The 144,179-nt window shown below is 42.6% G+C and overlaps 3 protein-coding genes across 8 annotated transcripts; all 3 read right to left on the reverse strand.

The window, feature by feature from the left end:
* Positions 1-37,026: 37,026 nt before the first annotated feature.
* On the reverse strand, positions 37,027-70,268 carry CKAP2L (cytoskeleton associated protein 2 like). Of its 5 annotated transcripts, none has more exons than XM_036873897.1 (9): positions 70,200-70,268; positions 68,245-68,311; positions 66,709-66,760; positions 58,751-59,997; positions 54,620-54,827; positions 48,956-49,111; positions 43,476-43,539; positions 41,737-41,926; positions 37,027-40,296 (listed from the first exon to the last, which is right to left on the reverse strand). In XM_036873897.1, the coding sequence occupies exons 1-9, from the start codon at positions 70,228-70,230 to the stop codon at positions 40,071-40,073; spliced, it is 2,241 nt and encodes a 746-aa protein (XP_036729792.1). In that variant the 5' UTR covers positions 70,231-70,268; the 3' UTR covers positions 37,027-40,070. The 5 variants fall into 5 exon arrangements, with proteins under 5 accessions (XP_036729792.1, XP_036729795.1, XP_036729796.1 ...); XM_036873899.1 differs by lacking the exon at positions 37,027-40,296 and adding an exon at positions 40,476-41,075; XM_036873900.1 differs by lacking the exons at positions 58,751-59,997; positions 70,200-70,268 and having other exon boundaries at positions 68,245-68,294.
* Positions 70,269-75,610: 5,342 nt separating this feature from the next.
* On the reverse strand, positions 75,611-86,913 carry IL1A (interleukin 1 alpha). Of its 2 annotated transcripts, none has more exons than XM_036872301.1 (7): positions 86,872-86,913; positions 86,178-86,232; positions 85,155-85,203; positions 83,591-83,813; positions 81,015-81,188; positions 78,868-78,989; positions 75,611-76,670 (listed from the first exon to the last, which is right to left on the reverse strand). In XM_036872301.1, the coding sequence occupies exons 2-7, from the start codon at positions 86,222-86,224 to the stop codon at positions 76,473-76,475; spliced, it is 813 nt and encodes a 270-aa protein (XP_036728196.1). In that variant the 5' UTR covers positions 86,225-86,232; positions 86,872-86,913; the 3' UTR covers positions 75,611-76,472. The 2 variants fall into 2 exon arrangements, with proteins under 2 accessions (XP_036728196.1, XP_036728197.1); XM_036872302.1 differs by lacking the exon at positions 75,611-76,670 and adding an exon at positions 76,749-76,995.
* Positions 86,914-136,107: 49,194 nt separating this feature from the next.
* IL1B (interleukin 1 beta) lies at positions 136,108-142,980 on the reverse strand. The gene is made up of 7 exons (XM_036873170.1): positions 142,917-142,980; positions 142,399-142,460; positions 141,816-141,864; positions 139,962-140,160; positions 139,001-139,162; positions 137,636-137,766; positions 136,108-136,900 (listed from the first exon to the last, which is right to left on the reverse strand). Exons 2-7 carry the CDS (start codon positions 142,443-142,445, stop codon positions 136,688-136,690), a joined length of 801 nt encoding a protein of 266 aa, XP_036729065.1. The 5' UTR covers positions 142,446-142,460; positions 142,917-142,980; the 3' UTR covers positions 136,108-136,687.
* Positions 142,981-144,179: the final 1,199 nt, after the last annotated feature.

Genomic DNA, 144,179 nt, shown 5'->3' on the forward strand with positions numbered 1-144,179 from the left:
CTCAGCCGATCCTCCCATTACACCCCACCCTTCTCCACAGCCCGAGGTACAGTCTGGCCTCCTTGGAACTCAAAGGCAGGTGGGGAGACAGAACCAATTCAGTTCTAGTGCAGTGACACACCAGATAGTGCAATGAGGTTCACAGGAGGGAGGGGGCTGTGAGGCCTGGAGGAGGAGACAGGTCAGGTTATCTCTCAGCAGCAGGACAGCCTGGGCTGTGGCTCTTGGCCGGGTAGGTGTCCCTGATAAGCCGCCCAGACAACAGATTCCTGGAGACCATCTCGAGGACCCATGGACCAGTCTTCCATGACCTGTGGTTTCATCTGTGCACAGTATTTCGGTGAGGCTTGGCCCTTCCAGAGAGGCTTAACATGCCCAGGAGAAAGAGGAGACACCATCCATGGGACTTCCCTGGTGGTGCAGTGGTTAAGAATCCATCTGCCAATGCAGGGGACACGGGTTTGAGCCCTGGTCTGGGAAGATCCCACGTGCCACGGAGCAACTAAGCCCGTGCGCCACAACTACTGAGCCTGCACTCTAGAGCCCGTGAGCCACAACTACTGAGCCCACGTGCCACAACTACTGAAGCCACGTGCCTAGAGCCCATGCTCTGCAACAAGAGAAGCCACCGCAATGAGAAGCCTGCTCACTGCAAGGAAGAGTAGCCCCCGCTCGACGCAACTAGAGAAATCCCGCACGCAGCAACAAAGACCCAACGCAGCCATAAATAAATAAATAAATTAATTAATTAATTAAAAAAAAAAAGAGACGCTATCCATAAAAATAGCAATGGTAATATGAATACTAATAGTGATAGCGGTGTGCGTCCACCCAGGGTAAAGTGGTTTTGTCCCTGGTAGTGCGGTATTTGCCCAGCATCGCTGGGAGGCAGGTTGGATACACATTGTTCCCCATCCTGGAGGCCTTCCCCCACGGTTCCCAGGCCCAGTGCTGACCTTCAGGGGGACCACCCCCATGCCAGGGTCCTGCTGTCCTGCTGGGGTCTCAGGCTGTCTTTCCCTGAGTGTAGCCAACCAAGAGACTACTCCATGTGATCCATGAATTTAGGTGATTTTTCTACTGAAGACTTAATTATAATAAAAGCAACTACCCATCAAACACGAACTCCTGGCTTTACAGACAAAAATGTAAAGGGACAGAGTAGGGCGTGGGTTACACAGGAAAGGACTGTACAGCCGAGCCCAGGAGGGGCAGGATTGAGAACAGATCACGTCTCAGCCTGGCCCTGCTACTCATCATATGGCCCTTCAAAGGTGTCTCCAAGGACATTGCAGAGATCCAAATATGCTTTAGGTGATTTTAATAACATAGTTCTACCTAACCATGTCAAACAGTATTTGTCAATGAATTAAATCTTCAAAGGGCTTTTCTGAATTGATATGAAATTTTACAGCATGAACTTGAGCCTGGATAATAATGCATTTCCTGTCTTTAAAACTGCTGTGAAGATCAAGTGTAACAGGGACTTCCCTGGTGGTCCAGTGGTTAAGACTCTGCGCTTCCAATGCAGGGTGCACGGATTCCATCCCTGGTGGGAGATCCTGCATGCTGCGCTGTGTGGCCAAAAAAAAAAAAAAAAAAAGACCAAGTATCATAGTTTAAGCGAAAGCACTCTGTAAGCCAGGCAGCTACAAATACATGTAGCGTGTTTTTGTGATTAATTATCACTATTAATTTTCTTTTAACCTAACTGCAGCTGATATTAATCTTTGGAGCCTCTGAGAATCTTCTCATCAAAAAGCCCTTTCAGCCTTAAATTCCCTGGATAAATATATGAATTGGTCCTCAGCCCAGAGCCCGCCTTCTCATTATTTTTTTCACCAATTTCTTTTTACTTTATTTTTATTGGAACAATTTTTCCAGTTGTATTGAGGTATTATTGATATATAACATTGTATTAATAGTATATAACATAATGATTTGATACATATATGTATTGAGAAATGATCACCACAATAAGTCTAGTTAATATCCATCACCTCACATAGTTACATTTTTTTCCACTTGTGATGAGAATTTTTTTTCTTCCAGTTTCATTGAGATATAACTGACATACAGCACTGTATAAGTTTAAGGTGTACAACATAATGATGTGACTTATATACATCATGAAATGATTATCACAGTAAGTTTAGTGACCATCCATCATCTCATATAGATACAAAATTAAAGAAATAGAAAACAATTGTTTTTCTCTCTTAACAACTTTCATATATAAAATCAGCAGTGTTAGTTCTATTTATCCTGTGGTACATTACATCCCTAGTACTTATTTATCTTGGAAGTTTGTACCTTTTGACTACCTTCATCCCCTGCCCCTCCCACCCCCAACCTCTGATAACAACAAATCTGATCTCTTTTTCTGTGAGTTTGTTTGTTTGTTTTTGAAGTATAATTGACCTATAACACTATGTTAGTTCCTGTTACACAACATAGTGATTTGATTTTTCTATACATATCAGAATGATCACCATGATAATTCTAGTCATGTCACCATACAAAGATATTACACAGCTATTGACCATACATAGCAATCTATATGTATATGTGTGATTATTTTAAGTTGCTGATCACTTAAGTTCAAATGCATTTTAACAACCCTGTATTTTTACTCCTATCCACTACACTTACTGTTTTTTTTTTTTTTTAGTTATTAGCACCTTTAACTATTATTTATTTATTTATTTGGCTGTGTTGGGTCTTCGTTTCTGTGCGAGGGCTTCCTCTAGCTGCGGCAAGCGGGGGCCACTCTTCATCGCGGTGCGCGGGCCTCTCACTATCGTGGCCTCTCCTGTTGCGGAGCACAGGCTCCAGACGCACAGGCTCAGTAGTTGTGGCTCACGGGCCTAGTTGCTCCGTGGCATGTGGGATCCTCCCAGACCAGGGCTCGAACCCGTGTCCCCTGCATTAGCAGGCAGACTCCCAAGCACTGCGCCACCAGGGAAGCCCCACTTACTGTTTTTGACATCATAATTGATATCTTTTTGTTCTGTGTATCCCTTAACCACTAATTGTGGATATAGATGATTTTACTACTTTTGTCTTTTAACTTTCCTACTAGCTTTATACCTGGCTGATTACTACCTTTACTGTATATTTGCCTTTACCAATGAAATTTTTCCTTTTGTAATCTTCATGTTTCTAGTTGTGGTCTTTTCTTTTTAGCTTAGAGAAGTCCCTTTAACATTTCTTATAAAGCTGGTTCGGTGGTGCTGAACTCTTAGCTTTTGCTTGTCTGTAAAACTTTTGATCTCTCCATCAAATCTGACTGAGAGCCTTGCTTGGTAGAGTATTCCTGATTGTAGGTTTTCCCCTTTCATCACATTAAATATATCATGCCACTCCCTTCTGGCCTGCAGAGTTTCTGCTCAAAAGTCAGCTGACAGTCTTATGGGAGTTCCCTTATATGTAACTAGATGCTTTTCCCTTGTTGCTTTTAATATTTTCTCTTTAGCTTTAATTTTTGTCATTTTTTTTTTTTATTTTTTTTAAAATTTATTATTTATTTATTATGTTTATTTTTGGCTGTGTTGGGTCTTCGTTTCTGTGTGAGGGCTTTCTCCAGTTGCGGCGAGTGGGGGCCACTCTTCATCGCGGTGCGTGGGCCTGTCACTATCGCGGCCTCTCTTGTTGCGGAGCAGAGGCTCCAGACGCTCAGGCTCAGTAGTTGTGGCTCACGGGCCCAGTTGCTCCGTGGCATGTGGGATCTTCCCAGACCAGGGCTCGAACCCGTGTCCCCTGCATTGGCAGGCAGATTCTCAAACCACTGCGCCACCAGGGAAGCCCCCTAAATGCCAATTCTTGAAAAAAAATGGAGGTTGCAGCCAACTCACACACATGGTGCTTTCCTGATGAAGATGTCCTGAGCTCGGGGTTGGCCAAAGGCAGTTGGCCCTGCTCAGAGCGATGATCCAGGGAATGTCTCACCCTCCTTTCCTGCAGGGGGGGCAGGGAGAGGAGAGTTACTCCAACTGCTCACCTTTGCCTGGTATCCCTTGGTGCCTGGGCCAAGGATGGGGAGGGATGGCTAGAGGCCCGGTGACTCTTCTCTGACTCTTGAAAACTTGGCCTCCATCTAGTCATGGCCTGCAACAGTGGGCTCACACTCTTCCATCATTCATTCATAAATACCATCAAGCACACACACCAGAGTAAATGTAACCCAGCATATCAAGTTCTCACTCAAAACCCCCTCCTCTATTTTTAAAAAATCAACTTTATCGAACCCTAACCCAAACTCTAACCTTAACTTTGCATACAATAAAATGCACCCATTTTAAGTATACAGTAGGATGAGTTTTGACAAATGTATACACCTACTCCTGTTTTCTGTCACTGTAGTTTTGCCTTTTTTAGAATTTCAGATAAATTTCATCAAGCAGTGTGTATTCTTTTGTGCCTGACTTTTGCACTAAAATAATGTCTGTGAGATTCTTGTACATTGCTGTGGGTATCAGTAGTATTTTCATTTTTGTTGCTGAGAAATATTTCATTGTATGGGTATACCACAATTTTTAATCTCCCTCTTATTTTTGACTTTGCAACAGATGGTCTATTCAGTGCCCCCTCCTAATGGGAGTGAACTTCTGGGCCACTTCTACATATGTACTGGATTTTTTTTAAGTGTATTTTTAAAAAAATTTTTATTTATTTATTTATTTTGGCTGTGCTGGGTCTTAGTGGCGGCATGCGGGATCTTTAGTTGCGGTGTGTGGACTCTTAGTTGCAGCATGCATACGGGATCTAGTTCCCCGACCAGGGATTGAACCTGGGCCCCCTGCATTGGGAGCATGGAGTCTTACCCACTGGACCACTAGGGAAGCCCCTATACTGGATTTTTATCTCCTACTCCCCTCTGCTAATCTGAGCCCTTTCTTCCCATCCCTGCCCCCTCCTTTGCCTTAGGTCTGCTGCAGAGCAGAGCAACTATTCTGATGCTTAAGATTGTGTAAAAAATAACCATTTCTTGCACAAGTAATATAAAGTAACATCAAGAGATGCCAAATTAAAAAACTAAAAAAAATGTGTGCAGTTTTGACAGCCCACCAAATAAGATTCTCAACGCCTTTAGCAGACTACCAAGCCCTCACCACCTGCTTCTTTAAAAGGCTATGCTTTTTGCCAGAATGCATATTTTAATTTAGCATTTCTCTTATGTAGACACTCTGATATATCTGTAGATGTATCACATTTCTTTCTTAAGTAATTATTTTAAACGTTAAAAACATTTAAAAATAATATATGAATATGGTTAAAAAAAGATTCAAACAGTACAGAAGAATGTAAAAGGAGAAGAAAAAGTCTTCCTCCCCACATCATTTTCATTTCTCAGGGCAGCCACTGGGAACAGGTTGGGGAAAATCTCTGCTAACATTTACAATGTCCGATACACATGCTGTATGTAATCCAAACAAAACCAGGCCTCCATGTTCTTGCCTTAGCACAGTGATACGTACACAAGAAATGCAAATCTGGCTTCACTTTTGAAAACAGTCTAGGTCTTTGCTAGGTCTTTACTGAAGCTCTCTTGAGAGCACTATGGAAAGTCATTCACAGCACACACACATGTGCCTCAGTCAGGATTCTTTATTTAATTTAATTAAATGAATTTTTAAAATTTATTTATTTTTATGTATTTTTGGGTGTGTTGGGTCTTCGTTTCTGTGCGAGGGCTTTCTCTTGTTGTGGCGAGCGGGGGCCACTCTTCATCGCGGTGCGCGGGCCTCTCACTATCGCGGCCTCTCTTGTTAAGGAGCACAAGCTCCAGACGCGCAGGCTCAGTAGTTGTGGCTCACGGGCCTAGTTGCTCTGCGGCATGTGGGATCTTCCCAGACCAGGGCTCGAACCCGTGTCCCCTGCATTGGCAGGCAGATTCTCAACCACTGCACCACCAGGGAAGCCCAAATTAATTTTTTTATACAGCAGGTTCTTATTAGTCATCTATTTTATACACATCAGTGTATACATGTCAATCCCAATCTCCCAATTCATCACACCACCCCCCCCACCTGCCACTGCTTTCCCCCCTTGGTGTCCATACATTTGTTCTCTACATCTGTGTCTCAATTTCTGCCCTGCAAACTGGTTCATCTGTACCATTTTTCTAGGTTCCACATATATGCGTTAATATGTGATATTTGTTTTTCCCTTTCTGACTTACTTCACTCTGTATGACAGTCTCTAGATTCATCCACGTCTCTACAAATGACCCAATTTTGTTCCTTTTTATGGCTGAGTAATACCCCATTGTATATATGTACCATGACTTCTTTATCCATTCGTCTGTCGATGGGCATTTAGGTTGCTTCCATGACCTGGCTATTGTAAATAGTGCTGCAATGAACATTGTGGTGCATGTCTCCTTTTGAATTATGGTTTTCTCTGGGTATATGCCCAGTAGTGGGATTGCTGGGTCATATGGTAATTCTATTTTTAGTTTTTTAAGGAACCTCCATACTGTTCTCCATAGTGGCTGGATCAATTTACATACCCAAAAACAGTGCAAGAGGGTTCCCTTTTCTCCACACCCTCTCCAGCATTTGTTGCTTGTAGATTTTCTGATGATGCCCATTCTAACTGGTGTGAGGTGATACCTCACTGTAGTTTTTTTTTTTTTTTCTCACTGTAGTTTTGATTTGCATTTCTCTAATAATTAGTGATGTTGAGCAGCTTTTCATGTGCTTCTTGGCCATTTGTATGTCCTCTTTGGAGAAATGTCTATTTAGGTCTTCTGCCCATTTTTGGATTGGGTTGTTTGTTTTTTTAATATTGAGCTGCATGAGCTGTTCATTTATTTTGGAGATTAATCCTTTGTCTGTTGATTCGTTTGCAAATATTTTTTCCCATTCTGAGGGTCGTCTTTTCATCTTGTTTGTAGTTTCCTTTGCTTTGCAAAAGTTTTTAAGTTTCATTAGGTCCCATTTTTTTTTTTTTTTTATTTCCATTACTCTAGGAGGTGGATCAAAAAAGATCTTGCTGTGACTTATGTCAAAGAGTGCTCTGCGTATGTTTTCCTCTAAGAGTTTTATGGTGTCTGGTCTTACATTTAGGTCTCTAATCCATTTTGAGTTTATTTTTGTGTATGGTGTTAGGAAGTGTTCTAATTTCATTCTTTTACATGCAGCTGTCCAGTTTTCCCAGCACCACTTCTTGAAGAGACTGTCTTTTCTCCATTTAATATCCTTGCCTCCTTTGTCATAGATTAGTTGACCATAGGTGCGTGGGTTTATCTCTGGGCTTTCTATCCTGTTCCATTGATCTATATTTCTGTTTTTGTGCCAGTACCATATTGTCTTGATTACTGTAGCTTTGCAGTATAGTCTGAAGTCAGGGAGTCTGATTCCTCCAGCTCCGTTTTTTTTCCCTCAAGACTGCTTTGGCTATTCAGGGTCTTTTGTATCTCCATACAAATTTTAAGATGATTTGTTCTAGTTCTGTAAAAAATGCCATTGGTAATTTGATAGGGATTGCATTGAATCTGTAGATTGCTTTGGGTAGTATAGTCATTTTCACAATATTGATTCTTCCAATCCAAGAACATGGTATATCTCTCCATCTGTTGGTATCATCTTTAATTTCTTTCATCAGTATCTTATAGTTTTCTGCACACAGGTCTTTTGTCTTCCTATGTAGGTTTATTCCTAGGTATTTTATTCTTTTTGTTGCAATGGTAAATAGGAGTGTTTCCTTAATTTCTCTTTCAGATTTTTCATCATTAGTGTATAGGAATGCAAGAGATTTCTGTGCATTAATTTTGTATCCTGCAACTTTACCAAATTCATTGATTAGCTCTAGTAGTTTTCTGGTGGCATCACTAGGATTTTCTATATATAGTATCATGTCATCTGCAAACAGTGATAGTTTTACTTCTTCTTTTCCAATTTGTATTCCTTTTACTTCTTTTTCTTCTCTGATTGCTGTGGCTAGGACTTCCAAAACTATGTTGAATAATAGTGGCAAGTGTGGACATCCTTGTCTTGTTCCTGATCTTAGAGTAAATGCTTTCAGTTTTTCACCATTGAGAATGATGTTAGCTGTGGGTTTGTTGTATATGGCCTTTATTATGTTGAGGTAGGTTCCCTCTATGCCCACTTTCTGGAGAGTTTTTATCATAAATGGGTGTTGAATTTTGTCAAAAGCTTTTTCTGCATCTATTGAGATGATCATATGGTTTTTCTTCCTCAATTTGTTAATATGGTGTATCACATTGATTGATTTGCATATATTGAAGAATCCTTGCATCCCTGGGATAAATCCCACTTGATCATGATGTATGATCCTTTTAATATGTGTTGGATTCTGTTTGCTAGGATTTTGTTGAGGATTTTTGCATCTATATTCATCAGTGATATTGGTCTGTAATTTTCTTTTTTTGTAGTATCTTTGTCTGGTTTTGGTATCAGGCTGATGGTGGCCTCATAGAATGAGTTTGGGAGTGTTCCTTCCTCCACAATTTTTTGGAAGAGTTTGAGAAGGATGGGTGTTAGCTCTTCTCTAAATGTTTGATAGAATTCAGCTGTGAAGCCATCTGGTCCTGGACTTTTGTTTGTTGGAAGATTTTTAATCACAGTTTCAATTTCATTACTTGTGATTGGTCTGTTCATATTTTCTGTTTCTTCCTGGTTCAGTCTTGGAAGGTTATACCTTTCTAAGAATTTGTCCATTTCTTCCGGGTTGTCCATTTTATTGGCATAGAGTTGCTTGTAGTAGTCTCTTAGGATGCTTTGTATTTCTGCAGGGTCTGTTGTAACTTCTCTTTTTTCATTTCTAATTTTATTGATTTGAGTCTTCTCCCTCTTTTTCTTGATGAGTCTGGCTAAAGTTTTATCAATTTTGTTTATCTTCTCAAAGAACCAGCTTTTAGTTTTATTGATCTCTGCTATTGTTTTCTTTGTTTCTATTTCATTTATTTCTGCTCTGATCGTTATGATTTCTTTCCTTCTACTAACTTTGGGTTTTGTTTGTTCTTCTTTCTCTAGTTCCTTTAGGTGTAAGGTTAGATTGTTTATTTGAGATTTTTCTTGTTTCTTGAGGTAGGCTTGTATAGCTATAAACTTCCCTCTTAGAACTGCTTTTGCTGCATCCCATAGGTTTTGGATCATCATGTTTTCATTGTCATTTGTCTCTAGGTATTTTTTGATTTCCTCTTTGATTTCTTCAGTGATCTCTTGGTTATTTAGTAACGTATTGTTTAGCCTCCATATGTTTGTGTTTTTTACGTTTTTTTCCCTGTAATTGATTTCTAATATCATAGTGTTGTGGTCAGAAAAGATGCTTGATATGATTTCAATTTTCTTAAATTTACTGAGGCTTGATTTGTGACCCAAGATGTGATCTATCCTGGAGAATGGTCCGTGTGCACTTGAGAAGAAAGTGTAATCTGCTGTTTTTGGATGGAATATCCTATGAATATCAGTTAAATCTCTCTGGTCTATTGTGTCATTTAAAACTTGTGTTTCCTTATTAATTTTCAGTTTGAATGATCTGTCCATTGGTGTAAGTGAGGTGTTAAAGTCCCCCACTATTATTGTGTTACTGTCGATTCTTCTTTTATAGCTGTTAGCAGTTGCCTTATGTATTGAGGTGCTCCTATGTTGGGTGCATATATATTTATAATTGTTATATCTTCTTCTTGGATTGATCCCTTGATCATTATGTAGTGTCCTTCCTTGTCTCTTGTAACATTCTTTATTTTCAAGTCTATTTTATCTGATATGAGTATTGCTATTCCAGCTTTCTTTTGATTTCCATTTGCATGGAATATCTTTTTCCATCCCCTCACTTTCAGTCTGAATGTGTCCCTAGGTCTGAAGTGGGTCTCTTGTAGACAACATATATATGGGTCTTGTTTTTCTATCCATTCAGCGAGCCTGTGTCTTTTGGTTGGAGCATTTAATCCATTCACGTTTAAGGTAATTATCGATATGTCTGTTCCTATTACCATTTTATTAATTGTTTTGGGTTTGTTTTTGTAAGTCCTTTTCTTCTCTTGTGTTTCCCACTTAGCGAAGTTCCTTTAGCATTTGTTGTAGAGCTGGTTTGGTGGTGCTGCATTCTCTTAGCTTTTGCTTGTCTGTAAAGCTTTTGATTTCTCCATCGAATCTGAATGAGATCCTTGCCGGGTAGAGTAATCTTGGTTGTAGGTTCTTCCCTTTCATCACTTTAAGTATATCATGCCACTCCCTTCTGGCTTGTAGAGTTTCTGCTGAGAAATCAGCTGTTAACCTTATGGGAGTTCCCTTGTATGTTATTTGTCATTTTTCCCTTGCTGCTTTCAAAAATTTCTCTTTGCCTTTAATTTTTGCCAATTTGATTACTATGTGTCTCAGCGTTTTTCTCCTTGGGTTTATCCTGTATGGGACTCTCTGCACTTCCTGGACTTAGGTGGCTATTTCCTTTCCCATGTTAGGGAAGTTTTCGACTATCATCTCTTCAAATATTTTCTCTGGTCCTTTCTCTCTCTCTTCTCCTTCTGGGACCCCTATAATGAGAATGTTGTTGCGTCTAATGTTGTCCCAGAGGTCTCTTAGGCTGTCTTCATTTCTTTTCATTCTTTTTTCTTTATTCTGTTCTGCAGCAGTGAATTCCACCATTCTGTCTTCCAGGTCACTTATCCGTTCTTCTGCCTCAGTTATTCTGCTATTGATTCCTTCTAGTGTATTTTTCATTTCAGTTATTGTGTTGTTCATCTCTGTTTGTTTGTTCTTTTATTCTTCTAGATCTTTGTTAAACATTTCTTGCATCTTCTCGATCTTTGCCTCCATTTGTTTCTCGAGGTCCTGGATCATCTTCACTATCATTATTCTGAATTCTTTTTCTGGAAGGTTTCCTATCTCCACTTCATTTAGTTGTTTTTCTGGGGTTTTATGTGTTCCTTCATCTGGTACATAGCCCTCTGCCTTTTCATCTTGTCTATCTTTCTGTAAGTGTGGTTTTTGTTCCATCTCAGTCAGGATTCTTGATTGGAAGCAACAGAAATCACTGTTTTTGGGTTTTCCTGGTGGTGCAGTGGTTAAGAATCCACCTGCCAATGCAGGGGACACAGGTTCAAGCCCTGGTCCAGGAAGATCCCACATGCCGTGGAGCAACTAAGCCCGTGCGCCACAACTACTGAAGCCCATGCGCCTAGAGCCCAAGCTCCACAACAAGAGAAGCCACTACAATGAGAAGCCACCACAATGAGAAGCCTGTGCACTGCAATGAAGAGTAGCCCCCACTGGCCTCAACTAGAGAAAGCCTGCATGCAGCAACGAAGACCCAATGCGGCCAAAAAAAAATCACTGTTTTCTATTAGACAGTATTGGGTGCTCATGTAATCTCTGGATAGCTCACAGCTGGGAGGCTCTGCAGATGAGACCAACCCCCACATCATGTCCCAGAGTTGGTCTGGTTAAAGTACAATGACCACCGACAAGGGTGCTGGTGACTACAGCTGGCAACACCACCAATGCCCACTCTGGACCCTGGTTGCAACTGCCACCCTGGAGAGTGAATGTCCTGCCATCACGGCTGCTTTATGTTCCTAATTTCTGATTCGAACACTGGGTGAGTCTGTCTGATTGGTGGAGCCATGCATCGGTCCACACCCTACCTGCAAGGTGAATTGGGAAAGTGAGCTTCTGGCGTCTTCTGCTTCTATTGTGAAGGGGATTCTGTGCCTTATATTTTTAAAATATTTATTTATTTATTTATTTGGTTGTGCCATGCATCTTGTAGGATCTTAGTTCCCCAACCAGGGATTGAACCTGGGTCCTTGGCAGTGAGAGCACAGAGTCCTAACCACTGGACCGCCAGGGGATTCCCGGGATTCTGCCTTCTAAAGAGGAGGTTTTCTTATCATAGACAGAAGTTCAGATGCTGAATGGCCCAAAGAAATGGAAATTGCCTTCTATAGTACCACCCTGCAAAACTCCTTAAAAATGCGGTACAGCATTATTGCAGGTAAGCCAGACTGTCTCCTTGACTCTCCATCTCGCTCATCCCTTTTCTACTGCTTTGTGGGGCTCCCTTCTTCCTTAGGGGGTGCTGGGGAAACTCCGAATGCTTATACTTTTATAATTTTGTTCCTGCTACACACACATATGAGAGGAACAAAAGTTGTGTGCATTTTTTACAAAAAGTGGTGTCGTACTCTGTATATCTGGCACCTTTCTTCTGATAGCACAGCTTGAGATCATTCCATTTCAATACAAATAGAGAACTGCTTGTTGCTTTTTGGTGGCCGAATAGTGAATGAACCATGATTAATTTCATACGTTGTCTCCTGATGGGCATTAAGTTGTCAGTCTTTTGGAATTCAAACAATGCTGTGTCCTTGTGCTTGTATATTACTCCCCTGTGTAAGTAGGGGCATTGCTTAGTCCAGCTGGGGAAGAATTTTAGCCCTTCACACCCCCGGGGTGTGAAGCTATGGTGGGCTGGGTGGGCCTCCCAGGGGCTGCTTCCAGCGAGGGCTCCATATGCCTTGTGGGTGGATGTAGAAACCTGAGTGAGGCTTGGCAGGAAACCTAGTGAGAAATGTCACAACCCAAACAGTAACTATATGCACAGTGCTTTACATTTCTTGTTCCACTGTGACCAGCTGCCATTACCCGGAGCTAAAAGACTGAGTGAAATGGCTAGAGGAAGTGGTTGGAACTTGTTGGCAATTTGGCAAAATATCATTTGAACATTTGGATAGCTACTGAGCAATTCAAATTCTTAATTTTAGGGACAGATTCAGAGGTTCGTCCTTCCACTATCAGACTGGGATAAAGATTTTTGGTTGCCTGACCTCTTGGCATTCACTCTTTATTTTGGATACAGCAGCCCCATTTCCTTCTGGGGAAATACATGTCCAAGGTCAGGTGCCTTTAGGAAAGCAATCATCGCTAGCCAAGGTGTGAGGCCATATGACTCCATCTGGGCCAACGAGACCATCTCTCCTGGACTTTGACTCCTGCGTGGGGTGACGTGAGAACCGGAGAAACGTGGCTGGTGCTGGCCCATGCCAGAGGCACCCTATTCTGGCTCCCTGAGCTGGCCCTTGCAGCTGCCCTTACCCCTGCCTTTCTGACTTTAGTTTCTGCTGCTTCATTCTGTGAGCCCTCCTTCTCATCAATGCTTTTTTTTTTTTTTTTTTTTTTTTTTTTTTTGCTGAGGTTGCCCCTGTTCGCTCTGTTGCTAGGACCGGCAAGTCTGAACTTGACCTCTGGCTTCTGCAGGGAGGCAGCAACAGTGACCACAGGCACCCTTCCCCCACCTCCCCACAGTCTGTATCCGCCCAGCTTCTCCTGCTTTGGTCCAGCCTGGTCCACACTCTACCTCTGCTGCCTGCCCCGCCCCTCCATCATACCAGCTTCTCCCTCCTCGCAGCAGGCCCTCCTTTACCCATCCCATGCCTCCCTCACTCCTGCACCCAACCTGGGGACTGCGGTCAGAGCCAGCCTTGACCTTTTTCTTGCGACCCCCTGTGCCTGCCTTTGCTCTCCCTCCAGAGCCTCAGTCTCTTGGCCCTCCCCCAGATTAGATGCTGGGACCATCTAAACCCCCGAGATTGGGCTCAGTTTCTCCCCGAAGCTATGGCTTTTCCTCTGGGCACCCTGAGGCTACTGTGGTCAGGCTACTTGGGGAGCAGAGGGCAGAGCTGTGGAGAGGGAAGATGGAGGGAGAGTGAGTCATGGAGAGAGGGGCGGAGCCCCTAAGGAAGGAAATGAGTGTATACACGTTGGTGAACACCAGGATTCTGTGATTTGAGGGTCCCAGAAATCTCTCTTTACTTAGCAGTCTTTTTTTTTTTAAACATCTTTATTGGAGTAGAATTGCTTTACGATGGTGTGTTAGTTTCTGCTGTATAACAAAGTGAATCAGCTATACATATACATATATCCCCCTATCTCCTCCCTCTTGCGTCTCCCTCCCACCCTCCCTATCCCATCCCTCTAGGTGGTCACAAAGCACCGAGCTGATCTCCCTGACTTTTAGCACTCTTTTACTAGCCTGGATTAATACAGGATCTTCATGCCAATGAAAATAGTGAAATGGCGAACCCATTAAACTCCAGACACTGTCGTTTGCATTTGTTTATCATTAAGACCTAGCAAAGAGCCAGCACAAAGAGGATGAGACACAGGTGTTTTGGAAAAAAAAAGAAAAATCAGAAAATCTGCATTTGAGACCCAGCTCCCCACTTACTACTGAGCCCCCTTAACAAGGTATTTAAACCTTCTGGATACCACTCTTCCGTGCCATACCAGGGCTATGATAATTATGTGTGTTATCTTACTGGATACTTGGGGAGGCGGTGGAGGGGATCAAATGGCACAGGAGCTTTGAGCAGCTTAAAACCGCACAGCGAGGTTAGTCATCGCTGCTATTTTTCTCCTGGGAAGAGACACAAACTCTGTCATCCCCGCAGGAGTGGGTGCGTGTTAGCCCTTTACTGCCCCCCCTGGTCCTTGGGCTTGTGGCTGGGGGTAGGGGGACAGAAGGGTGGAGGAGGGGGATTTCTGGGCAGGATTTTCCGACAGGGTTGAGGAAGAAGAACTGGGGTGTGTATTCAGACTGGAAGCCTGTGAGGAGACTCGGGGCTCACAGAAACCAGTGTTTTGTGTGGGTCAGAGGCTCTCCAGACTGTCTCTGGTTGTTCTGTTTCCAAACGTAAGTCCATTCTGAGGCCGAAGGGTTGTGAACGGGCCCTCAGGTCCAAAAGGGGAGCGCCCACAGTGTTGAGATTGGAAGGGCCTAGAAAGGCCCCCCTCTGCTCCGAATTTGGTCTGGACCGCAGAGCAACCCTGCCTGTCCCGAGGCAGAGCGCGGGCGGAGATCTGGGAGGGCTGGCGAGATCCCTGCCTGGAGCAGGAAGGAGTAGGTGGTTTTAATAAGCAGGAGGCCTGAGTGGCTGGAGCAACGCGAGCAAGGGGAGGTGGGGTGATGAGAGGGGAGACGAGGTGGGAGAGGGGTCAGGGGCCCGGCTGGAAAGGGCAGAGGCCGGCTACGGAGGTGAGGCTCTAACAAGTTCTTCCCTGGGCTTTGGCAGCCTCTGCGGCTCCATCTGCAAAATGGGTCGAGGCAGGTGAAGGGAGCAATGGCTGTGCGGGGTGACTTGGAAGCGAAGCCGGGAGGAAAGGCGGGAGAGGCAGCCCCTCATCCACCGCCCATCCCCGAAGGGCCCAGCCTCCAAGCCCCAGCTGGGTCTCCAGGGAAATGAGGCAGCGAACCCTGCGCAGGCGCTCTGGGTTTTCCTTCCTCTGCCTCTGTCATCGTTGATTAGAGGGAGAGTAAAGACCCAGCAAACTCGCAAAACGTCTCCTGAAGTTCAGCCTGGCGGTAAAGTAGGGGGTAGGTAAATAGGTCAAATGCGGTAGCCTCAGGAGAGAGCTGCTCATCCCCTCATACGACCCAAAAGGGCCCAAAAGATGCCCCACTTCATAAGAAATCTGGCCGCTGGCTTGGGAAATCCACTCGGCTCTTGGTGCCCCAAGCGGAGTCCCTTTTTGAACCCATCGGACCCCAGGCTGCTCAGGCAGATCCCAGCGGGGCCCCGGCAGCCGGCTGGGTTTTGTGCGCCCTGAGTTTCCAAATCAGAGTGTCCTGGGCTCTGGAGCACCCGCCGGGCCCCCGTGAGACCCGGATGCACAGGATCGCTGGGGGTGTTGGCTCCAGGGTGGGGGGTCGCCGTCCCGAGGTGCCCATGCTTTGCAGGTTTACTGCGGCTTTTTTTGCTTCTGCCTCCACTGACTGCAGTTTTTTTAAACAAATGGTTAATGCATTAAAAAAAACGTTGATCCCTGATCTCCAGGAATTTGTAATCTAACAATATTTTTAGTGAGAGGAAAAAAATTAGAGACTTTCTTATTGAAGTAAAATGGTGGGATTCTAAAAATTCAATACATTTTTAGTTATAAAAGTAAGACACGCAATGTGAAGAAGTTGGAATCCTTGAGTGTTGCTGGTGGGAATGTATCAATAAAATGGTGCAGCCACTTTGGGACTCAGTATGGAGGTTTCTCAAAAATTAAACATAGAATTACCATACGATCCAGCAATTTCACTTCTAGGTAGATAGCCAAGAGATTTGAAAGCAGGGACTCAAATAGACGGGTATATACCCATGTTCATAGCAGTATCATTCATAATAGCCAAAAGGTGGAAACATCCAAATGTCCATCCACAGATGAATCGATAAATAAAATGTGACATATCCCTATAATGGAATACTACTCATTCATAAAAAGGGGTGAAATTCTGGAATCTAAAAAATAAAAATGAATTAATATAACAAAACAGAAACTGATTCACAGATATAGAGAGCAAACTAACAGATACCAGTGGGTAGAAGGGTGCTGCAGGGGCAAAATAAGGGTAGGGAATTAAGAGGTACAAACTATTATGTATAACATAAATAAGATACAAGGTAGTAATGTATAGCACAAGGAATATAGCCAATGTTTTAAAATAACTTTAAATGGAGTATAATCTATAAAAATATTGACTCACTGTACTGTACACCTGAAACTAATATAATATAGATCTACTATACTTTAGTAAAAAAAAGTGTTATGACAATGTCCTCAGGCATAGTCATATGAATAAAGTTTTACAGTATAAAAAAAAGGGATAGGGAATTCCCTGGCAGTCCAGTGGTTAGAGTTTGCTCTTCCACTGCAGGGGGCATGGGTTCGATCCCTGGTCCGGGAAACAAGATCCTGCATTCCACACAGCGTGGCCAAAAAAAAAAAAAGAGGTACAATTCTGACACACGCTACAACATGGATGAACCTTGAAACAATTTTGAATGAAACAAGCCAGACACAAAAGGACAAATATTGTATGTTTCCATTTTCATGTGGTACCTAGAATAGACACATTTATAAAGACAGAAAATTGAATAGTGGTTACCAGGGGCTGGGGGACAGAGGAGATGAGGAATTATTGTTTAATGGGTACAGAGTTTCATTTTGGGAAGATGAAACGTTCTGGAGATGGATGATCATGATAATTGCACAGCACTGTGAATGTACTTTATGCCATTGAACAGTACACTTAAAAATGGTTAAAGTGGAAATTTTATATTATGTATATTTTACCATAATGAAAACAAAGTAATACATGCACATGGTAAACATAATCTGTTCAAAAGACTAATGTTTTCCAGTCGATCTTCCCCATCTCTTCCCCTTTTCCCCATTCTCGGTCTCACTCCTCTGAGTGACCCATTATTGGCAGATGTCAGTGGATCCTTCCAGACAATTTTTTTTTTTAACATCTTTATTGGAGTATAATTGCTTTACGATGGTGTGTTAGTTTCTGCTGTATAACAAAGTGAATCAGCTATATGTATACATATATCCCCATATCCCCTCCCTCTTGAGCCTCCCTCCCTCCCTCCCTATCCCACCCCTCTAGGTGGTCACAAAGCACCAAGCTGATCTCCCTGCGCTATGCGGCTGCTTCCCACTAGCTATCTATTTTACATTTGGTAGTGTATATATGTCCATGCCACTCTCTCACTTCGTCCCAGCTTACCCTTCCCCCTCCCCGTATCCTCAAGTCCATTCTCTAGTAGGTCTATGTCTTTATTCCCGCCAGACAATTTTTATAGACATGCTTGTCCTTAATCATATTTTATCTTTACACAAATAGAATTATGGTGTTTACTATGCTGCAACTTGTTTTTACACTTGCTAATATCACAGCCATCTTTTTGTTTTGGTATAGACACACCTACTTCATTCTGTAGAGGGTTGCATTTTAGGGCACCTCATAATTTAACCAGTTTTCTATTGGTGAACATTTTTTTTTGCTCTATAAACTATGCTGCATTAAAAATCTTTATATGCTGCATTAATTATCTTTTACATAGCTGTGGGAATATATCTGTTGGGTAAATTCCCAGAAAAGGGAATTCTGGGTCAAAGGGCATGTGTGTTAAAAGTGTTTATAGATATTGCAAAATTGCCCTGCAAAAAGGGTGCACCAAATTACATTCCTATCCGTAGACTCATTGGTCCTCCATTTGCCCTTCCTCATTTCCGTCCCTTCTCTTTCTCCCTCCCCGTCCCCCTTCCTTCCACTTAACAAACAGACAAGCAAAAACTTTACTTTTTCCATAGTAACATGACAGGAATGAAAATAAAACATATATTACAGTTTCTCATAGTTTGTTGGTCCAGCTGGTTCTCTGGCATCCAACTATTGACTATATTCATCTTTTTGCTTTAATTCACATCATGTTATTACTCTAGGAATAAGTTATCTTGAAATGTTTGGGTCTTATGTATGCTTTTTGTCTTGTCAACATAAAGTTAAAAATATATCTTTCATTCTAAAGAATGACTGCTGGGTTCAGGGTATGATTTTGTTTTTGGTTATAATTACACTTTCTTTATATGAAAATTGCCCTGTAGTTTTTTTTTTCTTAATTTAAATTTATTTATTTATTTATTTATGGCTGTGTTGGGTCTTCGTTTCTGTGCGAGGGCTTTCTCTAGTTGCGGCAAGTGGGGGCCACTCTTCATCGCGGTGCGCGGGCCTCTCATTATCGCGGCCTCTCTTGTTGCGGAGCACAGGCTCCAGACGCGCAGGCTCAGTAGTTGTGGCTCACGGGCCTAGTTGCTCCGCGGCACGTGGGATCTTCCCGGACCAGGGCTCAAACCCGTGTCCCCTGCATTGGCAGGCAGATTCTCAACCACTGCGCCACCAGGGAAGCCCTGCCCTGTAGTTTTTAATTTAATTTTATGGCTCACGATCCAAAAATATGAGCTGGTGTCCTGTGAAAAGTCTGTCTCTTTTCCTTATTCTCCATCTCTGGTTCCTACCGCCTTCCCTGTCCTCTGAAACCTTGTTTTTAGTTTCTTATATATTCTTCCAGTGTTTCTTTATGAAAATACAAGCAAACAAATATGGATCCTTTCCCCTCTCTTTTTACACGAATGTAGTGCATTATTTGTTCTGCAACATTTTTTCCTTCCTAGTTATTGGCATACATTGGAGATCTTTCCTTATTAGTAGATGGAGAGCTTCCTCATTCTTTTTCATGGTTGTATATATATATATGGTATGCCATTATGGAGGGACCTTATTTACGTAACCAGCCCTCTACTGATGAGTGTGTCCTATTTATTTTTACTATCATAAACAGTGTTGCAGTGTGGTCCATGTCCTTGCCCATGTGGTCAGTTTGGATGTGTACAAGTCATTCTGAAGTGTCATGAGGAACCGATGGGTCAAAGGATTTCTCTGAATTTTGTAGATGCTGCCAAATTGCCTTCCTGAAGGGGCTGTACCAATCTGCACTATCACGAAGAACGTGTGAAAGTTCCTCTTTCTCCACAGCCTCACTGCATGTATTATCTTGTTGGAGTTTTGCCAATCTGATAGGTGAAAATTGGTATCTGTAGTTTTAATTTGCACTTCTCTTGTGAGTGAGCTTGATGATCTTTTAAATTTAATTAAAAATTTATTATCTTTAATTGAAGTATAGTTGATTTACAATGCTATGTTGACGATCTTTTTTTTTTTATATATACATTTACGAGCCATTTGTATTTCTGTTCTTTGAATTATCTGTTCATTTTTCTCTTTTGGGTTATGGGTATTCTTCTAGAAGCTTTTTCTGTAGTAGGGAGGTTTGACCTCTGTCTGTGATATGAGCAGCAAGCCCCCTTCCCTGCAGTTTGTCACGTCTTTTGGCTTTGCACATGGTGTATTCCATTGTGGCTTTTTTATTGTCATGACTTTAATTTTTTTAAATTTTGAAATAATTTTGGGCTTGAAGAAGTTACTAAGATAGTACGGAGACATTCCTTATGCCCTTCTCCCACCTTCTTCTAATGCTAACATCTTTCATAATCATTGTACAATTACTGAACGCAGAAAATGAATATTGACTGAGTACTTTTAACAAATCTATATATTTTATTCAGGTTTCCCTAGTTTCTCACCTAATGTTCTTGTTCTGTGCCAGGATCCCATTTTGCATTTAGTTATCATATCATCTTAAACTTCTCCCATCTGCTTCTTAGCCTTGTCTTGTCTTTCATGACTTTGACAAAACAGTAATGGTCAGATATTTTATAGAATGTCCCTCAATTTGAGTATATCTAATGTTTTCTCATGATTAGGTTAAAGTTATGGATTTTGGGGAAGAATAACACAGAAGTAATGTGGCTTTCTCAGGGCCCCATATGGGGTACATGATATTAACTTTGATCATTTAATTAAGATAGTGTCTGTCTGGTTTTGCCATTGTAAAGTTGCTATTTCCCCCCTCATAATTAACAAGTGTTTGAGGGGAGATACTTTCAGGCTATGCAAATATCCTGTTTTTTTCCTTAATTTTTTTTTTTTTTGTGGCTTGTGGGATCTTAGTTCCCCCACCAGGGATTGAACCTGGGTCCTGGGCAGTGAAAGCCCAGAGTCCTAACCACCGGACCACCAGGGAATTCCCTCCTGTTTTTCCTTAAACTTACACCCACTAATTTTATCATTCATCTGTGGATATTGCCTACAGCCAGGACCAGCTGCATAGTTTGGGGGACCCAGAGCAGAATGAAAACGCAGAGCCCCTTTTCCAAAAATTATTAAGAATTTCAAGATAGTGACAGCAGGGCATAAAACTAAGCATGAGACTTCAATTATTACTGTGGAGTTCTATGAGTTTTATATTTCCCTCATTACTTCTACATTTATTAATAGGAATTCTTCTGTAAGGAAAGGCTGTCTCTACTCCCCTATTTATTTAGTCATTTATTTATATCAGTAGGAATTCATGGATATGTATTTTATTTTTTGAGTTACAAGCCAATACGATTGTTCATTTTGCTGCTCAAATTGTTTCAGCTTTGGCTGTTGGGAGCTCTTTCAGATCGGCTCCTGTGTTCTTTTAATATGGCCCCATCTTTTATTCTTATTTTTAATTTTTTTTTAGTACTTCCTTACCTTCTGGTAGCACAAGATGCTTCAGACTTGTTTGTTATTTTCTCTGTCTCAATCCTGGAATTACTCTCCAATGATCCCTGATTCCTTTTACTGCAGAATGGGATTAGAAACCAAGATCTGGATGTTAGGTGTGCTCTTTTTTTTTTAATATATATATATATATTTATTTATTTTTGGCTGCATTTGTCTTCGTTGCTGCACGTGGGCTTCTCACTGTGGTGGCTTCTCTTGTTGCGGAGCACGGGCTCTAGGCATGCAGGCTTCAGTAGTTGTGGCTCGCAGGCTCTAGCGCACAGGCTCAGTAGTTGTGGCACACAGGCTTAGTTGCTCTGTGGCACGTGGGATCTTCCCGGACCAGGGATCGAACCCGTGTCCCCTGCATTGGCAGGCAGATTCTTAACCACTGCGCCACCAGGGAAGCCCTGTTAGGTGTGCTCTTAACTACTGGGGTGTCATCACTTCCAGTCCCTCAGTGAATGGAGCTAGAAAATACTAACCCATGTAATATGTACACATTTTCTTTTCTACCTTCCCTCCTTCCTTCCCTCCTTCCTTCCCTCCTTCCTTCCTTCCTTCCTTCCTCCCTTCCTTCCTTCCTTCCCTCCCTCCCTCCCTCCCTTCCTCCCTCCCTTCCATCCATCCGTCCCTCCCTTTTGCCCTTTCTAGAATGTTTTTAGTTGAAATAATACAATATGTAGCCTTTTCAGATTGGCTTCTTTCACTTAATAACATGCATTTAAGTTTCCTCCATGTCTTCTCGTGGCTTTATAGTGCATTTCTTTTTAGCACTGAATCATATTCCATTGTCTGAATGTATCACAAATTGTTTATCCATTCACCTACTGAAGGACATCATGGTTGCTTCCAAGTTTTGGCAATTGTAAATAAAGCTGCTATAAACATCCATGTGCAGGTTTTTGTATGGACACAACTTTTCAGTTTATTTGGGTAAATACCAAGGAGCGTGGTTACTGGATTGTATGGTAAGTATGTTTAGTTTTGTAAGAAACTGACAAACTGTCTTCTGAAGTGGCTGTACCATTTTGCATTCCCACCAGCAATGAATGAGAACTCCCTCTGCTCCACAGCCTTACCAGCACTTGGTGTTGTCAGTGTTTTGGATTTTGGCCATTCTAACTGGTGTGTAGTTGTAGCTCTTTGTTTTAATTTGCAATTCTCTAATGACATATGATGTTGAACATCTTTTCATATACTTACTTGCCATCTTTATGTCTTCTTTGGTGAGGCACCTGTTCAGGTCTTTTGCCCATTTTTATATCGGATTGTTTGTTTTCTTATTGCTGAGCTCTAAGAGTTATTTGTATATTTTGGATGACAGCCCTTCATCAGATGTGTCTTGCAAATATTTTGACCTAGTCTGTGGCTTGTGTTGTCATTCTGTTGACATTGTTTTTCAATATCATTGATTTTTTAAAAACAGATCTTTACTGGAGTATAATTGCTTCGCAATACCGTGTTAGTTTCTGTTGCACAACAAAGTGAATCAGCCATATGCATACACGTGTCCCCATATCCCCTCCCTCTTGAGCCTCCTTCCCATCCTCCCTATCCCACCCCCGTAGGTCATCGCAAAGCACCGAGCCGATCTCCCTGTGCTACACTGCTGCTTCCCACCATCCAACTATTTTACATTCAGTAGTGTATATATGTCGATGCTACTCTCACTTTGCCCCAGCTTCGCCCTCCCACCCCATGTCATCAAGTCCATTCTCTACATCTACCTCTTTATTCCTGCCCTGCAACTAGGTTCATCAGTACCATTTTTTTTTTTTTAGATTCCATATATATGCATTAGCATATGGTATTTGTTTTTCTCTTTCTGACTTACTTCACTCCGTATGACAGACTCTAGGTCCATCCACCTCACTACAAATAACTCAGTTTTGTTTCTTTTTATGGCTGAGTAATATTCCATTGTATATATGTGCCACATCTTCTTCATTCATTCATCTGTCGATGGACATCTAGGTTGCTTCCATGTCCTGGCTATTGTAAATAGTGCTGCAATGAACATTGCGGTGCATGTCTCTTTTTGAATTATGGTTTTCTCAAGATATATGCCCAGCAGTGGGATTTTTAGTTTTTTAAGGAACCTCCATACTGTTTTCCATAGTGGTTGTATCAATTTACATTCCCACCAACAGTGTAGGAGGGTTCCCTTTCACCACACCTTTTCCAGCATTTATTGTTTCTAGCTTTTTTGATAATGGCCATTCTGACTGGCATGAGGTGATACCTCATTGTAGTTCTGATGTGCACTTCTCTAATAATTAGTGATGCTGAGCATCTTTTAATGTGCCTCTTGGCCATCTAAATATCTTCCTTGGTGAAATGTCTATTTAGGTCTTCTGCCCATTTTTAAACTGGATTGTTTGTTTTTTTGATATTGAGCTCCATGAGCTGTTTGGATATTTTGGAGATTAATCCTTTGTCTATTGTTTAATTTGCAAATATTTTCTCCCACTCTGAGGGTTGTCTTTGTCTTGTTTATTGTTTCCTTTGCTGTGCAAAAGCTTTTAAGTTTAATTAAGTCCCATTTGTTTATTTTTCTTTTTATTTCTGTTACTCTAGGAGGTGGGTCAAAAAAGATCTTGCTGTGGTTTATGTCAAACAGTGTTTTTCCTATATTTTCCTCTAAAAGTTTTATAGTGTCTGGTCTTAAATTTAAGTCTTTAATCCACTTGGAGTTTATTTTTGTGTATGGTGTTAAGTAGCGTTCTAATTTCATTCTTTTACATGTAGCTGTCCAGTTTTCCCAGCACCACTTATTGAAGAGGCTGTCTTTTCTCCATTGTATGTTCTTGCCTCCTTTGTTGTGAATTAGGTGCCCATATGTGTGTGGGTTTATCTCTGGGCATTCTATCCTGTACCATTGATCTATATTTCTGTTTATGTGCCAGCACCATACTGTCTTGATTACTGTAGCTTTGTAGTATAGTTTGAAGTCTGGGGGCCTGATTCCTCCAACTCCATTTTTCTTTCTCAAGATTGTTTTGGTTATTCAGGGTCTTTTGTGTTTCTATACAAATTGTAAGATTTTTTTGTTCTAATTCTGTGAAGAATGCCACTGGTAGTTTGATAGGGATTGCACTGAATCTGTAGATTGCTTTGGGTAGCATAGTCATTTTCACAATATTGGTTCTTCCAATCGAAGAACATGGTATAGGTATATTTCTCCATCTGTTTGTGTCATCTTTGATTTCTTTCATCAGTGTTTTTTTTTAAAATTTATTTTTATTTAATTTATTTTATTTTTTGGCTATGTTGGGTCTTTGTTGCTGCATGCGGGCTTTCTCTAGTTGTGGTGAGCGGGGGCTACTCTTTGTTGCAGTGCGAGGGCTTCTCCCTGTGGTGGCTTCTCTTGTTGCAGAGCACGGGCTCTAGACATGCGGGCTTCAGTAGTTGTGGCTTGCGGGCTCTAGAGTGCAGGCTCAGTAGTTGTGGTGCATGGGCTTAGTTGCTCCATGGCATGTGGGATCTTCCCAGACCAGGGCTCGAACCCATGTCCCCTGCATTGGCAGGCGGATTCTTAACCACTGCGCCACCAGAGAAGCCCTAGGAGGCTTTTCTGAAGATTTGGAGCAGACATGGGGATGTAAGGAGGATGGAGCAGGGGTCTGGGCAGCTGGTGGCACAGCAGGCAGCCCTGTCTTTAGAGTGTCCTGTCTCGGGGGCACCACTAGCTTTCTTTGCACACGTTACTGCTTTCCTTTTGTCTCTTTTTCTCCCCATCTCTCCACCTTCCTCACGGGGGCAAGACTCCTGACTCCTGCAAGAGAATTATCCCTGTCCTTCGGTCTCACCTTACTCTGAGGGGCTTACCTGCCGGCCATAACAGAGCATGGCCTGTACAACCATATGGGGGGTGGTGTCTGCTGCTATTTGCTCTTCCTGGGTTTTCCAGTGCTTTCTGGAAACTCTGCTTTCTAAGGCGTGAGGTATGGGAATCAGGGCATGTCCCAGTGTGGCAGCAATGAAGGAAGAACAGACAGAGAGACTGTGTGACATGGGTGAGAGCAGATTGAAAAAGGACAATTTAAAAAATTTTTAGTTAAAAAAATTTGGAGGCGGGGAAGCAATATAAACACAAGGAAAAAAATTCAAACTGTAAAAAAGTGTATGGTGAAAAACCTCCCCTCTCTGCCCTCAGTCCTTTAGTTCACTTTCCTGAAATAACCACTGTTACCAGCTTCTTATTGATTTTTGCGAAATGTTTTATGCATATATAAGCATAAATTATATGTATTAGGTGTAAGTATTCTCCCCCTTTTAACAAGAAATAGTAGCCTGTTATACATAAGGCTTTTCTTTTAACTTTTGAAAATATAACAATATATCTTTACTATTTTAAATGGAGCTACTTATAAATATATGTACATAAATACACACACACAAACACATATATATCAATATTTTCTTGTATTTGCACAAAAGGCAAACCTAGGTGACTTCCTTCATCCGTCAGCGGGGAAGCCTTCTGGGGCATGGGAGTTTCCATTATGAAAGGGATTCTTGTTGCCAAACATTCCTGATGTCAGGTTCAGTCCCAGGATGTGATAACAAACACTGAGCATTGTTTCTGAGGGCTCAGAGCTGTGGTCGGTGGTATTCTTGCCCCCAGTTATTTTCTGTCCACTCCATAGAGGGTTCTGCACACCTGGCTGTGACCAGTGTTGCCTCCCCGTGGGAGGAATGTACTTCTTCCCCTCACTGGCACTGGATTGGCCACATCACCTCCCTGGGCCAACGGAAATGAGTGGGAGTGATTCCTGCCACGTTGACATCAAAGCCTTAAAAGTCAGGGTGGGCTTCTGCTCTGTCTCTTTGTCCTTGGCCATGAGAATGGAGACAGGGCTTGTTCCTTCAGCCTGGGTCCCAGAACAAGGAGGCATTTGGAGTAAAGCCACAGCTGATCCACATCTTATGAGTAATGCGGGTGAGAGAGAAAGCTTCCTTGTTGAAGGGTTGTTTGTTACAGCAGCCTTGCCTCGTGAAAGCTGACTCATGCTGGGGCTGTGCTTTCTTACAAAGTCCAGGTGGCTCTGAGGAACTGGTATCTGGTAACACTGCCTCTGGGTTGGATCTGGATCTACCACCAGTAGGTAAAGGAGTTCTGGTTGTTATTACAGGAATTAAGATATGCCATGGGCACTATGATATCTCATACTTTGCTCATAGCAGTGCCAATCACTTCCAATGTTCAGAAAGCTGTTTGGTCATGTATAATAAGAGTCCTAAATAATTTTTACTTCTGGAAATCTAGCCCAAGAAAAAAAGTCAGAGCTCTACAGGGAGGTCCATTGTAAAGTTATTTAAAAAATTGGAAACAATGTAAATGCCCCATCACAATGGAAGAGTGTATACGTTATCCAATATGATGGACACTGTGCAGTCATTAAAAGTCAAGTAGCTGAATATTTAATGAGGTGGAGGATATGTTTGTGTTTTAATACTGAGTGAAAGAAACAGGATACAGAACTATATCCTTATGACAATCCTAACAAATTTGGGATCACACTGCTTATAATTTTGTATCTTTTTTCACTTACCTTATGTGAATAAACATTTCCCCCGAAGGTCAAACATGTAAATATGTACAAAAAAAAGACCATGAGGAAATAAGCAAAAGCAGTGGTTATCTCTGGGTAGCATTTTCTTGTCTGTACTTTCTGTATTTTCCAAACGTGCTATGATGAGTATGTGCTACTTTAATAATCAGAAGTAAGTAACTGCTGTTTAAAAATAATTATTCCGTTTACTTCTAGAGCTGTGCCTTTGCGCTGTGGCTGCCCAGGGGCCTTAATTGGGGCTCCTTGTCTAAGAATAAGCCTGTGTGTTTAATTAGGTCACTCTCCTGCCGACCTAGAATCTTTGCACAGGGCTTAGCTTGTGCTGCCCCGAACCCCTGGGACGTACCCTGTCTGAGCTGGGAGCCTCACAGGCAGGTGCCGGACTGCTGCCTGCCTTTAGCTTAGTCTGAATTTGAGAAATTTATGAACTGTCACCCTGATGCCTCTCTCCCTTAAAAATTAATTGAGACCTAGTAGTTTTATTTATTTATTTTATTAATTATTATTATTATTTTTAATTTTTATTGTATTTATTTATGGCTGTGTTGGGTCTTCGTTTCTGTGTGAGGACTTTCTCTAGTTGCGGCGAGCGGGGGCCACTCTTCATCGCGGTGCACGGGCCTCTCACTATCGCGGCCTCTCTTGTTGCAGAGCACAGGCTCCAGACGCGCAGGCTCAGTAGTTGTGGCGCATGGGCCCAGTTGTTCCGCGGCATGTGGGATCTTCCCAGACCAGGGCTCGAACCCGTGTCCCTTGCATTGGCAGGCAGATTCTCAACAACTGCGCCACCAGGAAAGCCCCCTAGCAGTTTTATTGAAGAGAAAACGAAGACTCGTGAAGTAAGCATCCTACCCGTTTTGGGTTGGTTGTAATCTTGGTGAGGACAGCTGCTGTGCCCGGCAGCCATTGTGCACTGTCCCCTGTGGCCTTCCAGGTCTGTCCCGTCACATACATGAAGGCCCTGGAGAGGCTGGTGAGCGGATGGGGGATATCTCATGTATGAGAGCCAGAAGTCTCCTAGGGAAGAGCTCAATCCAAAGGAAAAGGAGACCAGTATGACCAGGCTGACCCTAACCAGGGCCTCAGGTGTCAGTGGGCCAGCCAGGGCCACTCCGTTCCTGTGGTGTCACTAAGCCTTTTTCCAGGTTTGGCCCTTGTAAGTGTGTGCGGTGTGTGGGCGAGTGGGTGTCCACAGTGTTGCCCAGCAGATGCTACAGTGGATTTGGGGACCAGACCTGGGGACAGACAGGGAAAGGGCGGCTGGAACCAGCAGCCTTATTGGAACAGGGCCTGAGAATAAACTAGCACAGAAACATCCACTTTCCAAAATAGTTTTTCTTAACTGTTTCACAATTATTCACAATTGAATGACTTTCCTGTCCATGGGGCATGGGTTCCCTCCCCTTCCAGACTCCATCAACCTCCCTGGGATCTGCTTCTACCCTGCACCACAGGGCCTGGTCCTCTCCCAGACTGCTCCCCATCTGAAATCTTCAAATCCATCATCCTTAATTTTTTTCCTTGAGGTCTAATGTACATATAATAAAGTACATGAGTTTTTAAAAAAAATTTTATTTATTTTTAAAAATAAATTTATTTATTTATTTTTGGCTGCATTGGGTCTTCGTTGCTGCGCATGGGCTTTCTCCAGTTGCAGCGAACGGGGGCTACTCTTCGTTGCAGTGCACGGGCTTCTCATTGCGGTGGCTTCTCTTGTTGCAGAGCATGGGCTCTAGGTGCACGGGCATCGGTAGTTGTGGCACGTGGGCTCAGTAGTTGTGGCACATGGGCTTAGTTGCTCTGCAGCATGTGGGATCTAGTTCCCGGACCAGGGCTCGAACCCGTGTCCCCTGTGCTGGCAGGCGGATTCTTAACCACTGCGCCACAAGGGAAGTCCCAGTACATGAGTCCTTACGCTTGATATTATGTCTGTGAGATTCCCCCATGTTATCGTGGGTAGTACAGTTTATTCTCCTTCTTACCCCTTTGGATGGATAGGACACCATGTATTTATCCTTTCTGGTCCTGATGGGCATTTGGATTGTTTCCAGTTTGGGATTATTATGAATAAAGATGCCACGAACATTCTTATACAAGTCTTTTGGTGGACGCACGTTATGTCTTTTAACCTGATTTCCATCCTTTGCCTTCTCTGTCATTTACTGAGACCCTTGGTCCTGCAGCCCCGAGGTCAGTCTGGCTCTGTAGCCCAGTCTCATTGCTTTTTATGGCCAAGGCTCCTGCAAGGGGAGGGCTTCACACACTGCTCCCACCTCCCTGCCCTCTGCCCCCACTCGACTGCTGTCCCCTCTTGCCACTGATGCCCCGCGGGTCCAGGTCTCCTGTGACCTTGGGCCTTTTCTGACCTTGGCTTTTCTGCGGTGATGTCCCTGCTCACAGCTCCCTCTTTCCTCCCTGGGTTGGAGGGACAGCTCTTCCTTCTACTTCTCCCCTGCAAATCTGGCAACTCCCTCTCAGCCTCTTTTGTTGGATCCTCTCCTGCCTCTGTCCCTATATGGTCGTTCCCAGGCCTCTGTTCTCAGCTCTCTCCTGCTCCCATCTCTCCGAGGGGCCCTCCTGCCACTGGGTCGTCAGCTACCACGGGTGCTGATGCACCGTCCCTCTCCTCAATCCCAGGCCCCCAGACCCAAAGGATTCCAAACTTATTTGGTGGCAGCCTTGATCGTCTCAGACATGAGGTTGTTTATTGTCTTTGTGGACCCACTTTGTGTGAATGAATATTCATGGGTTGCCTGCACGAATGTCAATGGATTTGATTATGGGCTGTTGCCCTAGACTCCACCCAAGGTGTGATCGTGCATATATACGGTAAATCATGTGTTACCTTCTTAAACTTAGAAAATATTGAATTCTGAAATATATCTGGCCCCCAGGGTTTCAAGTTAACGTCGGTGGAGCTGGAACTCTCTCTCCAGCTCGTGGATGAGGCCTTCGCTCTCCCAACGAGCCCCTGCCCTTCCCGTGTCTCTGGGTTGGTGGCCACATACTCCTCTGGCTTCTCATCATCTCAGCCTCGTTCATCTCCGGGATCCCCTCCAGTTAATCAGTTTCCAGGTCCTGAAGAACCTAGTGACTCTCTGGCCGTCCCTCCGCTCTCCCTTCCCCACGAATTTAGGCGCTCACCGCTCCTTCCTGGGCCATGGCTGGCAGCTCCCGTTGTCCTAGCCGGCCGAGCCTTCCCTGCACTGACACCAGAGGCAGCTTTAACACCAGGTGGATCACGTCCTCATCCTGCTCAAAATGCTGCCAGGGCGCCCCACCACCTGCTGGGTCAAGGTCAAGCTCTTCATTAGGACACAGGAGCCTTTGTAATCTGGCCTTCTCCCCTCCCCCACTCCCTTTGGGCCCCAGGAACAGTTGTGTGTTCATTACACCCCTTCTCCCTTTCACACCTGCAGTTGCTCTGCCAGGAATTCCTCATGTGGTCTCCGGGGAGCTCCTGTTCACTTTTCAAAAGAGGCTGGTGGGCATCACCTTCTCCTGGAGCTGCGCTCACTCCCCAGCATTTGTGCTCTCCTGTCCCTCTGGCCGGCTGCCTCTGGACATCACGGGCAGTGCCCTGCTGTGCTCAGGACACCCTGTGAGGTATCAGCTTGTGTGGTGGTGAGATGGGGGTAGGGGGTGAGGGATGGTACAGTCAGCACCGATGGGCTCATCCCTCAGTGCCCTGTGCCCGGCTCAGCAGGGCAGGTGCTCGTGAAATGCAAAAAAAAAAAAAAAAAAAGTTTTACTCAAAAAAAAAATGAATCAATGTATGTATCATTTTGTGTTCTGCTGTTTTTAGTTAGCATAAGCATTTCTTTTTAAAAATTTATTTTATTGAAGTATAGTTGATTTACAATGTTGTGTTAATTTCTGCCGTATAGCAAAGTGATTCAGTTATATATATATATATACATACACATTCTTTTTTCATATTCTTTTCCATTATGGTTTATCACAGGAGATTGAATATAGTTCCCTGTGCTATACAGTTGGACCTTGTTGTTTATCCATTCTGTATGTAATAGTTTGTGTCTGCTAATCCCAAACTCCCAGTCTAACCCTCCCCCTCACCCCTCCCCGTTGGCAACCACAAGTCTGTTTTCTATGTCTGTGAGTCTGTTTTTGTCTCACAGATAAGTTCATTTGCGTCATATTTTAGATTCCACATATGAGTGATATCATATGGTATTTGTCTCTCTCTTTCTGGCTTACTTCACTTAGTATGATCATCTCTAGGTCCATCCATGTTGCTGCAAATGGCATTATTTCATTCTTTTTTTTATGGCTGAGTAGTATTCCATTGTGTCTATAGCTTAAACATTTTTTGAAGTTTCTATGTCATTTTATGTACTTGAATCTTCATTATTTAACCACATGTCAGAAAATTTAGATACTGAAGATAAGAAGTTAAATACAGCCCTGCATTTCACCCAGACCCCTGGGTGATTCATATGCATATTAAGTCACTGTTCACCTGAGTTATTTTTTCCATCCTTTGTGTATGCATTTTGTAAATGGTTGACACACCTGTGCAAATACAATTTTGGGTTCTGCTTTTTTCCCCCCATGTGGGAAAAGCATTTTCTGAGTTCATCTTCTTAACCATAATTAGCAGAGTTTGTGTAATCGTTTAAAAATAACAGATTCACTCTTCTCTAGTTGGACATTGAAAGGGCCTCTGTTTTTTCATGAGTCCTCTTCTTGCATTTAGCTTTTTCTATTTTCTATATTCTTTAAGGACGGATTCTTGGACCGGGATGGTTCAAACGAAATGGACATTTTCATGACCAGATCTGTACGTACCACGTGTTTTTTTTTTTTTTTTTTTAATTAATTAATTTATTTTTGGCTGTGTTGGGTCTTCGTTTCTGTGCGAGGGCTTTCTCAAGTTGCGGCAAGCGGGGGCCACTCTTCATCGCGGTGCGCGGGCCTCTCACTGTCGTGGCCTCTCTTGTTGCGGAGCACAGGCTCCGGACGCGCAGGCTCAGTAGTTGTGGCTCACGGGCCCAGTTGCTCCGTGGCATGTGGGATCTTCCCGGACCAGGGCTTGAACCCTCACGGGCACACACCCAGCCCAGTACCCCCAATGGGTGCCCGTAGGGTGTCCCCAACCTCCACTCGATCTGGGAAGATTGTGCCTGGAGCCTGGGGGGCCAGCTCTTCTCTTCCTGGGTCATGTGGCCATTTTTGCACCAGGCACGTGGATGGCAGCAGTTCCGGGCTGCCACTCATCAGCTCCACCAAGAGGGAGATTCGGGTAAGAGTGGGGTGCCGAGGGAGGAGGGGATGGGCCCAGCGGGGCTGAAGGTAGGGCTTGTGCCTCCGGGCTGCCTGACCGGATCCGCTCCGTCCCAGACCCCAGAGCCCAATTACGACTCCCCCAGTCTCCAGGAGCGCCACCTGGCCTTGTCAGCCAGCGCCCCCTGCTGGCCATGTTCCGAATGACAGAAGTATGCTCTTAAAAGGGCCTGCGGGGTGATGGGTGGGGCTTAGCCTGTTCCTCAATCTCCACCGTTAACCTTGAGAAGTGCCGGCCTCCTGGGTTGGGTCCTCATGTGACCGACTACCCGGCTAGCGTCTGGGGTCAGCCAGACAAGGGGCCTGAGAAGACGGGATCTAGGGCCGGTGGAAAGGACATGTTCCCTTGTGGTATTACTTGACCAGTCACCAAAGCTGGGAGAGTCCCACAGGCCACATCAAGGGGATTCAGGCCACTTGGCCTTCCCAGGCCCAGCGGGGACCAATAGTGAAGGATCTTTGCTGAGCCTCTTATAGGGTATTTGATCCTCCCACAGCCCCGCGAGGTGGGCTGGGCAGGGATCGTCACCCTTATTTTACTCACGGGGGAACTGAGGCACAGAGAGGGGAACTAGCATGTGCTCAGTCACTCTGGGAGTAACGTCTGGACCGGTTTTCTAGACTCTAAAAGAAGGGCCTGTGATGGGGGGGGGGGGGGGCGGAGTGGGGACTGGGCGTGTGGGCCTCCCGCAAAGCCCTCTGAGGAGGCATCAGAAGGTAAGTGATGCTGAGAGTTTAGTGCAGGGTGGTCGCTCTCCAGGGCCAGGCAGGAAACTAACTGTGAAGCGGGAAGTGGAGTCCGGGGCAAAGCGGGGAGCTGCCCCACTTCCCAAAGACCCCAGCTGGCCGGGCAACATGGCGGCCCCTTCCCCGTAGTGGGCTGCGGGGGGGGGGGTAGGGGGGAAGGGGGGTGGGTGGGTGGGGATGGGATCTCTGCCAGCGAGTCACCCTGGAGCTGGACCAGTGCTACAGCACGATGGGCAGCCTGTTCCGCTGCGGCTTCCGCCAGATGCTCTTCTCCAGCCAGCTGATGCGCTATGCCGACCTCTGCACAGCCACCTGCCTCAACTTCCTGTACCACCCGCTCAGCTCTCTGTACCGGGCGGCCCCGGAGCTGGTGGGTCCCTGCAGAACCCCCCTTGGCATCCCTGACCCTCCGTCCCAGAAGGATCCACTGGTCCCCAGCCCTGCCAAGAGCTTGTGAGGTCACCAGACCCACGCTCCCACCTCTAGGCACAAGCGGGTCAAACCCTTGCAGATAACTGTCCACACGGTTAAAAAATAATAATAAAAAAAAAAGCTCTAGAGGGTTTGCGGTTGTATAGATACGATGCCTCTGCTGGCAAGTTTTCCTCCTGCCCTCCTGCTTTAAACTGAGACCACATTATCTCCCTAGTACATATGATACTGGATTGAAGGAGGAAGGCTATGGTCTCCCTACCCTCAGTACACATAACAGTGATCGCAGAGGAAGTGGACCAAACAGCAGTCCATACAGTAAACGCTCCAGCTGGTTTTCCTCGGGAAGCCCTGGAGATGTTTCTGGGGCAAGAGCAGGAAAGTGGAGGCGGCGAAGATGCCACGGAGTTCATGGGGGCCATGGGACTGACCAGCGCAGAGCTCCCCGGAGGACACCCGTCCCTCTTCCAACAGGCGGTCATTATGTCCGTCGTAGATGGTGTGCCATCTGCAGTCAAGCATCTGGACTTGAAACTAGTTCTCTGGGGCTCCCTGAGCCCTGCTTTTCTTGTCACTCTCAGCTGCCTTCCTGATATTTGAGAGGAGGAAAAACTATTTTACGTTTCTGGGCTGGGTGTTTGCTGTTTTTTTTAAACCGATTCTGCTGAATGCTTAACATAACCCGGCAAAGTAGGTTTTCTTCTCCTCATTTTACCACTGGTGAATTTTAAGTGCAGAGAACCCAAGTAACTTGTGGTCACACTGGTAGACAGACTGCACAGTCGGCATTTGAACCCAGGGCTGCTGAACTCAGGGGACACGCTCTGTTCCCTGCATCACACTGCCACATGCTGGGGGAACCGAGTTCTCACCGTGCAGCTTCGTCTCTTCTCTGGGCTTTTAGATGAGCAGGGCTGGCGATTTCCTGCTGGCAAAGCTGGGGGTCCGAGGCATAGTTATAGTGCCGTTAGACATTGTTGCTGAAGTAGAGGCCAGACAGGTGGAGAAAAAGCATCCCGAGCACCGAGGTGGAGCAGTTAAAGAAACCTGGCCCTTACCCCGCTGTGCTGCCTGCGATTTCTTTCTTTCTTTTTTTGAAGTTAAGATTCTTTTTTTTTTTTTTTAAATTTATTTCTTTATTTATTTTTGGGTGTGTTGGGTCTTCGTTTCTGTGCGAGGGCTTTCTCCAGTTGCGGCGAGCGGGGGCCACTCTTCATCGCGGTGCGCGGGCCTCTCACTATCGTGGCCTCTCTTGTTGCGGAGCACAGGCTCCAGACGCGCAGGCTCAGTAGTTGTGGCTCACGGGCCCAGTTGCTCCGTGGCATGTAGGATCTTCCCGGACCAGGGCTCGAACCAGTGTCCCCTGCATTGGCAGGCGGACTCTCAACCACTGCGCCACCAGGGAAGCCCTGCCTGGGATTTCTGAGGAAGTGAAGTCCATCTGCCAGAACCTTCCTTCTCCTGCTGACCCTCCTGGGCTCCCTTTTCTGTGGCATCACTGGGCAGGAAGCTGGCAGCTGGTGGGGGGGGGCTGTCTATGCATAACTGGGGACTCCAGGAAGGCCTCACCACTGGCGGAGCTCCTCCACCTCCTGCTGCATCGGTCCCTACAGATGCCCCATGAGTCAGCAGCAGAGCCAGAATGGGCCAGTCTGGGTCCCGCCTCCCACCTCCTCTCCTGCAGCCAGAGGGTGAGTTGCTGGGAAGTGGGAGGAGCCACCTGGCTGGCCCAGGAGCTCAGCGACTTAGGGGCTACCCCGGGGCTAGAGCAGGGGTCCCAATGGAGCAGTATCAACCCGAGCGGGCATCCGGGAGATTTGCAGGAGCTCTTTTGCCTTCAACTGCAATCATTCCTGAGTATTTACATAGAAATACACATTATTTTATTATACATTGCTTTTCATGTCTCCTATGTTATAGTTAGGGTATTATATTGATTTTTAAGATTATAGACACGATCATTATCTTATCTATGAATTTCAATTCAGGATAGGAAAGAAGAAATGAAAATATTTGTTTTATGTATTTAGTTTTTAAATTGAAGTATAGTTGATTTACAATGTTGTATTAGAAAATATTTGGATTTAAAATGAGGCATTGGGTCCGAGGGGGCCAAGAACCACTGGCTGTCAGCCCAGACTCACAGGTTCTGCTCAGCGGGGTCAGCTGACTGCACTGGGGCCCTGCACCTCTCCACACCAGTTCTGGCTCATTTCTCTGACAGATCCGTCTCTGCCCTGGGAGAGGTTGCAGAACACAGGCTCTCCCTGGCCAGGCTTCCTCTCCAGGCAGCTTTTATGGACACAATGTGTAGGGGATTCTGCTTTGACCCCTCTGTTACTTTGTGCTGCCTGACTGCCCTTTGAGTTCAGACTCGAGTTTTCTTGGGTGGCAGGCTCAGCTCCTAGCCTGGTTCTCCAGCCCCAAGCCCTGCAGGAGGGTTCCTGTTTCTAGCCTGGCGTTCCTAGGCCTTGATTTTCAAAATGCCCGTCTCATCGATTCCCTTTAGATTGGTGGCTTTGAGCTCAGTGTGCATTCTTCCCACCGGTTTTTTTTACCAAGCACCTCCCGCATGCCCGACAAGGTAGAAACTGAATTGTAAGCCACTTTACTCCTGCCCAGGAGAAGCTCATAATTCAAGCACATCAATACTTTAATCACTGCTTTGCAACTATTTTTCCCTCCCAGCCCACCAAAGGGCTGGACCCACTCCCATCTGCAACTACGTGTTCTCTGGGGATGTGTTGGTTTCTCTACCCCTTCATCTCCATCCCAGCCCAGACTAGGGCATTTTGACACATTTTCTACCCCTGGTTGGGAGTCACTGTGTGAACCTGGGAAGGTTCCATAACCAGCTTTCTTTGTTTCTTAGAAGGCTGAGGGCAGAGAGAGAGGCGAGGACCAGGAGGGCTGCACGGAGGCAGACTGAACCCAGGACACAGGCCGGCATCACGGTCATCTTCCACTTGAAATATTTTTCAGATAACAGGAAAAATACGGAAGAGAGAAAAAGCAACCATATTGAAATCTCCTAAACGTAACAGATTTGGAGCCCAAGAGCACTTCTTTTAGGTAGGAGGAAGGTGTCTTGCTCTCATCCTGGAAGGCAACCCTCCCTGGCCTCTGGGCCGTTTGTGTGTAACAAGTGGAATTATTTTGCCCAGTTCCCCTGAGTGTATCATTTCACATCCAATTTTATTTCTATCCTTTTTTTTTTAAATTAATTAATTTATTTATTTTTGGCTGTGTTGGGTCTTCATTTCTGTGCGAGGGCTTTCTCCAGTTGCGGCGAGCAGGGGCCACTCTGTATCGCGGTGTCCGGGCCTCTCACTATCGCGGCCTCTCTTGTTGTGGAGCACAGGCTCCAGACGCACAGGCTCAGTAGTTGTGGCTCACGGGCCCAGCTGCTCCGCGGCACGTGGGATCTTCCCAGACCAGGGCTCGAACCCGTGTCCCCTGCATTGGCAGGCAGATTCTCAACCACTGCGCCACTAGGGAAGCCCTATCCATTTCTTTTTAAAAATAGTATTTCCGGGACTTCCCTGGCGGTCCAGTGGTTAAGACTCCGCACTTCCAATGCAGGGGGTGTGGGTTCGATCCCTGGTGGGGGAGCTAAGATCCCACATGCCTTGCGGCCAAAAAACCAAAACATAAAATAGTAGCAATAGTGTAACAAATTCAATAGAGACTTAAAAAAAAATGGTCCACATCAAAAAATAAATAAATAAAAATAAGATTTCTGTGCACTTTTGATTCTGTTACTAGTAACGATAATACCTAATCGGCTATAGATGACCTCATTAACTGTTCTTTCCAGGTCACTGTGAAAGACAGAGAGATGCCCAGACATCTTTGAACTTGATGTATACATGCATTAAAAAGTCCTACTCATGATTTAAAAACTTGATTCTTTATTTTAGTCGGAGCTCCTCTGCGGTGTTAAGCCCTGGCCCTTCTTGTTCTGATGTCACTGATTTGAGTTCACTTTTCATGTTAGTGGTATCGTCTGGCATTAATATTGGAGGCTTAGAAGGAATATATTTACATGTTTGAAATGACAAAACAAACTCTTGAAGGAATTGGTCTGTGGCACAGTTCACTAGTTTTATTTTCTGTGGATAAACAAGGGAAACATTTGGAATATCTGAGGATAAATAAGGGACAACAGGCTGCGTGCTCAGAGAGTTCACAGTCATTTTTTTTAACCTCTGTGCATTTCAGAAGCTTCCAGGCCTTTCACGCTTCTTCCTGGGTTGACTTTTGGGCCTCAAAGTCCTGCAGGGGTAGGTTCTCCAGGCAAGAACCGGGTATCCCTGGCCTTTTGTCTTTAAACACTAGATTTTTATTCAAGGGGTAGAGGATAGTATTTTACCAGGAAGACTGCTCAGACCCTCCTCAACTCTTAGGAACTCATCTGAGGCAGGGTAGGGTGGGAGATATTTCTAGCTGGGGGTTGTTCATTTGATGTATTTTTTTTTTTTAACCCTGTGTCACCTCTGTCCTCATTTATCTGCACCTTAGAGATGTACTCCATTACTCCTAAGACTGTGGTAGACACCGACAGTCATATCCCGTTTCTGGAAGAATTTTTAGTTGGGCATGTGGCCACCCAGAAGACATTTCCCAGCCTTCTTCGAAGATGAGTGGGGACACGTGACCAAGTTGTGGTCCCTCCCATCCTAAGCAGAGATAATGCATCCAACTTCCAGGTGACCTTAAAAGGAGAGGGTGTGCCTCCACAGAACGGTGGAGTCCATTCCTGTTAAGCGACAGACTGTGAGCGGGAAAGAGGTGGTCCTAAGGAAATTAGGGCACGCTTATTAGAAGAAGGACTACATGCCAGGCAGGCACAAGAGATGTCTTTTACAGCATGAGTACCTGTACCCAGTAAACAGTAATAAATGTGAACCGTCATGCCTCCTCCTCTCCTCGTCTTTGGGTTCATGGTCATTCTGCACCCGGATGCCAGTGTATAACCATCCTTATTTATCTTCCTTTAACACTCCCTTTACACTCTCCCCTTCTAAGAAGCTGAACATTAGACTTAATTTCTGCCGAGGCCCGTACCTCCCCTGCAATTCCCTATGAATCTTCCTCCCAAGTGATTAAGGGCCTGCTTCTTACCTTCCCTCTCTCCCTCCCTCCTGCTCCAGGTATCTAGGAACAGCTATTTACTAAACAAGAGGGTTACTAAGAATCTACAGAGAGCTCCAGAATCACGGTGCAGTTTTCTGTAGTTGCTATACCATCCCCATCACTTCCACATCCTTTTATATCCCGAAGATGCTACTTAGTCCAATCAGGCTGTTTAAAACCTCCAATTTGTCAGTTTGAAAACTACACGTTATTTGATGCCAGTGGTTCAGCCTACATTGTTAGTACCCAGGGTGGTACTGTGAGACGTCCTGCTAGGAACTGGCAATAGCGAAGCTGTTCTCTTGAGAACTGAGCTGTAATACTGAGACGATGCTCTGAGGGGAGAGACGTAAAATCACTATAGACACTGATTCCCGGTCTGGGTGGGGGGTGTGGGCATTAGGTGGCAAGGATGAACCGTTTGAAGCCAAAGAACAGGTAATGCACAAAGGGCGGCGGTGCAGGCCCAGTCAAGAGGACTGGTCCATGGACGTGAGATGGAGGGCCTGAGGTCTGAGGCAAGGACGTTCCTAACAAGGAGGGACGAGCTTCAGGCTCTTTTTGTCTCGTGATTTTGAAGATTTGATTTCCCCAAGCCCCATTTTCAGCTTCCCGGACTTCTAAGCAATCCCCCGGGGAATTTTTTGGCTTTAGAGGTAAAGTGAGTCTGTCTAAAGGGAAGGGAAAGCCTAGCTGTGTGGATTCCTGCATTCTGGTTGTGGTGACAATCTATTTCTCATCAAAAGTTAGTCTATTAGCATTATGGTTTTACACCTCAGTTTTAGGAACCTCGTTTTTATAAATCTGACTTAGAGAGATGGATCTGCTTCCCTCACAATGGAAAAATCCACATCAAGGTGAGTTCTCCAGGGTAATGGGTGTTCCCTGTGAGGCCTCTTGGGATAGCCTATTGGTGTTCCCCAGACAAACCCCTGATTCTCTAGGCCAAGCCACCATCACTGTTTTCAGTAATAAATATGATAAATGAATAACCAAGAATGAACAAAAGTTAATTGTTTTTTAGATGATACATAAATATTAAGAAAACTAAAATCTAAAATACGTTGACTAGGTTTTTCTATACATTATATTTACACAACGATTCTCATTTTACCTTTCCACAAGCAGTTGCCCAGGAGGAAGGAAAGGCGACCTATGAGAGTCTCTGGGGCTCAGACGTCTTCTCAGGCCAGGTGTCCCCTAGCAGAGCAAAGAACTGAAGAGGCAAGGGTCCTTTCCCCACCCCTGTCTGCTACTCCCTTTTGTTTTTATTTGAAGCATTTCTCAATAACAAATGCAAAATTAGGTTTGAATATAAAAAGCTAGATGACCAACCCCAGTTCAGGATTGTGTATCATTAAGGAGGCCAGGCCCAGAAAGGATGTGAATTACCTCTCATCTCCAAGGATCTGTGACGGAAGTCAAAGATCACACATAAAAGTCCTTTGTGACCTCTGAGCGAAAGGCACAGCCAGCATAAACTCAGCTGCAAAACGAGAGGATTTGACCAGATGGTCTGTCACGTCCCACCTAGCGGGCAAGGCTAGTTTCTACGCTCAGATCTTCCATGCTGGAAGGACATGCCCTCTCTGCTAAGGTGGATGCAGGAAGGAAAGTGTATCATATTGCGGAATTGACCTCCTGATGTAAAAAATAACTATGTTGGGATTAAGGTAGGTCAATAAAATTCAAATTTTTACCATACTTGTGGGGTAAGTTAATTTTCAAAGTTTGAAATTTAGGTATGCTGTAAAGCTGTGGCAAACTGCAGTCTTAAATAACCAAACTTTCCCATGGAGATGTAAAATCTGAGAGTAAGCCCAGGGAATTGCTTTCCAAGCCCAGGCCACCTAGGTAAGTGCATTTCTTGTCTCGTGGAGGCTCTGAAACGTCTCTCTTTTAAAAAAAAAAATCAAGAAATTACGACTCAAGGACTTGAAACCCTAATGTTACCGGCAAAGCCTCATTTTTGCGGAATATAAAACACTCTGTCTCTTCCACTTCTAAGAGTTCGCTGAGAGAAGCCACCACTAGGTCATGTTCCTGCAGCATTTCCGGGTAGCGGGACACTGCTCGCTCAATCCTGGCCGAACGCCGTACAGGAGTGATAAGCTTCATGTCTTGCACTTCCGGCATTCCGTTTATTCTGAGAGACAGCAAGAGATGCATTCAAAACCTTCTAACTTCTTTCAAAATTCTACTTGTTAGTCTTTATTTTTTTTCTTATTCCCTAATAAAACACAAGAGACGTGTCTATCGCAGCTCTCGTCCTAAGATGGACTTTCCCTCATTGTCAGAATGAACTTGGTGGTGTCCACCTGCTCTCAGACGCTGTCAGCACAGGGATTTAACTGAATGAAGTGTTAAGTGTGGTTTTATTTGAAGTCAGCTACCTGGCAGTTGGTGTTTGTTTATTCCATAAGCTTTCAAAGAGCTGACAGGTTTTGAGGAAATTGGGCCTAACACCAAATGAGGCTGGACTAATGAATTCTAAGATTCTTTCTAACTTTGACAGTAAATTATTCAAAAAACATCTTTTAAAATGGTGGACCAAACCACAGATTGAAACTGGAACAAATTAGGCATCTTCCTGGTAAACTTGAATGCATTCCAATCACAGGCGGCCTGGAGGGTAAGTTGCAGAGACCTTTCCACGCAGTGAATCGTGGTCACACATCACAAAACCACTGATTACATTAGCCTCACAAAACTCGTGGCCAGTCTGCTGAAAATGCTCATCATCAATTCTGGAGACAGTAAGAGGTGGTCTTCACGTCCGCTGCCTGCCTTCATCCACCCATGAGCTGACTACAGTGGGGAAATGACAGGTCTGAGACAGGAGTTTAGACTGGAAGAGGCCCAGCTGTGCTTTCCAGAGAACGAAGATACGGAACTGTGGTCCTGGTGCTTTTGTTTGGAATTTTCCTTTCAAGAGCGTGAACAGAGATTGACGTTATACTAATGTTTTAGAAAATGACATTGATACCCTGACACAGTTCCTTAAATTACTATGGATTCTTAAACTTACACTTGTCTCAAAACCAAACACTTCTGATACTATGCGCAGTCTCTAACTAGCACATGCCTGACTGCCTCCCTGTTCTTACAGGGCTATTCACAGCTCCTTCCTTCCCACAGCTCCAGAGGGTGCCCTGCTTGGCAGTGTGTGCAGCACCCCTGCTTCTGCCCCCCAGGACTGGCCGGAAAGGTGGGTGCGATCTGCAAGTGCAGCACAAATGAGGGTGAAGAGGGAGGACCAATGCCAGGAGGGAGGGGTGACTCCACTCCAGCAGCCCTCCTGACTCTGGCAGCTCCTTCCTCATTGCAGGTCAGGTCTCCTTGGGGGTGCTGTGAGGGGGGATGGCGTGTGTACAGAGAAAGGACACAGATCTGCCTGGCACTGGTTCCAACCCTCCCCTCACCCTCAGCTCCTTCGCTTAACACCAAAGATGGATTAGACCACCTGGTCCTCGTGTGAGGCAGAAGGTATCACTAATCTGATGGTATCCTGGATCTGTGGAGGAGAAATTGAGAATTGGACTTGAATTAGACCTGTGAACACAAGCCTGCTTTAGAGTTTGCTTACCTAGGGATCGGGGCGATCTGTAATTTGATACCAGGATGATTATCCTGTTCTGACTTGGTTATTTGGGGTGTTGCTGAAACCTGTTCCCTCTCTTTTGGAGGAAGACAAGACGTCCCAGACTCCATCTTCTCGGCCAGCATTTCTATTGATGTTATATTAGTTTCAGCAGCTAAAGAGTCAGAGGTAATTCCTGTGTATACACGGTCAAAAAGAAAAGATTTAGCAACTTAATACTGAAGCTAAAAAATCAATAAAATGAAACAGCAGTATCTACAGTGATTTCTCAGTGATCCTTATGGATTCCATATACTAAATAAAGAGTAATTGATTTGGAGTGGGACTTATAACTAGTTTTTCCTGCTAAGCCCTGTAGTAACACCCTGCTACATCAGGCCGTCCTCCTAACCAGCCCTCCAGGCAGCCTTGGGGCCTGTAAGAATGGATCCCTGCTACCCTTTCAACATTCTGAACACACCCCCAATCTCTTATTCACTCTCGAGGGAGCTCCCTTAGCGACTAATCATTGGCCTCTTCTTACCCTTACATCACACCTTGGATCAACTTTCCTGACTCATTAGGGTTAATTCACTTGACCTTCTGATCCCTCCCTATCGAGGTGTGACCATATGGCTATCACCTTGGACAGTAGGTGAAAAAATGTCTTGTGTTGACACAATTTGCATGATAGCCCAACCATAACAACCAAAATTAAGGGAAGGAAATCAGGCTGAGACAGACAGATACTGTGGCTGGAGGCTGAGACCCCAAGAGAGGCCAACAGGGGCCAAGAGGTGGGAAAGGCATGGATTCCTGTCTCCTCTTTTTATCCCTTTGAAGAACACTGCCACAGATTATAAACAAGTACCTGAATTGTAGCATCATTCTCAGTAAGAGGATCACTGAGTATAGGTACTCTACAACATTATTCCCAAAAGTAATGGGTTAGTTGGCTGTAATTCCTCCTGACTTGATTGTTCCCCAAAGGTCAATCTACCCCTTTGTTTTTTTTTTGGCTGTATGGCACGCGGGATCTTAGTTCCCCGACCAGGGATTGAACCCAGGCCCTCGGCAGTGAGAGCGCGGAGTCCTACCCACTGGACCACCAGGGAATTCCCTAAACCTACACTTAAAGGAAAAAGATTTGTCACCTTCTGAGATTATAAAAATAATCCATTTTATTTTCTCAAGGTAGCTTTTTTTTTTCCACTCATATAACAAATATTATAATTAATGTGCCACTCATTGTATTTGGCACATTTTTCATAGAAGAGTTGTCTAAAGGTTCTGGCCAATGACAGTAATGGTGGATTAAGTGAAATGATTCCTGAGATGGGTATGATTTAAAGGTATAACATGAATTTGGATGTATACGTGTTGGTGGGCTTGTTATGATGAAACATGTAACTTAAACCAAAGCACCTCTCCCATATGCCTCAGTCTCTTCTGGTAAAGAGTCACTTGCCTTCTCTCACCTTCTCTCCAGGGAAGCAAGACACCCTAGTCTAGGCTGCTCTGGTGGAAACCTTTGTTTGGTGTTGAGCAGTATATTTACTTGTAATAATAGAATAGAAATGAATCCGCTAATGATGAAGGCCAAAAGGGCAGGCCATGGAAACCAAGAAGCAAGAGGCATTTCAGGGGACTTACAATTACAAGTCTTTTTGTACCCCCTATGTGTTCCTCAATGACTTTTACTTGAGTGGCTGGAGGGAATGAATTTAAATACAAAATAGTAGTACCTTCTGTGGTTCTGTCTGGGTCTTGCAAAATATTAAGGACAACTTCCCGCAACTCTTGTATTGGCTGGAAGGAAGAAAATACATGAACAGTATTAAAAACATTCAAGGAAAACAATGATCTAAGGAACTTATGATGTTGTTCAACATCAAACAGACTTTTTATAACAAAAACATTTCCCTTTTTATCTCTTGTCTAACTATAAATAACATTTAAAAGGTTTCAGTTTTAGCTTTATAGGAAAAATAAAGGAACAAAGAAAATGTTGGTTAAATGCTGGCACGCTTGACTTTTTTTTTTTTTTTTTACACAAAAATGCAGATTTTATATGAAATCACACCAAGAGATACACATTAAACTCAATAAAGTTAACTGTGGGAGGAAGAGAATGATAGTTGGGTGCAGGAATAAAAGAATAAATAAAATGAGAGGCTTCGCATAGAACAACCATGACGATGTGTCACGAACTGTGAAAGATGATCAGACCTCCGACACTCTGAGAGGTAAATAGGTACCTCTTATTTTTGCATGGGGGCTCACATTCTCAGAGGGCTAAGACTAGTACGTATGTGGACAATGTGAAATCTCTTCACGTCCATCCTGGGCATGGAAGTCTGGATATGGCGAAAGCCAGACAAGTCCATTTTGTGGATGCATACCATACTGTACTCCAGAAGTTAAATCTAGTCTGTGTTTGGGGTGCTGACCCTAAGCAGGCTGGACAAGTCCATTCTATGGATGACATATTTAGAGTCTCTGAGGGCAAACTAACCCATTCTTCCTTGATGGCGAGTTCAGAAACGAGAAGTCTGTCAAATCTGTTCACTGGAAAGGTAGCTCACACACTCAGAAGGCTGTACGAGAACAACCTGTGCGGAGTGGGCTCAGACACTGCTCGCTTTGGATAAGTGCATTGATGTATTGTGGAAGTCCTTTCTGTGGATCAAGGGTTCAGCAACTCTAAGTGACAGCAAATAGTCATTCTGTTGGATTGGGATTTACTCCTTCTGAAGACTGAAGCATCCTCTTCTGTAGAAGGCACCTCAGACGGTCTACTGGTGGGCAATTCGAGAAACTGGCTTCAGGAGGGCTTTATCAGGAGTCTTCCCGCGCGGCGCCCTTCCCAGTCTCTCCTCTTGGCGGTAGCTGTCTCTTTGTCTCTTTCTCCTTAATTGCCAGGTAAGCAGTGTGCATCCTGCGGAGCGACCACTCCTCGCCCCACTGACGTGTGCCACGCCGGGTGAGAGCGAGGTGTGCGAGTGGGGGGAGTACCGGCTTCTGACGTGCAGGCTTGGGCTTCTCCGGGGTGGGTGGGTCCCGTGCTCCGAGGTGACAGACACTTTTTGGTTGGTGCGAGGCTGGCGCGCTATATGCGAGTGCGAGGGGTGGCAGTGACCGCGACAGCAGAGACCTGGTGGGGTGGGGGGTTTTCTCACGTGGCCGCCGCCATCTTGTTTTTGGCATGCTTGACTTGAATGAAGAGAGGTATTTATGGAAAGTTGTCTATAATAAAATTTCTCTAAATCAATTTTCTTATTGACTTATATAATCCCATTGAAGATGTGTTCCCACATAAAGATTCTGATCCAAAGATGTAAAGCGAGCCGTACAGAAAATTTGGCATATGTTTTTAGTGTTGTCTTAACTGAATTTTTGTTTTTATTATAAAAGTCATATATCTTCTCACAGAAAACTGAACAATAGGTCAAATTTGAAAAGGAAAACCACCCATAATCCTATCATCTAAATATAACCTTTAGTTAGCATTTTGGGCAATTTTCCCCCAGCCTTTCCTTTCTTTCTTCTTTTACTTGGTAAAATAACATAAAAAACAATAAAAAAAACTATTATAGAAAAGTAATTTTCTGATAAAATTATCTGAGATAGCCATCCTTTTTAAAGCATGTTAACCAGGCCATGAAGCAGAACATTATAAATGAACTGTTCGTTCTCATAGGAACATAATATTTGGAGCCTGGTTTTCCTGACCTGGGACTCTGTATCAAGTAAATAACAGATATAAACTGACAACAGAGCATAAAAGCAAAGCTACCTATACATTTTTACAAAATCTAAAATGCTGTAAGCTTAAGAAATGGGAATAAATGTACAGAATATATTGCAAAAGGTCTTAATTATATAAAACACTCATCAAGTGTATTTTATATTTTCACAGGCTTCTAAAGACGATGCATTGAGTACACATTTTTTTTTACACATTTATTTCTAATCACTCTTGAAACTCTACTGAAATTATAATAAAGGGATTAAAAAGGAGGCAATAACCATAGGGAATAGAAGAAACAGCAACAAGATTTTGGAAGCTCGAATGCGGAAGGAAGAGGTAAGCAGTTTGACCAACTTGAAAGAGCCAAATTCTAAGCTGGCGGTGTGGCTAAGAAAGAACCTGATTCAACCCCAGAGCCTCTGAAAGGCTGAGGAATGGATGGAGGGGTCAAAATCAGGAGGGCTCTTGAGCATCTGTCAAAAAGCAGTCAGGGGCTTCCCTGGTGGCGCAGTGGTTAAGAATCCGCCTGCCAATGCAGGGGACACGGGTTCGAGCCCTGGTCTGGGAAGATCCCACATGCCGCGGAGCAACTAAGCCCATGCGCCACAACTACTGAGCCTGCGCTCTAGAGCCCGCGAGCCACAACTACTGAGCCCGTGTGCCGCAACTACTGAAGCCCGCGCGCCTAGAGCCCGTGCTCCGCAGCAAGAGAAGCCACCGCAATGAGAAGCCTGCGCCCCACAACAAAGAGTAGCCCCCACTCACTGCAAGTAGAGAAAGCCCACGTGCAGCAGCGAAGACCCAATGCAACCAAAAATTAAATAAATGAATAAATAAATAAATTAAAAAAAAAAAAAAAAAAAAGCAGTCAGACCTGGGAATTCCCTGGCGGTCCAGTGGTTAGGACTCGGTGCTTTCACTGCCAGGGCCCTGGTTCAATCCCTGGCTGGGGAACTAAGATCCCGCAAGCTGTGTGGCTCGGGAAGTAAGCAAGTAAATAAATAAATACGGTCAGACCTCCAAATCCACCCTGCATCCCTAAACTCCATGCAGCCTGGTGACTGTGCCCCTCCCACCTTCATCCAAACAGGAAACTGGGCATGTATCCTCCAAGTCTCTGGGGGATATCATGCAAGATTGAGGGTGGGAGTGCCTACTGAAAAAAGGGATAAGTGAAAGTTTCCACGCTGAAGGTTGAGACACCCAGCTCTCTCCTCCCCCATAACACCTGGTAGCCTGGTTTCTAGTTCCTGGGAAGAAGACTGGATGAGGCTTCTTCAGAGAATATAACCAGTCTTAGAAGGAAGACCTGAAGACACTGATATTGAGGGTTCTTCAGTCAACTGACTCAGCCAAATCACCCTATGGTAAAGCCTCATCTGTGCCCAGAGTTTTTAACAAGCTTTTTAAAATCCACCTCTTATATTGAAACAGCCCAGTTTCACTGGCATCTGAGTAAAGCATTTAATGAACAGTAGAGAACAACGCCCTACCCACCAAAAAAAAAAATGGTGAGAGAAGAAAAGTACTGGAGAAGAATCAGGCAATGCAGGAAGAAATGGGAATCTGAGGGTTCTGGTGAAAGGAGATCCCAGAATGACAGCCAATAAAGACAGGGGTAAAGAACAACCTGTCGAGCCTGGAACAGATCAAGAAGTGTCTGGAAGAAAAGTCTCTGAGAAAAAGAAATCAATAGAATAATGTTTTGAAAGTATGGAGAAATTTAGATAATTATAGAAGCGTTTGAGAATTATATAATAAATACTCAGAAAACTAAGCAAAGGGAAAACAAGAAAATAATTTCAGGAAAATTAGAAAACCGTACTTGAAAGGCAAAGTAATCATAGTGTATACCACATGGCTCAATGCATATTTCTCACACAGTCATAACAATGTAAACACTGAATAGTGACCAGAATTTCCATATGATTCTAATGGAAATATGGAGGACAGTAAAAGTCTGCAGGGGTGATAGGGGTGTCTATGTGTGTGTGTTGGGGATCTGTGTGGGTGTGTGTGAGAAAGAAGGTTAGATCCTCATGCTGTATAGTTGGATGTCTACAAATCATGTCTAAAGAGAAAAAAAATCAAGAAATAGTAATATAAGCATGTTATCTGAAACTATCAAGGTAACAAAATACTCAGTTTGCTCTGGGAAGTGAGCAAATGGGAGGGGAGGGAAACAGAGGCCTTATGGAACAGACCTTATCAAATTATTTATTTAAACTATGTCCATGTACAAGTCTGATTTTGAACAATCATGGAAAAGGTATGGTAGAATATATGATGACATGGAAAGTGGTATTACAGGGAAAAGAGTTATGAAACGATTTAATGCAGTCTTTGTTAAAAAAAATTATATATAGGGCTTCCCTGGTGGTGCAGTGGTTAAGAATCCGCCTGTCAATGCAGGGGACACGGGTTCGATCCCTGGCCCGGGAAGATCCCACATGCCACGGAGCAACTAAGCCCGTGCACCACAACTGCTGAGCCTGGGCTCTAGAGCCTGCGAGCCACAACTACTGAAGCCCGTGCGCCTAGAGCCCGTGCTCCGCAACAAGAGAAGCCACCGCAATGAGAAGCCCATGCACCGCAACGAAGAGTAGTCCCTGCTCGCCGCAACTAGGGAAAAGCCCGTGTACAGCAACGAAGACCCAACACAGCCAAAAATAAAAACAAATACATTTATTAAAAAAAAAATTATATATAGACAGTGGTTTTACTAGGTTTTAGGATTAAATTTACTTCATAAAATAGCCCTGAATTATTGATTTATGGACATTGATGTGTTGGGTTTAATATATTTTTAGGTTCTTTATGGTGAGGTATGACTTTCTTAGTATTGGCTATTGACGTTACATTATTATTTTCTATGCTATTACTTTTCACAAGTGCTTATTTCTTTCTTTTTTTAAAAAAATTAATTAATTTATTTTTGGCTGTGTTGGGTCTTCGTTTCTGTGCGAGGGCTTTCTCTAGTTGTGGCAAGCGGGGGCCACTCTTCATCATGGTGCGCGGACCTCTCACTATCGCGGTCTCTCTTGTTGTGGAGCACAGGCTCCAGACACGCAGGCTCAGTAATTGTGGCTCACGGGCCTAGTTGCTCCGCGGCATGTGGGATCTTCCCAGACCAGGGCTCGAACCCATGTCCCCTGCATTAGCAGGCAGATTCTCAACCACTGCGCCACCAGGGAAGCCCCACAAGTGCTTATTTCTACAATGAGTGTAAAGTGAGACATATTCGCTTGACAAGAAAGTGATTCTATTGGTTTACATTAACACTATATTCTACAAAATAAATATTTTAAGTAAAATGTTCATAAAGGACATATTGTACTTCATATTTTGCATATAACTTTATGAAGTGAATTAGAAGCTTTAACATTACATTACATAACCGCCATTTTGCAAACAACAGAGAACTCATATGAAAGAGAAGTTTTAAGAAGTCACCCACTCAAGACAGATACTTACTCTGGCCCCATTTCTAATGGCGTCTTCATATAGCCCAATAACATCAAAGGTTCCTTTACTTGCCAACAACTTTGCTTTGCAGATCCAGAATTTAGCAAATTTTTCAGCCTCAGGAATACTGGACAAAATGGCAAATATTTCATTTGAATGTACACCCTGGAAAAAAGAAAAATACCCAGAGGTAATTATTACTGTCTTGCTGTTATTCTCTCCTAATACTTATCATAGAAGGTATGCAGAAATCAGTCTGATCAATATTTTTTTGAATTTAAAAAAAAATTCAATTTTATTGAAGTAGTTTATATAATAAAATGCACCCGTTTAAATAGTATGTTTTGATGAATTTTGACACTGATCATTAAATTTTAAGTTAAGAGACCAAATAGAAAAATATTTATCATAGTTGAAAGTAAGAAATATGTTCCACATTTTTATGCAAAACCGAAACCAAACCAAACCAAACCCTGGAGTAATCAGCCATTCATGTATTTCTTACATATTCATAATAATGTGAACACTGAATGGTGACCAGTATTTCCGCTTGACCCTAACAGAAGAATGAAGGATGGCAAAGGTATGCAAGGGTCATGGGTGTATATGTGTGTGTGTTGGGGATCCACACAGGTGTATATAAAGAGGGTTAAATCCCACAAAAAGGAACTTTAAAATGGCTTCACTGGTTTGGTCCCCTTCTGCCTTGTACCAAGAGCAGCGCAGTGACGTGGGCCAGGAGGAATATGAAGAGCTACCATGCCCAGAAACCCGGGTACTGGCACACTCAGCCAAGCAGCACCTCCTACTTCTCCTGAGATGGGAAAGACACAAGGGTAAGTTCACAGTCAAGAATCACTAATGTCTGAGAAAACCAACACGACATGAAAGAGGCATAAAACTTAACAACCAGAAGAATGAACACTGGAGCAAACAGTTGAGGGAGCAAAGAGAAATACAGTTTAAGAGTACTGTAGTCAGGACAGGAATAAAGACGCAGAAGTAGAGAATGGACTTGAGGACACGGGGAGGGGGAGGGTAAGCTGGGACGAAGTGAGAGAGTGGCATGGACTTATATATACTACCAAGTGTAAAATAGATAGCTAGTGGGAAGCAGCCGCATAGCACAGGGAGATTAGCTCGGTGCTTTGTGATCACCTAGAGGGGTGGGATAGGGAGGAGGAGAGGGAGACCCAAGAGGGAGGAGATATGGGGATATATGCATATGTATAGCTGATTCACTTTGTTATAAGGCAGAAACTAACACACCACTGTAAAGCAATTATACTCCAATAAAGATGTTAAAAAAAAAACCCTGTAGTCAATATCGTCAGAGTGATAAGAGAATATTGCCATCATAAAATCACAAAACTAGAATGAATGTTATGAAAAAGAACCAACAGAAAGGCAGAACGGTGGCATGGACACTGCTGAAGTATAAATCAGTGAGCTGAAAATTTGGCTGTGGAATTCTTCCAGAACCCAGTGCAACAGAACAAAGAAATGAAGAGTATAAAAGAAAAGTTAAGAGTTCTGGAGGATACATCTATTACTCAAGAATTCCAATATCCATGTAACAGAATTTCTAGAAGAAAAAGTAGAGAAAGAACAAAGCAGAACATACACTCAAAGCAGTTGTAGAAGAAAATTCCCAGGGACTGAACAAAGAAACAAGTGTTCAGACTGCAAGGTCCTCAGAGAGCTAAGCAAGATGGATGAAAAAAGACCCATACTTAGAAAACTAAGGAGGGAATTCCCTGGTGGTCCAGTGGTTAGGACTCCATGCTTCCACTGCAGGGGGCATGGGTTCGATCCCTGGTCGGGGAACTAAGGGCCTGCAAGCTGCATGGTACGGCCAATTAAAAAAAAAAAGGATAAAAGGAAAATCTTAAATCCTTCCAGAAAGGGGAAAAAAAGGATTACCTATACAGGAATGAGAATTAGATTGACATGAGACTTTAATAAATCAACAATTCCAGATGTAAGCAAGAAAATGAAAGAGTAACTTCAAATTTTCCAGAGAAGACCATGTGAATTTAGAGATTTCCCCCAGCCAAACTATGAATCCAGCAGGAGGGTGAAATACTGACATTTTTACAAGCATAACAACTCAGAAAGTTTACCATTCAAAAACGTAAAGTTACTAGTGAACAAACTTTAGAATTCAAGTGGAAGACTTGAAACAAAAGTAACCACGAGAAGAATATATAACTTGCATACCATGTTTGAACTCACACTTACCACTTTCTTTTGTGATTTCAATTTATATGCTTTCTTTATGAAATAAAGAAAACTGGATAAAGAGATGAGGGAAAATAAACCAAAAAATAATTCATGTAAATTGAATTACAAAATAAAACGGCAGAGATAAAGTTAAACATATACGCAATTATTACAATAGATGTATATGGGCTAAATGCACTTTTTAAAAGCAGGGAGTTCCAGATTTGGTTAGAGAAATTAAACTGTATGAACTCATGAGACATACCTTTAAAAATAAAGGGATAGAAAAAAATTTACTAGACAAATTGTAAGAACAACAAAGCAGGTGTGGCAAGATTAATATCAGACAAAAGAAAAATCAAAGCAAGTCATGAATCTTTAGTACCTAACGACATAACTTTGAAAATAAGAAAGTAAACGTTGACAGAAATACAAAATGAAATTATCAATCACAAATCACAGTGCCAGTGAGGGACTCTGGCATATTTCTTTCAGAGAGCAATGGATACCCATGTAGAATTTTCTGTTCAACAGAGAATACATATCCTTTTCAAACACTTTTGGAACATTCACCAAGACTGATCAGACATTAAGACCAGAAAGAAAATTTCAACGTTCACCAACCACAGTGCAGTATAATTAAAAATTGACAGCCAGAAAAAACAAAAAAAGAACCTCCAAAAACCCAACACCAACAAAGCCAACTACATATCTGGGAGTTAAAAGATACTCTTCTAAGATAACTTTTGGATTAAAGAAGACATCAAAATGGAAATCTCAAACTAGAAACGAAAACGAGAACATGTCAGTTATTAGGCTATGATCTCTTAGCTCTAAACCCCTTTTATCCTCTGCTTTGTTGTGCAGAATTCTGTAAATGTGCTGGAATTCTGTAAATCACTTTCTGTTTTGACAGCAGTTCTCTGATGGGCTCGGCCAGTATGGGGCACTAGAGGGAGGTTGCAGGGCTGGAGAAGGGAGGGGACTGCCTCTTTCCCATTTGCTTTCATCACCCCAGCAATGGTCCTTCACTCTGGCAGCAGCAGTTGGTTCTAGCCTCTACCTTTTTTCCCTGGCATTCACGGACTCTGCCTCACTGTGCTCCTTCAGAGGCAAAAGCGCCAACCGGGTAGCTAGCATCGTTTTCTCAAGGTCTGAATCCCAGCCCTGCAGGGCCCCTCCTCCAGCTCCGGTGGCACCAGCATTGCTAGTAGTATGCCCTCCTTAGAGTTGGAGTCCCACTTCCACCAGGGTTTGTCTCTCCTCGCTGCTAGGTTCTGATATCCCCAACCTCTCTTTGTTCCCCTAGACCCAGTGGGCGCTAGCTGCTTCCTAAAGTTATTGCCACTGTTACCTGAGATTCATTTTTGCTGTCAGTCCTGTGTGTCGCACCCATATCCCCTTTGATGATTCCTTTATCATTTTTGTGCACACAGGCTCACAAAGTACTTTCAAGTCCAACAGCCAGCATCTGTACCTCTTTGTATGTGTCCACAGAGTCAGAAATGCCTGGGCATTTTTGACCCCCCAGGGGCAGCCATTAATCAATGATCATGGAATTACTAATGTTGCAGTCCCCTTGCCCCCACAACTCTGAGAGGTGTGACTTGCACTCTCTCCAGAGCTCCCATGCGGGAGTGTGCCACAGTTATCCTCCATGAACTTTGCTTGATACCACAACCCTGCTTGCCCTCTTTCCCCTCCTGGTCCCACATCCCCAACTCCCCTCCCAGTTGTCCCTTGGAGTCTCTTCCTAATAAATTACTTTCACACAAATTCCCCTCTTAGGGTCTGCTTCAAGGAAACTCACATAAGACACTGTGAAAACAACCTTCATATTACATTCTTTCTATTGAGATACCTTGTGTTTCTGTTTTTCTGACTTGACTCTAACTGATACATAACATTACCTAGTCAAACATGAAGGATATGACCAAAGCTAAATTCAGAGGCAAATTGATAGCACTAAAAAATATTTTTGATAAAATAAGACTGACATAAATGCTCTAAGCTTTCAACTAAAAAAGCTAGAAAAAGAAAAATAAACAAAAATAGATGCAGACACTGATGCAAGAGAAAAAAATAAAACCCAAAAGATGGCCTTTTAAAAAGATGAATAGAGAAATCTTTAGCAAGTCTGATTTAAATAAAAGGCACAGAATTACTAAAATTGGCTCAAGAAATACAAAACCTAAATAGACCAATGACCATGGAAAAAACTGAAAAAATAGAAAATTATCCCCCAAAGTCCAGATGATTTTATAGGTAAGTTCTTACCAAACCTTCAAAGAACAAAATAATTCTAATGAATCTCAATTGCAAATAAAATATTTTCAGGGTACAGGAAAAAAGGAAAATACCCAACTCATTTGACAAAGCCAGCATAATACTGATACTAGGAAAACACAAGAAAAGACAACCAAAGAACACACATAAAAATCTGAAATAACTGCAACTCACAAAACCATATACTTCATTTCTCTACATACCTATACTGTTAAGTAAATGCATAAAAATTGTCTGGAAGGATAATGGGCAATAGTGGTCACCTCCAGGGAGAAGCCTGGGATGTGTACCTTGTGTGTGTGCATGTGCGCCTGCGCAAGTGCTGGGAGTAATTTACCTGTATTATTTGAAATGCTTTTAATAATAAAACTGTATTCAGGTATTTTTTTAATGCAATGAAAACAAGAGAAAGAACAAACAAAGAACTGAAGTTTAATTCCACAAAAGAGAAGTAGTTAATGTTTAACTGAATCTAATGAAAAAACTGCCCAGAGTAGACCTAATTTGAAGGTTTCCCTTTTTTGCTGATGTACGATACTACCAGTCAAACGACAGAACTGAGTTTGCTTCAGGCAAGGACCTTAGTATAGAAGCCTATCCAGTTATTTTTTATTAATATATTTTTCCTTCAAGGAATATCCTAAGGATCATACCCTTTGCTTACCATTTACTTTATCCTTATCTGCAAAATCCAAGATACAATTTAGATGCCATTCATAGCTACCTAGAGTCTTTAGGATAATCTAATTCTACATGAGGCCTTGCCTTTTGACTTTAGCTTCATATCTAAATGTCAAATGTTTACTCTTTGGACCTCAGTACATGAAGAAGGCAGAGTTCCTTTTGGATCCCTCTGGAGCCAGACTACTTGGGTTAATTTCCCAACTTCTCTGTGCCTCAGCTTCATTTGTAAAGTGAATATAGTAATAGTCATTATGTAATTGTATGAAATAATATAAGTAAAGTGCTTAGAACAGTACCTGGCATACAAGAGTCATTATTTAAGTACATGTTTATTATTATTACTATCCTTCCTCTCTATTAAAAGGAGGAGCTAAATTTCTGCTTAGACAGAGGTTATCTCCCCTACACTATATTTAACAAAAATGTTAAAAAAAACTCTAAGATTCAGCAAAGCTCTGGGAGCTTACTGTTCACACTCACCCGTTCAATGAGCTGCAGACATTCTGTCAGAGTGTTGTTAATTTTACTGGATAGTTCAAGTTGTGCTTTCTTTTCTTCCTCTTCTTTTTCCATACTCTTCCAGAATGAAATATTCATTTCCTCTATTATTTTTCTTTTTGTTTTAAGTTCCATAGGAGGCCGTTTATAGATCCTCCCCTTAGATTTCTGCCATTCTTCCAATTGTTTCCTGTTATACAATTAAAGAGGGGGATGGTTTTAGGGGTTTTTTCTGGTACATGGTTAAGCTTCTGAAGTATGACATGCATAGATTATCACTGAACACCTTCAACTGGAAAGTCAGGAGAATGTTTTAAAAATAATTTACTAATTGGTATTGGAAGCAGTGGTTGCCCCCACCCTTCAGAAGGCAGACGCCAGATGGATTGGTCGGATTACAACAGGTGGTTAGCATCTCCATCTTCAAACTCCTTAATTTCCTGATTATTCTTCAATATTTTTCTCTGAAAATTTGTATTTTACCTGTATGCTACTCCTGACAATTGCTGTCCTAAGACATCCCTCCATCTCTGAGATCACTAACTCAGCACTCCATTTCTTTTTCTTTTTAAATTAATTTATTTATTTTTGACCGTTGGGTCTTCGTTTCTGTGTGAGGGCTTTCTCTAGTTGCGGCAAGCGGGGGCCACTCTTCATCGAGGTGCGCGGGCCTCTCACTATCGCGGCCTCTCTTGTTGCGGAGCACAGGCTCCGGACGTGCAGGCTCAGTAGTTGTGGCTCATGGGCCCAGTTGCTCCGTGGCATGTGGGATCTTCCCGGACCAGGGCTTGAACCCGTGTCCCCTGCATTGGCAGGCAGATTCTCAACCACTGCGCCACCAGGGAAGCCCTCCATTTCTCTTATCATAAGCTTTGTATCTGCCACTCAACCAGACTCACCAAACCTGTATCCTGCCCTCAGTAGGGTCTTGGCCACTCAAAGCGACCCACTTTGCCCAGTTCCTTCGCTCTCTCCTGACCACACATGACCCCCTCTTCCCCTAACGAGATCAGTAATTTCAGGGCTCTTTTCTTAAGCAGGTGGTCTCTGACGGTGCCAAGTCCTAACCCTCGCTCTCCCCACACTGTTCACTCTCCACTCCTGCTCTGAGGCAGTCCATAGACTACTGCTGAAGGAGGCACCAAGACATGTAGGCCCAAGCGTCTGAATGTAGGCTCTTCAGTTTCCTTCAATTACAACTACATGTTTATGACTCACAAACGTACATTTCAGCCCAGATCACTCTCTAGGGTCCCAAACTTTGTAAACTCCAGTGCCTAACTGATATCTTTTATTTGATGTCTGGCAGGCATTTAAAATTTAATATTGTTCAAAACAAAGCTCTTGATTTTCATCTCCAAATCTTTTCCCAAACAGCCTTCCCTACATTGGTAAACAGTGCCCCAATCTACCCAGTTGCTAGGGCCTAAAACGAGGAGTTGTCTTGAGTAGTCCTTTCTTTGCCCCACGTCCAACACATCATCATATAATCAGTATTGATTCTATCTCCACTACCACCACTCTTGTCCAGATCACTGTCACCTTCTGCTTGAAATGCTGCAGCAGCCTCCTAACTCATCTCCTTCCTTCCACTCTAACCCTTTTCAAATTCATCCTGTGCACAGCAGCTAGTGATCTTTACAATGTAAACCAGAGTCACGGCCAGGAACTTTCCATGGCTCTTGGAATAAAATTCAAAATGTTCTCTGTGGCTGGAGGTGCAGTGCAGGTTGGTTCCTGCCTAGTTCTCCAACCTCATGTCACACCACTCTCCCCCTCACTCACTGCCTTCCAGGAGCTCAGGCATTTTTCCCGTTACTTGACCCAAGCTCATTCCTCCCTCAGGGTCTTGTATTGTCTGTCTTCAGTCCTCTGCTCAAATGACACCTCCTTGAAGAGGTAATTTTCTGTAATTATTCTGTCTTAATCAACAGGTTGATTTTCTGTCTTTTCCACTAGAATGCAAGATCTATGAAGACAGAAACCTTGGCTGTCCCAGTGCCTAGCGTAGTGTTTAGAAGACGTAAGTGTTTAATTACAGTAAAATTCACCTTTTTTGGTACACAGTTCTGTGAGTTTTGACAAATGCATGAAAGCATGTGACTGTGACTACAATCAAGATATAACACCCTCAAAAATGCCCCTGTGTTCCTCGGTGCCACCCATGCCAGCTCCCGGCAGTCACTGAGCAGTTTGCTGTCCTTGTAGCTTTGCTTTTTCCAGAAAATCAGTAACTATTAAAAAAAAAATGTTATTTATTTATTTTTGGCTGCGTTGGGTCTTCGTTGCTGCACACGGGCTTTCTGTAGTTGCGTCAAGCGGGGGCTACTCTTCGTTGCGGTGTGCATGCTTCTCATTGTGGTGGCTTCTCTTGTTGCTGAGCAGGGGCTCTAGGCGTGCAGGCTTCAGTAGTCGTGGCACGTGGGCTCAGTAGTTGTGGCTCACGGGCTCTAGAGTGCAGGCTCAGTAGTTGTGGCACACGGGCTTAGTTGTTCCGCGGCATGTGGGATCTTCCCAGACCAGGGCTTGAACCCGTGTCCCCAGATGCTTAACCACTGCGCCACCAGCGAAGCCCCCGAGAAAATCAGTAACTATTAACTCTCTTGTTTCTCCCTTGATTTCTGAGCACAGTCCATACAGTGCTTATATTAGCCCTAAGTGCTTCCCCTTTCCCTTCACCGGCTTCATGACAGAAGCTGAGTCATCTGGCATGTGTTTCCCCTATGTTCCCGGCATTCTTCTTACCTCCTTAGCCTTGCTTCTAATCATAAATGAAGAGGGAACTTGCCTTTTCTAAAGCTAACGTATTCCTAAGACCTGGCTTTATTATTCTAGTACTTTCCGTATATACACCAGAAAAAACGTTCCATAATAGTAGACTATGACTGTGTGCTCACCACTGTATCTCCCAGTGTAGGTGCTAAAGGAACACTCGAGGAATCGGAGAGTGATCTATCCTTCTCCACAGACTCCTCCTTTTTTTTGTCACCAAACTTGGCCCAACTGTAATCTGTCTTAGGATCCATTGTCTGTTATCTGGTCTACACTGCAAGCTCCAGGGTAGGGACCCTGACCTCCTCATTCACCAGCTCAAGGTCTTTGCATTCAGTTTTCTTTTTGCTCAGAAGACTCGTCCTTCTTCCTGTCACTGCCCTTTTCCCAGCCCAGATGTCACTGCTGAAAGTACCTTCCCTGACCCTTCTATCTAAAGTCATCCCAGCCTCCCTTTCTCAATCGCATCACCCTGAATTAAGTTGTTTATTTTCTGTCTCTTCAGGAGGGCAGAGAGCTTGTCAGTGGTGCTCAGGGCTGTATTCAGAGAATAAATCCTGCCCTCACTTCACTCTGCTATACCTTTTAGCTACCATCTAATTTTACATGTTCCTTTTGCCATTGCCAGGAATCTCCTTATTTTCTACTCCAATCAGGTGTACAGAGGTGCTTCTCCTGGGAGGTTCACCACATCATGAGAATATGTCTGGTCCTGTGCAGAAAGTGTATGAAATCCTTTGGCTCAGTTTCACGCATCACACATGTTAATGTTAACTCCCAGCAGCCTGAGATCCTGACTTCTAACATCTGAACTCTGTATGTGAACTGATTACTTCTCTCTGCCTTAGCGTACTTTCCAAAACTTGGCCTGCTTAGACTCATAGAAGTTTCCTGCTCCTTTTTCTCTGATAACTTTTCAGATTTCACACTAGTTGGCTTGACAAGGGACTACCATTTCCACACTTCCTAGCTGTGTAAGTTCACTACTCTGGCTCCTCCTACCCTGCCTCTTCTGTTGCTGTTCAGTCCCTGCAGGGCACTTCTTGCATGAGTGGTCTACCTCTGCAACCTCTACTTCTTATTCAACTATTCTGTTTCAATTTCTTTTTTAAAAAATAAATTATTTCAAGCATATAGAAAATTATAGAGAACAATTTGAACACATGTATGTACCACCCAGCTCTATCAAGTCTTCATATTTGCTTTGTCTTTTTTTCAGAGTTATATCTAAAAATTACTCAGGAGCCATTATTCATGACCCATCTCCTGACTTTCGCACTCCTGATGGTCAATTTGCCTAGTCATCTTAATTTGCAAAATTTTGGAATTAAAATAAAGTACCTTCGATCCTCTGCTGTGGTCTTCTTATTTGGATTAGTTTGGGTCCCATTTGGGAGTCCTCTTCCATCTATGGTTGTGCCACCAGCTTGAGTTCTGGGAGCTGTCTTGTTTAGAAAACAGTTCTGGGGAAGAGCCCTTTTCAACTTGGAGTCCAAAGTCTGTGCTTTTTGTTGACAGCTGTTGTTGCATTTATTCCCTTTGGCTCCATTTGCTCTTATGCTAGGGGTGCTTGGAATGACTGAGTTAAAGCTGCCAACTGTCAAATTAGGCCTTTGGCTTATGGCTTTTGATTTTTGCAGTACATATGATGTCCGACGTCTACAACAAGCTTGCGTGGGTTTATGATCTTGCTTTGTGTTTGGATGTCTGTTGTTACATCCTCTCTGAAGCACTTTGGGGTATGTGCTGGGTTTGCTATGTTTTACTTTCTGTTCAGTAACAGTGCATGACTGTAACTTAGTTTCACTTGGTCTTTCATACTTACCCCTATTAACCTTTATATTCTTTATGTCCTTAACCACTGTTTTCTTTGATGCTTGAGTCCTGTTAAGTGTCTGGACAAAGTGAGAGGAAACTGTTTTTGGGGGTTTTCCCCCTGGTCTTGCAAGATCTGTTCCTCTAGAGAGTTGCTGAGACTTCTCTGGTGGAATCCTGATTTGTGTTTCTTCAACAAATTGTTTATTAACTCTCTCTTTCAGAACAGCACTATTCACTGACCTTTTGCCCAAGACTTCTTTAGTAGGAGCCATACTGCTCTTGGTTTGATTAGTTTTTGGCTTTCTTACAGTGCCTAATTCAGGATTTGGCTTCCTCTCAGAGTCTGGTAAGATTTGGGGCAAGTTCTCTTTATTCATCTCTTTTAGACAGCTACCCAAGGATTCATTTTCAACATGAGTATTGTCCACAGAGTCTGTACATTTAGCAGTTCCTTGTTGTGTTACCTGCTGCTTTGTAGTTTTCAATTCCTGTATATTAAGTGACCCCATGGTTTTTCTTGACAGTTTTCCAGTAGTGGATGATCCAAATTCATGCTGTTGTTGACTACTTCCGGAAGGCTTACAGTTTGGGTTAGAAGAAGCACATTCTGAAGTGAGCCTTTTTTTGCCCAGAAGTTTTGGTGGCTCCAACTTTGGCCTCTGGGACCCTGTGATACTGGCAGGTCTGGACTGAAGTTTAATGCTGATGGGTCTTGTAGCTTTGACAGGCAAAGCAACATGGTTGGTAACATCCTTTTTAGGTCTAATAGTCTAAAAAGACAGAGAAAGATATAAAAAAAAGTAAACTCATAACAACAGTCCATTGTTTTTAAAATAAAAAAAACTAGCTATTTTGTTTATAATTGCATTTAAGAAAATTGAATCCTGAGAAAAAAAAGACTCACTAATAGATGATTTTTATAACTGGAGTTCCTATTAGAAATATATTAGAATCTTTTAGCTTGATAGAATTCAGCAGAGATGCAGTGAACACATAAAAATTGCTGTTTAGGGCTTCCCTGGTGGCACAGTGGTTGGGAGTCCGCCTGCCAATGCAGGGGACACGGGTTCGAGCCCTGGTCTGGGAGGATCCCATATGCCGCGGGGCGGCTAGGCCCATGCGCCACAACTACTGAGCCTGCACTCTAGAGCCTGCGAACCACAACTACTGAGCCCACGAGCCACAACTGCTGAGCCTGCGTGCTGCAGCTACTGAGCCCACGTGCCGCAGCTACTGAAGCTCGCACACCTAGAGCCTGTGCTCTGCAACTAGAGAAAGCCCGCGTGCAGCAATGAAGACCCAACACAGCCAAAAAGAAAATAAGTAAAATAAATAAATTTAAAAAAAAATTGCTGTTTAAAAAAATAAATTTGGCTCCATCAAACAAGTACTTGCTGAATGCCCATTATATCCAAAGGAAGTGTCCTTCTAGGGACTCTGGAAAGATACATACATAATAAACTTATGTTAGGGTGCCTCCCAAGTTCCTCCTAGTACTTTGTATTGCTACACTAATTTTCTTAAAACAACACTGCCTTTGTAAAGGTCAGAGTGTCACTCAAGAAACTTTGTCTCATCCTGGAGATCAGTGGTATGGATATGTGGTAGATGCTGGGAGGCCTGAGATACTTTGGAACAGTTCTGATTAAGTACCTAACATCTCAGCAGAAAGTCAGTCATATTTGTGAAGTCAGGAAAGGGTTTTAAGGTTAGATTGTATATTATTAACAAGTAAATATTTCAGTCATGTGATTTAATTTTGGATAAGAAAGGTAGGACTAGGTTGCAGAGAACTTTTAAAACTAGGGAGGGGTGTTTAGAATTAATATGGTAAATAATAGGGACAGGCCACTGTGGATTCTGGAGCATCCGCATTGAACGCAGTTACTCAGAAAGGAGAATTTGGCAGAGATTTGTAGACTATCCAGGGAAAGATATGGCAGTGCTAGAGTTACCGTTCTCTATTTTTGGTTTGATAATATGATGAATAATTACTATGTAAGCTTTGTGAACGTGTAAAGGACGTCTGTAACTAGAACCACTCGGCCTTAAGAGCGAAGAGATGGCCGCCCTAGGATGGCCTGGGCGTGTGCGCTGTTGCTCATGGGTGCTATAGGGGGCACTGGGAGTGGGAGGCAGAGAGACAGAGGATGTGCTCACGCGGCGACAGCTGGGTTACTCCTTGAGCCCCAACGTTTACATCAACCTCGGCTCTCCCATTATTGCTCATTACTGCTTACTGAAGAGGCAGGGATGTTGGTATAAGCTTTCCAATTATGTGCTATTCCTTACTTGTTCTTTTTTGTATATTAAAAAAAAAATTGAGATATAATTTGCACCCCATTCACCATTTTAAAGCGTACAATTCAGTGGGTTTTAGTGTATTCACAAGACTGTACAACCATCGCCCCTAATTCCAGAACATTTTCATCACTGCAGAAAAGAAATCCCACATTTGTTAGAAGTCACTCCCCATTTCCTCCTCCCCACAGATCTGGGCAACCAGTAATCTATTTTCTGTCTCTATAAATTTGCCTATTTTGGACATTTCTTATAAATGGAATCACGTAATACGTGGCCTTTCGAATCTGGCTTCTTCCACTTAGCATAACGTTTTTGAGATTCACCCGTGTTGTGGCATGTATCAGCACTTCATTACTCTATTTTTTAAATAATAAACTTTATTTTTAGAGCAGTTTTAGTTCAAAGCAAAATTGAGTGGAAGTACAGAGAGTTCCCATATATTCCTTGTCCCCACACAGGCACTTCACTACTTTTCATGGTTGAATAAATATTCCATTTTATGGCTATATCACATTTTGGTTATCTATTCAATTGATGGACATCTGGGTCATTTCCACCTTCTGGCTATTATGAATAATGTTGCTATGAATATTTGCTATAAGTTTTGTGTGTTTGTGTGTGTATCTGTTTTCAACTCTCTTGGGTATATATCTAGGAGTGGAATTCCCGGGTCATATGGTAGCTCTATGATTAACTTCTGAGGAACTGTCAAACTATTTTCCAAAGTGACTGCACCATTTTACATTCCCACCAGTAATACATAAGGGTTCTAATTTCTCCATATCCTCCCCAACACATATTATCTGTCTTTTTGATTATAACCATCCTAGTGGGTGTGAAGTGGTATCTCACTGTGATTTTTATTTGCATTTCCCTGATGTTGAGCATCTTTTCATGTCCTTATTTCCCATTTGTATACTTTCTTTGGAGAAATTTCTATTCAGATCCTTTGTCCATTTAGAAATTGGGCTGTCTTTTTATTGTTGAGTTGTAAGAGTTCTTTATTTATCCTGGGTACTGGATCTTTATCATATACAAGATTTGCAAATATTTTCTCTCTTGTACAGCTTTTATATCTTTATTTTAGATCAGCCTGGCCTTGCTAACTTACTGTAAGTGGTAGAACTGGTCATGCAGTTAGTTTCAAGCACTTCATTGAGAGAAAAACTAGGCTTAGAAGAGTCATTAGGCTAGCAGAATAGCCTGCAATCAATAGGCAAATACACACCATTCGAGCTGGAAGGGATTTTGGAGATCATTAAATTGAGCCCCTTCATCTGAGAGGGAACGTGAGCTGCCCAAGGTCAGGCAGAGTGTTAAGAGGCAGGGTTGGGGATAGAACTTCAGTCTCTGACTCCTGGCCTCAGACAACTCACGTCAGATAGATCTGATTAAAAAAAAAGACAACAAAAAAACAAAGACAGAATGTACAAGAAGGAACAAGTGACACAAACTGAATTTGGTCACTTCATTTTGTACATATGAAGCCAGAGAAGGGAGAAAATTCACAAAGGATATGACCAGGGTTTAAATCAGGAGAGATTTACTGCATCTATACTAGGCACTGTGCTAGACTGCAAGGGGATACAAAGATGAGAGAAGATGACACATGCCCCTGAGGAGTGCTAACAGAAAATTGTGATACGAAGACATGAGGGCTGAATAGGGCTGAATAGGGCTGGGAGGGATTGTAGAGCTCATCTGATTGGTGGTTTTCAAGCATTTTTGTTCATATACTCCCAAAATAATTTTGACAAACTCTGTACCTTCCTATACTTTTAAAAGTTAATAGCTAACATTTTTTCATTGTTAGTTTAAATAGCTGCAAATATGTAATTTCAGGCACACTGTCAATATTGACATTTCAAGATGAAATGAAATTTGATACCCACTATAATCCATTTAGAAACTATACAAACACACTCTTCTTTAACAACTGAAAATATAATACCTTTCTTTTTTCTCCTGGTCTGTTTTCATTCCAGTTCACCACAAAATTTTTTTACCAGATATTTGTGCTTGGAAGTTTATAATCCATTACCCTATCATACTTCTCAACAAATACATGTCTATAAATTTACCTTAATCTGTATTTACCATAACTATAAATAATTCAGCAAAAGAAGATAAATGTTACCAATTTTGATCAACAATTATTAAACATAAAGAGTAAAATACTTTTTCATAAAGAAATGGAAATGTCTCTTAATGAGTTGGCTGGAGCTTCCCCCCACAATTAGTTCATGTATTTACTGGAAGACATTATATTATTTATTGCTAGAATGAGACAGAGGTCTTCATCAGTTTTATTCCTTTGGCTTTTTAAATAAAAACACAGAAAATTTGTTCACATTATCAGGTAGATTGGGAATAGAAGAAGTTTTGTTACAGCAATTACAGTCAATTCTTTGAACTCATCCAGAGGCATATGCTAAAAATCATACAGTGATCTCTCAGCAAAAAATTATTTTTAATGTTCTTCCACATGACAATGTTGAATGCAAAGAACTAGAAGCTGCTTGAACTGCAAAAGGCTTTCTGAACATCACCACCATTATTTCAAATTGTCCCTTGATTTTGTACTTTGGAGGTACATAATTCCATCCCAGAGCGAAACAAGCAGAGAAAGAACTGAAAAGTGCAAGAAGGATGACAGTGTCAAGGAAAGTGGGAAAGGAGAAACTGAAGTACATTCGATGACAAATCAGTTTTGGGCAAAAGCACATATGGAAGTTGAGGATGTGGAAATTGGTTCTGTTAAAATGTGTACCTGCTGGAGATGCTTTATGCACCTCCAGAGGAACATATATCCCAATATGCAGACACTTCTAAATGTACTTCAATCTGCATTAACTCAATCCTTTCAAACAACTCTATGAGAAACCTCCTATTATTCCCATCTCACAGATGAAGTTAAGTAACTTGCCCAAGGTCCCTGAGCTAGAAAACACAGGAGTCAGGATTTGGACCAAGGCAGTTTCTTAACTATTATACATTACTGTTTCTCAATAAATCTAAGAGGATGGCTCCAAGGAATCTTTCCAAATATGTTAAAACTCCTGATAGGAACAGAAAATGAAAAACTTCTTTTGTGTGTTCCTTTGTGTGCCAGAATGAAACCTGAAACAGTTATGGTGAGGGCTGTTAATTTCAAATAGTGAGGCATGGTAACAGTACACTAAGAGTATGCCAGAAAAGCTTTGTTCAGGTCCTGAGTCTGACCCTTATTGGCTGTATAAATGTGGCCAGTCTCCTTGAGCCTCAGTCCTCTCATTTGTAAAATGGGAATAATAATAATAATAATAATAATGATATCTATAAACTAGGGAAGGTGCCATAAAGTCCTGGTTTTTTCAAGATAGTTTTGATTTATGCCTGTTGGCCCAACATATTAATAGCACTTCCTTTTACTCTCAAAGGTCTCTGGACATTCAATCATATGACCTCCCTGCTTATAGCATTGTTTTGAATATTAATTGAGATATTGTATGTAAAGTGTCTCATCCAGTATCTGGATAATAATAAGTACTCAAATGTTAACTCTTATGGTTATATATAAAAAATGTTTTATAAATTGTGAAGCGTTATACAATTGTAATGATGAGTTATTTGCCTAGTACGTTGAGTTTCTCCCAAGTTCCATAATTGCCTTCCCCACTTCATTTTTATCTTCACTACTGTGATACCTACCGTAAAGGGTAGGTATCACCTCATTTAAGAGATGATTTACTGAAATCAGTATTGTCAGCTTCAAGCAAACCTTCTGGGAGCTCTTAATGAGGGCCCCTTCCAACAGAGTTTTTAAGCCTTGCATGCTATACCAGTTCAATCTTCCTAAAGCAGAAGTCTAACCCAGGGGCTTCCCTGGTGGCGCAGTGGTGAAGAATTCACCTGCCAATGCAGGGGACACGGGTTCGTTCCCTGGTCCAGGAAGATGCCACATGCCGCAGAGCAACTAAGTTCGTGTGCCACAACTACTGAGCCTGTGCTCTAGAGCCTGTGAGCCACAACTACTGAGCTCACATGCCACAACTACTGAAGCCTGCGTGCCTAGAGCCCGTGCCCCGCAACAAGAGAAGCCACCTCAACGAGAAGCCTGCGCACTACAACGAAGAGTAACCCCCATTCTCCGCAACTAGAGAAAGCCAGTGCAGCAATGAAGGCCCAATGCAGCCAAAAATAAATAAATAAAAGATAAATAAATCTATATATATAAAAAAAGTCTAGCCCAGTAATTCTCAACTGTTCACATCATCATGCACCACTTTTGCTTTCTATGCATTTTCTATCCTCCACAGTGTCTAACTATGTCATGTGTACACGTAACATATATAGTCTATAGATGATATATACATGCCTATGCATATAGGTATATATGTATATGTGTGTGTGTCTGTGTGCATTTAATGACCGAATCATTAAAACTTATGAAAATTGGCACCAATGTCACACTTTGGGCAACATTATTTCAATTACACTTTTGAACTTAGATAAAACTATGGCTTTAAAAATTAAAGTTGGGATTTTTATTGATTATTTTATTGCAGATGAAGAATTTGTGCCATTTTCAGGAGGATAATTTCTCCCATTTAAACCTTAAGTATGTTAGGATCTTTTTATCATTCCATCCACAGTCTAGCTGAGCCGAACTGATTGGGAAGCATAGGCTTGTTAAGTAGCTTGGAAGATCCAACACAGATATTCTCTTTTAATGACTACTGAGCTATTTAACTTCATGGCAGCATACCAAAGTAGTTAAGACCATGGGCTATCAGCCTATCAACCTATTGAGAGATTAATAACTATGTGACCTTGGGAACTTAACCCTTCTGTGACTCAGCTCCCTCATCTGTAAAGTGGGCTACTAATAGTCCTACCTCATAAGGTTGTAAGGACTCAAGGACTTAATGCAAGTCAGAAAAGTGCCAGACACATAGTAAGTATTCAATAAACGTTAAGAGGACCAAAGTGCACTTAAAGATTTTTTTTGGTTAATAAACTGAACTATAGTATGTTGTACTTTTCAAAAAATGATACTATTGCTTACTAAACCAAACTGTTCTTATATTTATGTAAATACCTTTGCAAAACATGTTCTTTAGGTTGTTAACATGTTTATTATTTTTATTGCTAATCATCCAAAACGGATATTTTTTAAAAGACTAATTTCTACTTACCGATTTAGAAGCTGGAGGCTTCGGGCAATTATTCTTGGCTTTTAGATAAGGCCTATAAAAGGTGAAATAAAATTAATTCTTGGTACAGAAGAATCAGGAAGGCTTGGGAAGTACAGTGATTAACAGTACAGTGATTAAAAATTTTTACGGTTAGAATTTTAAATTATTAGAATTTCCATATATGGTAAAAAAATTTCAAAAATTATGATTGATAGAAAGTCTCCTTATCATCCCTTCCTTAGTCCTATTATTCTACTCCTCAGTGACCACAACCACTGTTGCCCATTTTTTTCTGTGATCCTTTCATAGATGTCCTATGCATAAACATAACATTCTAACAGTATTAATAAAATATGTGTTTTCTTCATATCTGCATAGTCTTACTCATTGGAACATCATTCCGGGAACACTGCAATGTGCCGGGCACTAGAGATTCAATGCCAAATAAGATAATTAAATGCTTCTTTAAAAAGCTTGCTTGTTTTCTATGTCTGTGAATCTGTTTCTGTTTTGTAAATTCATTTATATTAAATCAATTATAATTAAGAAAAAAACTTGCTTGTTTTTTAAGTATCTTCAAATAGTGAATTTTCAGGTGGGGAAAGTGATATAAATAAAAAATACTGAGGCACATATGAAACCTAGCTAGTGAGAGAGAAAATGCAAAAAAAGAGAAAAGCAGAGAATTTAGACTCAATCTTCACAGATCATAAACTGCCAGACTAACAGAGACTTTGATCATGACTTGATGCTTGTTTCTCCCATCTTGGATGTAAGTCCTGGGAAGGCAGGGACCGCATACCTTCAGAAGCAAGAGTGACTGATACATTATAGGTATTAAATAAATATATGTTGACTACGTGAATTAGGTTTATTTAATCAAGGAAATAGAGTCGAGTAAAAACCCAAAGTAGCAAGAAACTAAAACAAAGGGTGAAAGCTAACTTTGTAAAAATTGATTTTCACATAAAAACTTAGCAACATGTTGGGTAGAAAAACATATCAATGCTAAGGCAAGTGAGATAACACCATTTAGATGACAAGATGTTGACAAAAGATCAAAGTGAAGCAGTCATATTCTGTTCACCTCAAGAGTAAGTGCTAAGAGGAAGACCAAAGAGCCCTGTCAGGCTGGAGGATGGGGGTGTGCAGCTTATGGAGGATGGATTGAACCGGCTCTCCTGCTTTAGAGAGAAGCACCAGAACCAGGATCATTCAACTCCTTGGCCAAACACTGCCTTCACCGAGAATCACTCTCCCAGGAAACACAGCAGGGAGAGGAAAAGCTTGCAGCATTGCCGGTGATATTGTAGACCCTCCTCTCCCGCCTTTGGAGACTGTCACAGTAGTAATGCTTAAATCTTTGCCAACATTTTTGTCATGCCTGGACTGGAAATGCCCTTTTTGAAAAATCATAGGATCCCAAGGCAAGTCTGAGCAGACTGCAAACAAAAGGGCTATGTTTTGAAAAGGCTTTAAGTTGCTATTAGCAACCAGGGCAACGGAACTTTGCATAACCGTGGGAGACAAACTCACTTGGTGTTTTGGCACTTCAGTTTTCCCTTGGCTGCTAGGTACTCCTGGAGCTTTCTCTGCCGCTCTTCTGCAAAACAGGCGAGCAAACAAACGCATGAGATTCTAACCAGTTCATTTATATTCTAAAAGATGACACCTTTCTGTAACGATTTTGGCTTTGGACCATAAAGCTATAAAGTCCTTAGCCCTACAAATGTGCCTCCAAGTTAACATCAACATCGACAATATCATTTATATGCCACGTACAAAGCTCTTCACACTTGTGTTACTTCCTTTAATCTGCACAACAATCCTATGAGGTATTTTACAGTCCGAAATTTAAAGAGGATAAATGATATGCCCAAAGCTACCCATATAACATGTGGCTAAGCCAGGATTTGAAACCAGGTTTATCCAAACCCAAAGCCCTTGCTCACAGCCACTGTTCTCAGCTCCAACACATCAAGCTTTGCATGAAGAAATTCTGTTACTGGCCCACCTAAGCTGGCAAGCCCGGGCCTTGTTTTATTAATCCCTTCTAACAGGAATGATGATTTTTGCCCCCAAACCTTTACACGGTTCCCTTTGGTACTAAGGACAAAATAGGCCAGGTTAGGGGGTTCATGGCAAACATCTATCCATATGGTGACTTTCTAAGCAAGGCATCTGTGAGGGAATGAAAAGTCAGTATTTCCATCTTCAAGAAGTTTCAATCTAGTAGTGGAGATAAAATAAACACAGTAATAATTACAATATAAGGCAAAATCTAGGTGCCATAAAATAGGGTCAAAGAAAGAACTACGGGAGTCCAGAGGCAGAGACTGAGTGAGTGGAGTGGGTGGTTGGAAAAGGCGAAAATTCAGTAATGGTTTAAAAAAAAAAAAAAAAGCTATAGGGGTGCAAAACAACCCAACCTCATTTAAACTGAGTTGCCCTGTGTTTTTTGGGGTTTTTTTGTTTTTCGTTTTTGGAGTATAATTGCCTTACAATGTTGTGTTAGCTGCTGCCGCAGAGCCAAGTGAATCACCCATTCGCATACACACATCCCCTCCCTCTTGGACCGGCCCCCCCATCCCACCCAACTAGGCCATCGCAGAGCAGGAGCTATCTATTTTCCACGTGGTAGTGTATTTATGCCCTGTGTTTTGATATCTGCCTCTGATGCATCCCTAGGAGACAGCTGTGTCAAGAGGACTGTTGGAGGCTGAGAGATGGGGCTGGAATCCCAGCTCTGTGACTTCTAGCAAGTTACCAAACCTTGCTGCTGCTGAGCCTATAAAATGGGGCAGAAATGCCCATCTTGAAGGGCTGCTGTGTCAAGTGCCTAGAACACTGCCCGGGCCCTGGGAGACAGTCAACATGCATTATTACCGAAACCAAAACACTGTGCGCATTTTGGAGCAGGTGGCAGGCACCTGAGCAGGAGTATGCTTAAAGTCAGCAAAGGGCTCCAGGCACGTCTAAGAGGTCAGGGAGCCCGGGACCCATCAACTTCCACCAGGGCGCGCGGGCTTGCGAGGAGATGAGCTCCGCGTCGGGGTGAGACCCTCCTTGACAGCTGTCACAGCTCGGGCGGCCGCCGCTGCCCCAAGGGCCACACCCGGGCTCCGCCTGGAGCCAAATATGGGCCGCAGGAGCGCTTGGCTTCCTACTGACTGTACCACCCCGGGCAAGGGGACTCAGGTTCTTTACCCAAACGAGGTGACAATGACAGCTTTTTGCAGAGCTGCTGCGGGAGTCACTGGGAAGATGCCTGGGAGGCACATGGCCCCGCGCACACCCTCCCCGATCCCCGGCCCCGACTTCTCACCGGAGCCTAGGGCCTGGGCTCGGGTCAGCGCCCCCAGGACCGGAAAGGCCAACGGGGAGGCAGAGGCAGGCAGGCGAGCGGACCGGCCACTTCCGCCTAAAGGACTCACTCGGGGGTCTCCCTTCGTCCCCGCCCGTAAGACACAGCGGCTCGAAGTCATACTCACCCGCGGCGGCGGAGGGCCCCGGCAGCACCATGACTCCCCAGCTACAGTTCTTCTTCAAAGGCCGCGCCCGGAGTCAAGGCCGGCGCGTCACGCATGCGCCCACTCTCATTGGCTCCCGTGGGTTTGAAACCCGCCAGTCGGAAGCAGGGGAGGGCGGGACAAAAGGAAATAGACGCGTTGTGGTTGGCTCTGCCCGTCAAATCACCCAGGGGGCCCTTTGATTGGAAAACGTACAGTGAGCGGGCAGTTGGCATTGAGGGCGGGTGATTGAGTGGGAGGCTAAGCCCCACTTTTAAGGATGCGGTTTCTGGGCTGTTGTGCTGTCACTTACGCTGAAGGCTGCGGGGATGAGCGATGGGGGAGCACCCGGGCCCCATAGACAACGCCTCCCCAGCCCCCTTAGATGCTAAGGTTCACATAAAAATAAGATAAAACCAAAATGATGAATTTGGCGGCTCCACATGAGTGTACATCTCCACTTGTTATGGGTCTCTGAAGCTAAAGGATCTTAGTTTTTAGTACTGCAGGGTGGCTCCTTTTATGTTTTTCACTGTGGTAAGATATACAAAACAAAGTTTACCATTTAAGCCATTTTTAAGTGTACAGTTCAGTGTCATTATGTACATTTACAATGCTGTACAAAGACTCCTCCTTCCTGGCAAGGACTTGCCAATGAAAAGCCAGGGACTCTTTGTTAATTACAGCTCTCCCAACTTCCGTTTCCCCCTCTGTAAAAGCATTTTCCTTCCCTTGACTTGAATGTGGCTCGTCATGGTTGCAGATCCCAAATTGCAATTCTCTGCTGATCCTGAATAAACCCATCTCTGCTGGGAAACTATCTGGCAGTCTATTTCAGGTCAACACCATTATCTGTCTCCTGAGCTTTCTCATCCTCCTAAACAGAAACTCTATACCCATTAAACACTAACTCCCTGTTGCCTTCTCCCCCCAGGCCCTGGCAACCACCATTCTACTTTCTGTCTATGATTTTGACTACTCTGGGAACCTCATTTAAAAGGAATCATACAGTATTTGTCTTTTTGTGACTGACTTATTTCACTTAGCATTAAGTCCTCAAGGTTCATCCATGTTGTAGCGTATGACAGAGTTTCCTTCCTTTCTAAGGCTGAATAATATTCCATTGTATGTATATACTACATTTTGTTCATGCATTCATCTGTCACAGACATTTGGGTTACTTCTATCTTTTGGCTATGGTGAATAATGTTGCTTTGAACATGAGTGTACAATTATCTGTTTGAGCCTCTGCTTTCAATTCTTTGGGTATATAACTTGAAGTGGTATTATTGGATTATACAGTAACTCTATTTTTAATTTTTTGAGGAACCGCCATACTGTTTTCAGGATGGCTCCTTTTTGATGTGTATTTTTGATTAGACCTTATCAGCTAGGTGTATGCCTAACCAAGGAAGGGACAATGGGGGCAGGTCCAGTCCTCCTGGGTCCCTAGACACACCTCATTCCTTTTATTTCTGTCCTAAAACTTTTTCTTTCAAAAATTTCCCCGTTTTGGCTATTCTGCAGTTTCATGAAGAGGTTTGGGAAATGCTTTTGGCACTCTGTGTGTTAGGGTTCCACTTCCCTAGGTGCCAGAGAGGTGGTGGATAGAGAGGTGGAGCTGTGTCTGGGCCCATTTTTGCCTGGTTTGCTTCACCATTTGGGTGCTCAGCTGGGCATGAAGCCATTGGGGCAGCTCTCCTCTTTGTTTCCAGAGTGTTCAGGAGGGAGCCATGCTGGGGTTTCTGGATTTATATATTTTGACACATTAGTAGTATACAAATATGTTTAAAATAGGACAACTGATAATTATTTAAGTGAAAAACTTGGACTCTTTGTCTAGTGCCATGAATCCTTGCCTAATGGTTAAATCTAGCAGCTGGGCAAGAACATTTTTGGTTAATGAGTAAGAAAGTGGCTCATGTACAGTTTCAGAAAAGTGAAAGGAGTTCTCTTGGTCTTTATAGAATCTTAGTGATCGAATGGATTGCAGATTGAGAAGTCATCTTGTCTACCCGGTGCTAGAGTATTCTACAGATCCCATGTGTGCATTGCATCTTTGCAAGAATACTGCTTGGGTCAGGGAGCTGCTTCACCTGTCCTGTTTTTAGACAACGCTGATTATTATGAAAACTAAAGAAAAAAAAAGAGCTCAAATAAGCCTCTTGCTCATTGGTCCTTGTTCTCTGGAGCAACATGGGCTGACTCTGCACCCTTTTCTAAATTCTTTGGATATTTGAAGAACTATTTTGTAGGACACAAAATACGGAAAAAAAGCTAAATAGGTTTAACAATTCTCAACTCATCTAGCAAAGTATCAATCTTGTGGCTTGAATGGCTTCCCATTGCTCTGAGGCTAAAGTCCTATAACTCCTGCAGGGCCTAGCCTTTGCCTACTTCTACAGCTTCAGCTCATACTACTCTCCCCTTGGTCACTGTAGTTCAGGCACTCTTGCAAAAATGTTTGTAACCTATTTTTTATACTCTGTGATATACTATGTACAAAATGAAAACATGCTCACCAAATTACAGATGTCACAAAACTAAGAGGAAGAGTCAGTGTATTAAAAAAAATCAGAATCTGGAACAATCTAGAAAGATCTGGGGCCAAATAAAGATTAAAATTGAATAGGGATATATTTAAAGTTTTGAATTTAGGATGAGAACCTATAGGTCTTTGTTGCCTACAAACCCTATATGAATCAACAATGTCACTTGCTTTCAAAAAGCTAATGTCACTTTCTAAAAACAGCATGGTGTCTGAAATTGGAAGGACAAGGTCCCACTCTAAGCTGGGCTGGGCTGGCCATATCCTGAATAGTATACTCATTTCTGGGTAACAAGTTTTATGAGAGATATTGACAAGCCAACATTGGCCAAGACTCAAGAGGACAATTTTGACAAATGTATATGGTCATGAAACCACCACACAATCAAGGAATAGGTATAGATACACAAGCATATTTTACATCCAACACAGTACTTATTGTTATCCCAACTATTTCCATCATCCCCCAAAAGTTCAAGTGTAGGTATATGTAAGCATCAGAGGGATGATTTAATTGGGGGGAGGGTTAGGGAAATATCCTTTTCCTTTTCCTTCCATACCTTGGACTTACAGGTGATGTGGCTCTACTCTCATCAATTTGGAGACTGATGTATAAGACCATATTAAAGAAATAGACTCCAACAAGTTCAGTGCTAGGATTGTTGAAGCTCATCATGGTGACCTTCTCACTGTTTAGGCAGCTGGGGAGTAGGGAGTAGAGGATATGCATAGCTGATCCTGTTAGAATAATATTTGAGGCCATTTCTAGAATGATTCAATATTTCACTATTAAAGACTGAGCAGCTATTATGCTTTTTAAGATTTCTTGAATTGGTATTGCTTGCTTAGTGTTTTGTATTTCTCTATTTCTTAAAATATTGATACCTAGTCTTACTCTAGCCAGACTTGGGGTACAGAAACCCTAGGAAAGTAATGGCAACTAGAAAGAACAGTGTGAAATAAACAAGAGAACAGGTTTTTTCCTTTTCTCTCTGTTTTTCTGCAGTGCTCTGTATCTGTGTCTGTGTCTGTGTTCTGTGGTGCTCAGATAGGCTGAGTTTGGCTGTAAGTAATAGCAAACCAAATATAAATGATTTAAAATCACAATAATGGGACTTCCCTGGTGGTGCAGTGGTCAAGAATCCGCCTGCCAATGCAGGGGACACGGGTTCGAGCCCTGGTCCAGGAAGATCCCACATGCCCTGGAGCAACTAAGCCTGTGCGCCACAACTACTGAAGCCCGCATGCCTAGAGCCTGTGCTCTGCAACAAGAGAAGTCACTGCAATGAGAAGCCCGCGCACCATAACGAAGAGTAGCCCCCGCTCGCCACAACTAGAGAAAGGCTGCGCGCAGCAACGAAGACCCGACGCAGCCAAAAATAAAAAAAATAAAATCGCAATAATGTTTCTTGTGGTCTTAAAGTGTGGCAGTAAGTAGATTCTTAGTGCAACAACGTCATCAGAGATGCTGATTCTTTTTCTCCTTCCATTCTGCCATCCTCAGCGTGTGGCTGTGTCTTCCCAAGCGCAAGCTGGTTAGCACAGTTCCAAGCTCTACATCCTCATAGAACATGTCTCATGCAGGAAGGAAGGAAGAAAAAAAAGACTTTCTTCTACATGGCTCTTTTATCAGAGTAGAAAATCTTTCCCAGAAATTGCCCCCGGCAGACATCTCATTAGACAGGACTAACTCAACGTGACTTAATCATGGGAGGACAGAATGACCATGATTGGCTCAGACCAATTGGACTCATTCTTTGAGTCCAGTTGGTCTAAGCCAATTCAAGACATATTTCCTTCTGCATGAAGTCAGGGTTCTGTCAGTAAGGAAGATGGGCGATGGTTATTGGGTGGACAACCAACAGTGTTCATCATATTCTTCTCTTCTCTCTCTGATGTCATTTTTAGGATTTTACCTACTAAAAACCTGCTGATGTCTTCCAAGTCTGTATCTAGTTCTAACTTCTCTTGAGTTCCAGACACATCATCATCTGCCCATTGTACATCTGCACCTGGGTGTCCTGCCAGTAGCTCAAATTACGTGTCTAAAATGGTACTCATTATATTTCATCCTAGAACTCCATATTTCCACCAAAAATACTGATTAAGACACCACTGCTCACCCACTCTCCAGTAGCAGGAAACTGAGAGTCATCTTGGACTACTCCTTCTCCACTACTTCCCACATCTAATTCCAAGTTCTCTTGATTTCAACTTCTTCCAACTCAACATACGTTGTATCCATGCTTTCCAAAAGGATCCATTAGTCCTTAATGTGGCTCTGAATGTGTGAGTTTGTATGGACATATGAACACATGTGTTGTGTGTAATATGAGCTTTAAATGAACCCGGAAATATTATCATTCTTATGCCTTTTATGCATACTGGCAAGCTAACAAAGGGGAGAGAAAAACCATAAAATCTTGGTATGGTTTTGTAACACTACTTATAGTTATTTACTTTTATTATCTGTTCCTAATTACCATGCTGTAAAATAATGATTAAGACAACACGTAATTATGTGCCAGATTTACTTTTTTCTAAATTATATTCAATTATGATTGATAATAATGTATCAGTTCACATTGTTGATGGTAATGTAACACTACGATTGGATCACAACTTTTAGAACCTAGAAGAAACGTTGCTTATGTTCCAGAAAAGAAAGTTGAGATAACAGTTGTCCTGTGGTTGCCAAAGTTAGGTTCATCCCATTTTAGCTAGTAGGACTTGAGAGCAGGTGAAATTGAATGACACAAGAGTGACAAAGGCAGAGGAGTGAAAGATTTTGGCCAATTATCAGTTCAAACAAACAAGGTAATTAATATAAATTTATTATCATAATTACAGAACTCCCAGGTACTAGAATACAGAGCTTCACAGCAATGGAAAAAGCACAACTTGGATCAAAGTGCCTTAGTACCTGAAACTCACTCAGCCTGGAAAACACTGTCTACTATTGTTGAAGATACACGGGCATACTCAGAGATTGCAAAGAATTGCCATAAATATAATAATATGTTGCAATTATCTTAGAAATAATATTTATAAATATATAAGTATAATAAATAATAATTTAAAATAACATTGCATGCTTTGCCTTCTTCTTCAGGCTCAGCTTCAAGAAGTATTTTACTAAAACGAGCTCATGGATTGGCATAAAATACTGTTGAGGCAGGAAGGATATAGCCATCATTCCCTCCATTTTGAAGATGATCAAACTGAGGTCCCAGAAACTTACAGTATTTGATAAAGGGTCCATCAGCAACTTAAAAGCAGAAGCTAAGCAGTTGGAATGAAATCCTGTGCCCACGGCTTCTCATTCCAAATGCTATTGTGGGTATTTCTTACTATTCTTATGCCTTAGTTAACCCATCTGTAATATGGATAGAGCCTTTTTGGTAGCCACGGTCAGTAGCCCTGGCCCTCCCAAGATTGTATAATAATACAATAATATAATATAATAATAATTAAAATGATTGGTAGTTTGCAAAGCATAGGGTGTTCTTTAAATAACAAGCAACATTATATGTTAGTGTTGGTTCTACTAGACTTTGTGTCCTCTCTTACAGAGAGAGTAAATATTCATTTAGAATTACAAAGGCTTAGCACATGCTCAGCAAGTGACTAAGAGTGCAGGATTTGACTCCTCCATGTGCATGGTACACACAGATTGTCAACACTTCACAGGTAAGTAGACTCCACAGTTAAGCCTGGTTTTCCGACATCTGAAAGTCAGTGATAGAGGGTGGGCCCCTTGCCAGGTGCACCAGTTTTTCTTGCTTTGTGGCCAAATACAACTTTGAATTGGCAACTGATTTGAAGTAGCACATAGTGCCATGCTCTTCCCAGAAGAAGAGGAGATTGGTCTCATCTTTGATGGTTTTGGGTATCTCAGGCATCTCCTAGGGTAAGGAAAACAAAGATCTGTTAGAGAACAGGAAGATGCTAAAAAAAGAACTGATGCTCAATCCCTTGGCATTTGGTCTTCGTGAGAAACACAGCACTTTAGGACTATGACTAGGTAACATGATGATATAGGTTCTTCATTCATTTGTTCATTCAGAAAGCATTTATTACATGCCTGTTAGATGTATGGCCCCATCTATTCATAATAATTGATTTCCTCAGTTAACTGGAGAGATATCCAATGTCATCATGAAGATCGCCAAAGACACTAGTGTCTCACTGTATCCTGACAGGTAGGGTGAAACATTCTTCTTGTCCTGCCTGAACATGGGAATAGAGCATTTTGCATGAGATATGAGCACTAGGGACGCTAAGACCTGGAAACCTTTTGACCTCTAAATGTGCAAAACATACTTTGGGAAAAAAATTTAGAATTTAGACATGTTTATCTCTGTATTTAAGTCTACAATTGAAGACTAAAGAAACCCAAATCTCTCTCTCTCTCTCTCTCTCTCTCTCTCTCTCACACACACACACACACACACACACACACACAACTTCCCAGACATGTCAGAAGCTGAATCCTTTCAATACAATTTTTTGAAAATTGTGATCCCTTTAGACGACACTCCTCTTGTTCCTCTTGTGAGTATGAAAAAAATTTAACAGTAGTTTCATGGAAAAACAAAATTCAAGTTCTAACTTAAGATGCTTCTTCTCTATTCTTTTAATTGAAAAGAATTAAATACCCTTTTGAGGTTTCCTTGGGTTTTTCAATGTCAAAAAGGATTTTATTTCTCAAACCTATTTCTCTCCCAGTTTTCCCCTCTTCCTCCTGTTGGTTCTATCTCCAAAATATAGCCAGATTCTGTCTCCGTCTTTCCGCCTGTCTCACAACTCCCACCCCCTGCCCACCCCGACTGTTACTACCACATCTTAATCGGATTTTCTCTATTGCTTCCTTTCTGATCTATTCTCTGAGTTAGAAAATATAAGTAAAGTCAGGATGCTTCCCTGTTTGAAGTCCTTTCCTCTACTTGTCTTTCTTTTTTTTCAGGGTGTCCCAGCTCCTTGGGTGTCCCTTCTGATCTTTGAAGCTGGCCTTGTAAAGCTCTAGGGCTGGGTGCACTCAGATCCCTCTGTTTGGAATGCCCCCCCCCCCCCCCCCGATGGCATGCTCTCTCCTATCAGCAGCTCTCATCTCTAGGGAGCTCTGTCTAAAAAGCATGCTCTCACTTTCTCTATCTCAGCACCTGTTCATTGGCTTTACAGCATCTTGCACTTTTTGATGGTTGTTTGGCTCGTCCATTGTCCGTGCCCTTCAAAAGAGTGAGTTCTATAAGGCTTTGGCTCACCACCGTCTACTGAGCTGTTGACACTGCTCGAAAAATAGAAGGCTCTCAATAAACAATGTTTGTTGAATGAATTCACGAATGAAGCTACTGCCCTACTCTCTAGACATCACTTTCATCTGACTTGATGCAGGAAGAGAGACACATGCATCCACATAAATCCTAGTTAGGGTGGGAGCAGGGGTTGGATTACACATTTACTGAATAAGGGTCACCTACTAATCAGTGGAGAAAACATTTGGCTCTAGTGGGCATGTGTGTGTGTCTGTATGTTTGGAGGGGAATGTGGTAGTAGAGATGAGGCTGGGATGAGAGAGAAAACTGGCACCAATGAAGAGAGAGAGCCACTGCCGTCAGAAGGCCAGGGTTTGAGCCTTGGCTCCCAGCTTTTGCTTCGTACCCACTGGCAGGTGATTAATCCTCTGTGATCTCAGTGGCTTATTTGACACTCTTGGAGGCAGGCCCCCTTGTCCTAAAGCCTACTGTCACGTAGGTCAGATAGTAGATGTCAGTAAAGCTCAAAGAGGGATGGAATAAACAGATGTCCAGGGATGGGAGGTGAATAGGACCAGGCAGGGAAAAGAGAAAGAAGAAAAAGGCAGTTCACCTTTTATGTAATTTTGCCACCTCCATCTTGCTCTCTCACAGATCCTGCCTAGAACTGCCTCTGAATGTAGTGGGTAAGAAGTAGGATGGGAAAGCAGGTGGGCAGGTAAGACTGTGGAAGACTGAAGGAAGAAAAGAGGACTGTGCCATCCTGCTAGGGGTGTCTGCCTCTCGGCATCATCTACAAATGGATGGGTTGTAAATGAAGGTAAATTGGAGACTGACAACAACTGACCTTAAGCAATACGGGTTCGTCTTCATTTTGAGCACACACAAACAGTAGAGTTTTTGAGATTCTTAGAGTCACAGGACATTGAAGATCCTCTTCTGGTATATAAGCACACATGTCAAATTTCACTGGCAAAGAGAAAAGCCAAAAAAAAAAAAAAGAAAAAGTAAATCCATTGTATTTGTGTAAAATCAAGTGTTTATGAAGATGCTGTGTGTGGGCTTCCCTGGTGGCGCAGTGGTTGGGAATCCGCCTGCCAATGCAGGGGACACGGGTTCGAGCCCTGGTCCGGAAGGATCCCACATGCCTCAGAGCAACTCAGTCTGTGCATCACAACTACTGAGCCTGCGCTCTAGAGCCCGCGAGCCACAACTACTGAGCTCACGTGCTGCAACTACTGAAGCCCGCGTGCCTAGAGCCCGTGCTCCGCAACAAGAGAAGCCACCGCAATGAGAAGCCCGTGCACTGCAACGAAGAGTAGCCCCCACTCGCCGCAAATAGAGAAAGCTCACACGTAGCAACGAAGACCCAATGCAGCCAAAAATAAATAAATAAGAAATAAATTTATATATATATAAAAAAAGATGCTCTGTGTGTGTGTGTGCAGTTATGTCCCCAACTACGGTGTAAGTACCTGAAGGTCAGGAATGGAATTTATATATCTTTGTATCCTTCACGATGTCTGCCTTATTCACTAAGCAGGTAAATACTTGGTTAATGGCTTTAGAATTGTCTATGTTGAATGAATGCTTGAAGGCTGCATATTTATTGAACCTCTTATAATTATATTAGTGGGATAAGACCCTGGAATTTGTGAAGTCATGAGTAAAATGGAGGGGTTTAGAAGCTGATACACTCATATGTTGCTAAGGATAGTGAAAAGTAGTTCAGTTTTCCTTAGAGAACAATGCTTAATAAGAGCTGTAAAATTATTTATGCCTAGAAATCCAGCATCTGGGATACGTTCCAAAGAAATAAGCTCATAGAGAAAGAAATAATTTAAACAAAGACATTTGCAACTGAATTATTTAGAGCAAACCCAAGGCACCAGCATAGCAACATGATCGAATATTCTAGTGCCATTAAAAATGGCAAATACAAATACTCTGTCAATATGTGGGAAAATTGTGTGAAATAATATTAAGTAGGAAAGTAGAACACAAAATAATTTGTAAATGTCTTAGAGTGGAAAGCATGTTAGCTGAAATATATCCAATCAGAAAGAGCCCTGCTTGTTTATCACAAAGTAGCCTCTTTGGATCTCTGAAGATAATTTTGTTTACTGATGACATGTCCTTAAGCTAAAATATGTACACCATGGAAACTGGATTGTTGTGACAAAATTTCTTGCATCCTAAATTTCATTCTTCAGAACATATTTGCAGCTTATTGGCTACTTTGTCTCACAATTATGTTATCAGAGATAATGATTCTTGGGCTTCCCTGGTGGCGCAGTGGTTAAGAATCCGCCTGCCAATGCAGGGGACACGGGTTCGAGCCCTGGTCCAGGAAGATCCCACATGCTGCGAAGCGACTAAGCCCGTGTGCCACAACTACTGAGCTCACATACTGCAACTACTAGAGCCCGTGCTCCGCAACAAGAGAAGCCACAACAATGAGAAGCCCGAGCACCACAAGGAAAAGTAGCCCCCTGCTCATCGCAACTAGAGAAAGCCCATGTGCAGCAATGAAGACCCAACACAGCGGAAAAATAAATAAATAAATAAATAAATAAATAAAAGATAATGATTCTTCCTAGTTTGGTGTTATTTGGAAGTTTGATCAACAGGCTCCTCATTGGCTTCTGAGTACATTTGCATAAGTCACTGACTATTTCTGAGGCTCCGTTTATTTACCTTTAAAATCAAGGATAAGACTATCTCAGAGAACCAAAGGAGATAGTATCTCAGAAAGCTTTATACTGCATTTAGAGCTTTCATAGCTGAGACACCTCTCTCTTGTTAAAGCTTCCAGATTTGGCTGAAGTTCCTGTCCTTGCCCAGAATTTTTACGGGGTGTGATGTTCTTCATCCTATTCTAGATAAATCGTGCAAAGCCAGGAATCTAGAGAGGTTTATTCGTTAAAAGCAGAAAGCTTAAAAGAAATATAGAAATTAAAAGGGTGGGGGAAGATGACAGAATTGTCCATTTACCTGCCTCATCCGGATTATTTAATGCAGCAGCCATGAGGTATTGACCCGACGAATCTTGAACTATACTTTGATGGAGGGCGTCATTCAGAATGCATTGTTGTTTGATGACCCCCATAAAGTTGTATTTCATGTTGCTCTGGAAGCTGTAATGTGCTGATCTGGGCTTGATGATTTCTAAAACCGTTATCACGAGCTCAGATTAATGTCCAAGTACAAACATAGATGATATAAGTGCTCTAATACAAGCTATTGAAGGGACATGAAGAATATCCCAGTCTAGGTGAGGAAACTGAGAGAGAAGTGAAATCACCCTGTCAGCAGAATTGGTTCTAGGATTATCCCTGTGGTTACTGATTTGTTTCTTTTTAAACTTCGATTCTTCAGGCAATAGTTTTTTTTTTAAGAGATTACTTGTACAACTTTTTTGGTTGTTTGGAGGTTTGTAAGTAACCAGGAAGACTCCTTGTATTCTCCACCTATATTTTCAAATGAATGCACTCTGAGAAAAAAATGAATCCACTAGGAATTTTATATGTCACTGAGGTGGAGGTCTAAATGTTTGCCACCATTCTTTTTTTTCTTTTTTTTAACATCTTTATTGGAGTATAATTGCTTTACAATGGTGTGTTAGTTTCGGCTTTATAACAACGTGAATCAGCTATACATATACATATATCCCCATATCTCCTCCCTCTTGCATCTCTCTCCCACCCTCCCTATCCCACCCCTCTAGGTGGTCACAAAGCACCGAGCTGATCTCCCTGTGCTATGCGGCTGCTTCCCACTAGCTATCTATTTTACATTTGGTAGTGTATATATGTCCATGCCACTCTCTCGCTTCGTCCCAGCTTACCCTTCCCCCTCCCCATGTCCTCAAGTCCATTCTCTACATCTGCGTCTTTATTCCTGTCCTGTCCCTAGGTTCTTCAGAACAATTTTTTTTTTTTTTTTTTTTTTTTAGATTCCACATATACGTGTTAGCATATGGTATTTGTTTTTCTCTTTCTGACTTACTTCACTCTGTATGACAGACTCTAGGTCCATCCACCTCATTACAAATAACTCAATTTCGTTTCTTTTTATGGCTGAGTAACATTCCATTGTATACATGTGCCACATCTTCTTTATCCATTCATCTGTCGATGGACACTTAGGTTGCTTCCATGTCCTGGCTACTGTAAATAGAGCTGCAATGAACATTGTGGTGCATGACTCTTTTTGAATGATGGTTTTCTCAGGGTATATGCCCAGTAGGGGGATTGCTGGGTCGTGTGGTAGTTCTATTTTTAGTTTTTTAAGGAACCTCCATACTGTTCTCCATAGTCTGCCACCTTTCTTTTTATTTTTTGAAAAAATATTTTTAATTTTGTTTTTTCTATCTACCACCTTTGCGAACAGGGGTATGTGTCAATAGCTTCACAAATCCTCATGGCTCTGAATAATTCTACTTCCAGGAATTTTTTATTCTAAGGAAATAAATGATAGAAATGAAGATTTACTGATATGGCTATTCATTGTCACATTACTTATAATGGTAAAAAACTGGAGCTCTAAAATGTCTTTTATTTATTGACAAATGAAAAAAGTTGGATATTAAATTGTATGTAATTGACCTAATAATGTTTAACATGTATATTCCTGTGTGTGTATGTACATAGAAAAGACTTTAAGGAAAGTAACATAGTGCTGGCAGTGGTAAACTCTGAGGGGTAGTATGAGTGGTTTTAATTTTCATTCTTGTATTTTCTTGTATTTTCCAGTTTTCTAGGTGAACATGTGTTAATGTTTAGCTGTTACTTTAAAAGTATTAGGTTTATATTTCATGTGGAGGCTTGTATAGTGAAGGCATGGGAGAAAAATCATGACTTCTATGGTCAGATAGAACTGATTTGGTTTAACACTTTACTACTTAACACACTGTGAGATTTTGGGCAGGTCACTATCTCACTGAGCTTAGTTCCCTCATATATAAAACAAGAATGCAGGATTGTTGTGAAGGTTAGAGATAATGCAGCCATTAATAAGTTAGTAGTGTTGGTAGTATTAACAAAATAGTAGTAGTAATAATACTAATAATAACAATAATAGCTAACATTTTTAAGGTATTTTCTATGTGCCAGGCATTATTTCAGTCCAGAAGCTTGCAAGTATCGACTCATTTAATCTTCACAACAGTTAGGGGCTCTGATTATCTCCATTTTACAGTAGAGGAAACTGAAGTACAGAAAGGTTAAGTAACTTGCCCAAGGAGACATATTTAGTATGTGGAGGAGCATAACTTCCACAGTGGAAGTCACCCACTGACAGTATATAACTGCTTTCTGTCGAAAGGCTAAAAGTCACATGACCTTAAGAATATGGCCGCGAAGTGAGTCTGTGAGCAGGTATGCTAAACTCAAGCCACTGCTGACCTCTTCCCGCTGGAGAAGGATAAAAACTAATTTTCCTTTCTTATAGTTACCAGACGAATGGTTGGTTGCCCTCTTGTTACTCAAGGTTTTATTTTCCCCTGTACTCTGCTGTCCCCATTTGCTTAAAAATAGAAAACAAAGATATTATCGCACTTGACCCCTTACCTTCTTCTGTATCATTGGTAATGTCTTTCAGGTCATCATCGGTGATGAACTGATTTAAACTCAACCGTCTCTTCTTCAGAATCTTCCCGTTGGCTGCCACCTTCGCCACATTTTCCTTGAAGGTAAGCTTGGATGTCTTAGAGGTTTCAGAGGTATTCAGAGATATAAATTTATCCATGCAGTCCTCATGAAGTGGTTCATAGCTTGCATCATAGAAGGACTTCTGTGAGGAAGGAAAATGGAAACTGAGAGGCTGCCCATGGCCATAGAATGAGATTCCTTTATAATAGGAGTTTTATGCACCAGACTTAGAGAGAAGGATGTCCATTTTGGTCTTAGGTAACCCATGTTTCATTAGTCTTTCCCTCCTTCCTCCTTTCCTTTCTCCTTCCCCCTTTCCTTTTCCTCTGCCTCCTTCCTCTTTACCCACTTCCTCCCATCCCTCCTTTCAGGATTTCCCTGAAAAGATGTGATCTCTGGGAAGGTCTTTGTCATCCAACCACAGACTCAAAAATGAGATCTTGTTATACTTAGTGAAGTAAGTCAGAGAAAGACAAATACTATATGATATCACTTATATGTGGAGTCTAAAAAATAATACAAATGAACCTATATACAAAACAGAAATAGACTCACAGATGTAGAAAACAAACTTATGGTTACCAAAGGGGAGAGGTAAGGGGGGAGGGACAAATTAGGGATATGGGATTAATAGATACAAACTACTATACATAAAATAGATAAGCAACAAGGATTTACTGTATAGCACAGGAAATTATATTCAGTATCTTGTAATAACCTATAATGGAAAATAATCAGAAAAAAAAAAACTGTATCACTATGCTCTCCTCCTGAATCTAACACAGTATTGTAAATCAACTATACTTCAGTAAAAAAAAATGACATGTTGTCATGAAACAGGTCTACAAGTGATCTTAGTGAGTGGTAGTCTTCCAGTCAGTTCCCCCTCAGGAGGTTAAACATCTACTTGACAATGCTCAAATATTTTAGAAATACTCCTCTAGGTATAGCTTTTAGAACCAGTACCGAAGACACACAAAGCAGTACCTATTTGTGGTCTCCTAGCAAAATAACACAGTATGTGAATGGCTGCAGATTTTTTACTTTCAACTGGTCTGCTTCCTCCACCTCAGCTTCATGGGCTATTACACTTAGAGGGCTATCTCTAATCTCTGGAGCTGGTGTTAGAGAAGGTGTCAACAACAGGTCACTTAAGGAGACAGACCCCTGGTGAAGTGGCCCAAAGGGGCTGTCCCAGGATGGCATAACCAACATTCTGATTGAAAGCTGACCCAGGAGACTCCATTCTTGGAGTTTCCGGTTAGTTCTTGCTCTGTTCTGGGAAAATCTGGTGACCATGAACGATGCCATCAACTGTTAGTGCAAAGAGGCAGTTGGTCTCACTTATAATGAAGAAATGCATGTCTCTGGACTTCTAGGGAAGGTAAAACAAAAGCATCTAAGATTCAAGCCGTTGTTATACTAGTAGAGAAAATACTGCGTAAACACAGCAATCTCGTAAGAATTACAGTCATTTGCTTACCTGATTCAGAGACAGATGGTCAATTTCGGAACTGTATTCTTCATTTTCACTGTTAAACAAGAGGATGAGAATTTAATTCTGTTTGTTATATCACTACAGTCACTGGGCAACATATTTTAATAACCATATTAGCTTTGGGTAACACACAGACACACGGCCATTACTGTCATCTTTGAAAATTAAGGACCTCTGTGCATACATACCTATACAGTAATTTGTACCTGATAATTTGGAATTAGTAATCATAGGGCCAGGCCTTGAACTCTACCTGTGCTCTATCTATAAAAACGAGGCTTGGCTAACCAATTGAAGAGTTGTAATTGAATTTCGGGGAAAAATGTTAAGCTCCTCAAGAGAGAAGAAATACTCTTGAAGCACCTCATTTAAATTTGAACCAAATAGGTTATAGGTTACACTTTGCTTTCATGTATTTACTAAAACAGATTTAATAATTTATACTTTGCAAAATATCCAGGCAACGTTTCCATAGTCTAGTTTGTGGTTAGTGTATCTTAATAGGTAATGGGAATACCCTGTTGGTTTAAAGTGTTCTATAATTTTAACTTTTTATTCATTATCTTTCTCCTATGTCTGAATGAGATTGACTGTGTATGTTTCATATGCTCAAATTGCTGTGAAGCCATGTCCTATTCCAGATTGAGATCAAGAAGTTTTCCTGAGAAAGGTTTCTCTTTCTGACAATCCATTAAAACTCCTTACTGTATCAGGGCATGTGAACCAGAATGAAGCTGTGTCTAAGTAGATGTTGAAAACCACTAGGACTCAGCAGCCCTTAAAAGTGATCTTTCTAAAAAATGGCTGCCTCCCTGTCAATTTCACCTCAGTTTACACGCTGGATGTTGTTTCCCTGGGTCTTCACTGAACCTGCCCTGACTTCAGAGGTAGGACACACCTTTACAGCCTCTGTGGGTCTGGCCCCATGCTGGTTACAGTAATCCCAGCTGGATTCTAATGTGCCTTGAACCCCTCATTAAATCACAAGAAACAGAATCTCTTTCCTACCTGTAACAGTTCTTCAGGTCTTCAAAGAGGTCAGGGACTTTGGCCATCTTCACTTCTGCAACAGAGAACACCAGTAGCTGTCAGCCCTGCCAGCCTCTGAACCGGATGCCAGCAAGGAGAACCACCTCCTCTTTTGTTTCTTGAGACATTTAATGAATGACTTAGCTCACACTCAGCATTCTTCTTTTCACTCCCTTGAATTACCTGCATATGTATTTGCCTCCTCTGCTACACAGTAAACTTCTTTTAGAATCTTGGTAACCCTTATGTGTCCAACCCAATGCACTGCACATGGTAGGCATTCAATGAAAGTTTGAATAAGTAAAAAACAAGAAACAAAAAACCCCAACCAGGATGAGATATTTACCTTACACAGATGCAAGAGAGAGACAGAGTTAGAAATTCCCAGTTTTCTCCTAATAGTTTTTGGTTGTAGAGATTCCCTCCAAGGAAAGCCTTGGCTGCACCCTCCAGTGCCCTCATATGAAACCAGTTCCTCTGTCCCCCAATTTCCCACCAGTAGAGAGAATCATTTTCTGAAATCTGACTGTGATTCTAACTCACACACCAAACCAGAGAGGGATGGGAAAGGAAGGAAGAGGCTTTAGCTTCAGAGAAGGCAGTTTGAGAGATCACAGCCAAGGAGAAAAACAAAAAAATATTTTAAGAGCCAAAGATGTGCTAAGGACGATACCTTTGCTGACTCGAGTGAGCGACAGTGAAATGACTTGCTCTCTTTCCGTGTGGTGACTATAGCCCCAGTCAGCCTTCTTCGTCTTTTGTCTGCTCTGGAGTGGGTGTGGCCATGATTGCACCACTGGAAATTCACAGGGAAAAATTCTGCTTTGTATTTTTTTAAGTTCATTCAACCTTATACTGGCCAAAATAATGACAAATAATATACTTGATCATAGTGTTTGCAGAGATTCCAGGAGTTTCTGACTTGGTTCATTTATTTATTGCTTTGCTCTAAACAATTATAAACATGTAGTCTTAGAAAAAGGGAAGAAGAACAGGAAACTTAAGTTTCTAAAAGTATTTGGTGGGGGATGGAGGGAGAACTCCTAAAAGCAGAATTGTAGATGGTTAGAGTTGGAGGGGCGCTTAGGAGTCGTAGTTTGTGTTTTGGCTTAATTTGTTTATTGAACCCCAGGGCTGAGTATGAATTGATGGAATACTTGGCAGCCCCCTGGCAGCTAAGGGGTGGCTCTTGAGGGAAGACGATCCATCTTTTCTGAAGAGGGAGGTCTGCTTGAGTACAATCACTCATACATCATACATACAGGCATACATCACTCTGAGCATGGGGTGACAACCTCCCGGTTAGGGCAGGGTAGAGGAGAGAAAAATGATAGTCAATCACAGAAGTCAATCCTTTTACTCCTCTGAATACTGTCAATCCATTTCGGACAGAAGTGACAGAGCTTTAGGAGAAAACTCTGTTCCTGGCCATGTTTGGCTTCTACCAGAGCCCAAAGACAAGAATGGTCTTCTCTAGGGTTAACCCAAGATGCGTGAGGATAGCTGCAGACTCAGGGAGGTATGGACAAGGCTGGAAGCCAGTGGCTGGATTCAAGAATGGAGATTGGGGGACTTCCCTGGTGGTCCGTTGGTTAAGACTCCACGCTTCCACTGCAGGGGCCTGGATTCCATCCTTGGTCGGGGAACTAAGAAACTGCATGCTGTGTGGCATGGTCAAAAAAAATAAAAAATAAAAAAAGAATGGAGATTGAGAAAGGAAGGGACTCAGGGACTCTTATACACGATGCTGATTCAGTGTTGCCTGCCTGTCGTCATCAAAGACTTTTTCAGTATCCTGAGGCTGGCCCAGTTCAGGTGGCAGAACACCAGACTCTTAGCAGATAAATGTTTCAGGTTTCCTGGTTGGCGTTTAAGCCATATAATTTTAAATAAAGGAAATGGATGGGAAAAGAGGGTAGAGGAGGAATATAAAAAGTAAAGAGAGGAAGGCAAGACACCGCAATGCAACATGATATTAAAAAGCAGAAAAGCTCAAAAGGACGAGGAGTAAAGTGGTTTGGTGTGAGTTGAGTCAAGTATGCTGTGTGGGCCTTGTTTAATGTAAATCATGAGGCTGGTTAGGTGATCATTAAGGTCTGTCCTAGGTGCAAAATCTCTGCTTCTGATTCTATTGTCCAGTCCAGTTCCTCCTGGTCACAGACCTGGTGTTATAATAGTTATAAATAAGAGTCACAGGAATAATTGGCATCCTGGATGCAGGCAATGTAAATGTAGGACCAGATTGGGATGAGCTTGGGTGTCTCTGGATAGATCCTTTTGTGAAGGGTGATGGCAGCTGATTCTCTACGTCTGTGCTTCTCTTTCAGGCGACACAGAAATATTAACACTCGTTACCCCCTCTGCCTCCTACAGATCTTGTGAGGACTATTACTAAGAAACAATTGCAAAGCACATAGTGAATGTGGGCTGCTATGGAGACACAATTAAACAAAAATAATAACAGCACTAATGATGGCTTCTGTCACTTGGGACCCTGTATAGTCATCATTGTAATGCCTTAGTTCACTGAAGAAAATATAGTTCTTTTGAAAATAATGACTTGAAACTTCAACAGGGAGGACATTTTCAGGTGAAGGCCTCCACTGAAACCCAGAGTGGGTTCAGTTTCTGGGAGGAATACATACCACCTCTTTGGTAATCCAGGAAAATACTGTTGGTTCCACCATCAGTGGCAACACCCATCCTGGCCGATGTCACATCTCTGTCATAGAAAATTCCTCAAATGTGGTTGTTGAATTTCTCAAGGAGGGTCTGAACTTTTTTTCTAGCCAGTCAACTCAGGTTGAATCTCACCTAACTTTTTCCTGCACATGACCTTTTTGGAAACTGGTTTTTAAAGAAAGAACAAACATGTGGGTGAGGTTTAGAGAGTGAGAAGCCCTTGCTTTGTTTTGGGGAATGTGCTTTTCTGTGAGTGTGAACAAAGTTTGACTTGCAAGTAATTCTCAGCACCAGACCACCTCTTTCTAGGGAACAGAGAGAAGAACATACTAGAGCCCCAAGGGTGTTTGCGAGTTGTCCTGCGACTGGGAATTTGGGTGGTTTCCTGTATCCACTTCTTGACTCTGAGGAGGCCTCAAAGATCCTTCTTTAGTCATTTTTATCTAAATCATTCAGAAAAAAGTTATTGTGCCCTTATTCTGTGCCAGGGGTTTTGCTGGGCATCAGTATTTTTCTTTCATGATTCACAAAATTATACAGGTATTGGGGCTTCCCTGGTGGCGCAGGGGTTAAGAATCCGCCTGCCAATGCAGGGGACACAGGTTCGAGCCCTGGTCTGGGAAGATCCCACGTGCCGCGGAGCAACTAAGCCCGTGTGCCAAAACTACTGAGCCCACGAGCCACAACTACTGAGCCCGCATGCCTAGAGTCCATGCTCTGCAACAAGAGAAGCCACTGCAAATGAGAAGCCCGCGCACCGCAACGAAGAGTAGCCCCCGCTCGCCACAACTAGAGAAAGCCTGTGTGCAGCAACGAAGACCCAATGCAGCCAAAAATAAATAAAATTAAATCTTAAAAAAAAATTATATAGGTATGCGGGATGAGAGGATGTAGTATTTTGGTAGGTGACTGGATACGCTTTATGAGCTTGGAGGCTGTGGGTCTAACAGTCACGGTGGTGCTTTTCATTTGAAAACTGCTTTACATAGTTCACAAAGACTCTCACCCGCACTGTCTCACTGGCTCCTCACTTTACCTACGAGGGACCGTGATTACCATGCCCTTTCACAGCTGAGGGCCCTTGAAGAGGTTAAGTGACCAACCTACGGTCACAAAACTGGCAGAGCCAGCACTTGAACTCAGGTTTCTGATTCCAAGTCCAAGCTTCTCTTTCCACTGCATATAGATGCTGCAGTCTCTTATCACCACCAACGCCAAGTGACAGGGCTGAAACTGATTGTCCTTAAAGGTCTTTCCTGCCTCAAACAGCCTATCATTCAGTGATTCTAAGGTTCTCTGTAAAAAAGAAAAAAACAAAAGATAAAAAAAGAAATGGTTTGAAATAGCTTTCCTCTCTTCTTCTCCAATGAAATCTCACTTTTTTCTTTGGAAATACAGGAAGGGGGTGAAGGCGATCAGCGTAATCAAGTACATGATCATGGTGGAGTCTGAATGGGGACTTTGGTAATGCGCTTGTCATTGTATCACGAAGACAGGAATCATCTGTAAACATCTTGGGAGCCAACATTAAAATCATTGCATGTAGTTGGATGTGACAGGGTGACAGAGTGCTTGATTGAAGAGAGAAACACAGCTCTGTGTGAATTTTCAGGGAACGCAATGATTTCTTTTTAGATGGTGGAAACCCTCTTCAGAGGAATAAAGTGTGCATAAACCATCACATGCAGAGATTTTTTGTCTCAACTCATGCTCTATTTAGTTATAATCTGCTTTTAAATTCCATGACAGTTAGTGGGAAAGAGGAAAGGATCTAACAGGTAACCTAGTCTTTGAGGTTCCAGGTGTTATAAAACATTATCTCCTTTAATACTATAATCAAATCTGCAAGGTCGGTATTCTTATCACATTTATAGAAGAGGAAGTCTAGGTCCAGGGAGATGGAGCAATCTGTCTAAGATCGCAAAGTTACCAAGTTGCCGAAATGGAATTCAGATTCTAGAGCCGAGGCTCAATCAACCATGAGGGATTCTCTTTTCCGTAGTGTGTGACCTCTTCCTTTCCTTTGCTCTTGTTAATTTCTAATTTCTTCTGCTTTGTCTCGTTAGTCTATCGAAGGACCTAGAATGATATGTTGGAGAAGGATGCACCTCAGACACTATCTAGATTAAACACTTCATAAAAGAGGAAGTAGGCTCAGAGAGGGGGAGTGTCGATGTCCCAAGGTCACATGGAGAGTTCATGATGAGAGTGGGAACGAAAAATGAAAACTCGCTGTTTCTTGATTTCTAGTTCAAAATATCCCACTATCTAGTGACACTGACTCTTTAGTAAAGAAAGGTAAGGGACTTCCCTGGTAGAGCAGTGGATAAGAATCCGCCTGCCAATGCAGGGGACACAGGTTCAAGCTCTGGCTCGGGAGGATCCCACATGCAGCGGAGCAACTAAGCCGGTGCGCCACAACTACGGAGCCTGTGCTCTAGAGCCCGCGAGCCACAACTACTGAAGCCCGCGCGCCTAGAGCCCGTGCTCCGCAACAGAAGCCACTGCAATGAGAAGCCCGCGCACTGCAACGAAGAGTAGCCCCCGCTCGCTGCAACTAGGGAAAGCCCGCGCGCAGCAATGAAGAGTCAACACAGCCAAAAATAAAAATAAATAAATAAATAAATTAAATTAATTAATTAAAAAAAAAGAAAGGTAAGGTGAAGTTATAATCTCTCTATGGCTCCTCATTAGTAAGTAAAAAAGGAATTAAAAAAATGAAACCCCATTCAGTGAGCAAAACCAGCTATGGTTTCTGCTCTCCTGGAAGCTGACAGCAAAAGTGTTATCAGTAATCCCCTATATGAGTAGACATGTACAAACTGATTTAAAAGTGTTGGGAGGGCATTGAACAGAGGAGCTAGTCTGAGATCGGGAGTGGGTAGTTCAATGGGAAGGGAAGAGGGAACATTCCAGGCAGAGAAAAAGTCATGGGAGTCAAATGATGAAATGAAAGCAGGGCATTGAGGCTGGAGCCCAGAGTTGAGGGTCGGTTAAGAAGGTGGTGAGATGAGGGTGGGAAGGGAGGCAAGAGCCAGCCGGGCAGTGCCTTGTGTTGACCCCACTAAGGTCTTTACCCATTTAATTTTGGGTAAACTTTGGGCAAGTGCTCTGGGAACTTGGAGAGCATAGGGATGGCTGTGGCTTGGAGCAGATGGAGAAATTCAAGCTGACAGGATCAGGGAGGGGCAGTTTCATCGTCAGCCAGCAAATCCCCATTTAGCTGTGATCCCCTTTCTTCCCCTAAGCTTGTTTGTTCCCTAATGTATGTGCTTTTATTGTTTCTAAATTCTCTTTCTTCTCTTGAGATGGTGGTAAATAGGGCTGTGCCCCCTCTTTGCCTTCTCCATTGGCTCTGTGTCCTTTTTTCTCACTTTCACAGACACACTTTAAAAATCGTAGTTCATCAGAAAGCTTCCTGTGTGGTACAGTCATGTCTATGCCTCTCTCTCATTTTCTTCTTGATGGCTAATTTTGACTGTCTAATTAGAAGTGTATTCTTAAGGGATTTCCTTTTCTTTTGAGTCATTTTCCTTATAGGAGTCATAGTTGTCTCTGGCCTGAACTTGTTTCTCAATTAAAAAAAAACTTGTATTACTTTTTTGGATTCTAACACATGTTGATTAAATATTGCTAGGGAAATACAAAAAAAAAAAAAAAAAAAGAGAGAGAAGAAGAAAATGAAACCCCCAAACAATTGAATAACTATTCAAAAAAAGTATTCACTATTATTATTTCCTTTCAGTCTTTTTTTTTCCAAGGCATGTATACATTTGTTTTGATACAGATGAGATACTCCAAGCATTTCAATATTTGCTTTCCTGAAATCTAAGGAACATATATTTGGTAGACCATGCAAATCGAATATCCATCTACTCATTTGTGGGATTACTTGATAAATGTCTATCTTCGTTTCCTGATCTCCCTTGCAGTTAGATTAGGGACACACGGTTTGTCTGGCCAATGCCCTGTGAGCAGGAAGTCAGGCGTGGTATGTTACACCTCTAGGCTGATGCAATCGATGGTCAGTATGTGCCTCTGTCATTGCCAACTTCCCCTGATGCAGCAACTTCAGAGGTCATGTGTTCCTGAGGGTGTAGTTACAAATGCATGAGGTGTGGCTGTAAATGTATGAGACTAGAACAACCTGCTTTAGTGTTAAGTTACTGGGATTTCAGGGCTTATTTGTTACTCTGGTACAGCCTAACCTATTCTGACTACTACTATGGATGACTGTCCTTCCTTTATCACAAACTCCAAAGTGACATGCATTTTTTTCTCAAAATTCCTCTTTCACATAATCGATTTCTTCTTGGACAGAAGTGTGTCTAGATTAGCATTCTTCTGGTCACATTCTTTACCCTCTGGGAGATGAATTTTCCACTAAGGTCAATCAAGAACGTAATCAGATGTTTTCATTTCAGCCAAGTTCCAATTCCAGATATAAAGATCAATTAACTGTGAAAACGAAATAGCCAATAATAAAGTTGAAGTAACAGCCCAGAATCAAAGCACATAATAATTCCATTAAAGCTCTAATGTTTAGATGGTACTTTATAATTTTTCAAAGCATTTTTTATAAACAAAATATGAGCATTTAATATGATGTGAGACTGACTTATGCATGCAAACGGTCAATTGCAAAGGTCCCATGCCCAGTGCATGATTCTCTCCTCCCTCCCTTTGTTATGAACTCCTGGCTGCTGGAGAGGATGGGCCCCTGATTAGAGCAATTGTGGCCCAGGCAGGGTGTGGAGTGGCAGGTGTGGCAAACAGTGTGGTGGGAGAGGCAAGAGAGTTGGATCTGACTCTGACCCTGACCCTAACCAGTTGCGTGACCTTTGGCAATTCCCACACCTTCCCCGGGCCTTCCTTATCTATAAAGGGAGGAAGTTGTACTGAATGACCACTAGGCTTCTAGCCCTGGCTGCCCATTCCATATTTCATGACTACCCTGAACACGACCATGTTCTGCCTCATGGCACCTCTGTGCTCTTGAAATGTTATGTTTGGTTACATAGAGCCCACACTGGACTCATTCCTCACTCTCTTTTTTAAACTTTTTTTGAAAAATAAATTTATATATTTTTATTTATTTATTTTTGGCTGTGTTGGGTGTTTGTTGCTGCGTGTGGGTTTTCTCTAGTTGCGGCGAGTGGGGGCTACTCTTCATTGCGGTGCGCGGGCTTCTCATTGAGGTGGCTTCTCTTGTTGCGGAGCACAGGCTCTAGGTGCGTGGGCTTCAGTAGTGGCAGCACTCGGGCTCTGTAGTTGCGGCACACAGGCCCTAGAGCACGTGGGTTTTGGTAGTTGTGGCTCACGGGCTCTAGAGCTCAGGCTCAGTAGTTGTGGCACACGGGCTTAGTTGCTCTAAGGCAGGTGGGATCTTCCCGGACCAGGGATTGAACCCACGTCCCCTGCATTGGTAGGCAGATTCTTAATCACTGCGCCACCAGGGAAGTCCCCTCACTATCCTTTGTAGAATCTTTCTCAGTCACACGTACAGTTGAGTCACAAAGAGATACGTGCTTTTTCATTACTTCAATGGCAAATTTGATTTGTCACTCTGAGTACATATAGGAAAAAGTTCCTTTTCTAGTACAGAAATATATAACAGTTGCTGCTAAATTAGAAGGAAATGGCAATTTTACTCCATCTGTTAAGTGATGATGACTCAGGCTTGTTTTCTAGAAAGCTTGATATACATGGAGGACCATGTGAGCCCTCGATTACCCTCAAGAAAAGGAAGTTTAGGTTTCTGAGCCTGAAAGGCTGGACAAGTGTTGGAGTATTTTGGTAAAAAAAGGAATAGCCAAGGAAAAAATAGGATCTTAATTTCCCCTTTTCTGGACTCTTCCATCCAGGAGGTCTTCCATCCAGTGCTGTCCCCAAGTAGGCCATTATATTCCCTGCAGGGCTGGTCAAAGCACTGTGGCTCCCCTGGAGGAGAAGGTGCAGCCTAAGAGAGCCTGGACTCAGGAGCAGGACTTGGAGGCAGAGGGGAAAAGGTGATCCTACTTCCGTGAAGCCTTCCTGGAGCCCTCTTGACAACCTGCTTCACGGTTCCATCATGTGTAAGGCATTGTATTGGAAGCCATGGGAAAGAGGCGGCAAAGAAATCCACTGGCCCTTAACAGGCTTGGAACCTGTGGGCAAGACCCGTGTAGATGACAATAGCACAAGCAGAATAAAAGAAGTGCTGTAGTAGAGACAGAAACAGACAGAAGGGAAGGGAGTGACTGAAGCTAACACCAAGAATTAGGGAAGCTTCCTGAAGGCTGCATTTTAGCCGTGTCTTGAAGAATTAGATTTAGATAGTGGAGAATGGATAGTCCAGGCTGAGGAAATAGGGTGAGGAAAAGCATAAGGTGTAACATTTCATGTCTGTCTCTCCTACCGTGTGGCCCTGGGCAAGTTCCTTAACTTTTAGAACTTTGGTTGCCTCCTTTGTAAACCTGGACTGGTAATTCTTCCTTCACAGGATTTTAGAAGGATTAAATGAGGTTGTGTTTATAAGAGCGTTCAGTTTAGTGTTAGTTTCCTTTCCCTTCTTTCCAAAGGTCCAACGCTCTCCCATCTCTCCACATTTGCTCAGGCTGTCTCTTCTTTGGGATGTATCCGCCTTCCTCCATCCATGGAATTTTAGACCTTTTTCTCACTAGTCCCGGTCTCTCCGTGATGCAGAATGGAAAGCATAGATTTGCTGCAGGGAATGTCAAATGTGGCTTGCCAAAAATCAGGTTACAGTCAAAGGAATTTAAAGCAGAATGCAAGTTTGTCTATAGTGAGTATAGTAGACTGGAATACTTATTAAAGTTATCAGTTCTTTCATTCATTCATAGAAGATGGGGATCTTTGGTCCAGGGACATGTTTGGAGCTGAAGAATGAGGTGTGATGAAAAGAAACACCGTTCTGAATCTCATGGAGCATCTCTGGTAGCAGGGAAGCCATATCTTGCACACACGATCACAGTTGGGGGTGGTTATTAAGAAAAGGGTCGTATGGAGATATCAATATATGCAGTGGGAGGGGAGAACCTAATCTATTCTGAAAAGTCACAGAAAGTCTCTCTGAGAAAGCAACCTAATGGTTAGGAAGGGGAGGATTTAGCCAGATGAAGGTGCAGGTAGATGTATGGAAAGAGATTCATGTCTGGGGCAATGAGAACAGCATGCGTGGAGGCCCCGAAGCTAGAAGGACTATTGTGTATTAGAGAAACTGAAAAAGGGCCAGTTTGGCAGAAGCCGTAAGAGTGAGGGGCAAAGTGGTATGAGTTGAGGGTGAAGGGGTGGGCAGGGCCAGGTCACTGACAACCTTGTAAACATACTAAGGACATTGGATTTATTCTGAAGGCATTTTGAGATATTTTAAGCAGGTAAAGTCAGGTTTGTGTTTTTAAAAGATCAGGTTTGTGTTTTTAAAAGATCAGGTTTGTGTTTTTAAAGGGGAGAAAGCAAATGAGGGGAGAAGCCTATTGAATCCTCCCAGTGAGAGATGAGGATGGCTCGGACTTGGGTGGTGGCAGTGGAGGTGGAGAGAAAATGATGTTATTAGAAGGTAGCATCTACATGACTTGGTTATTGGTTAGACGTGGGTGTGAGGAAGATAGACAGCCCCAAGAAAACTACTCACTTGGATGGTTGATGTATTTGAGTTATCCATATTCTGGAAGGAGCAGCGAGGAATACCAAGGCACCACATTCTGAGAGAAATGGTGGCAGACTTGGAGAAAAGGCTGTGAAGTGGGAGGAGACTATGGGGCGGGAGTTGCAGGCATGCATTTAGAGCTCAGAAGAGACAGCGGGCTGGAGCTGGTGTTGTGGAATCCTTAGCAATGGAAGACTTGAGAGTGGGTGAGAGGGCCTGGTAGGCAAACCCACTGGTCAGAGGGCAGGTGCCCAGGAAGGGGGGTGGGTAAAGGCAACTGGGAAGTCAGGGAAGTAGGGGAAGCATGGAGAGTGTGGGGTCCTGGGAGGCAAGGGAGCTGCTGGCTCTGGTCCCAGTGCAGCCAAAACTATTGTGAGGATACAGGTCCCAGTGCAGCCAAAACCATTGCCGGCTCACCTTTGGTGTTACCGCTCCTTCCAGTTTGCTCTGACCTCTTTCAGCCCTTTCATTTCAGTCACCCAGTGCCCTATTCTGACCCCAGCTCTTTCTTGGCTTAGAGGAAAATGGTCTGATAAAATCGTCGATGCAATATTTCCGGGACCGAATATGGTGCAACTTGCAGACATTTATGTCTCTTAAAAGAAGAGCTTGGAAAAAGCAAGGCCTTATGTTGGGACTGACAACTGTGCTTTTGTGAGGGCTACTGACCCACTGAGAAAAGTAAATACATGGGTATTAAGCTGCAGTGTATTTTAAAATTTTAGAAATTAACAGTGGGCACCGTCATACTTTATTCAATACTTGAATAAAGATCCCTAAATCCAGTTGAGACTGGAGGTAAAAGAGGAGAGAAATAACGAAATATTTAAGAGATAGACAGAGAGCTTGTCTCAGAGGAAGGAGAAAAGACTGAAGAGGTGAGTGGGATTCCCAAATTGCAGCGGGCATCGCTGAGTATTGATATTGTTGCCAAATCTGGCTCCCTGTGCACTGATGCTGAATAAAAACACGGAGACAGAGAATTGGAAGATAAGAAATAGAGAGGCTTTTTATTTTCTTTGCCAGGCAAAGGGAAGACACAGTAGGCTAACACCTCAAGAACTGTGCCCCCGCTCCTTGGGGAAATGGAGAAGATTTTATACGTGGGGTTCGTAGTCCAGGATATATGATAAGGATCAAAGTGGTGAAGGTCTTGCATTTCTTTTCTTCCGCAAATTCATGGCCAAAGCTGGCATCCTTGAAGTTATCTGGTCTGGTGTCCTTGAAGTTATTGGCCCGTGACCTTCTTTCTGAAATGAAGAGTGCTACAAGGGAATGTAGGGGGAGAAGAAATGCCAGGTGCAAAGGGTAATTTGTACAGAGTCAGAGGGTCATCAGCTTTGTTAAGGATAAGTCTAGCTGCAAGTGTTTGTTAGTAGTAACAGCTAAAGAATAACCAAGATTGCTTAACTCTTTCAGGCCTGTTTATGTTGTTTCCCCAGCCTGTTCATTGTTTCCTTATTTTCCTTGTTTATCAGAAAAGTCTCATTTCTGTTTTTGCTGCAACAATATGATATCCGGACTTTCGTTTATGAGCAAGGAGGAACCCCTGGAGCGTTTGGAGCACAGCGATACTGTGATGGAGAAAATTTTGACAGTGATTAGCACAGGAAATGAGTGAGGCAGGTAGACGAGTCTTCTCCTCCAGGTGAAAGGTGAGCAAGGCGTGGGCTGAGAGAAGCCGTGATGGGACCAGATGAAGGGGCGGATCTGAGAGGCCCGAGTGGGGAAGGAGGAACTGACGTGCTGGGTACTGGGTGTGTGAGAGAGAAGACAGAGGACTCTAGGGTGACATCAAGATCTTGAGTCTGGACAATAGAAATGGAGAAGTCTGGAGGAGGAAATGGTTTGGGGAGAAAGATGATGATTTAGGCTTTAGACAGTTTGAGTAACCACTTAGGGTAGGTTGAACCAATAGCGTTTCCCAGATTTCCCCATTGTAGTTAGTTCTGCTTTGTCTGCAGCCCCGGGAATTTCTATACAATGGAACCAGTGGCCTTTCCTTGCAGAATTTGGAAAGAAGGAATTCATAGAACCGAAGTAAAAAGAGAGGAAGTGACATATTATTTGTCTCATAGGTTTGAGGGAGGAGACAGGATGTTCTGACTTTCAGTCTAAAATTTCCTGAAGTGTAGCCTGAATGGCAGTGGATTACATGTCAAAGCCAAACTTCCGGTATTTACAAGCAGAGGTGGAAAGCATAGATTAATTAATAAATGGTGCATTGGGAACTAACAATCCATTGGAAAATAAAAAATGAAAAGGTTGCATTTTTTTCCTCATGCCAAATTCAATTCCAAATAAATGAAAGGCTTAAACATTAAAAAAAAAAGAAATCATAAAATTATGAGAAGAAAATAAAGGCAAATATTTATATAATCTTGGGAATACATTTCCGTAGGATAAATTTTCCTCTGGCTAAATTTCTGAAAGTGGAATTCAGGGTCCAGAAGTTTATGGACTATCGCCAAATTGCCCTCCAGAAAGGTTGTGTCTCTTTACACTGCCACTAGCATTGTATGAAAGTGTCCATTTTCCCACACTTTCACCAATGCTGTTTTCACTTTAAAAATTTCATTAATTTTCTGTTAATGATTTTTACCCTTTTTGATTTTTTATTGTTAGCTTTTAAAACCTCTTCATAAAATACTAATGTAAACTCATTGGAACGGATGAAGCAAATATGTTTTTTTCCTTTTGGCCTGCATTTCAGTTACTGAGCAATATTTATGATTCTGTTTTATAAAAACAAAAAGACTGGCTGGATATATACCAGTATGTCAACAACAGAAATATTTTGCATTTTGAATCACAGATGTTTTAAATTTTCTTCTTTGTGCTTTTATTTAATTTGAAAAATTTCTGCAACAAACCTATATTACTTTTGTTATAATAAGAAAAACATTAAAAAAATGTTTAAAAGATTTAAAACATTAAAAAGAAGTCTTCCCAACTGGCTTATGAAAATTTTACAAAGAGATCTTCCTCTGGCCTTTAGTTCTTGGGACTTTTCTTTTCTTGAAAAGGGGTAGGTACGCCTCTTTTTGTTGAACACCTTGGTGGATTTTTAGGTAGTAGACCCCTGTATAAAAGTTCTTCCAGTCTGTTGCTCTCCAGCTGAGCTGACCCCATGCTCAGCATTACTTAATATTCTGGGAATTCTTCCTACTCAGCCTTCACCACTGTAATTGAGCCAGGCCCTAGAACTCGTTACTTCATTGCCATCTACTTGTGTTGTCTTTTTTTTTTAATATATAAATTTATTTATTTATTTATTTTTGGCTGCATTGGGTCTTCGTTGCTGCGTGTGGTCTTTCTGTAGTTGCAGAGAGCGGGGGCTACTCTTCGTTGTGGTGTGCGGGCTTCTTATTGCAGTGGCTTCTCTTGTTGTGGAGCACAGGCTCTAGGCACGCGGGCTTCAGTAGTTGTGGCACGTGGGCTCAGTAGTTGTGGCTCACGGGCTCTAGAGTGCAAGCTCAGTAGTTGTGGCGCACGGGCTTAGTTGCTCCATGGCATGTGGGATCTTCCCGGACCAGGCATCAAACCTGTGTCCCCTGCATTTGCAGGCAGATTCTTTTTTTTTTTTTTTTTTTTTTTAATTTTATTTACTTTATTTTTGGCTGTGTTGGGTCTTTGTTGCTGTGCGCGGGCTTTGTCTAGTTGTGGCGAGCGGGGACTACTCTTCACTGCGGTGCGCGGGCTTCTCATTGCAACAGCTTCTCTTGTTGCTGAGCACGGGCTCTAGGTACGTGGGCTCAGTACTTTTGGCTCATGGGCTCTAGAGCGCAGGCTCAGTAGTTGTGGCGCATGGGCTTAGTAGTGGCTCCATGGCATGTGGGATCTTCCTGGACCAGGGCACGAACCCGTGTCCCCTGTATTGGCAGGCGGATTCTTAACCACTGCACCACCAGGGAAGCCCATGCAGGCAGATTCTTAACCACTGAGCCACCAGGGAAGTCCCTACTTGTGTTGTCTTAATGCAATCTCTATTAATGTCTAATTTGGCATTTCCTGTCTCAACTCTTCAGTTTCATTGAACAAAGACCTTAGAAAACGCCTAGTATGTGACCATACCTTCTACTTAGAATTTTCGAACTGTTTTCCTAGTCCGACTCTTCCTCAGGGTGACAGTAAGTACCTTCAGCTGCATTTCCTGCAGAGATGAGAGTGATTCAAGAGAGGGGGTACCTGTAGCTTTGTGAAGCAGCCCACTCTGCAGCTGGACAGCTTTGCTATTAGAACATTCTCCCTTTTGCTGAACCAAAGACTGTAAGCACCTCTGTGAGTCCCATCTGTTGATCCAACGTATATCCACAAAGATGCACGGAAGTTATGACAGAAGCAGAGATCTTGAGGAAGGTGATGACATCGATCATGTGCCCCCTGAATCTTCTCTAACTGCTCTTCACATAGCTTGTACTCTCAGACCCCTCATTGAGCTGGTTGTTCTCCTCAGTGAAGACTCAGCTTGTCCACGGCCCTCCTGAAATATGGTTGACCCCTGAATCCTCCAGGTGTGAAGGACAGTGTGTGCTGGCCTTTCTGCTTCTCATGCTCTGCTCTCTCCAGTGGAGAAGAGGTGAAGCACATTCTTCTTCTTCTCTTTTCTTTTTTAATTAAAATTTTTTTAAATTTAAATTTTTTATTTTTATTTAAGTATAGTTGATTTACAATGTTGTGTTAGTTTCAGGTGTACGGCAAAGTGGTTCAGTTATATATTCACATATATATATATATGTATGTATATATATATTCTTTTTCAGAGCCTTTTCCCTTATAGGTTATTATAAAATATTGAGTATAATTCCCTCTGCTATACAGTAGGTCCCTGTTGTTTACCTGTCTTATATATAGTAGTGTGTATGTGTTAATCCCAAACTCCTGATTTATCCCTTCTTCCCCCTTTCGCCTTTGCTAACCATAAGTTTGTTTTCTATGTCAGTGGTTCTATTTCTGTTTTGTGTATAAATTCATTTGTAACACATTCTTCTTCTTTCAAATCCTCAGCAACTTTGTTTCTAGGCCTGATTAAACCATTTGTGTTAAGGATTGGGTTGAGGATGATTGAGGGGATTATTCTGAAACTGCAACTCTATTCAGTTTGGGGGACAGAGTGCACATACACAGGGGTCCTGAGTGATTAATGCATCTGTAGGGAACTAGTTGCTTCATTTCTCATTGCAGTAAGAAGAACCTGGGCTTTGGAGTCTGACAAATTGGTGTCTTCTAGCATCTGAAATGGAGTAGCTCTCCTTATAAGGTAGTTGTGGAAATCAAACAAAAGGTGAATTTCCGGGTAAAAAAATAAAGACTCAAAAATATTCAAGTTCTCTTCTTTTGCATCTGGTGTAGTCCTTAAAATATTTGGAAATTTGCATCCCTCATAAAAATGAAATTTCTATTATATAGAAAAGCCTTCTTCACTGATATACATAATTTTGACCACCCATAAACTTTTGCAAATCAGTTATCCTAATGTTTCCCATTTTACAGATAAGAAAATTGAACCCCTGGGAAGTTGAGTGACTACTTAACTAATACTTTACTTAACTAATACTACTACTTAACTAATGGCTACTTAACTAATACTTTACTAGATGATGGGCCAGGACTAGAGCCCAAGTCATCTCCTTACCAATCCCTTGCTCTGTCTTCTGTACCTCACTGTCTCTGTGTCTGTGCCTTTGATTAGGCACAGTTTAACCTGTGGGACTACCAGTTTGTAACTGATTCCATTTACTGAAAAAAACTGATCAATCAAGCAACAAGTATTTCCTCTAGGCCTGGCATTGTTCTTGGTGCCAAAGAAGATACCAGTGTAACTCCAGACTCTTTAGGTCTCATTGCACACCTACAAGAATGTCTGAAATGAAAAAGGCTGACCATATCAAGTGTTGATGAGGATGTCGAAGAATAGAACCTTCATACTCTGCCGGTGAGAATGAAAAATGGTACAACCACTTTGGGAATCAAGTTGACAGTTTCTTAAAACTTTACACATATATCTACCATATGACTCAGACCTTCCACTCTTCGGTTTTTATTTACCCAAAGGAAATGAAAACATATGTTTATACAAATACACATACAGGAATATTTATAGCAGCTTTATTTGTCATTATTAAAAATGGAAACTCAACATCATGAACAAGTGATTGGATAAACAAACTACAGTACATCCACACAGTGGAAAACTGCTCAGCCAGAAAAGGGAATAAACTAATGATACACACATCAATATGGCTGAATCTCAGAATAATTATTCTGAAAGAAGCCAGACGTGAAAGAGAACATATTATATGATTTCATTTATAGAAAATTCTAGAAAGTGCAAACTGACTAATGGGACAGCAAGCATCAGTTGTCTGGTGTTGGGGGTGGTGCTGGTCGGGGGAGAGAGGGTTACACAGGGGCATGAGGAAACTTTTGGGGGTAATGGAAATGTTCATTATCTTGATTGTGGGGATAGTTTCACTGGTGTATGCCTTTGTCAAAACTATCAAACTGTATGCTTTCAGTGTGTGCATTTTTTAAACTGTAAGTTGCATCTCAATAAAGCTGTTAAAAGACTAGACATAGAAAAACAAAACAAAGACACTTTGGGCCTCACAATTGTGTGGGCGTAAAGAAACTGCAAAAACAAATAAGGACCTACCGTATAGCACAGGGAACTCCACTCAATACTCTGTAATGGCCTATATGGGAAAAGAATCTAACAAAAGAAGTGGACATATGTATATGTATAACTGATTCACTTTGCTAGAAACCTGAAACTAACACAACATGTAAATCAACTATACTCCAATAAAAATTAAAAAAAAGAAACTGCAAAAACTTAATAGCAGTTTCCCTGGCTCCTGTTTTCTTCTGGCCAAGAACTCCGAGTCTCACCCTGTGAGTCTCACCCAGATTATCTTAGATTCAGAGATAGCTTTGTCGCTATCTCACATGTAAATCAGTCTGGCAGCTACAGTCTCCAACGTGGCACTGCCCCTGCTGTTTTTGGGAGCGGCTTGCGATGCTCCCTGAGGTCATTGCACCAGCCCTGCTGCCAGGGACCAGCAGAGAAGTGATGTCTACGCCAGAGGCCCGTCTCTCCAGGAGCGGCTGTCCTCTGAGGACCCGTGTGTGTACAGGCACCAAGGCTATTCTGCATCAGTGCAGAAGAGGGGAGATCACGTCCCTACCCACTGCCTCTGTGTCCTGGGTACCCTTATACCCACGTCTCATGGAGTCTCTGATGAAATACCGCCCCCAAGCCCCTTCCCCGTGACTTCCTGTGCCTGAGCTGAGGCATCTACTAAAGAAGGATGCCACAGTTTCCTCACGGGCAGATTCCTCTGATTAGATTGCCCCCTCATTCAAATCAGCTCATGCCAATAAGTGACTTCCTGCTGCTTGCCAAACCCCCTCATCTGACCTGCCTGGACCAGTTGTATCCAACTACTGGCTTGACCTAGGCCTCCGCGGGGCACACCCACCACTCAGGGCAGACTCGGTCTGGCTGGCAAACCCCAGACATGGAAGACTTTCCCTACTGCCACTACTTCTTCCTAGGCTCCAAATCAGGGAGGAAGGTAGGACATTGGAGGGAGGGGAAGGAGGAAAGAGTGAAGGAAGATACACGCCCCCCCCCTTCCCAGAGCCACAGGCCAGGTTGAGCAGGGATCCCGAGAAAATTTGAATTAGTTGTGGGATTGGTAATCTTCCTTCCTCCCCCTCAGTTCTCACCATGGAAAATTTCAAACATCCAGACAAGTTTAAAGAATAGCACAATGAACATCTGCACACTCATCTTCCTAAAGCAATAGTTCTCAATGTTTTGTCACATTTGCTTCACACACACACACACACACACACACACACAGAGGCAGGCTAACGTTTAATTATTTTCTCTTTGCCCCTTTCAGAGTAAGAAATTGGTGTACTGGTCACATGTGAGACTGACGATTTGATTTTGAATGCAAGTTTGAAGTTCTGACTTAGATTGGTGGACTAACCTGGAAGGGAATCTAAAAAATAATTTTTTTTAAATTGAAGTATAGTTGATTTACAATGTTGTGTTATGGATGGGAGTTTTAATTACTGAAATGAGACTGTTTAGACCTTTTCTTCTCCTTTTTAAATCTAGTTTTAAAAAATAGTACATGCTATGTGGCATGGCAAAAAAAAAAAAAAAAAGAAAAAAATAGAGAATCTTTGACGTAAGCCAGTAAAAAAAAAAAAAAAAAGTACAGCTTTATTGTTTTGTGTGTGTGTTTTTAAAAGCAAAGTTCTGCATGTAAAGAGTCAAATAGTTCTAGAAGATTTGTTAAATATTAATATATTATTATTAATAGATATTAATGTATATATATATATTTTTTATTTTTTAAAAATTTATTTATTTATTTTTGGCTGTGTTGGGTCTTCGTTTCTGTGTGAGGGCTTTCTCTAGTTGCGGCAAGCGGGAGCCACTCTTCATCGCGGTGCGCGGGCCTCTCACTGTCGCGGCCTCTCCCGTTGCGGAGCACAGGCTCCAGACGCGCAGGCTCAGTAGTTGTGGCTCACGGGCTTAGTTGCTCCGCGGCATGTGGGATCTTCCCAGACCAGGGCTCGAACCCGTGTCCCCTGCATTGGCAGGCAGATTCTTAACCACTGCGCCACCAGGGAAGCCCGATATTAATGTATATTAATCAGTATAAATATAAAATATATTAAATATAGCAGGTTCTTCTTCTTCCATCTCTACCATTTGGTACTTAATTTTTATTTTTAATGAGATACTTGCTTTACTTTTTCCTGAACTTTAAGTTTTAGGCATTAATGATGATCTTCCCACTTTGGAAAATGAGAATTTCGGTTCTCTGTCCTGCCCCAACCATCCACCTTACCTACTTCCCAGTCCTCCTAATACAGTTATATCTTAATTTTCTTAGATTAATAATGAGTTTATATTATTATGAATATGTCAGTGCTATTCAGAGCTAAGCCAATTAGTAAACTCTTCCTTTCCAGTTCAACATGTTATTTGCCCTTGAGTTAATAACTGTCTTTTTTTCATTTGCTTAGTTTTTGTGTACTTATCACTGGGGCTGGATATAGTTTCTATTGGCAGCCCTCTTTAAGAAAACAAATAAAAATCACAAATACAGGGCTTCCCTTGTGGTGCAGTGGTTAAGAATCCGCCTGCCAATGCAGGGGACATGGGTTTGAGCCCTGGTCCGGGAAGATCCCACATGCCGTGGAACAACTAAGCCCGTGTGCCACAACTACTGAGCCCATGTGCCACGGCTACTGAAGCCCGTGTGCCTAGAGCCTGTGCTCCGTGACAAGAGAAGCCACCTCAATGGGAAGCCTGTGCACCACAACAAAGAGTAGCCTCCACTCGCCGCAACTAGAGAAAGCCCTGCACACAGCAATGAAGACCAAATGCAGCCAAAAATAAATAAATAAATAAATATATTAAAAAAATAATTGCAAATACAAACTAAGCACAGGCTTTGCAAGGGGCCTTGTAAATGAAGGGTCTTGAGATTTAAGTTTGATTAGCTTCACAGTAAATCCACCTCTGATGATCATTAATCCAACTCTAAATTTCCAGTAATTGTTTAAATTTTAAGACATTCAGAGGTATTAGGCAGTTTCTTTTATCTTAGAAAAAGAATATTTCCTAGGTTTTCTGACCTGCTCTACCTTGGACTGGTGGCTCTCTTTACTGCTGCATACAGCTTCATCCTGAGATCTCCTTCACCATCAGGATTCCCTGCACCTTACTCCTGCACTGGAGCCATCCTTTCCTTGTTTCCCATGTATTCTTCTTGGTTTACTCCCTTTAGTGGCTTCTTGGGAAAAGATGCCAAAGAAGTAAAAATATTTTTAGGAACCTACATGTCTGAGAAAGTCTTTATTCTACCTTGACATTTGGTTGATAGTTTGGCTGGATATAGAATTCTGGGTTGGATGGAATTCATTCTCCCTTGTGATTTTGAAGGCATTGCTCCCTTTTCTTCTAGCTTCCAATATTGCTGCTTGAAGTCTGATACCATTCAAATACCCGTTATTTCCATGTGGCTGTTGTTTCCTGTCTGGAATATTGTAGGATTATGTCTTCATTCGCAGTGTCTTGAAATTTTATGCTGTGGATCTTTTTTCATTCATTATGCTAGACACTCAATGGACCATGTCCATCTGGAAACTCCTGTCCTTTAAGTTCTGAAAACTTTATTAATTATTTGAGTAAGTGCCTTTCCTCTCTGATTTTTCCTCTTGTCTTTTTCTCTGGAACCTCTACTTTTAGCTTCTGAGTCTCCTGGATCTGTCCTCTAATACTCTTATTGATTCTGTCCTATTTCTAAGTCTTTATTCTTTTGCTTTACTTTCTGGGAGATTTGCTTAACTTAATCTCCCAACTTTTTAATTATTTTCATTTCTCTTACCATATTTTCTTTTTCTTTGAATATTCTCCCCCAGCCCTTCTCTCGTTCCCCCATGGTATATTCCTCCTGTTTCATGATCCTACTATCTTATTATTTTGAGGACATTCATAATAGTTTTTGTTGTTGTTGTTTTTAAAGTTTCATTCTCTTTGCATAGTCTCTTCTTTTCCCTCTGCTTTTTTTCAGTTGGTTTGTTTTTATACCCACCTTGCTAGAAAGTTCCTGCAGATGTTTTGTAATCCTAGATTTTCTGCTTATGTGCAAAAGTGGGTGCTCAAAAGCTGATTGGAAGCTCTGAGAATATGGGTAAGGCTTGTTGACCGTGAGTGTCGTCCTTTGATGCCGTGGCAGGGCCATTGGGTTGAACAAGCCCTAGTATCAGTATTGGCTTGATTCCCCAGAGAAGCCCCTTTTAGTCTCCTGCCTAAAGGGTAAAGGCCTGGCCATCAGCCTTCTGCAAGTGGTATGTGTGGGGGAAGGGCTGGGAGTCTCAGCATCATGATGCATGCTGTCATTAATTACTCTGTTTGTAATACTTCTCCCACCTTCAAATATACCTGGTGTTCCCTAGTTCAAAGACCCTTTATTTTACACCCTTTACAGAGTCTTCTTGTCTTCTTGTTGTCTTCTTTTAACATGGGAAAAGTCATCTGTGGATATAATTATTTATTTTTTTCCCTGTTAATGTCATTTTAATTATTATCCAGATGTTAAATTACTATCATGTTATTCTTCAAAAACACTGAACCAGTCAGCAACAAATGAGAATTTCCTCACAGCCCTGTCAGTACTTCCAACAAACAACTTTACTAAGGTAAAACCGACATATAATAAATTGCACGTTTAAATTGTTCACTTTATATGTTTTGACATACCTCTGTGAAACCATCACCACAATCAAGATAGCGAATGTATTCCTCACCTCATAAGTTCCCTCAGGCCTCTGTGTAATTCCTTCTCTTCCCCTCCTTCATTCCCAGCAATCACTGATCTGTTTTCTGTCACTGTAGATTAGTTTACATTTTCTAGAGTTTTATGAAAATGGAATGGCACAAGATGTACTTTTTCTTTGGTCTCTTTATCAGCTTTCAAGCAGTCTTCCATATTTTACCCTCTAATCCCTCTCTCAGAGATACTCGATGTTGGCTGGTTCTCAGTTTTTCCACTGCTCACTTAAGATCAACTTCCACTCGTCCAACTACTGCTTTCCAGCTTTCAAAAAAATTTTTTTCCTTGAAAAACTCCTATGTGAGGCTAGGACCTCTTGCATCTCTGTTGTGAATGTGCACTCAGCAAAGTGCATGCCAGAGAGCTGCCTGATCTTCATCTCCTTCCACTGTTGCTGGTTCCTTTCCTGTTCTCTCCATCCTTGTGGGTTTGTGCCTTTAAAGATCCCTTTAATGTTATTTTAGTGGGGGTTGGGAAAAGGAACAGAATTAGTGAAAGAGTTCATATCTGCCCTCTTTATCTGGAACTTGAGACTGTTCAGATATGAAGGTTATTCAACAGAAAGTTCTGCACTGGCTGGAGGGATCAGAAGGATCTGATAGAGCATGTGTGAAGCAGTTGCTGGAGGAAGACAGATGGAAAGCTATACTGCATTCTTGGATTAGAAGAATCAGTGTTGTTAAAATGACCCTACAACCCAAGGCAATCTACAGATTCACTACAATCCCTATCAAATTACCAATGGCATTTTTCACAGAACTAGAACAAATAATTTCACAATTTGTCTGGAAACACAAAAGACCCCGAATAGCCAAAGCAAACTTGAGAAAGAAAAATGGAGCTGGAGGAATCAGGCTCTCTGACTTCAGACTATACTACAAAGCTACAGTAGTCAAAACATTATGGTATTGGCACAAAAACAGACATAGAGAGCAATGGAACAGGCTAGAAAGCCCAGAAATAAACCCATGCACTTATGGTCAATTAATCTATGACAAAGGAGGCAAGAATATACAATGGAGAAAAGACAAGTCTCTTCAATAAGTGGAGCTGGAAAAACTGGACAGCTACATGTAAAAGAATGAAATTAGAACATTCTCTAACACCATGTGCAAAAATAAACTGAGAACAAAGTCATTTCTTGTTTGTCATTCATGAAGTTCAGACTGCCTGATATATTGGTTACATTTGGTACTCAGTAAAAAGTCATTTCTCCTCCTTCCCTCCCCACTCTCTCCATTTATCCCTCCTTTTCTCCTTTTACTTCAGCAGCTGCTTTGTGGAAACTTCTCAGGAGGAGAATGTGCCAGCCCACAGGTGAGGGCGACGTCTTGCGAGGATAGAAGAGATGCTGCAGTTCAATTCAGGATGGTGTGAAGGTCAAGGAGGCACCTCAGGAGTCAGTTAGGGATGGATCTTCCTGCCAGGAAAAGGGGAGGGAGAAGGGGAGGGGAGTTAAGATAAGCCTCTGAGTATAGGGATTCCAGGGCCTGAAGCCCGGAAGAGTTTTTGTTTTTTTTTCAGCCATACCGCGAGGCATGCAAGATCTTAGTTCCCTGACAAGGGATCGAACCTGTGCCCCCTGCAGTGGAAGTGCAGAGTCTTAACCACTGGACTATGAGGGAAGTCTCAGGGAGAGGTTTTAAGAGGCCCGGCCTGGCGGGAACTCAGCTGATGAGAAGCAGCCTGAAGGCCGAGGAGGACTTTTTGGTGACCAGGTAGAAAGTTCCTCCCTCATTCAGGGACACCAACTGACTGATGGGCAAGGGGGTGTGGAGGGACAGGCTTGGGAAAGAAGCTCAGGTAGAGACTATGGAGTTCTTATAGATGAGTCTTTTTCATTCCGAATCTTAGAAAATGAAATTCAAGGCCTCATGTGAGTAGAGGGTGTGTGGGAGGAGGAAGGGTCTCTGGGGTTTAGGTCCTGGGAACTGTGGAGCCACTGCCCAGCTGTCTCTCAGGGGCTCTGCTGAGGTCACTCCAAAGGCAAGAGATTCTTAGCCCTGCTGGATAGTATTGACCGAGGGAATCTTATTACAGCATATACTTCCTTTTCTTTCGATGAAAGTTTAGAGGTCATCATTTCCTCTTGCAAAGGAAGTTCCACAAATATTCCATTTCCTGCCTTAGAAATAAATAGCATGACATCAAGTTTATTGCAAACTCCCTGTTCTGGGGGAATTCCCAAGGAAGTGCAGGCAGAGTTCTGGGAGAGACAAAATGAATTCAGAGCGATTACTCAGTAGCTGCAGTAGGGACCAGAATTTCCCCACATGTTTCTCAGGCTCCCATTTGCCAACTCAGCCTGGAAGTATTTCTATTGGTGGAAAAAAAATAATAGCAGTGGGTGAAAGAATTCATTTTTCAGGTATGAGCCTCCACCCCTGGCTGGCTTGGAGGCCTGTTTTACCTTTCTCTGGGATGGCAGAGGCAGACGGCCCTGATGTCATTATTGGGAAAAGGAAATGCGTGGGGATCTAGGCTTGAGTTCCACCCACTTATAACAATAAATAGAGCTAAATGTCAAGTTTGTAGACATTCTACAGACAGTATTTGAATCCCAACCTGCCACTTCCGAGGCGTTGGCGAGGACTGTAAATGGTTCTGGGGTGTCCCTCCCCTCTTTGGGGCAGATAATCCAAAGCTTGCTTTCTATGGATGGAGGGTCAGTCGTTAAATGTGAGTAATGCAGCTGTACTGGAGCCTGGAGAGTTACATGTCAGAATCTCATGTCATTCATCATTTGTCCATGTGAATAGCTGTGGTATCAGGTCCAAGGTTAAGGTCTTCCTACCATCTCTGGGGGAACAAAATTCCCCTACCAGGCTGAGATGTATCTGTGATAGAGAAGCATTGTGGGGTGGGGTGGGGGGAACTAATGTGTTATTTCCAGATGCTTTGTTTTAAAAATGTAGACTTCTTACTCAGGAGAGATAGCGTGGTGAGTCAGAGCAGGATTGGAAGGACCAGGAGAAAAAGATGAGGGAAAAGTTCAGGTCATTGAGTGTGAGTGCATTTAGTAGGGTAAGGGGGAGAAGGCAGAATAGAGGGAGCAGTTACACCTTCACCCAATGCCATGCCCAGCTGATAATTGCCATTTTGTACTTTATTGAAACCACAAAGATAATAGGGCAGGAAATCTCTTATCTTCCCCCTGAAATACTGAATCCACCTGCCTTTGCTTCTATTACAGTGGAAGAGGTGTCCCTGGGGACAACAGTTATCTTGAGCTCTGGCTTTTACTCCCCACCTTCACCCCACCCCTCCACAGCCTGCTCAGGACTCTTTTCTCACCTACATCATCCCCTCTTCCCTCTCTCCCAGGTCTTTGCCCAAGTGTCTGCCCTCATGAAGAAGTCCTCCCTTGACCCCATGTCTTTCTCCAGCCACCACCCCACTTCTTTGTGTTCCTTCCCAGGGGGTTGTACTTCTAGCCTTTCTTCATTCTCTTCCAGTGGGGTTGCTGTGTTCACCAATCCACTGAGAGTCTCATGCCAAAGGCAACCTTTGACCGTCATCTAGTAGCCACTTGTCTGTCCTCATCTGTCCCTATCTCTCAGCAGCACTGGACAGAGGTAGCCACTCCCTTGTTTTTGAAATGCTTCCTTGCTTTCGTTTCTTTCTTTCTTTCTTTTTAGACAATATTTATTTATTTATTTTGGCTGCGTCAGGTCTTATTTGCCACATGCAGGATCTTTGTTGCGGCATGCAGGATCTTTTGTCATGTGGGATCTTTTGTTGTGGTGTGTGGGCTCTTCGTTTTGGCACATGGGCTCCAGAGTACGTGGGCTCTGTAGTTGTGGCATTAGGACGCTCTAGTTGTGGCTTGAGTGCTCAGTAGTTGCGGAATGCGGGCTTCATTGCCCTGGGGCATGTGGGATCTCAGTTCCCCGACCAGAAATGGAACCCACATCCCCTGCATTGGAAGGCGGATTCTTAACCATTGGACCACCAAGGAAGTCCCCTTTGCTTTGGTTTCTAAGACACCTAATTTTCCTCGTTTCCCTCTTACTTTTCCTCTGCCCCTGGCTGCCCTTTTCAATCACCTTTGCTGGCTCTTCCTCTCCTACCTCTTAATGTTGGCATGTCCCAGGCTCAGCTGTCGGTCTGCCTTCTTCTCAGGAGGCCTAATTTAGTCCCATGTTTCATTTACCCTCTGTTTGCTGTTCATTCCTAAGTTTATATCTCCAGCCTGTGTTTATTTTCTCTGAGCTTCAGACTTGTATATCTATCTGACTGTTTGCCACCTTCACTTGAATATCTAATTGGTGTCTCAAGCTAAACATGTCCTAGCAAGAACCCTTGACTCACCACGTACTTTAAGCCTGTTCGTCTCCTGGTCTTCCTCAGTAAATGACACCAAGGTTTACCTAGTTACTCATGAAAAATCTAAGAAGTTATCTTTGTTTTGTTTGTTTTTGTTTTTTTAAAAGTAATTTTTATTGGAGTATAGTTGATTACAATGTTGTGTTAGTTTCTGCTGTACAGCAAAGTGATTCAGTTATATATACACATATATCCACTCTTTTTTAGATTCTTTTCCCATATAGGTCATTACAGAGTATTGAGTAGAGTTCCCTGTGTTATAAGTAGGTCCTTATTAGTTATCTATTTTAAAAAAATAATTAATTATTTAATTTTTGGCTGCATTGGGTCTTAGTTGCGGCACGCGGGATCTTTTGTTGCGGTGCAGGTTCTGCCTTGCAGTGCGCAGGCTTCTCTCTAGTTGTGGCACCTAGGTTCCAGAGCGCTTGGGCTCTGTAGTTGAGGCATGTGGACTCTCTAGTTGCAGTACACATATTAGTTGCCCTGTGGCACGTGGGATCTTAGTTCCCCGACCAGGGATCGAACTGGCGTTCCCTGCATTGCAAGATGGATTCTTAACCACTGGACCACCAGGGAAGTCCCTAGTTATCTGTGACATATGGTAGTGTGTATATGTCAATCCCAATCTCCTGATTTATCCCCCCTCCCCCTTTCCCCCGGTAACCGTAAGTTTGTTTATTAAGAAGTTATCTTTTATTCATTAAATTTTCTCATTCCCACATCCAGTCCACTAGGATGACCATTACTTCTACCTCTGAATTAGTATCCAAAATATTTTTATTCTTTCTTCATTCTCCACTAGAGAAGCTTCGATGTATGATAGTCCAAGCCACCACATTCCTTAGATGGTGCAATAGCCTCCTAATTGGTCTCTCAGCTTCCACTTCTGCTCCTGGACAGTCCATTTTCCACACAGTGGTTATAATCATGTTTAAAAAATATATAACTCTAGTAATGTTACTTTTGCTTAAAATCTTCCAATGGTTTCCCTATAATCTGTTTTCTTTAAAAAGATTTTTTGATGTGGATCATTTTTAAAGTCTTTATTGAATTTGCTACAATATTGCTTCTGCTCTATGTTTTTTTTGGGTTTTTTTCTTTGGTTTTTTGGCTGTGAGGCATGTGGGATCCTAGCTGCCCGACCAGGGATTGAACCTGCAACCCCGGCACTGGAAGGTGAAGTCCCATCACTGGACCACCAGGGAAGTCCCCCAATAATCTTGTCATAGGTCCAAATTCCTCAATATGGCTTACAAAACCTGAGTGATGGTGGCCCTTATCTGTTTCTCAATTTCATCTCATAGCACTTTCAGTGGTGTCCTGAAGCCACTTATACCTACTCATGAGATGGCTGTGTGCAGGGCTTTCCAACTTTGCATTTAGTGACACCATGTTGATAGCTTTAAGTTGGCCATGGTGGAAATATTTACACTTTGGAAATTGGGAAATGCTACAAATCAAGATTTTTTTGTTTTTTTCTCAGAGAGTCAGTTGTTAAAACACCACTGATTCCCCCCTTTCTCATGATGCTCCAGTCACACTGGCCTTCTAGATTTTACTTGCACTCATCCAGCTGGTTGCTGCCTCAGAGCCTTTATGCTTAGATAAACTTACAGTTCTCTCTAGCTGGGTTGTTCTTCCTTTCCATGGTTGGCTCCTTCTTATCATTTAGAGCTTAGTTCAGAGTCATTTCCTGGGAGACGTCTTCCTTGATGAGCTTCCTTGATGAACCCCCTTCTCAACTCTACCACATCACTCTGTTTTATTGCTGACACAGCATTTACCTCTAACTGAAATAATTAATTTTCTTACGTGGTTACCGTCTGTCTTGACACATTAAAATGTTGCCTCCTGTGTCTCCAGCACCCAGAACAGGGTCTGGCGCATGGTTACTTACTAAACATTATTGAATGAATAGGTGAAATTTGTTATATTCTTTATCCTCTCTGGGCCTCAATTTCCTCATCTAAAATGGAATCATTGAGGTGATGTCACCAAGATGGTAATAGGAAAACCCATCCTCTGTCCCCCAACAAAGATCAACAATTAGACAGCTATCCATGAACAAAAACAGCTCTAAGAGAGCTCTGGAGTCCACTGAAGAAACTTCAGCAACACAGAGGAACAGAAAATCTGAGAATAACTACACAAAATGGGAAGGAAGAACAGTTTCATTTAGCTTGCCTCATCCCATCCCTCAAGCCAGCATTGTTCAGCACCAAGAGGGAACTCCCCATCTAGAAAGAGTCCCCATCACCCTTTGTGGGGCACTGTATGAAGGACCCACTTCATTTTCACTCCACCTAGAGACCAGACAAAATAGACTTTAAGTAAAAACCTGAAACAAAACACAAGCTAATTATTTAATGATAAAGGTGGTAATTCATCAAGAGGATATAACAATTGTAAATATATATGCACCCAACATTGGAGCACCTAAACATATTAAAGAAATACTAACATATATGAAGGGAATAATAGACAGCAGTGCAATAATAGTAAGGGTCTTCAATACCCCACTTTCAACAATGGATAGCTCATCTATACAGAAAAACAATAAAGAAATATTGAACTTGAACTATGCTTTAGAGTAAATGGACCTAACAGAGATATATAAAGCATTCTATCCAACAGCAGCAGAATAGACATTCTTCTCAAGCATGTATGGAACATTCTCAGGATAGATCGTATGTTATGTCACAAAACACATCTTAGCAAATTTTAAAAGATTGATATCATACACAGTAACTTTTATGACCACAATGGTATGAAACTAGAAATCAATAACAGGAGGAAAAAGGAAAATTCACAAATGTGTGGAAATTAAGCAACACATTCCTGAACAACAAATGGGTCAAAGATAAAATCGAAAGGAAAATAAAAAATATCTTGAAAGAAACAAAAAAAGGAACACAATATACCAAAACTTATGGGATGAAGCAAAAGCAGAGCTAAGAGGAAAGTATATAGTGATAAATGCCTACATAAAAAGAAAAGAAATATCTCAAATAAATAACCTAACTTTACACCTCAAAAAACTAGGAAAAGAATAAACTAAGCCTAAAGTTAGCAGAAGGAAGGAGATAACAAAATTCACAGCAGTAATAAGTGAAATAGAAATTAAAAAAACAATAGATGAGAGTGACAAAATGAAGAGTTGATTTTTTTGAAAAGATAAAAAAATTGACAATCCTTTAGCTCGATGTATTAAGAAAAAAAAAGAGAGAGGATTCAATAAATAAAATTATAATTAAAGAGGAGACTTTTTCAACTGAAATCACAGACATACAAAGGATCATAAGAGACTACTGTGAAAAATTATAAGCCAACAAATTGGACAACCTAGAGAAATGGATAAATTCCTAGAAATGTATAATCTACCAGTCTGAATTATGAAGAAATGGAAAATCTGAACAGATTGATAATGAATAAGGACATTGAATTAGTAATCAAAAACTTTCCAAAAAAGAAAAGTCTAGGACCAGATGGCTAGTGAATTCTACCAAACATTTAAAGAAGAATTAATGCTAATTCTTCTTAAAACCCTTCCAAAAAACAGAAGAGGAGGGAACACTTTCAAACTCATTTTATGAGGCCAGCTTTACCCTAATATCACAACCAGTTAAGGATACTACAAGAAAAGAAAACTACAGGCCAATATTCCTGATGAATATAGATGGAAAAATTCTCAAGAAAATTTAGCAAACTGAATTCAACAGCACATTAAAAGGGTCATACACTATGATCAAATAGGATTTACCCCTGCCTTGCAAGGATGTTTCCACATAAATCAATAAATGTGAAACATCACAATAATAGATAAAAGACAAAAATCATATGATCATCTCAATAGATGCAGAAAAAGCATTTGACAAAAATCAACATCCTTTAAAAATAGAACTACCGTATGATCCAGCAATTCCACTTCTAGGTACTGTATATGTCCAAAGGAAATGAAGTCCTATCTCAAAGAGATATCTTCACTCACATATTTGTTGCAGCCTTATTCACTATAGTTAAGATATGGAAACAACTTAAGTGTCCATCAATGGATGAATGGATAAAGAAGACATGGTATTTATACACAATGGAATATTATTCAGGCATAAAAAGAAGAAAATCCTGCCATATGTAAACATGGGCAAACTTGAAGACATTATGCTAAGTCAGACAGAGAAAGACAAATACTGTATGACCTCACTATTCTGTGGAATCTAAAAATTTCAAAATTAAAAAAAATAAAAAATAAAAATTTCAAACTCATAGAAACAGAGTAGAATGGTGGTTGCTAGGGCCTGAGGGTGGGGGAAATGGGGAGATGTTGGTCAAAGGGTACAAACTTTCAGTTATAAGATGAATAAGTTTCAGGGATCTAGTGTACATCATGGCGAAAATAGTTAACAATACTCTATTGTATGCTTGAAAGTTGCTATGAGAGTAGACCTTTAATGTTCTCACCATAACAACAACAACAACAAAATGGTAGTTGTGTGAGGTGAAGGATGTGTTAACTTACCTTATTGTGGTAAGCATTTCATGATAGCTACGTGTATCAAATCATCACATTGTATGCCTTAAACTTATACAATATTATATGCCAGTTATATCTCAATAAAGCTGGAAAAGTCACACAAAAAATAAAAGTGAGATCATTTTTTCATTGAACGTTAATTAAGTTCTTGTCCTAGGCACTGTGCCCAATGCTGGATTGAAAATTAAACTCACTCCATGAAGACTAAAATGTAAAGTTTGTAAAAATAACATTAAAATCTATACAAATACGGCTATTCAATGACTGTGTGGGCATTACAGGGGATTTTTAATCTTCTTTTTTCTTTTTTTTTTACTTTCTCTTCAGTGATAGTATTTTTCTTGTGTAAAAAAAATTTACAGTGTTGATTGTTATTATTATTATTGCCATTATAACTAGCCTACTTCACTTGCTTTTTTGTTGCCTCCAGGCTTTTCCAAGTCTGTAATCTGGACCCTTCTCATCCCCTAAGTAATTAAGGAGATAAAGCACTTTCTTAAGAGAGAAATGAAGAAGATCAATACTGGTTTCTTCTAAGAAAAGGCTAGAGGAAGCAGAGATAAGAAGTAAATTGGCAAAAATGAATTTATTTTATAAAATAGCAAAGTTAGACACAAAACAAGGCACTAGTACCATTTATTTTTATAACTGGAAAGGACCTCAGATGCCATTTGGTTCAATTCAGTCCATTTTGTATTATTGTATTATTGTCAATTTCTCCCCTTATGTCTGTAAATATTTGCTTTATATATTCAGGTTTTCCTGTATTGGGTGCATATATGTTAATGAGTATAATATCCTCTTCTTGTATTGATCCCTTCATCATTATATGATGCTCTTCTTTGTCTTCTGTTACAGTCTTTGTTTTAAAGTGTATTTTGTCTGATATGAGTGTTGCTACCGTTTGCATGAAATACCTTTTTCCATCTCCTCACTTTCAGTCTGTGTGTGTCTTTAGCTCTGAAGTGAGTGTCTTGTAAGCAACATAGAGATGGGTCTTGTTTTTTATCCAATCAGCCACCCTATGTCTTTTGATTGGAGCACTTAGTCCATTGACACTTAAAGTAATTATTGATAGGTATGTCATTATTCCATTTTATTACTTGTTTTCCAGTGTTTCTGTAGTTCTTCTCTGTTCTTTTCTTCTTCTTTTTATTTCTTCCCTTGAAGTTTGATGATATTCTTTAGTGGTGTTCTTGTGTTTCTTCCTCTCTTGCTTTTGTGTATCTGTTGTAGGTTTTTGATTTGTGGTTACCACGGGATGTATATACATTGACCTATAACTATATCTATTTGTTTTAAACTGGAGGTCCTTTAAGTTCAAAAAGATTCTAAAAGAGCCACATTTTTTACTCCCCTCCCCCACACTTTGTCATATTTTACATTTTCATGTTTATCCCTTTACTGATTATTGTAGTTGTAGTTGATTTTTACAATTTTTTTGTCTTTTAATCTTTGTACTAGTTCATTTAAGTGGTTGCTCCTCAGCCTTTACTATATATATTTGCCTTTACTAGTGGGATTTTTCCTTTCCTACAGATTCTTTTTTTTTTTTTACCTTTCCTACAGATTCTTACTTCCTGTTATCGCCTTTTCTTTTCCACTTAGAGAAGACACTTTAACATTTCTTTTAGGGTAGGTTTAATATTGATGAACTCTTTTAGCTTTTGCTTGTCTGAGTTATTTATTTATTTATTTACATTGAAGTAATGTTAATTTACAATGTTGTGTGAGAAGTTCTTTGTCTCTCCTTCAATTCTAAATGATAATGTTGCTGGGTAGAGCATCTTAGTTTGCAGGTTTTTCCCTTTCAGCACTTTGAATATATCATGCCACTTGCTTCTGGCCTGCAAAGTATCTGCAGAAAAATCAGCTGATAGCCTTATAAGGGTTCCCCTGTATATCACTCTTTGTTTTTCTCTTGTTGCCTTTAGAATTCTCTCCTTATCTTTAACTTTTGCCATTTTAATTATGATGTGTCTTGGTGTGGGTCTGTTTGGGTTCAACTTGTTTGGGACCTTCTGCACTTTCTGTACCTGGATACTTGTTTTCTTCCTCAGGTTTGGGAATTTTTCAGCCATAATTTCATCAAATACATTTCAACTTCCTTCTCTCTCTTTTCTCCTTCTGGGACCCCTAGAACGTGAATGTTGATGCACTTGAAGTTGTTCCAGAAATCCCTTAAACTGTTCTCACTTTAAAAAATTTGTTTCTCTTTTTGCTGTTCTGATTGGGTGATTTCCATTATTCTATTTTCCAGGCCTCTTACGCATTTTCCTGTATCACATAGCCTGCTATTAATTCCTTCTAGGGTGTTTTTCATGTCAGTTATGGTATTCTTCAGTTCTGACTGGTTCTTTTTTGTGTGTTTTATAGTTCCTCACTAAAATTGTCACTGTGTTCATATCTTCTTTTCCCTATTTCAGTTAGCATTCTTATTATTAATGCTTTGAATTCTTTATATGGTAAATTGTTTATTTCTGTTTCATTATTTGTTTTTTCAGGTTTCTTTTCTTGCTTTTTCAATTGAATCAAATTTCTCTTCTCATTTTTCTTAACCTTCTGTGTCTCTAGGAAATTGGGTGAAACAGTTACCTATTGTGGTCTCGAAGGGGTTTCCTTGTGTGGGAGCATCCCTATACAGTTTGCATGTGCCCAGTGGCTTTGGTGGGAGAACCAGATGTGAGGTGAACACAAGTCATGTCTTTCTAAAGGGTATGCTGGCAGCTATCACCTTGGTAGGAGGTGGGGCTGGAGATGGAGGGGCTAGGATCAGAGCCAGGTGTGAGCTGGAGCTTCCCTTCTGTGACCATCACTGCCCTATCCGGGTTGGAGTCAGGTCCCAAGCTAATGTAGCAGAAGCTCTGAGGGTTGGGTCTGAGTTGACTTTGTTCCCTTTAAGTGCGGTCTCTCCCCTCTCCTGGCACCAGCACCCTCATCCCAGAGCGAAGGAGTGCTGGAGCAAGAGGGGCTGGTCGGGGTACTCGGGGTGGGTTAGGGCGCAGGCTGTGGTGGTCCAGTCACAGACAAGGATCAGGGCTGCTTCTGATGCTCTGCCTGTGTAAGCATTAGTAATGGCTATCCCCACCCTGCTCAGATGTTGCTTCGGGTCTGAGCTACCTCTGTGTCTTAAAGCTGAACCATCACCCCAGTGTGGAGCTGTGTCACGAAGCAAGCGGAGCTGGAGTGTTCACTTGGCTTAGGTTGGGCTGCACACCAGGGTGGTCAGCCACTGGTGCAGTTTTCAGTCTTCCCTTTCTGACCTGCTTTGGGAACAAGCAGTCGTGCACACACTCCTCACAAGTGGAGTCTAGCTAAGGGAGCTTGTCTTCTCTGGGTCGGACCCCAGGCCTGGGGCACCCAGTATGTGGCTCAGATCACTCACTCCCCAGGGAGGGTCTCTGCCTGTGTAATTTCTAAGTCCTCTCCTAGGGGCACAGGTCCACACCTGATCACTTCTCTTCCCTTCCTAACTGGTTCTGTGTGGATCTTTCTTACAGCCTTGGTTGTACAGGAGTCTTCCTGCCAATCTCCAGCTGGTTTTCAGCAAGAATTGTTCCATATGTAGATGTATTTTATTTATTTATTTATTTATTTATTTATTTATTTATTTATTTATTTATTTTTGGCTGCATTGGGTCTTCACTGCTGCACATGGGCTTTCTCTAGTTATGGTGAGCGGGGGCTACTCATCGTTGCAGTGCATGGGTTTCTCACTGAGGTGGCTTCTCTTGTTGTGGAGCATGGGCTCTAGGTGCGTGGGCTTCAGTAGTTGTGGTGCACGGGCTTAGTTACTATGCAGCATGTGGGATCTTCCCAGACCAGGGCTCGAACTGGTGTCCCCTGCATTGGCAGGTGGTTTCTCAACCACTGCACCACCAGGGAAGTCCCATATGTAGATGTATTTTTGATGTGTTTCATGGAAGGAGAGGGGAGTTCCATGTCGTCCTACTCTGCCATCTTGATCTCCTCTCATAAGTGGAAAAAACGGAGTGGAGAAGTTACTTGAGTGGTCACGGGTCAATCAGCTACTTTGCATAAAACCTGGGAATCCCAACCCAGTGCTCTTACCACTGTACCTCATGACTAACGCTGGGCATTTTGGGGAGAAAGCTGAAGCTCTGACGTTGGTGAAACACATTGCTCTCAAGATAGTCCACAGTGGCTAAAATAGATGTGTTAGCAATGAAGGGAGCCCAAGTCAGCGCACTTGGGTGTGAGCTTTAGCCCTTGTTTTGTGCCAAATCACAGTGCTACTGGAACAAGTCACTGCCATTCTCTGTGCCTCAGCCTTCTTTTTCTTTGTAAAAAGGAGGGAATGGGGGGATGAAACTAGACATTCAACAAACCCCTGTTGTCTTGGAGTCATGTTACAAGGTTTGGGGGTGACTAATTGGACATTTCACCCACAATTAAAGCCAAACTGTCCTGTGGCATTCTCTTTCTTCCAAACACCAGTTTTATCTTCCACACTAGCCATGCCCCACCCCACTCTGGTCATGTCTAACTTTGTCTCCTGCATCCTCCCTACACCCCACCCCCCACCTCGTCTTTGCTTCTTTTTCACCTACCCCTATGTCTGTTAATATAAATTCTTCTTGTTTTTCAGGGCCTAGCTTAACTTCTACCTCTCCTACAAAAACGTTCTTAAATCTCCCCCCTGCATCCCCACCCCCTAAGCCAAAGTTAATTTCCTTCTGTGGCCAAGGGACTGTGGTTGTATTGATAAATCTCTCAGGGTACGTAACGTTGGGACCAATGTCCTTAGACTTCACCAGCCAGAGAGGTAAACATCTATGTTATGTGGGCTCCTGCCTGGACTTTCTGATGCATGGCCTCTGCCTTCTCGCCTAGTCTCTTCCACTGTTTCAGGAATTTCCCAAGGTCATGGTGCAGCCCATGAGCTCCAGGCAGGTCCATACACGTTCTTCCTTCCTCTCCTTTGCACATGGCTTTCTTGAGCTCTGGTGGTAGTGGTGGTGGTGGAGTCCCAAAGCTGCTCCAGTCTGTAAGTTGAGTAGGGAGGGGACTCCAATAGTTGTGCTGTCCTTTGTCTGCCCCCAAATAGCATGAAACACAAAGACTCTCAAGAAATAGCTGCTTTGTTCTCTGGTTCTAACTCCTCCCTCCTCTGAGGACTCAAAACCAGGCCCCCAGGCTGAGCAGACCATAGATGTATCCTGTCTTCACCATCACATTTGTCTAATCTTTCTCCTTCTTAGAGCAGATATTATATATATAAAATAAATGTTACATATAACATATACACTATACTACAGAGTACATATATTACATGTGTATATATGTAATGAAGGTATATATAATACACATATGTATATATTATATATGTTATATCTATATATACATATATAATTATATATGCAAATACATACAGCAAAGTTAGATACAAACCAGGGTAATAATATCATAACGGTTGAGTTCACCATTTCTCCTGGACAGGCATAATTTGCTATCCTACTGGACAAAAATGACTCACCACTCATCTATCTTCTGCAGGTCAAGATCTAACTCTACAGCATCTGGGCCCTGATCAATAGTAAATAGTAATTCAAGCAAAGGTACTTTCCTCTAGAGAAGGGGGTCAGCAAATTGGCCCATGGGCTTAATCTGGCCTTCTGTGTGTTTTTGTAATAAAAATGTATTGGGACACAGCCTGTCCACATGTCACAGATTTTCAACGGCTGCTTTCATGCTGTAACAGTGGTGTTGAGTAGTTGCCTCGGAGAGCTTATGGCCCTCAGGTGTAAAAGATTTACTATCTGGCCTCTTCCAGAAAATAAAAATATTTAGAACATCCGGCGCCTTTTCAGCAGGCTAGTTAGACACTGAAAAGGTGTAAATAGTTTTTTTGCCCTCTTACCATGTTTTGGATACATTTTCTTAACATAATGTTTTAGCCTTTTTCCCTTATCGCTGCCCTCAAAGGGGCCAGTTCTACCTTAGTGAGTCCAGTTGTTTAGGTTTTAGTAATGCCAATCGGTAAAGAGCAAGGGGTCTAGGACACGGGGTAGGGATTTAACAGGGAGCTTGGAAGAGAAAGTGTGGAGGCAGCTGTGAAGTAAGTGGAGGGAAGAGATAAGCGACATTCTAAGAAATGGTGCTTGGCAGAGGCCGAGTTTTGGGCATCAAGTTCATGTTAAACAGGGACAGAGTTTCACTTCGGGATGATGAAAACGTTCTGGAGAGGGATGGTGGTGACGGCTGCACGACAGTGTAAACGTACTTAATGTCACTGAACTGTACACTTAAAAATGGTTCAAATAGTAAATTTTATGTTATTTGCACTTTCTCAAAATAAAAAAAGAAAGAGTTAAAAAAAAGAAATGGTGTTTGTGCTCTGGGCACTTTTCATGAGGTTTGTGGAAATTAGCCAAAAATCGGAATTATTTGAAAATTGATTTTTTTGTTGCCAAAATGTATATTTGTTTGTGTGTGTGTGTGTGTGTGTGTGCGGTGGGTGGATGTTTCCTCTACTGGGACTCAGCCCTGAGACTGTGTGTGTGTGTGTGTGTGTGTGTGTGTGTGCGCGGTGGGTGGATGTTTCCTCTACTGGGACTCAGCCCTGAGACTGTTTGTTTGTGTGTGTGTGTGTGTGTGTGTGTGTGTGTGTGTGTGCGGTGGGTGGATGTTTCCTCTACTGGGACTCAGCCCTGAGACTGGGCAGCAGAGCTGTCCATCATCAGAGATTCAAAGGGACCAATGAGGATGCAGCATTCCAGGACTGTTAACGTGTTGGGAGGGAGAACACTGCACAGCTTCCTGAAGACTACTTGGGGACTGGCTTCTCTCTGCAGGCTGACTTCCTGTGACGTCAGTTAAATTTTTTAAGGTTCAAGAGTTGTTTGTGGGCATAGAAAAGCATTTATAGTTACCTGAGCCTAAATTTGTGTAGTAAACTATTACAATTATAAATTTAAAAACCAAGATTTTTCTTAATAAGTTCAAATGACAAATCTTGCTATTCTATTTATAAAGCTAGTTTTTGGTGCAACAATGAGAAAAAACACTTTCACTTTTAAAAATTAATGCTCAGTTATTTCATTGCTTTGATAAATGGAATATTGCCTGCCATTTCGGTAAACAAAGGATGTCACAGTCATCAGCGATTGCAGCCACCACGGATGGTGAGCTGGTGAGCCCTGAGGGAGCTCAGGAAGGAAAGAATACCTGCCATCTAGCAGCCATCAGACTGCGGTCATTCCCCACGGTGAGCCCTGAGGAAACACAGGATGTGAAAATACAGGATACTGGCCCCAGATAGCTGAGGTGCATATCAAAGGAATGATTTCAGTGAGCCCAGACTCTTGCATCCTCCCATACATAGAAAAGCGCTAAATTCCTTAACTTGACATATCTGGTTTCTTTAATTAACCGTAATATTTTGATGTTCCGGACTATCTGCCCTTTGGTGCAAAACCTCCTATATATCCTAGCTCCCCCCTTGCCTCCTTGGAGCAGTTTCTCAGAGCTGTCTGAAATGCTGTCTCCCGGGCTGCAGTCCTCATTTTGCCCCAAGTAGTACTTAACTTGCTCAGCTGCTGTGCTTTGTGACCACCTAGAGGGGTGGGATAGGGAGGGTGGGAGGGAGGGAGATGCAAGAGGGAAGAGATATGGGAACATATGTATATGTATAACTGATTCACTTTGTTATAAAGCAGAAACTAACACACCATTGTAAAGAAATTATACTCCAATAAAGATGTTAAAAAAAATTATATGAGGGCTTCCCTGGTGGTGCAGTGGTTGGGAGTCCGCCTGCCGGTGCGGGGGACGCGGGTTCGAGCCCTGGTCTGGGAAGATCCCACATGCTGCGGAGCGACTGGGCTCGCGTGCCACAGCTACTGAGCCTGCGCTCTGGAGTCTGTGAGCCACAACTACTGAGCCCGTGTGCTGCTGCTACTGAAGCCCATACACCCTGGAGCCCGTGCTCCGCGGCAGGGGGGGCCACCACAGTGAGAGGCCCGCGCTGCGACGGGGAGTGGCCCCCGCTCGCCGCAACTGGGGAAGGCCCGCGCACAGCAACGGGGACCCAGTGTAGCCAAAAATGGGTGAATAAAATAAATAAATTTAACTTTAAAAAAAAAAAAAATTATATGAGAAAGTAAATAAAAAACAACATGTAAAAAATAATAATAATACTTAACTCGCAACTCTCACGTTGTGCATTTTTTTTTGTCAACAGCATAATATATTAAATCTCACTAAATATTTACCTCTCTTTTCTAGCATAGTTAATTGCGCTTTCCTTAAATATTTTAAACTACAAATTTAATATATCTACAAATTTAGTATGTGATTTTTTTTCAAACATTTCAAAAACCTGCCAGGGTGGATTAAAAAAATCTAAGGAGCAAAATATTTCTAAACACCTAAGTCATGCCTGTAACTCCAGAGAAAGCAAATAAAAAATGTAGTAAATCAGGCTCTGAAAATGCAAACGCAATCAAATTTTCTGTCCTTCAAATTAAAATCAGAAGCCTAATATCAATTGCACATTTCAAATTGGAATTACAAAGTTAATATGTCAAATTCTTTAATGTTTCAGTTCCTTTAATTGTTTCAGGCACATTAAATAACAAAGACAGATCACCAGGAGACTCTCAAAACTTATTTCTAAGCTAAACACAAAAGTGTTAAAGCTATGGGTTTCATTTACATCATCAGCTCTATGCTTTTTTTTTTTTTTTTTTCCTTTAAATACTTTCATGGTGTTATCAAGCCACTTAACCCAGGGGCACAGATCACAGATGAACCATCTCAGTTGGCTCCTAGGTCAGAGATTCTGACCCTGAGGTTCCTGCGTCAAAGATTTAGCAACTTGATTTGGGCTATTGGCTTGAGAATCTGAGACAGGGTTAGTGACCTCTTGGATAACTCTTGACGCAAACCACAGGGTTACACCCTTAGTCAACCCTTAGTGTTGGATCCAGGCTGCTGAGTCAGAGGGAAGCCTTCAGACCGGGCTTTTAAGCTGTGAGTTGATGTCACAACTAAGTCCCATGGACGTCTTTCAAATGGCACCCTCACGCAATTTTTATCTTAACCGCTTTCAACCTTTCCCCACCTGTTGTAGATAGATAGAATCTTGCCTGTTGTCTGGATTGCAGTTAATATCTCTCATTGTTTTATCAGACTCAACTAGTTTCTTTACTACCTGATTTTTTCCCTAATGTTCACTGATGACTGCAACTCTGTACTCATTGTATTGATTAACAGGTGCTTTAAAATCTCAGCATTCTTATGCCTGCAATGGAATAAATTCTTATGCATTTATTGCCTGTGATGGTCACTGCTCGCAGCCGTCGTGTAATAATGAATAAGGGGGAGATGCCTTTCAGACTCTTCTGGAAGCCAGTAGGACCTTAAAGGGGTTGACGGTAAAGCACAGTAGCATTTCGAGTTTGGCAGAAGATGACAGCGGCTGGGGCAGCTCAGCCTGTTTGACCTGAGAAGCAGTGAGAATGGCCCTGCTCAGGAGAGGAGAACGCAGGCTGGGCAGGATTAACAACCTCAAGGACCTGGACAGCTAACATCACCGAGCATTCTGAGCTGTCTCACTCAGAAGATGGGAGCAGTCAGGAAAGAGCTGCCTCGTGTTTCTATCCCAGCAATTACTGACCTACTTGCATCTGTTCCCATGCACGTCACTGCCCAGCATTACCTCCCCTACGGGATACCCAAGGCTTTGGCTCTTCTGACCCTCTTTCTCTCTCCCTCCTACTGACTATATCTAACTATAACCACTATATATATATATATAACTATAACAACTCTCATCTTGAACATAAAAAATCCACTTTTGATCCCACAGTCCCCTCCAGCTACCGTGGCATCTCTCTGTCCCCCTCGCTCCCACTTTTATTTTACTGCAAAATGACTCAAAGGAGCCTTGTCTACTCACTGGCCCCACTTGCTCACCTTTCACTGGAACCCATCGCAATCACACGTTTGTCCTCAGCTTTGTCCTCACTTTCGTTATGGCCACATACCACCTCTTTCTCACCAAATCCAGTGGCCAGGTCCTCATGTACGCAACCTCTCAGCATCATTGGACCTGGTGGACCTCCTTGTCCTCTACTTGTTTTTTTCCCGCCATCCTCCCCCCATCCTGATTTTTCTCTTCCCTCGTTACTCACCCTCAGTCTCCTTTGACTGCTCAATTCCTTCCTTCCAACCTCTCTCCGTAGTGCCCCAGGCTCATTCTTTGGCCATTCTCTCTTTTCTAGCTACACACTCTTGGTAGGTATTCTCATGTGACCCATGGTATTCTATGCCTTTTACTTGCCAGTTACTCCTGAATCTGAATCTCAAGGGAGATTCCAATTTTATATTCTCATGGATGTCTAATATATATCTCAAATGAAACTTGGCCAAAACAGGACTTTTGGAGCATCCCCTCCCCCCAATAGGACACTTGTTCCTTCCCAAGTCTTCCCCATTTCTGTTAAATACCCCCATTTGCCCAGTTGATCAGCTCTCAACCTGTGAGTGCCCCTTGATGACTCTCTTTCCTTTACCTCCCACATTTACTCTGTCAGCCAGTTCTGCTGTCACAATGCCCAGAACACCTCCCTTCTCACCTTCTCTGCTATTACCCTAGTCCAAGGTACCATTGTCTCCTGTGTAGCTCATTGCCACAGCCTCCTAACTGGTCTTTCTGCTTTCGTTCTTGACACCCTCTCCTCCTGCCCCCAGGGTCCATTCTTCACACAACAGCAAGAGTGATAAAACTTCTATGAGGTCATCCTTTCCGTGTGTGTACGATGCTTTGCATAACACACTAAGTCCAAACTCCTTACACAGAGACCTGGCCCTTGCCTGCCCCGCCCCGCATCCCCCTCTGCAGCCCTCTCTCCTTCGCTCACTCTGCTTCCACCACATCGGCCTATTTACTCTGCAACTGATGGGGTCCAAAGGAGGCTGCCTCCAAATATGCCACTTTGGTATATTGACTATTTTGAAATAAAGTTACTTTGGAAACAGCCGGTGCAAGAAGAAGGCTCTGACCTTCTTTTGTCCCCTCAAAAACAGGAAATAAATCTCCCATGGGAAGATATCCTACCTACAGCAGAAGGATAGGGGGCATCTTTATGGCCAGAAATACGGAATTCAAGGCCAAGAAAGATGTAGAAACAAACAAATTTTATGTCAGTAATCTGCTGCCCCAATCAAAAACCCCTCGGTTTTGTCAAAATTTCACACATTTTCTTTGTCTAAAAGGTATAAAAGCTGCCTACTTTGGTCACTTCTTTGAGCCTCATATCTTTGGAATTCCTGTATGTGTGAAATTAAATTCAGTTGTTTTTCTCCAGTTGATGTTTTATGTCAGTTTCATTGTTAGACCAGCCAAAAAGAACCTGGAAGGGTAGAGGAAAAATTTTTCCCTCTCCTATACCTCATACACACCAAGTCCATTTACAGCTGTATGCTCCCTCCCCTTGGCATGTTGTCTCCCCAGATCTTTGCAAGATCTGCACCCTCTCTACATCTTTGCTCAAGCCACCTTCCCTGACCATCTCACATAAAACAGCACCTCTCATTGCACCCACCCTTTATTATCTATCCTAAGAAAGCTAAGCTACTTTCCTATCACTGATGATGAACTAAACCACAGATGCTAGATCTCCCTGCACCCCCATCATTTTTTTTTTAATATGACCATAGACCACCCCCATCATTACAGATGAAGAAAAGAAGCCAGAGGTCAGAGTGGCCCCAGGCCTCCACTTCAGCCTTCTCCCCCTCACTGTGCAGCAGAACTCGATTAGGTGTTGTCACTGCCATCACCTGACACCCTGACATGAGGCTGTCACTCTTGGCATCGTTCAACCAGTCCAGTGAACACAGCACCAGGGCAGCAGCCCCATGAGAAGTGGAAAGGAGGCTGGAGTGACCTACAATGCCCTTCGTAGATTTTTTTAAATCGAAGTATAGTTGATTTACAATGTTGTGTTAGTTTCAGGTGTACAGCAGAGTGATTCAGTTATGTATATCTGTGTATATATGTATGTATACATATATATATTCTTTTATCAGATTCTTTTCCCTTATAGGTTATTACAAGATATTGAATATAGTTTCCTGTGATATACAGTAGGTCCTTGTCGTTTACCTATTTTATATATAGTAGTGTGTTTGCCCATCTCCTGGGCTCCAAAAGATGAGAACAGCAGGCTTCCTGCAAATTTCTTTTTCTTTTTTTAAATTTTGTGCACTCCCCTACCTTTTTAGGTTTTGATTTTCTCTCTCTTTTTTTAAAAAAAATATTTATTTATTTGGTTGCACCGGGCCTTAGTTGTAGCAGGCAGGCTCCTTAGTTGCTACTCGCCATCTCCTTAGTCACGGCAGGCGGGTTCCTTAGTTGTAGCATGCAAACTCTGAGTTGTGGCATGCATGTGGGATCTAGTCCCTTGACCAGGGATCGAACCTGGGCCCCCTGCATTGGGAGCGCAGAGTCTTAACCACTGTGCCACCAAGGAAGTCCCTTCCTGCTAATTTCTTACCTTAGGAAGTTGCATTGCTCTGGGGAATCAGAGCCCCTGAAGCACCAAACAAAGGGAAGCTCTCTCTCAGTGTCCAGTGAAGGACCCTAAGGACTCCTGCAGCTCTGGTGGTTTCTATTTCTCTATTTCCTACAAAACTGAAAAAGCACCTAAATAAGTTGTTGGTTAATAAATCATTAAACATAGTTTTTGATGATAGATGACTATGTGACTTTGGCAAGTAACTTAGAAGGATTTCAAAGAATTGAGTGGCATAAGATCAATGTTGAGCCTTCATTCTAATTATGAGTAATATATAAATATATGAAATAACTTTAAAAAGCTTTATCTCATCAAGGTATATTGCTAATAAAAATCAACATTTGTAGTATGTTTATATATTTATGTTATTTTCATCAATTGTGTACTAACAATAATTGTAATGATGACTCAATCTAGACCAATTTTTAAAAAATTTAGCATCCTGTGGTTACTAAAAATATAATAAAAAGTTTTGATCAATATATATTTTTGTTGATGCAAAGCGGTATCATAGGGTGATGAGAAAAATGCTTTTAAGTGTAACATATATTACATTAGTATAAAATTTCATTGAGGATATGATTGGAAATATCCAGTTCAAGGAGAAAAAAGAATATTCTAAATTTTTAGAATTTGTTGAAGAATTTGAAGAATTTTTGAAGAATTTGAAGACTGTTGAAGAGTTTGTTAGTGTAATTTTTAGATGGATGATAGTAGGAAAGAGTCATTCTGGTATTGGGATTTTATTGGATATATTTACAAAATGATGTCATATTTAAAAATGTCTAATTTACAATATTCCAGAAATGAGAACATTTGCAATTAACTATTTAAAATTATGATGAAAAATGTTAGATTTTGACATAAAACATGCAAGTTGGCAGAGGGTGAGGTCACAATTTTTCAAAATTCTTTTAGGTGGCATTGATCCTGAAAACTTGGCCTCTGTGCACTGGTGCCAAATTGAATCTTGGAAACAGAGTTTTGGGTGAAAAAGAAAAGAATAACTTTATTGCTTTGCCAGGCAAAGGGGGACACAGCAGGCTTGTTTCCCTCAAAACTGTGTATCGCAACCCAGGGGAATTTGTTGAGGAGTTTTATAGCAATGGTTCAAGGCTGGGGTTGCTGATAAGATTAGGGTGTGTGCAGGGCCTGCACTCCTTTAATCTGGTCTCAGGTAATCTCTTGATGAGCTTCTCTGGTTCCTTTAATCTGGCCTCAGGTGGTCTTCTCTGGAATGAAGAATGCTGACATCTTCCATTTGTTGGGAGTTTTAGTTCTGTAAAGACCTCAAAGATATTGTTATGTGTATCCCTTGAGGTGATCTGGGACCCTGCCCTAAGGCTGCACTCTTATTTCTTGACTGTTCCTCCCTTGTCTCTGCATCCCCTCCCTTCCCTGATTAGCAAGAGTTTGAATCTGCCCTTTGGAACTCAGGGAAGGTCATGGAGGCTGGAGCCCCTACATAAAAGAAATGGGGGACATGGAAAGGCTTTGTGACCTGGAGCCCCAAAAGGTTCTGCTTGGTTTCAGCATGTAAGCTAAAATATTAGAAGACTAACATTCCACAAGGATTACGGCCCTGGAAGGCCCTTTGGGAAGGGAACTGGACTTGCTGCTCTGGCAGTGAGGCTCACAGTGGACGGTGCAGCAGGAGGACATTACCTACTTGGGACAAGGGTCTCACCCCCAAGGGTGGGAGGACAGTGAGACTCACCTTCCAAGTTTGACATCTCTTCCAGGTGTTCCTGATATATTTTACTTTAAAGCCAAACCATAGCATGTGTAGATGCTCCTGGATTCCACACATCCTTCTGGTCCAAGGACTGATCCAAACCCAACCTTCACACGTAAGCACTGTGACCCCTTCTGGCCAGTGCTTCTTCAGGTTGACTTATAGCCTCAGGAACCTCAGGCAGTGGCTGGGACTCCCTCGGCCCACCTGATCCCTGGCCGATGAAGGATTTCATACCTTTTGTCTCCGAGGGCTGGTGGGATTGGGGTGCAAGTACTGGAGGTGAGGGGCTGGAGAGAAAGAAAAGCATTGGCCCTTTCAAACAGCCTGTGGGGGAACTCAAGACTTGGAAGGGAGTGGCCGAATAACTGTCACAACTCACACCTTAGTTCCCAGAGGGTCCCACCTGCCCAGGACAACCTGAACCTCTCTGTCTCCAGCTGCCCCATCTGCCAGAAGGGAAAATATTCTCAGAGACGGTGATGTCCCTGATTACAGAAGGTGGCCCAGGTCCCTGGCACCCTCCTTGCCCCTTCCAGCCCTACTTTTCCTGGTACACTTGCTGCATTTCATGGTTTTATGACCTGCTTTCAGAGAGGGATGTGAATTTTCATGATTCTTGTGTAAGCAAACAGTCATGCTTATACAAATAAGCAAAGCAGTGCTTCTGGACTTCCCAGGTAGAAAATTGAATCACTTGGCTTGCTTCCAAACTGCCAAATTAGGAGGCAAGATGTGGGTCAGATGTGATAGGAACCGGGAAGAGGCTCCAACTGTGGTCCCACCACACCCCTGGGCGGGCATCTTACCAGTTTTTTAGGTCATCCTCACCCCGGCGTCCAGTTGAATCAGATGGTTGCAGGTGGTTCAGCAAGGCTGTACTGGGGAGTGAGGAATGGGGTGGGGAGGAGGTCTGCACAGAAGGCACACAGCCTTACCCTTGACCCTCTCACCAGGACGCTGTAGCAGCCAGCAACTCCTAACCTGTCCTTCAGACAAGGTGTGCTCCCACCCACCACTGCATCACTTACCTTCTCCCACCTGCTTACTGCAGTCCGAGCTTATGGGATGAGCCACACCCTAATCCTACTGTCTGCCTGACACAGAGTCCAAGACATCAAGTCAAATTCAAAAGCGCTGACCTCTTACTCTCCAAGTACGTGGATGGGATTTCCTTGAAAGCTGGTCAGAGCTGTGCTGGTGTGGTGCAGACAAACTGACTTCCCAGCCCACTGGAGAGACTTCATACTTCTGGTTGTGTTTCCTGGGCTGGGTCAAGTGTGGGCATGAGGAGGGCACTGCATCTCCTCACTTCAACCATCTGACCCCTTCCATTTAGAAACAGGCCATTTTTCTTTTCCAGGATAAGGCTACCCAGTGCAGAGAAAGGAGAGCTGTTCCCAGGGAAATAATTTGGCCCCAAACCAGGAATAGAACAGCCCTTGGAGGATCTATTTCAGTCTTTGGCTCAGGTCCAGGAATTGAAACACATTTCAAATTGAATATTTTAATGCAAAAGCTTAAAATGTATATATATGTAATTCATGAATATAGTCCTCTCGTAAAAAAATTCAAACTTTATAAATAAAGCTAAAGTTCCTCTTGACGACCCCCTCCCAGCCCCATCCCACCTTAAGTAACCACTGTTTTCAGTCCAGTCCATACTCTTCCAGAGCTCTCTGCTTTCCATGCTCTTAGAAGCACGTGGCTATGCATTTTGGATGGGCAGTGTTTTTTTCTTTTATGTAAATGCTATCATTTTGTACTTATTGTTCTGCAACTTGACTTTTTCTCACAGTGATTTGCCTGGATCTCTTTCCGTTTCAGAGCTCTCTTTTTCTTTTTAATTTGCCGTTTTATTTAAACTTTTTCCTACCAAAGGACATTTAGGCTGTTTCCAGTTTATTTTGTTAAACTTTTCCTAAACAATTCTAAAGTAAACCTCCTGAAATTTGTTTCTTTAGGGAAGACACCAAATAGTGGAACAGTAAGTCATGTTAGAAATAAATTAGACACTGTCAATTTTTTCTCCAAAATGGAGACACGAATTTTCTCTTACATGGATGATTCGGAATCTGGCTTCCTCATGAGGTGAGAGATGCCTTCACAGTTTGTCATTTTGGCTGGTGTGTCTTCCTTTTTGGGCCTGGGAGAGGCGGGTGGAATTGTATCACTGAATCAAGGAAAGGGGATAGTATCACTGCTGGGGCTCCCAGGGGCACCTCTGCTTTCTCCCCAAAGCAGCTCCCTGCCTCCCAGGAATCTTATTACGTGTTAAGGATGGGTACCACTTGGATGCTTGCTCCTAACAGCCATCCCATCCTTTTGTACTGCAGTTAGGAAGCAGACCGAGCTGGGGGAGCGGCCCTGCTGGCTTTAAAAAAAATTAGTACTATTTTATTTGAATACGTAATATAGTCACATGATTCAAGAATCAAACAATATAAAAAGTATTAAGAGAAATGTCTTGCTCCCACCCTTATCCCCTTGTATCTTATTCCCCAACCCCTCACGGCTATTTTTTTTTTTTTTAATTTAATTTATTTATTTATTTACTTTTGGCTGTGTTGGGTCTTCGTTTCTGTGCGAGGGCCTTCTCTAGTTGTGGCAAGCGGGGACCACTCTTCATCGCGATGCGCGGGCCTCTCACTATCGCGGCCTCTCCCGTTGCGGAGCACAGGCTCCAGACGCGCAGGCTCAGTAATTGTGGCTCACGGGCCTAGTTGCTCCGCGGCATGTGGGATCTTCCCAGACCAGGGCTCAAACCCGCGTCCCCTGCATTAGTAGGCAGATTCTCAACCACTGCGCCACCAGGGAAGCCCCTCACGGCTACTTTTTAAATTTCCTAGGTATCTTCCAGAATTTTCGAAATCAGATAAAAGACATTGGAAAGGACTGCCTTATTTTCTTCTGCTGTTTGTTACATAAAAGCTAGCACCCTATAAACACTGCCTCTTGTTCTTATTTATTTATTCATTTATTTGTTTGGCTGCACCGTGCAGCATGCGAGATCTTAGTTCCCCGACCAGGGATTGAACCCATGCCCCCTGCAGTGGAAGGGCGGAGTCTTAACCACTGGACCACCAGGGAAAGCCCTCCTGTTCTTTTTGAGTTATCACAATACTTTGGAGAGGATTCCACTGCATGGATGTCCCATAATTCATTTAGCCAGTCTCCCGTTGATAGACATTTGGGTTTTTCCCCATCTTTTGCTATTACAAGTGATACACAATGAATAATTTTGATCATGTGTCATTATTTCACATGGGTGTATGTCCACTTGTAGGATAAATCCCCAGAAATGAAATTGCTGGGCCGTAGGGGATACACATTTGTAATTTTCATAGTTATTATCAAATTTTCCTCTAAAGGAGTTGTACCCATTTATACTCCTGCCTGTAATGTTCAAGAGTGGGCATTTCCATAATTCAAAAAGAGTCACGTACCACAGTGTTCATTGCAGCTCTATTTACAATAGCCAGGACATGGAAGCAACCTAAGTGTCCATTGACACATGAATGGATAAAGAAGATGCGGCACATATATACAGTGAAATATTACTCAGCCATAAAAAGAAATGAAATTGAGTTATTTGTAGTGAGGTGGATGGACCTAGAGTCTGTCATACAGGGTGAAGTAAGTCAGAAAGGGAAAAACAAATACCGCATGCTAACACATATATATGGAATCTAAAAACAAAAAAGTTTCTGAAGAACCTAGGGGCAGGACAGAAATAAAGTCGCAGATGTAGAGAATGGACTTGAGGACATGGGGAAGGGGAAGGGTAAGCTGGGACGAAGTGAGAGAGTACCATGGACATATATACACTACCAAACGTAAAATCGATAGCTAGTGGGAAGCAGCCGCATAGCACAGGGAGATCAGCTCGGTGCTTTGTGACCACCTAGAGGGGTGGGATAGGGAGAGTGGGAGGGAGACTCAAGAGGGAGGAGATATGGGGTTATATGTATAGCTGATTCACTTTGATATAAAGCAGAAACTAACACACCATTGTAAAGCAATTATACTCTAATAAAGATGTTAAAAAAGAATAAAAGAGTGGAGGTTTCCCCACAGTCTTCCCAACAGGGCCTGATGTTAAACTTTTGATTTTTGCTAATCTGATAGGAGAACATTGGTATCTCAAGGTGCTGGTAATTCAACTTTCTTATTATAAGTAATATCGAACATATTTTACTCTGTCCAAGATCAGATAGTATTTCCTTTTTCTGTGGACAGCCTGTTAATACACTGTTTTGTTAAATTTCTGCCTGTTGTTTTGGTGGATTTTTGTTCTTGTTTTTCTCTAATGTTTTGAGGGAACTCTTTATATAGTAAGCAAATTATCTCTTTGTCTGAGAACACAATTCTTTTTTTCCCTGGCTTGTTTTTGTGTTTTGACTTGGCTTCTGGTGACTTCTGCAATCCTGAGAATTTACTCCTGGCCTCATTCCTTCTACACCCTCCATGCCTGTGTTCATACTGGTCCCTCTACCTAGAGTACCTTTTCCTTTCCTTTGTGTGGGGAACTCCTGCTCATCCTTTTAGGCCTGATTGAAATGTCACCCTACTTGGCCCTCCATCCCCCAGAGCAGATCTTGCCACCCCTCTTAGCTGCTCCTTTCATACTTTGTCTTGTCTACTTGTTACGCTGCCTTTTTTTTTGTTTGTATATGTCTGCCTCTCCTATCTAACTAGGAACACCTTACCTTTCCGGTTTCTGTACTCCCAGCCCCTAATACATAGCATTTGCTTACTACATGTTTGTTGGATAAATGAATAGAGAAATACTTGGCAGCTGTTACCACCAATGCTTACTCCCCATAACGTTTTAGCTGATCCTGTTTATCAGAGGAAGCTTGTGCACCAGATATACTTTTGATGAACAATAGAAATGAAGGGGAGAGGTATCAAGGCTGGTCTTTTCTGGCCAGTGATGTTCCTAAGTGTTTTGCATTCAGTGATGAGGAATGGGCTTCTAACTCCCCAAGGAGAATGCTCATGGCCCCATTTACCTTGACCCTTCTATGTCAGATCCAAGACAAGTCAATGACCACGTGGCAAAAAATTTGTTTTCAGTGAAATTTATTTCAAAATCATTGAACAATCTGATCATCTTTCCTCATTCATAAATATTCCTGTTTAAATGATCTGAGCTTAAATGTTTTCAGGCTTAGTGAAAGGACTTGATATAAAGATGGCACACTAGCCCAAATGAAATTGGTTCCATAGATATCGAAGACTAGGATTTGTCACAGACTCTGCTGCTTCTTGGCCCCCTTGAATTAAATTAAATAGATTAACCCATCAATAAATAAATAAATAAATAGTTAAATGGTCGCTCATCAGAAGCTGTGTGCAAAGGACAGAGGATTTCTTTGAATCTAGTGTGCCATGGTTTCCGGCAGGCTGGCTTTGAGTGAGTGGAAGAGGTGAGAGAGGGCTGGCTCGGTGGATGGGGTCTGAGGACGGGCAGGGGGAAGAGTGGGGTTATTCCTGCTGGCTGGTGGGCAGGAGATCTCCTAGCACGAATACGGAGGGCAGTTGGGCATTGATTAGACAACAGTGAAGTTCGGGCTGCAGCCATGTTCTTCGATTCCCCTTCTGCCAGCCCTCGGGGTCATTCAGCCCATATGGACTCTGGGTACAGCTTCCTTTAGGGAGAGATGATTTCCATGGTGAAGTCAGTTATATCATGGCCGCCTTTGGAACGTCCTAGGAAGATGGGCTTTTCTTCTGCTTGAGAGGTGCTGATGTACCAGTTGGGGTACAGGGCAGACTCAAATTCAACTGTATTCTTGACTTCTGTCTTGTTGAAGACAAATCGCTTTTCCATATTCCACTTTGGGTAAGTTTTGGGGTCTACCTCCTGCAGCAAAACAGAAATACACATTTTCATGAGGGCAGGGACAAAGACGCTCTACTCTGATCTGGACAAAGATGTTCTCTGGGTCGGCTAGAGAGAAAATGGATACGCAGGTCACAGGCCCAGGAGCCAGACTCCTGAGTTATCTTTGAGACCCCAGGTTTCTGTGCGGTGACTGAAGGTGCCCCTTATCCTTTTCTGAAACTTAGCATCAAATGCTAGAGAGCATAACATAGGCGGGAAAGTTTTCCAAAAGTGAAAATTAGGTTAAAGCTCCTAGGTGTATCTGTTTCCAGGGACTTTGCTGTATATTTCCTCATGGCCCTGGCTAGAATGACTTCAGCTTGGAAATGAAGCTTTTGCTGGGAAAGCGGGTGAGGGGAGGTGTGATTTTGGGAGAGGGTTGGAAATGATGACAGGTGACAGGTCCCCTGAACAGATTAAGTTCCCAAAGCGTCATCTATCAAGTGGAGCAACCCTAACAATGTATAATCTCTTGGGTGGTAACAATGGCAAGACACAAGAACGTCTACATAATGATTTAATTTTCTGTGGTGGGAGTGAAAGTTGCATGCATTTAACACTTACATGAAACTTATTTACATCTATGCAAAATTATCAAGTAGCTCTGCTCCCAGAGTTTCTAAGGGGAAGAGATAGTTGTCTTGGAAGAAAGTGATGGCTAGGGGTCCTTCAGAGGAGACTGAGAAGGGCCTTCAGCCCCTGGTACCCACTCACCTCCAGCTGCAGGGTGGGCCTATCGCCTTTCATCACACAAGACAGGTATAGATTCTTTTCCTTGAGGCCTAAGGCCACAGGTATCTTGTCGTCACTTTCATCTCCTTGCACGAAGCTCATGCAGAAAACCACTGGGGAGAAGAAAGGGGTCTTATGGTTAGGGACACACAGCACTGCAGAGAGTCTTACAATTCAGCATCCTCTGTGGAAACCCACACCGAGGTTCCTATGGCTTAACAGACAGGGTAATCTGGCATCTCACAGATCATAGCAGGTTCAGTCGGTTGAATCAGGTTTTTCCCCAAAGAAGGTCTAGGGGCTTCTCAGAGCCTCACCACAGTGGCAATGAAGAATCAGGGGGTCTGATTTTTAGAAACTGCAGAAAGTCATCTTGTCCCTGACGGGTGATGTGTCCATCCGCAAGAGCAGAACCATTTGATCAATGTGAGGAAGTGAGAAAAGAGAGAAAGCTGGGTCCCGGAAAAACATCGGGCGCGGATCTGTTTCAGGAACGTAGAGAAGGAAGTGGGAAGGACTTGGGAAAGGAGCTTAGATGGGAGAAGTGACTCCAAAGAGAGACATGCATTTTAATCTTCCTCGGTCATAGCTGTCTCACTTGGAGGCCCCAAGGTCACGCTCACAGTGCAATTCTAAAGAAACAGGGCTGTCTTGGCTTGGCTGACACCAGGAAGCTTTTCCCCAGTGATGTCTCTCTCCAAGGTCAGCAGCCTTGGAAGAGAACAGCCTGCTTCTCTCAGCTGCCCCCTTGACCGCACCCCTGCATACAGGATTCAGCCATGGTGGCAAAGTGCCAGGCAGATTCCCACAACCCATGGGCCCCCCGGACTTGAGACAATTGCCAGTGACAGTAGAGAGATATAGGTTCCTGCTTGTCAGTAAGGTTTCCCTCTAAGGAACCATCTGGTTGGTATTGGGCGGGAAAGATGTTAGGGGCGAGGGGGGCGGGGCTGGGAATGAGGCGGGGGAACAAATTATCTCCTCACCATTCTAGTTTCAACTCCAACAACAGGAAGAAAGAACCCACAGGCAGTTAGGTCTTGTCCATCAAATGACTCCTTTCTAATAGAAGCACTGACATGGCACTACCATTCAATGACTTGACTGAACAGTGGTCCTGACCGTGCTTGAGCCCCCTAATTTCTCAGTCACCTCTCTTGCTGAAAACTAAATGTGCTGAGGGACTCGATCTGGTGTCATCGCTAGGACCCAAACAAAAACATATCCTTTATTGTATGTTATTTCACTGCTGTTGGTCATTTGCCTTAATCATCTGCTCTGTGGAAAGTGTAGAGAATTAGCAAGCTACCAGAGGGCCAAGAAAAGAAGCAGGATGTCCCCAGGTACCTTCTCGGTTCATGTCCCGCGCGAGGAGGTGGAGGGCCTTCAACACACATGGGCCAGCCAGCACCAGGGATTTTTGCTCTTTGTCTTGGAGTTTGCAGTTCAGCGACTGCACACCCGCGTCGCACAGAAAATCGTCAGCGTACGTTTCAAAGATGACAGGCTCTAAAATGTGGAGCACAGACGTCGTTTAGGTAGAAGCTCAGAAGGGCAGGCCTGACGCTGTGAAGCAGCAGAATTTGGTTCCTCGGAGGATATCTGAGCATGCACAGCCGAAGTTTGATTATAACATTGGTGGGGAGGAAGCCGGGGTGGGTCAGAACACTGGGCCTGGCACCCTGAGATTTGGGTTCAAGCCTCAGCTCTATTGCTGGCTGTGGGTGAGCCATGGAGCGACTTATGCAAAATGGCAGTGGCAATGGAACTGGCCCAACAGGGATATTCTGAGACTTGCAGGAGATACATAAGTGAAAGCCCTCAGAATGATTGGGTGCTTTGCAAATATCAGTAGTTATCAAGGTCCTATGTTAAGAATAGTTTCAACAACTAAAAATGAGACTAAAACCATCACCAAATTGGATTTTATACAGTCGTGTCTTGAGATGTAACATTTTGGGTACCATTTTATGCATGACTATAAATATATTCTGGAAAAGCTTCCATTCTTAAGATTAATAGCACTATTAGCCAGTTACCACATCATTTCATTAAAGAAGAATTCCTTAAAAAATCTTTTAAGTGAATAAAGCAATCTGATGGAAGACAAAAAAAAAAAAAAAAAGAATAGTTTCAACTCAAGAGAAGATTAATTGGGTTTCTAGGTGTCTCTGTTTGCCTCTCATTGCTGGGCCTTCTACTTTTAAAGGGTTTCAGCTTTAGGGAAGTTTAGTTGACTGTTGGGTTACAGCCTCTGAGAAGGAAATGACCAGCAATCTTGTGTCTGCCCTCAGCTCTCATTAGGTACCTTCTTCAAAGATGAGTGAAAAGATGCTCCTCAGGTCGTCATCCTGGAAGGCCTGTGAGCAGGGAATCCTCTTCAGCTTCTCCATGGCCACGATGACCGACACCACCTGCCTGAAGCTCTTGTTGTAGAGCTGGTGGGAGATTTGCAGTTGGATGCTCCCATCTCCCACGGAGCTGAGGTCCAGGTGTTGGACGCAGCACTGTGGAGAGAATAAGGAGGTCAGCGTGGGAAGGTGCTTGTGCCAGAAAACTCCGGTTTTGACATGAGAGAGGACGAAGGAGGGGGTAACAGAGCTTCTAAGGATAAACGTTCATCTCTCCGCAGCCCAGAGAGGTTAAGTGGTTTACCCAAGGGCACGTGGCAAGAGAGAGGCAGACCCAAAACTAAAACGTTGGCTTTCTGATGCCCTATATGGTATCCTTCTAGAATAAATCCCATTTCTACCTTATCTCTTTTACACAGGCTCCACCTAACCATAGACTTATACCTTCTTACACTTTTGATATTTTTATAAATCTAATGCACTAACACTATGTAGTTAATCTTTCATGGCAATGATGATCATAATATATTCAATACATCTATGCTCAGTCAACAATTATTCTATACAAGTTTTTTTTTTTTTCTCTAATGCTCTCTCATAAATAACCTGCCAATACTTTAAAAGTGGTTACTATTCGTGAAATAGGTTCCCATTTCCACCTTATTCAGAGAACCTGTATAACTAACTGCATTAAGGCTTAACTGAGTTTGCCCCCAAGGCACGATAATGGTTTAAAAGCTTGAAGGACAGCTAAAGAGACGTGTAACAGTGCAGAGGAAAGCTGAGTGCGAGATAAGTTCCTGCCCAGAGCAGAGGCCCCAGATGAAGGAGGGCCAGGCTCCTGGAAGAGACAGTGGAGGAGGGCCGGGCACAGAAGCTGCACCCCAGCCAGGGCTGGAGAAAACCAGTTACGCTGGTTTTAAAACCTTTAAAGAAATGTGCTTTTAACAAGACTGAGACTGGATGAGGAGGCTGGAGGAGGCTGTCATGAACTAAAAAAGTAAGAGAGAACTAGCTGCCTGCTAATCTGTACAACTGCATTAGCTGGGCTGATGGCTGGACACCCTGGGAAAGTTATCAGGTCTCTTACAGAAGAGAAGAGCCAGCTGGAACATCAACAAGGCTCTCTGTAAAGATAAGAGTCAGAGAAATACTCCTCTGCTGGGATAGACTTAGCTCCTGTTGACAATATTTCAGAACTGAAGGTTGCGGGATGCTAGGGTCTCTGACATCATCCAGCTCATGAGGCTTATTTTTCAGATGAGGATCAGAGGGGTAATATGACTTGACCAAGACCCACTGGCAAGTGAATAATTTTCTTGCCACTCCCAACTAAACTTTTTCTGTACATCATCTATGCCCTGTTATCATAAGCTCCACCCCAGGGAGCAAAAAACAACTCCACCCTTAAAGGATGCAGACATGTTCATTCTCAAGGTCATCTTCTCTGGGTCTCAGAGTGTGACTTAAGTGATTAACGTAGTTTCATCACTCTTAGGGCTACAAGCCTCCTCTAAAAGGAGAATCAAATTTGCGTTGGAGCCTGGACCGTCTTCCTAACATGAGACAGCAAACACTATCTCCTCTGTAATTCCCCCTCACCCTGTGCAAGCATGGCCACCATCACCGGGCCTCAGTGAACCACTGTGGTGGCGTGGGAGCTGTGTAGCGGCCAGCCTGCGTCTGTCTCACTGGAAGAGGAGAAAATCATTCGAACACAAAATTCCATAGGAACAAGGTGGACCCCTTTCCTTGAGTCTTTCCCACGTCAGAGCCCCTTCATGTGTTGGGAGCTAAGCCCACGGACTCACCTTCATCTGTTTGGGGCCGTCAGCCTCAAATAACAGGTCATTCTCGTCACTGTAATAAAAACAGAGAGATTGTTCAATTACGTCTCCCGGACAAGATTATTTTTCCTTCCCTGCAAACACTCTTCACCGTTAACAGGAAACTGCAGACAGCATGTTCCTTAGGGCTGCCTGAAGCTTCCAGGTTCCGTGGTGATACGCAATGGAAAAGCAAATGAGGCAGGGCAGGTACCCCCGTTGCTGCCTGTTGGATGCTGAGACCTAACTTCCAGCCCAGTTAAAATCTGAGCTTTCCTTCTCACTTAAGCCAAATGTGGCAAGGGATCCCCTGTATTGCCCACTTGGCATCTTTCCTTCCTGTTTGCTCTCTGCAGGCAGTCCTTGCAGCAACATCTAGATGGCCTATGGGTGCCAAGGCCGGACTTAGAGTGGGAAATCAGTCTTTAAACCAGGTTGCCTTGGAACCCTGCTTGCCACTGAAAGAGGCAGTTTGGGGGGGCAAATCTGGTCTTCAAGCACAGATGACACATTCCGCTCTTGAGAGGGGAGCCCTGTTCACATTACTGGTATCAATTTTCCCACTGACCTGTAGTAAGCCATCACTTCGTTGGTGGGCTCGGGTACTGTTGCCATGGCTGCTTCAGAAACCTGTGTAAAGAGGAGAAAATGAGTGACCATTTGCCGCGCCAGTCCCCACGAGGGCTGCCTTCACATGTGAATTGCCCTCAGCATCTAGTACCTGGCAGGCATGCAAAGAGGCAATCTTTGAATGCATAAGTGAATGCACGAAAGAGTCATCCTTTGGGTCCAGAGTAAAGCATTTGCTAAATCAAGCCCAAACCAGGAGTGGATTTATTAGGAGACCTGCGGCAGAGGTTTGATGCTGAGCTCTCAGACACCAGCTGCGAGATAAGCAGTATTAATCCGCAATATTTTGCGAGTTATGGCATTATAGTACACCTGGCATTTGTGCAAAAAGCCCAGCCGTCAGGCCGAGAGAGAAGGAGGGAGGGAGAGAGGGAGAGAGGGGGGAGAGAGAGAGAGAGAGAGAGAGAGAGAGAGACTCCCTTAGGACCTAGTCATAAGGAAGAATTAAAGTGGTACCTGGGCAATGAAGGCTGCCTGGAGAGAATAGAATCCCTGAGTGGCTTGTTGTGCCTCCAAGAGGTATGCTGTCTGCCAGTTTCTCCCTCACTATTTTATGGCCTTCAAAAGCAGAAGTCGGGAGCTGAGAAATTTCCCGTTTGGTTAACTGATTTCACAACAAAGTTAAAAAAAAAAAAAAAAGAGGATGGATGGGAACTTCTGGGAGAGGGTAAACTGAAATAATTCTCTAATCCTTGGACGGGCAAGTGGTAGCAAACTGTGACACATTTTTGCAAATGTGTCATCATGCAAATATATGTTGTTTTTTTCTGACAACTATTGTGCAGATGATGTCAATCAAAAATACTGGGTTTTCCTAGGTTAGAAGGACGTTTTAATTTAGGATCTCTGGGGTAAAGTGGAGGACACGCAGAGAGACACACACACAAATGCTCCCTCACTCTTTGCACATAAGTTTAGGAACCTTCCCACTTGGAGATGGATAAATGGGCCTAATGAAGTAACAGTAACCCTGCCAGTTCTGCACCCAGCGTGCTGTTTTCTCCCTTGGGGGCTCCGGGTCAATTACCAGAGCCTCTGGGGAGACACTTGATCTTGCTAGGATGAAGCAGAGAAAACACAGTTGTGCAGGGGTTCAGGCTCCAGATGGGGCTGGGGAAACCTTGGAGACAAGCTCATTCAACCCATTCAGACCAGGTGCTGGTACCCTAGCCAATTGCATATGGAATCTACATCAGTGTTTGGTGAACAGTGAAACGAGCCTGGATTGAGAACATATTTGAAAAGATTGTGAATAAGTCAGGCTTCGTGATCACATCCTCTTTTTAAGATGCAGAGATGTTTTTTGCCTAAAAGAATTTTTTTTCTGTTAACTCTGAAAAGTGAAAAGTTTTACAAATAAGAATATTCAGCTGAGGCTATATCCCTTGGTAACTCCAAGAGTTATTAGACTTTGTTTTTTTCTCTAGCTTTATTGCAATGCAATTCACATATAATGTTGTATAAGTTTAAGGTGTACAACATGATGATTTGGTATATATATATATGGCAAAAAGATTACCACAATGCAGTTAGTTAACACATCCATAACCTCACACATATATATACATATACATACATATATATATATGGTGGTGAGAACATTTAAGATCTACTCTTTTAGCAACTTTCAGCCATATGATACAGTGATACAATATAGTTAATAATAATCACCATACTGTACATTAGAGTCCCAGAACTTATTCACCTTATAACTGAAAG

This window comes from Balaenoptera musculus, chromosome 13 (assembly GCF_009873245.2).
Source record: "Balaenoptera musculus isolate JJ_BM4_2016_0621 chromosome 13, mBalMus1.pri.v3, whole genome shotgun sequence".
Classification (NCBI taxonomy): Eukaryota; Metazoa; Chordata; class Mammalia; order Artiodactyla; family Balaenopteridae; genus Balaenoptera; species Balaenoptera musculus.

Coding starts and splice junctions, on each gene's coding strand:
- CKAP2L (XM_036873897.1), bottom strand. CDS start 70,230: ATGGTGCTGCCGGGGCCCTCCGCCGCCGCGG. Junction 68,312..70,199: donor GGGGCCCTCCGCCGCCGCGG/GTGAGTATGACT, acceptor CCTGTTTTGCAG/AAGAGCGGCAGAGAAAGCTC. Junction 66,761..68,244: donor CTGAAGTGCCAAAACACCAA/GTGAGTTTGTCT, acceptor CACCTTTTATAG/GCCTTATCTAAAAGCCAAGA.
- IL1A (XM_036872301.1), bottom strand. CDS start 86,224: ATGGCCAAAGTCCCTGACCTCTTTGAAGACCTGAAGAACTGTTACAG. Junction 85,204..86,177: donor GACCTGAAGAACTGTTACAG/GTAGGAAAGAGA, acceptor CTTGTTTAACAG/TGAAAATGAAGAATACAGTT. Junction 78,990..81,014: donor AAATAATCCGGATGAGGCAG/GTAAATGGACAA, acceptor TCTCTTTGCCAG/TGAAATTTGACATGTGTGCT.
- IL1B (XM_036873170.1), bottom strand. CDS start 142,445: ATGGCAACAGTACCCGAGCCCACCAACGAAGTGATGGCTTACTACAG. Junction 137,767..139,000: donor GCGGGACATGAACCGAGAAG/GTACCTGGGGAC, acceptor TCTTCTCCCCAG/TGGTTTTCTGCATGAGCTTC. Junction 136,901..137,635: donor GGCCCACCCTGCAGCTGGAG/GTGAGTGGGTAC, acceptor GTTTTGCTGCAG/GAGGTAGACCCCAAAACTTA.